Source organism: Sorex araneus, chromosome 1 (assembly GCF_027595985.1).
Source record: "Sorex araneus isolate mSorAra2 chromosome 1, mSorAra2.pri, whole genome shotgun sequence".
Taxonomy (NCBI): domain Eukaryota; kingdom Metazoa; phylum Chordata; class Mammalia; order Eulipotyphla; family Soricidae; genus Sorex; species Sorex araneus.
The window spans coordinates 55,838,651-55,982,829 of NC_073302.1; the positions used below are offsets into that span (position 1 = coordinate 55,838,651).

Genomic DNA, 144,179 nt, shown 5'->3' on the forward strand with positions numbered 1-144,179 from the left:
GCCTGGCCGCGCGGTTCAGATGTGTCCCAGTCCCGCATCCCCAGTCCCGCATCCCGGAGCTATGTTAGTTGCTGCTCGTGTCTCCAGGGCTCCGTCTGGAGAAGGTGTGGTGGCTGCATCTCCTCCATCTGGATCCCCAGTGTTGCTGGCCCGGTTTCGGGAGCGGAGCATTCTCTGGCTGCGTTGCTCACCAGAACGCCTGGCTTCTTCTCTGTTGAATGTGGCAAGATGGCGCTGAGGGTGGGTCGAGGGTGTGACTTCTGGCGGCCAGGGCCACTTGGAGGCTGGGCTGGCACCGCCCCACTCCAGTGCCCCCCCGCGGTTCGGATGTGTCCCAGTCCCGCATCCCGGAGCCATGTTAGTTGCTGCTCAGTGTCGCCAGGGCTCCCTCTGGAGAAGGTGTGGTGGCTGCAAGAAGGTGGTTTTTTAAATATTAAAAAAGGGCTTTTGTAAATATTAACAAAGAAAGAGTTAGGGAAAGATTAAGGATAAAACCAGGTCTGAAAGAATGAAAATTGTAGGTAACCTCTATATCTGGAGCAATTTGGGGGTTATCATCAACAGCACATGAAATTTTACTTTAATGTTCTACCATTAATATGACTCAGCTCCTATGTGAATGAACAGTGATCCCTACTCACAAACAATAGGCTTCCACAGTCCCTACTCATATAGCTTACTCATAAGTTTAAGCTATCCTAGTGTTCAATTCACTGTTCTTCCGATATTTTTCTATAATATGACCCCTAAGACAACTCTAATTTCAACTAAATACATAATGTTTCCCGTATTTTAAAATACAATATCAAATATGTAGGTCAGGAATGTGGTGCATTTGGCAGAAGTCTAGCCTGGCATCTTCTAAGTTCTGGGTTCAATCTTTAGCACTGCATGCCTCTGAGTACAGATGTATTATTGCTGGCCTATAAGCACTTTCAGACGTGTCCTCCCAAAAATCTCAGTTCTAAAAGACCTGATAATATATACTTTAGGCTGGTAACAGAGCTCAGAAATCTGCTAACCCCTGCACAGCACAACTTTCTTCATAGTTGGGAAAACTTGTTTTCTGATACTGCTTCAATAAGTCTTATTCTAACTCAAAAAAATAGAACACCAGATTTTTTAAGTTTTATACTGATTCTATGGTTTTTATTATAAAAAGTAATAAATATGTAAGAATTTAAGATTGAGGACCAGGGATATCGCTTAGCGGAAGAGCACTTATTCTGTATGTGTAAAACCCTGGGCTCGATCCCCAGCAAATGAAAAAAATACATATAATTTCACAAATAAAATTTAATAATACAAAGTATAATAAATAAAATAGTTGCAATAAACCACTGAGAAGCCATATATCAAATACATATTTATACACATTCATACCAAATAAAGTAATTTGGATAATACTGAGATCATATATCATAAGCATGTTCTTATAACTTTACATATATTTAATGATTCATTTTTTATAGTAATATAATGTTTTATTATATGGATATGGGCTTTTCTATTTGCTTTTGGTAAGATTTTTAAATTCATTCCATTTTTTTGTTACAAAAAATGCTTTAAAAAAAGGCTGAAGCAATAGCACAGCGAGTAGGGGGTTTGCCTTGCACGCGGCCGACCCGGGTTCGATTCCCAGCATCCCATATGGTCCCCCGAGCACTGACAGGAGTAATTCCTGAGTGCATGAGCCAGGAATAACCCCTGTGCATCACTCGGTGTGACCCAAAAAGCAAAAAAAAAAAAAATGCTTTATGAACCTCTGGACCTAAATCATTGTGTACTTATACATAAACCTTGAAAAAGTTGGAAAACTTAAAATTTCAAGTTACCCAAAGATACAGAAATTAAGACACTAGATATTCACATAAGATAAAAAGTAGACTAATGAAACAGATTAAGGAGTCCAGATATGAATTGCTATGTTTACTCTCAGTGAATAATTGAGAAGAATGCTAAGAAAATTTAATGGGGAAAGAATTGTAAATTCAATATATGATGTTTGAACTAAAGGATATATGCATATAAGATAATCATTCCACTTGCAAAATTAAATCAAAAGGGATTAATGACTTAAATGCCAGGTCTAAAATGTATAAAATATTTAGAATTAAATATTAGAAATAAATATTTATTACTTTTTACTCAGCAAATCTTTCTCAGATATATTAAAATCATCGGAGCAAGATATTTAGAAACTGGTTAACTAAACTTCATCAAAATAAAAATCATTTGTGCTTCAAAAGGCACCATCAAGAAAGTGAAAAGAAAATGAACATTTGGAAAAAATATTCATGTTATCTTTCAAAATCATGTATGCATTCAGAACACATAAATAACAACAAAACACAAACAACCTAATCAATGAATTTGAACTTACATTTTCCACAAATAAATATAAAAATGGCAAATAAAACATTAAGATATTTTGTTTAATGACATAATGTGGCTCACAACAGTTTTTCTGTAAGTGCTTTGTTGAAAAAACTTTAATTTAAAAAAAGGTTCTTCAGACCATTATTAATATGGAAACACAAATCCAAACTACTAGTGAATATTACTTCAGGTACACTAAGATGGCTAGAAGATAGATCATAACAAATGTGGCGAGGAGTGAAGAAACTGGAACCTTCCTTTTAAATTGCTGGTAAGAATGTAAAATGATGCAACTATTTTTAAAAGCAATCTGATATTTTCTCAAATGATAATAGAGGCCAGAGAGGCAGTACAATGGGGAAGGTGCTTGCCCTGAATGTGGCCAATCCAGGTTCAACCCCCCAAATCACATGAGCACTGCTAGAAGTGATCTCTGAGCACAGAATAGCCTGAGCACTGCCAAGTATGGCCCAAAGACACAAAAAAAATAGGAGACTAAAGAAAGACTTTAGCACATAGTCCAGTACTTCTGTTTTCATCGTATGTGTGTGTACATGTGTGTACACATATGAGAAAATGAAAATGTATGTCAGCCAATATTTCACACAAATATTGTACATTAATATTCATGTGTTTAATTTTGATAGCAATTTAGCAAAAAAACTCTAAATGCTCATTATTTAGTGAACAGACAAATAAGATCAGTATATACATGTAATGGAACATTATTCAGTAATAAAAAAGAATAAAGTGCTTCCTACTGTTACAACATTAATGAGCCCTAAAAACAGCATTTTAAAAGAAGTTGAATGCAAATGATTACTTGTATTTAATTAAAAGAAGTTAGATGCAAAATATTTTATCTATGATTTGAATTTCTAGAATTGGAAAATCCATGCAGACAGAAGGCAGAATTTTGTTACTAGGGCTAGAGGGAGAGGAAACAAATGAAGTGTGGCTTCTAATGAGTACGATGATCTTTTGAGGACAATGAATGGACTGGAAATAGATAGCACTGACTATTGCATAACATTGTTTTTTGTTTGTTTGTTTTAATATTGAATTACATTGAGACACAGAGTAACAAAGCTGATCATGGTCCCGTTTCAGTCATCCAGTGTTCCAACACCCATCCCTCCAACATACCTTTCCCACAACCAGTGTCCCCAGTTTCCCTCCTGACCCCCCTACCCCAGCCTATCTCTATGGCAGGCACTTTCCTTCTCTTTATCTGTCTCTGTCTCTGTCTCTGTTTCTCTCCTCTACTCCACCACCTCTTTTGGACTTTATGATTTGCAATACAGGTACTGAGAGATTATCAATTTTGTTCCTTTACCTGTTTTCAGCACGCAGTTCTTATCCAGAATGATCATTTCCAACTATCTTTATTATGGTGGTCCCTTATATATCCCAACTACCTTCTCCCCCAGCATCTGAAGTAGTCTTCCAACCATGAAACAATTCTCCTACCCCTTGTTTCTACTGTCCTTGGGTATTGATCTCACCTGTGATTTTTTTAATTTTCCCACAAATGAGTCCAATCATTCTATGTCTATCCCTCTCCTTCCGACTCATTTCATTAAGCATTATATTCTCTATGTTTTTCCATTTATAAGAAAATTTTGTAACTTCATTTTTCTTAACAGTTGCATAGCATTCCATTGTTTAGATGTACCACAGTTTCTTCAACCAGTCATCTCTTCTCAGACACTTGGGTTCTTTCCAGATACTGGCTAATGTGAACAGTGCTACAATGAACATACAAGTGCAGATGTCATTTCTGCTGGAGTTTTTGTTTGTTTGTTTTTGGGGTTTTTTTTTAACCCCTAGAGTATATTGCCAAAAGTGGTATTCCTGGGTCATATGGAAGTTCAATTTCTAGCTTTTTAAGGAATGCCCATATTGCTTTCCAAAAAGGCTGAACCAGTTGGTATTTTCACCAACAATGAGAAGAGTCCCTTTCTCTCCACACCCATGCCAGCATTGGTTGCTCTTATTCTTTTTGATGTGTTTGTTGCATAACTTTATGGATACACAATAAATAGCTGAACTGTTCAATTCACAAAGACAAATTTTATAGCAAGGGAATTTTGTCTCAATTGTAAAAGAAGAGAAACTAATGCTGAAAGAAGGCGCAACATGGATTAGGTAAAAGAAGTAAAAGAACTCATCATAAAATACCTGTTCTTGTTCTTACTTATATTTTCCCTTATTATTATTCACTTATCCTTTGCCTTCATTGCTGTTAGTTGCACACATAACTTGCTATAGTTGTTGTGTTCACACAGTGTACTTGTCACCGTGGGGTCACACACCAGGTTCTGCATTCAGATCCGTAATTAAGGGTCACACTCCTTTGTGGTCTAGAACATTTTATTGCATTATGTGCAGGTGGTCACCACAGTTTATAAAACATGCTTGCCAGTGGGTGTATTTTCTAGTCATGGCACTAGCACATCTTTAAATTGTAGTTCTAACTGCAAGTGAAACCCACTTTTCAGTTGGTGTTGTCAGGATACCTGTTGCTAGAAATTGCTTGTAGTGCTAGGGAGCCCAGACTGCAGAGCTGTCAATCACATAGACTAGAGCCATCAGGACCTCACTTCACACATGCAGTGGCACAGGGATCAAACTTCACCCTTTACACTTGCAATGTAAGCACTCAAGCCACTCTGGACCACAAAGACCACTATATATATATAGTGGTCTTTGTTTATATATATATATATATATATATATATATATATATATATATAGTGTGTGAAATGTCCTGAGTGATAAAATACCCAAATTGTAACCTAAAAAAACCCTAGCATTGAGGAAGAAATGGGATTGATATTTTTCTTTGAGATTTTTTTTGTTGATTAAGGTTCAGTGATTTACAATACAATGGTGGTTTCCTTTGTATGTAATTCCAACGCCACACCCATCACTAGCATCCCTAGAAAGTGGAAGAGATTTTTAATATGTATAAAGACTTCTATTTGCAGTGATAAAAAGTTTTAAATTGAATTGTAGTGATCACTGACCCACACTGCGACTATGCTAACAAACACTAGCTGTCAATTTTAAACGAATAAATGGTGTGTTATGTGACTTATATCACAATAAATTTGTTACAACTAAAATGAAGGGTATAAACCATCTGGGTATTGTATGTGTTGCAAATATGTTTTTCCATTTATCTTAGAACTTGATTTTGTTTACAGAGATTTTTGTTGAGTACAGAAAATTAAGTATTTATGTGGTGAAATCTCTTAATCTTTTCCTTTGTTTTTGTTGTTGTTGTTTTCTTTCTATGCAGAGGAAGCCCAACCTCACTTCATAATCAGGTAAATATTTATCTATATAATTTTGAGTCCTCTTAAGGTTTGATTTTTGTTTCTCTTTAAATAATTTTTTGAAGATGTTTTAGATATTTTAAAACTATTTGAGCTAAGGGGTTTATCGAATGACATTCTTAGCTTCATTATTTTGTCTTTTTTAAATATTGGTCAAGATAATAGTTTTATGGATAGTTACCAGGCCCCTAGTCTAGCTTTATTTCTCACTCTTTGTTTTGTATTCAGACTGGAATATGGCTTTACTGCTGTGATAAATCAAGAACCGTCTCTTTTTTACCCTCTACCCTCCTTCAACCTCAGAATTAAACTTGGCAAATTATATTGTTGGATATGTAACTTGTTGAGTTGACTTCAGAGCTGTAATCTGGAAGTTTGTCTAATTGGACTGATTAGTTTTGGTCTTGTGGTCATAAAAGAACCAAGAAAGAAATCTGAAATATCAGATACATTCATCAGCCAAGATACGGAGGTGTTGATGGCTTCCCTTTTATGTTAATCCAAATGGCTGGGGCATGTTTGGCTCATATTCTTTTGATTTGAGATTTAATTTTTACAAACTGTAAGGAGAAAGCTGCTGCCAATGTTATGGTTTGAAGAGCTGGCTTTTCTATGCAAAGGCACAGAAAATTTAGTATAATGACTGGGCTCAGATAATGAGGAGGGAGGAGGAAAAAAAGAAGGTTGGCAAGAGAGTCTGTCCCCGCCTGCCATTTTGCAGGAAATCAGAAATGGCAAAGAAAGAGAACTAAAATGTATCCATTTTTCTTCTCTCTAAAGAATTTTTTTGTCTCTATTTATGGGTGCTGTGCTGCTTTTGATGGAATCAGCCTGAGTGAAGACACCACCTGAAAGACTATTTCTACCTGAGAAATCGGCAGCATCTTGAGTTTAATAATGTTAGAGTAGTTGTAATATTGAGAGTCCTACTGATTGCCTGTTTATTCTCTCAATAATGCATCCCTCTCTTCTGCAAAAGAAATTTACATGGGTTTAGGGAGAAATGACAACATCATCATCTTAATAACAATATACTGACTTCCTGTCACAGTAAATGTTCCAGAAATGGGTGTGGGCTCTGCCTCCTCTTTAGCATTGTGTTCTGTGCTAAAACTGTTTTCAGATGCAATCGCTTTCTCTTAATCACAAATCAGATGGCTTTCCTTATCTTCTTCTTCTCTCCCTAATGAGTAAAACTGATTTTGATAATTCCCTCATGATGTCTCAAATATGTTATATTCTTCAGGTCAATTCAAGGAAGTGGACAAAATTATAGGCTCTGGACAAAACTCTGTATTCACTGAACATGAGTTCTGATCCTATCTTCTGAGTGATGTCCCCATGTAAAAAAAATGGGGACATTATAGGACCAGTAGGCACAAAGTTTTTCTGGGAGTGGTAAAAAAGTATGGTAAGGTTAGAGATAAAGTTCTCTTCTCTTTTTTCTTTTTTTTTTCCTCATCCCCATTCCCGCGCCACATAGTATGGTGGACGCCATGCCACGTTTCTCCCCGAAAATGGGAAACAACTGGGAAAGAGGGATATTTCCTCTTCTTGGCCGGCATGGGGCTGTTGCTTAGTTCACAGTCCAGAGAAATGGCTGCTACTTTGATCACCTTCAATATTTCAACAAAAAAATCACTGTTATTATTTGGAGTTTCCCCCCAAAGTCAGACCTGCCAAAAAGGAACCGGTTCACATTGCTAACAATTAAGAGATGTTAAGTCTCTTAATTGTTTTGGATTTCTGTATAAAGTCCAGGGAAAATTCTGCCAGAAATTGCATATCCCATCTCATAGTCCTAGTGCATTTCTGTAAGAAGCTGCGCTGGATGCCAAAATGTGTTAGAAGGTCTCTGGAATGAAAGTCTTTAGGCGCAGAGGGTCCATTTCGCTCTCAGCAGCTCCAGATTTATCTGGGCTGAGGGCGTGCCAGTTACACCACTTCCCATGATTCCCTAGGAGCCCCAAAGTGTAAAAACCGTATACCTCTGGGTTAGGAGTCTTAGAAGGTGGCTCACGCCATGTGGATATTGCTGCCGCCACCATTTTCCATGCAGAAAGACAGGCTACAACTCCGCGTTGCACGGGGATGGAACTTTCCTCCCCACCCTGTCTTTCTGCACGGAAAATGGCGGCAGCAGCAACATCCACGTGGCGCGAGCCACCTTCTAAGACTTCTAACCCAGAGGTATACGGTTTGTACACTTTGGGGCTTCTAGGGAATCATGGGAAGTGGGTGTAACCGGCACGCCCTCGGCCCAGATAAATCCGGAGCTGCTGAGAGCGAAACGGCCCCTCTGCACCTAAAGACTTTCATTCCAGAGACCTTCTAACACATTTTGGCATCCAGCGCAGCTTCTCACAGCAATGCACTGGGACTGTGAGATGGGCTATAACTCCGCGCTGCCCGGAGATTGATAAGGTTCTCCTCTCTTCCACAAGTTCCACACTTATCAAGAACCATTCCAACAAAGCACTAATAGTGACTCTGGCAGCCTCAGAGAGTTCAGGTCTGACCCAAACATCAATGTTTCTTGAAGTTCGTTTTCACTCTGGGGCAAGTCAGGTTAGCACAGTCTGTTGTGGAAGTCAGTCTGCAGCAAATATGGTAGATGAAGTGAATATACTGGTTTCTGGGGGCAGTTAGCAGGTACTTTGGGGAAAGATGTTATTCAGAATGTATGTAAATTCACTCCCGAGATCCTTTTGACTAACCTCAAAGCCACCAGAAATTTGTTCTTATCAGACACTGCTGTGGTGAGCAGCCACGAGTCAGTCTATGGAGTGAAACCAGAGTCTTCATCCATGTTCCATTTCCCACGCATTGCTCTTTGCCTCAAGGCTTCCTCATGATATTGTGCTTTGGGCATTGCATATGGGCATTGTAATGCTGATATGAATACCTGCCATACCCATATGGACACCACCTGGAAATTTAAGCTAGTCATTCCCCCTTAATGTAAAATATGTGAAATAGAGCCAGAAAACAAGTTCATCCCACTTTCTCCACTAAATTCTCTTGAGAACTAGTCATTTGTATGGATTCTTGGTTTGGAAAAAATGAGTAATAAATACCCCTTGATAGCAAAAAGTTGCAATCATTAATACATTCCTAGGTCAGCTTCATTTCTTTTTTTTTCTTTTTGGATCACATCCAGCGATGCTTAGGGGTTACTCCTGGATCTGCACTGAGGAATTACTCCTGGAGATGCTTGGGGGACCATAAGGAATGCTGAGGATCAAACCTGGTCTGCAGTGTGTAATGCCCAACCATCTGGACTATCTCTCTGGTCCCGGTCAGCTTCATTTCTTTGCTGCCTCACTCTTCTTTTCCATCATTCTATGGAGGGGGCCGATAGGTCCCTTCCAAAGAAGTAGCATGTAAGCTTTTTTCTTCATCTCTGCTTTCTAGAAAATAAAGTATAAGATAGGGTGGAGCTGGGGTTGGGTGATATATCAGAGGGGCTGAAGCAAAAATAATTCAGAGTATTAAAAATCTAAGATGATTTTATTTTATGCTTTTCACTTTAGTAAAGCAGCTAATTCAGGCTGCATCTTCTCCATAACATCAAAATATGTAGCCCAAAATTCATCCAAATGCAGGGGGGGTTGTTGCTACCTACCAGAGGGTGTGTCTCAAGCATTTTCGTTTAAAAAATGATTGTAGTTTAGTAATAGAGTCATAATTGTTGGATATCATTGGTTTGTCCTTTATCCCTTGCTATAGAGTTTGAGCTTATCTGGTAATAATCTCTAAACAATTCTAGACTACATTGGTATGTCCTGCTCCCCTTGCCACAAGGAGCATAGGTATATCAGTCACGCCCATCAAAGTGCTCCCAAGTCACTCCTATTCCTTTGTCTATCCATAATTACTTCTATGCTTCCTTCCCCAACTAGTCATTCAGCTCTTCCCCTATTCAAACTCTGTTAATTTGTAAGGTCAGATCTTGCTAGGACAGTGAACTTGTATTGTAAGTTAATATTGCCTTTCTCCACTCCTTATGTCTTTTGAATAGTTTACTTTAAAACAATATCCTTTTTGAGGTTGTCTCCATGGCTTGGAGGCTGGTCTCTCATTCTGGGCAACTCAGGGAAGGGAACACCAAGTAAAATGTGGTCGGAGGTCATGTGGGGGAAGGGTGATGCGAGCCGAATATAGACTAGAGACTGAACACAATGGCCACTCAACACCTTTATTGCAAACCACAACACCTAATCAGAGAGAGAGAACAAAAGGGAATACCCTGCCATAGTGGCAGTGTGGGGTGGGGGAAGACGGGACTGGGGAGGGTGGGAGGGAGGGTGGGAGGGATTTTGGGTTTACTGGTGGTGGAGAATGGGCACTGGTGAAGGGATGGGTTATCGAACTTTGTATGGGGGAAACATGAGCACAAAAATGTATAAATCTGTAACTGTACCCTCACGTTGACTCACTAATTAAAAATAAACTATTAAAAAAAACAATATCCTTTTTGTATGGACAAAGAAAGACAATTGTTAATATGCTTTGGTGACGTGGGATTTAATTGGCTTCAAATATTATTCACTCCCGGGCATCTGCTTTCTCGACTTAAGCCTCAGCTGCCCTTACTTCCTAGCATCCCCAAAAGCAGGGTCCCGATGAGGGACGGGACAGACCCAAGGCAAGCGGTGAGTTATGTGCTACCCTGGCATCGAGATGGGCCTGGCCAAAGCGCCTAATGCTTAACTATATGTTAAGAGCTTGGTCATGGACATGTCATGTCATGATCCAAAAGCAACGACGAGACTAGGACCCTGCTAGGGTTAGGAAAGACTAATCTGGCCTGAGCACTGTAGTTTGAGATCGAGGTGACCTCAGGAGAGCAATTCTATAAGCCTAATGCATTTCTTGCTATGTCTATACAAAATGATTAATATTATGAATACTTATATGTTAGTTGGGCAAGGAGAGGAGAAACACACCCATGGGATTCTGCTCTTGGGCGGGTGTCCTGCTGAAAGAGTATCTGTCCTAGAAGGAACATCCCCTGAGGGATAGAACTTTACCCCCGATTGATTGTAACCACACCTATGTGTAAGCCCCAATCCCTCATTCTTGGGGATTTAACTAGGCTGAAAGAGGGGGCTGGGGTTGAGTCCCAGAGCTAGTTCCAGGGCCAGTCCCGGGGCCTGTCCCCGGCCAGTCCCAGTGCGAGTCCCAGAGCGAGATCTGGAGAAGCTAGATCCACATCCAGATCCAGAGGAGAAAGAGAATGAAGTAGGATGGGGGAGGAAGAAGCAGGAGGAGAATCAGAGGAGAATGGAGATGGGAATGGAATAAACTGCAACTGAGACCAACCATCCTGGCTCCATTCCTTCCTTCGCCTGCCTCATCATTGCCACCAACCTCCCGGTGTGGTGCCATTTCATTTTTCTTTTTTTTGTTTTTACACAATAATAGCCTTCAAATCTATGGTATCAATTTGCCAAGTTATTGCACACCACTGCCAATCTACGACCCTCACCACCACCTATGCTACCTTTGGTCCAACATTCCTTCTCTGCCAGTCCTCCTACGAATTTTTGTTGACTTAACAGTTACGGTTTGGTGCATACCATTACATCCCTTATACCTACCCATGTGTCTAGACCCTCCACCTATGCTCTAATGTAACTTCCAGATTCACTCCCAGGTTTTATTAACAGTTGATATTGCCCATACCCTTGGTTTGTTTCTCTTTGTACATTGTGGTCCAAGCTTGCGTTGTCTCTCAAGCACATTATTCCAACTGACTTCATAATTTGGGCTGCTCAAACTTCCTTTACATATATCATAATTTATGTTGTCTGTTTGCTGTTTCAGGATTTTTTTTTTGTTTTTGGGGGCCACACTCAGCTATGCTCAGGGCTTACTCCTAATTCTGTGTTCAGGGATAACTCTTAGTGATTCTCAAGGGACTATATGTGGTACCCAATTAGGGGTAGCCACATGCAAGGTAAGCAACTTAGCCCTGGTACTATCTGTCTGGTCCCTTAGTTTGACATGTTAATATTAATTGGTACCTAATCAGATTCTATAATTGAAATTTTAACTCCTCTTTATATTGTCTTTTTCTTTACTTTTCTTTTCATTCTTTTTTTAATTGTTGCCATTGCTCTAGTGGATACTGTTGTTAATCATTTGCCTAAAGTATTTTCAAGTTTCCTTATAGGTGTCCTGCTTCAGCCTTTCTCTTCATGGATCCATCTTGCCAGTCCCCACCTATAAATTCATTGCTGCATTTTTCTTCATGCACAAGTGTTAAAGTTTTTTTTTTTTTTTTTTTTTGCTTTTTGGGTCACACCTGGCGATGCACAGGGTTTACTCCTGGCTCTGCACTCAGGAATAACCCCTGGCGGTGCTCAGGGGACCATATGGGATGCTGGGAATCGAACCCGGGTCGGCCGCGTGCAAGGCAAACGCCCTACCCGCTGTGCTATCGCTCCAGCCCCCCAAGTGTTAAAGTTTTAATATAGTCAACATTATTCTGAAAAATTCCTTAAATATTTTAGCCTATGAAACACTGCTTGAAGTTTTTTCCACAAACATACTAGCAAGCAAACATAAGTGCACTTCCTTTATATTTCCCAGTAAGTCCCAAACAATTGGTTGTTTTCTTTCCATTAACAGAAGTAGATGACTTTAGTTATGGACTATATTGTAAGACCAATGCCAATCTTCAAAAACAATCACCTCAGGGAAAAAGAGATGCTCCCATCATTAGAATCATTCACTAAATCATGAGGAAAAGAAACATTCTTCACTTCCACCTCTCACACTCTCACACTTTATCCAGACACGTTTTTGACTGAATAAACAGACTTAACTGGTCGTTACTTTCCTTCTTTTTTCTGTCCATCTTCTTTCATTTAATTTTAAGGAGTCACAGCTAGGCTGTGCTCAGGGACAACTTCTAACACCCAATGTTCAGAGCTGCTCCCAGTAGTGCTCCATGGGCAATTCTGCATCAAAAGACCTGAGCCTACAGCATGCAGAGTATGCACACTACCTCTTCCAGCTCTATTCCTGACCCAATTTCAGAATTTTTTTTTGTCATTTGTTTCTTGTTTGTGGGTCACACCCAGTTGTGCCTAAGGTTTACAAAGCAATGAACATTAGCTTTTTGAACTTCCCCAGCTTCTCAGACACTTTCTTTAAATTGTTGTATTTGGGATAACAGAACCAAAGAACTGATACACAGAACTCAGTTTCAGGGTGTCATTGATACGGAGATATATTGGGGTCGTTGGGGGAGTGATGGAGGTACACTGGTGATGAGTGTGGTTTTAGAATTATGTGCAAAGAAAGTTATCATAAGTATTGTATTGAAACATTAAAAAATGAATATTGCCTTTCGCACTGTCTTATTTCGCAGCACCTAATTAGGATAACACAAATGCACGTGTGCTATTTTTGCCAGGTGGGGTGCATGGGGAGTCCCAGAATAGGAAGATGCTGCAGCATAAGAATTCTACCACCCTCTTGTTTGATCTACTCTGACCTTGTCAGAGAAGCTTCAGGGGGTAAAGCAGGGCAGGTGAGCCTGCATGAGCTCCTGCCAGGCATGGACATAAAAGTCTTGCCAACCTCACTAAGGCAGCCAGCAAGCTGCACCTGAGACCCACTTGATCTCCATCATTTGGGAGCAGGTCTCTGCCACCTGAGTTTTCAGAGAGCTGTGGTTCTTCTCTTCACAGGAAAATAAAAAGTTAGCCTCAATTTCCACCCACGTTCCTAAGTTTGCTGTCTGCTCTCAGAGAAAAGAATTGCAGAAGACTGTGAAACCAAATAGACTTATTAAAGAATTACAAGTGTGAAAGCCTGAAAAGGGAAAATCATTTGAAAATGAATGTGCACTTCTCCAGAGAGAAGAGAGCTCTATAAAGTCATAGAAAGGAATTACACTATCAGGATGCAAGTGACCCCAAAATAGAGTGTGCACAGGGTTGCCTTGGTAAAACTGACTCTATAGTTTCTTCCATGCTGCACTGGCACTGGGATTTCTGGGCAGATGAGTCTTTTGCTAGGGTAACTACGAAGAAGGACTGGTGGTCTTTTCTCAGCGTCTTCTCAGGGTTGTTTTTGCAAAATATCCTCCTCCTAAGATGGGTCTAACCTTCAGGTTTGGGCACAGGAATTTCTTTTCAGATCACATCTTGGTTTTTTGACTTAAGATTCAATGCTAAGTGGGGCCACAGAGATAGTATGGTAGGCAGGATACTCCCTTGCACTGACTGACCTGAATTCAATCCTCAGTGCCCCATATAGTTCCTCAAGTGAGCCAGAACTGAGCCATGAGCACTTCCAGGAGGTAGTCCCTAAAACCCCCAAAAAAACCTTTTGCCAAGAAACCTCCAGCCTGACAACCTACACTAGTATGACTATGCTGGAATCAGTTTTGTATAGCCCACAGACCCAGTGAGGTGACCTGCATACAGTATGCATTGACCAAATAGTCCTTGTTTGGACATAGAAAACTATATGGCTTATGCTATATTTACTTGGAGGACCAACCAAGTGCTGCTTAGGGAAGCCCAGGATAATATGACAAACTACTGACCTAGCTGTGTGGGCCTGTCAGCTCAATGCTTCGGCCCAGTGATGTGAAACTGCTCAGATCAATGAAGTTGGAGGCCACTAGGGCTGTATCCAGGTAGACTCAGAAGGATAAGCAGTGCCAAGGATTAAACTTGGGGTCTGAAGCATGCCAGTTGTATGCTCTGGTTCTTTGAGCTGTCTCTCTAGCCCTAAAACTAAAAATTGTATTCATTCACAAATGTACATAATTGATTTTTTTATTCCAACTCACTTTGTTCTGATCACACAAAATATAATAAAATGTACATTTTATTATTTATGATGGCAAATATGATTACATGAAGTTTTGTACCACACTAAATTAGGATCTTTTTATAAATTATTTAAAATCAAACACACATTAATTAACCTTAGAAGGTTACCCATTTGGATTGACATTAATCCTGAAAGAAGTTACAAAGCTTTTCTCATTATGGGTAGCTTTCATAAGGATATTATTCAATCTTTTATAGTTATATAAAATCAAGAGTAATTCTACAAATATTGACTAACAAAATCTCTTGGTGTCAGGCTTTGTTAAATTTTTAGGCTTTTATTTTAATAGGTAGATTTATGTTGATATACCATAATTTGTTGAATCTACATTGATTTACCATTGCACACATAAGTCTTAAGGAAAAATATTTATAATTAAAGAATAACACTAATTTTCTTCTTATAGTATTCATTTTATATTTTACTATCACTGTCTTCCGTTTGCTCATCAAATGCTCAAGTGGGCAGCAGTAATGTCTCCATTGTGAGACTTGTTGTTACTGTTTTTGGCATATCGAATATGCCACAGGTAGTTTGCCAGGCTCTGCTCTACGGGCGAGATACTCTCGGTAGCTTGCCAGGCTCACTCTTCGAGAGGGGCGGAGGAATAAAACCTGGGTTGGCCGCGTGGAAGGCAAACATCCTACCCATTGTGCTATAGCTCCTAATTTTTTTTAAATCTTAGACTATTTTTAAATATCCTCTGTCACTCTGTATAGATAAAAAGGAAATGTAAGTGAAATAAAATCCACTCAGAATTGTTGTTTTATGGAGACATTGTACTATCCTCTGTGTATTCAATAACATTGATACAAATGAATTATATCTCCTTGGTCTGTGTTACAAGACGGATCGGGTGGGTGGCCAACATTGCTGCTGACCCCATGCACTCAATTCACCCCACTGGTGGTGGTGTGGCCTCAGAAACCTCCAGGGCCTGACGGTGCAACTTGTCTGGGGCACACAGGGGACAGTCTGCCCTGCCTCCAAATGGGATCAAACCACTGTCTCCTTCATGCAAAATTCTACTTCACAGAGCTGGGAGAAAGGAATGCAAAATTTAAGTTTAGGAAGAGAACTCCCAGAATGACCACCAACTAGGAGCTCTTTGGCACTATTGCGGCAACATGGGAAGATGCCAGTCGTTGACAACATGGACGAGGAATAAGATGGACTGGTTCAGCATCTCCATGACAGCACAAGGAATGCCTAGAGTAGGAAACTCACAAACAGATTCCTCTCTCTGGAAATTCTCAAGTTCATTCGCCAATGTAGTTTGGCAGAAGCCTCAGGAAATCACAAGCTAACATCTGCACAAAGCTGTGCAGAGAAGTGATAAAGGAAGACCTCAGAGAGAGAAGAGCAGCAGTGTTGGCTAATGTGGCAGAAGCTGGGAAAAGTATTCACAATACTCACCTGTCCTTCCCCAACTACAAGACCAAATGACTGCCCTCCGACATCCTGATGGATCTATCACATCTTCCAGAAGGGCAATGGAAAGGATTATTCACAACTTCTACTTAGATCTCTTCAATAGCCACGTTCACTTGCCCAGATACCAAATTCCACGAATGGATATGTCATTCCCATTTCCCTCTTCCAAAATCCGACATGCCATTTTGTCGGCAAAGGTGCATACAGCACCTGGTCCAGACAGGGTCAGACCCGAACATCTGAAGAATCTGCTACCAGTACTCGTCAATACATTGGCTAGTCTCTTCAAACACTACCTGTCAGTACGCAAGTTTCTGTCCCAATGAAAAACCAGTAGGCCATTCTGTTGTACAAGAAGGGAGAGATCCACGACCTCGGCAACTATTGCCCAATCTGCCTGTTCTTTGTCGTCTACAAGTTGTTGACTCTAGTCATCCTGAATAGAATAGGCAGAACACTAGACGTAGGACAACCATGCGAGCAAGCTAGATTCAAAAAAGGATTCAGCATGATCAACCAGATCCACACAGTGACCAAACTCATTGAAGTTTCATGAGAGTTCAAGATGCAGCTCTGTCTAACGTTCATCGATTTAAAGAAGGCCTTCAATTTTGTTGAGACTGAAGCGGTCATCAAAGCCCTAGCCAAACAGGGCATTCAAACTCAGTACATCAAGATCCTCCTCGAGCTTTATTAAGGATGCACCACCAGGATCTCACCATTCTACGAGGAAGTGATCATTGAGGTAAAGAGAGGTGTTCAGCAAGGTGATACCATTTCACCGAAACTCTTCAGTGCCACCCTCGAGAATGTCATGCGATGACTAGTATGGGAAGGAATGGGAGTGAAGATAGACAGTCGGCAACTACACCACCTCTGCTTCGCTGATGACATCATTCTAATAACACCAAATATTAGCCAACCGGTACAAATGCTGGCTGACTTCGAATGCAAGTCTGGAAAGGTCAGACTGCAGCTGAATCTCAACAAGACAATGTTCATGAAAAGCAAACTAGTTCCTGATGTTCCATTTGCTCTCAACAGAATGAACATCTCCGAATGTAGCAGCTATGTGTACCTGGGTCAAGAACTCAACATGAGGAATGACTTAGCACCAGAACTGCGCAGGCGGAAAAGAGCAGCATGGAATGTCCTCAAGAGCGTCGAAGAAGTTGTTAAGAGGAAGAAGAACCAACCTCCTGCTCCAGGCACATCTTTTTGACTTCACTGATCTTCCTACACTAACATATGCCTCCGAGACCTCTGAAAACAGGACAAGAACACTATTCGGGTATCCCAAAGAGGAATTGAAAGAGCTATGCTCGGAGTATCATGTTTTACTCAAGTGAGAGAAGGAATCCGGAGTTGCCGACCTCCTTCAATGATCAAGAATCAGGGACGCTGTCTCATATGCCACGGCCTCGAAAATCAGATGGGCCGGACATGTAATGCCATTTAGAGACGACTGCTGGACTAGAGCTGTTACGAACTGGATTCCACGAGATGTCAAAAGACTGTGTGAACACCCATGAGAATGTCAGACTTCTTCGTCAAAACCCTGAATGAATGGTTTGAGGCTCTTCCTGTTCCTGGAGCGAGCAGATACCATTGGGCTACACTAGCACTCGACAGGGACAAATGGAGATGTTACTGACACCCGCTCAAATAAATCGAAGATCAATGGGGTGACAACTGTTTTTTTCAAGTGAATTATTTAACTAGACCATAATTGTGGGCAGTTTAGTTTAGTCTGCTTTGTTATTACCTAGAATTAGCTGCTTTTTCCCCACTGTGCCAGGGATCAATCCCAGTACCTCACCCATGCAAAGCAAATATTTTACTGTTGAACTACATCCCCAGACTAAGTAGGCTAAGTTTTAATCCAACTTTGAAGATATTAGTATATACATTTGATTCATTGCCTTCCCACTTCATCCTTGTCCAATATTTACATTATTTGTATTAATAAAAGTTTTGCTAGTGTCTGCGCTTGCAATTTTCTTGAACTTGCAATTTTCTTCCAAGCTTCCTCCACTCAGTTTGCAGTTTTGATGTTGGCATTGTAAGTCAGTACATAGAGGCATAGTTATTGACAGTCACAACTGGTTATAAAGCACACCCTACTTTTAAGAATACTAGAGTCTTGGGGGAAGAGTCTTATTGAATCACAAGATCACAAATGGTGAAACTTATGCATTGGGATTCCATTTTTAAAGAGGAAAGGGCTAGCACAGAGAAAACAGGTAATTGTCCAAATCATCCCAAAGCACATAGTACAGCTTTACACTGTACCAACTCTTCAGAATCTTACTCAGCCCACAGTTTATCCTACACAAGCACTCCATTCCCTACTTCTTGGATCTTTAATGGGCCTCTGTCACTGGTGATCAACACAACAGTGACATCAGTGGGTGTTGCTGCTACACTGCTTCTCCCATTCTTTGGTGCCTCCACTATTTATTGATACAATTAACAAGAGACCTTTAGTCTCCAAGAAACCAGATGAGACAAATAACTTCACATGGCTAAAATTAAGACATTTTTGCCAGAGAAGAATGAAACACTGCAGTTTCAACTGACCAGAGATTTGGCAACATATTTTATAGATTTCATTGTGCACCAATCAGATTGTTGGCAGCCAATGAAACCAAGTGCAAAATTCCAATTATTGCCTCATTTTTACCTAAACTCTACATTTTTCTCTGTTTTCTCCTAAGTGTAATACTTTCATTATACATCTGAAAATCTGGTATAGATTTGTGTTTCCAAATAACATCAGGGTTTTCTGTTAACTTGCTATACATTTTAGAACTTTTGATCATGGTTGGCAAGCTTTAGGTATTAGCTTTCCTGGTGTTGGTTGATTCCTAATCCACTGTGTTGTCTGGGATACACAGGAAACCATCTTCTAGGAAGCAACTACTCTGGGTTTCTTATATATGCCCAATCACACATGTGATAGGATAAAACAAAAAATATAAAATCACTGCTATCTCCTTATTGCCAAGAAGTAAATATTATTTGTTGCTTCACAAGCAGGAGGGCTCGGGCATCTATTTATACATTTGTAGCAATGGGCAAATTTGAAGCCATCAGCAGGAAGAAAATTTAAATGAACATAAAATGGAAGTAAACAAAAATTTACAGAGAGAGAGGGAAAGGAACAGATTCTACACCAGCTAAAGTTTGGAAGAAAATATTTTAAAAGAACCAACAAGCTATTACTTCAGACAAAGTACTTCAAGGCAAGAATAATTTAATGGAAGATTTTAGGTGACTGGAGAGGTGGTACAGCATGTGCTTTCCTTGCACACTTCTGACCAGGTTATATCTCTGGCACCCTGGGTGGTCCCCAGAGAACCGCCAGAAGTCATCCCTGAGCACAGTGCCAGGTAAGCCCTGAGCACAGCCGGGTGTGGCCCAGAAAACAGAAACAGCAAAAAAAGGAATTTTATAAAGTTTTACTTAGTACTTTTCTTTACAGAATTTACAAAATAAACTATGGTGCAGACACACTTTTTAAGACTTCGTAAGAATCAGATCTATATTTTGTTTGGAAGCAGTTTTACTTTTAAAAAAATACTTAGTTAAAGAAATAGAAGACCTTTATTGATGTGAGTAGTACCATAAAAGTGCAAGATTTTGTTCCCTATTTTCCAGTTTCATGCTAAAGGTCACACTCATTCCTAGGACTTCCAGAGTCCAGAGTCATTACCTTCTTGTCTGGGATAAATAAACATGTAGACAAATGGCTGTCTACACCTAAGTCTGTCTTCTTTTCTAAGGCCAGACACACAACATTTCACATTAACCGTAAAGGCAGTAAGTGGAAGCAGATATAGAGTGAACAAGAAAGCATATTATATAATCTCTGTACAATACCTTCTAAACAATACAATGTCTCCTCTGACCTCAGTGACCCCTCTCAATAAAATTCCTGCAGAGGGGAGAATGCCTGGAGTTCTTTGTGCTTTCCTTAAATTGTAGGAAAAATAGGAGCTCAAATGAAACTTCTATTACAAATATTGGACAAGCCAAACATATTAACAATAAAATTCCCAAATATTTTGCCAACCTCATTTTTTCGAAGGTTACTCTAACACTCCTCTTTTCTATCTTCTGATATTATTATTAGCGCTAAGTTCACACTTCATTATATAAACATGGCCTGCCACATCTAATTTCTATGTACCAAATTTGTTAAATCACAAAGTAAGGGTACATATGAAGCCACTTATAGAAAATTACCAAGTATTTAAATGATGGGAAGACAATGTTATGATTGGCAAAAATATAAATTTACACTACCTAAAATTTAGGAGGCTATGTAAACAAAGTCAAGTTTCCATACACAAATGATCTCTTCCTTCATATTCTGTAAGTAACACCAAGAACTGGAAAGAATAGCATGAAAAGTGATCTCTGTGTGAAAAAGTATGACATTGGTATAATGTAACATGTAAATATCATTTTTCTTAGATCACAGTAAAATTCAGTCTTACAAAAGTCTGGATTTTAAATTTCATTCTATATTTACCATTATACCATATCTTATTAACACAGAATAAAGCCTGGAGATAAAAAATTGGAAATGATAGCAATTACCACTTTCAAAGGGCTAAGTTCTTCTATTTAATATTTTGAAATCTTTATTATCCATGGTCATTATGAATTATGTAGGCTCCTAAATAGTTGCATTAATTCAACAACATGTCAGGAACAAATTAAAGTCTCTTTCATGTAATTTCCTGCCAATTCTTTCATGTATTTTTAGAAAGATGTTCTTCAGGAACCATATCAGCATTAATGCCTATGCCATTTCATGGTCTAGCTAAAGCCCCTTTTTTCCCCTTGCAGAAAAGTTACAGTTACACTATCATTGGATACCTGTTAGACTCTGTTATTCTGACATTAACACAACTCACAACTTCCAAGTTTCATTCTGGCAAATGTCTCCCAATCATGGACAAAATGCCATTACTTGGTCTCTACTTGCTGGGAAAATTATCCTTCTCTAGGGATTTCCTTGAAAGGTCTGCTACTTCATATTGGGTCAATTAAGTGTGTGTTACTTCCAAGAGTGATCACTCCACTGGTGAAACAATTGCTTCAAGAGTAGTGCCAAACAATTTGGAAAAACATTTAGAGACTAATTTCCTGTCCTGGGACTGGTTAGGTGGGACTGTCAGCACTCAGTTGCCTCCACATTGATGCGGCAGGAAACAGCATACTTAACTCCTTGTTGGTCAAAAGGCTGATGGTAAGAATTTTAAAGAATGGCACAATTAAGTATATCAACTAACATGTACAATCACAAGATTTAGTATAGAGAAAAATTATTGATGACATTACGAATGGTATTCAACACAATGAGTTATTTAATGTGCATTTATGAAACCTACAAAAAAATTATATAACTAATGGTTTAGTATCTGAACCCAAATATTGCTTTAGGAGCAAAAGGCACTGTATATGTGTTACATATTTGTGTGATTAGTATATACATCTGTGTGTTTATAAAAACCAATGGCTAAAATAGTTTCATTTTGTAGTAGAAAATGGTTTAAAGAATCTACTTAACTAGAAAGTTGTATCATTCCATGTTTTTGCTGCAATTCTTTCTTTCCTTCCTAATATTTAGCATGGAAATCATTGCATATGATATTGAAAAAAGACAGTTTTTTTTCAAAAATCTCTAAAAAGAAGAAACAGTAGATAATAAGCCTCGGATAATCTTATACTATCCTTTGAAACTGGCACTTGTTCATATGCAAGTATCAACTTGGTATCATTTATTTTTTCATATTGATGATTATTTTTCTTTTATTTCTCCAGGTACTTAATTGGACATTTTGTCTGAGAAATACAGAAAATTTACATGTTTCTATGAATCAATCTCAGCCTAGATAGAAAAAGAAAGATACTTTAACAAATAATTCTTACAAATTAGCTATCCAGTTAGAGGAAAACAAATTTAAACTCAATTTCATTGTATATATACACCTCCCAAAATGCAAATGAATTACAGATGTAAGTTCAAACAAAACTATAAGACACTAAAAGAAAATTTAGACTATTTCATAATGATGTAGGAGTACGAGAAAACTGCATATACAGTTAATACAAAAGCTTAAAATTTAAAGCTATAAAAGAAAAAAATGAATTGACTATGCTAAATTAAAATTATTTCCATGAAATATCATGTGAAAAATCTAAAGGGAAATGGTACACAATATAAAAATATATTGAGGGACAATATTTCCAAAAGAATATTGAGGGACAATATTTCCAACAATCATAATAAAACACAAAGCTAATCATTCTTAGGCAAAGCCTTTATGAATTTATAAGAAAATTGCAATATATAAATCTAGGGGAGTAAAAGGAAAATTTATAAAATAGGGAATACAAACAGATATTATAGAATAGAATCTTTCACCCAACTAAAAGCAAATAAAGTGCTTGAAGACCATGAAATGTTCAAGATCTCATCTGTGTAGCACATAACTGAGTGATGGCCTGGTTGGTGACCCTCAGAATCCATGAAGGACAAGCTTCCTATGCAGCTGCCAGCCAAAGACTGAACATAGAGGAGGCGCTGATGCAAGCTCATTCCTCTGACAACAGAAATCTTGATACACCGTTGGCTCAGGGACTTCCTGTCACGCTGGCAAAAGCTTCCTTCAAACTATACAGAGAGGGTAAGAGTTTTCTGACATAAGCCTCTTGCTTTCCACCGCTTCTCCACAGGTAGAAAATCTGCAACATAGTCCAAATGTTCTTTCCTTTCTCCATTCACCTTTTATTTTGTGTTTCCTGAGATATCTTGAAATTATCCTATAGTGACATTTACTCATGAGAGAACCCAAACTCACCACACAAATATGAGAGAGGTGGAGAAATATTTATTCTGTTACTGGTATTGCAAGTATGAACTGGCAAAAACTATATATCAGAGGGATTTTTTTCCGCTAGATTATTTCTAAGTAGATAATCTAGAAAACTGTTTCTCAATTGTGTGCCTGAGAGCTCTGGAGATGTCCTAAAACACCTTCACAGAAGTTAGTAAACTCAAAACTATTTTTATAATCATAGTATTTTTTCACTATCATTACTTCATGAGTACTTAGTGTGTTTCTGAAGAACTTCATGATATAGGAAAGCATGGTTGCTCTAATGATTAATGAGTGTGCATAATTTTATGTTTAAAATCACTTATACAAAAGGTTTAGATAATAAAAATGCATTTCCAGAGATTAACTCAGTTTTATCCCTAAACTTCTGTACTTACTGAAGCTGTCTTCAGCTATAATTTCTGTAACATATAGAAACTTGCGATTCTTTATCATCCAATTAAATGGTCATTCTGAAATTCCAAAATATTCTCAACCCAAGTACACAGGAATAAGAATATTTTTGTTTTATTTTATGAAAGCATGCAAAATAATTCTTGAGGGATTGGTGGGGTGGTGTTGGGCCACATCTGGTGGTGCACAGGACCTGCTCCTGTTCTGTGCTCAGGAATCATGCCTGGTGGGGCTCTGGGGACCATATGGGGTGTGAGGATTGAACTCTGATCTCTCCTATGCAAGGCAAGTTCCCTACCCACTGTACTATCGCTCTCGCCTCAATTCTTGAGATTGTTATACTTGTTTCAATTTCCTGTAAAACATTTATTTTAATTTAATTGAGGTATTATTCTTTAAAACTAATAACATCATTGTTTTGTAGTTGCAGAGCTATTATAACAATCCCTCTCCCAGTGTTCGAAGATTCCACCCACTATCGCCCCACAGTCTCTCCCCAATCTCATCCCTTACCTTCCTCAGTTCCCAGATATATTGCAAGTATCTCAGGGTTTGTTTCATTGGGTATTTTCTAATTCCTTTCTTCATACTTAATTCATCTGCATATAAACGGATTCATTTGGTCTTTTTCTTTTGGACTCCTCTTAGCACAACACTCTTCAAATAAAATTGGATGAAATCCAGTGGCAGGAAACAAAAATTTCATCTTTTCTCATAACTGAGTAGTATTCCGCTGTGTGGTTATCTATACATATACATATATGTGATATACATTATGTATAAATATATATCACAATTTCTTTATCCACTAGTCTCTTGTTGAGTCATTGAATTTGAAAGATTAACAAGAACCAATCAATCCATCTAGGCAAACAACAGACATGTCTTCGGATATACAAAGGGTCAATAACCACCTGAAAGAATACTCAACATTATTAATCACTAGAGGAACACACAACTATTTAATAAGAAGTAAAAGTGAGCTGGAGACATAGTATAGGGGTTTAATTTCTGGCACCACAGAACTTCCTGAGCATTACTCAGTGTAACTCTGAAGGCACCCCAAAACACTATGGTGATGCTGGTGATTCTCACCACTTCAGGGTCAGGGAAGCACCAAATACTCAGCCCCTAACAAAAGAAATTTAGCCTGGTAAGCTGAGAATAGCCAGATGTAGCCCCTTAAGTACCTGAGCACCAATTGGGAGGTTCCAACTCCTTCCAGTTGTATTTAAACATTTGGACCAAATTTGGCAGTGCAAAAGGCTTCCTACTGGCTTAGTACTCAGGGATCACATGCAGTGCCAAAGATTGAACCCAACGCAGGTGAATGCAAGGCAAGTGACTTACCCACTGTACTATCTTTCTGGCAACCAAAAATTAAAAAATTTGCTAACAAAGAGATAAGAAGTAACAAATGTTGGTCTGAACGCAGAAAAATTGAAAAAAATTTGATAATATGGCACAGTAAATAAACAGTACAGCAACTCCTAAAATAATTGTTCTTAATGTTGTATAAAAGGAAAACAGTGCTCCCCTTGACAATGGCAGAAGTTTAGGCATGCTACATGTATACAGTTATGGAATTGCCACTTAATTTTTGGCATTTTAGCACTTTTTTTCTGTAAAAACAGACAACCTATGATCTCAATAACAGAGTGGTATATATACATAATACAATACAATGCAAATATTAGGAAAGATGCAATCTTGCATTTTTTATAACATAAATGAAACCAATGTTTGATGTTATAAGAACGGTGTCATCAACGAAGCAGAGGTGGTGTAGTTGCCGATTGTCTATCTTCACTCCCATTCCTTCCCATTCCAGTCATTGCATTACGTTCTTGAGAGTGGCACTGAAGAGTTTCGGTGAAATGGTATCACCCTGCCAAACCTTTCTCTTTACGTCAATAATCACTTCCTTGTAGAATGGTGAGATCCTGGTGGTGAATCCATAATACAGCTTGTGGAGGATCTTGATGTACTGATTTTGAATGCCCTGTTCAGCTAGGGCTTCGATGATCGCTTCAGTCTCAACAGAATCGAAGGCCTTCTTCAAATCAATGAGTGTTAGGACCTTCTTCTCCTAAAGACTATGATCCGAGAGGCCTTCTAACTCATTTTGGCACCCAGAGTGGCTTCTTACAGAAATGCATCTAGACTGTGAGCTGTGCTACAACTCTGTGTTGCCCGGGGAGGGATTCTTCTCTCCACCCTGTCTTTTTGCGGGAAAATCGCGGCAGTGGCATCATCCACGTGGCAAGAGTCACCTCCTAAGACTCCTACCCAGAAGTATGAGTGTTGCAGTAATATGGCTCATAGGCGATCATGGGAAGGGGGCGTTACCGGCACGCCCTCAGCCCAGATAAGATCCAGAGTTGCTGTGCAAGAAACGACCCTCTGCTTCTAAAGAATATGATCCGTGAGGTCTTCTAACCTATTTTGGCACCCAGAGCGGCTTCTTTAGTTTAGTTTACAGTCTAGAAATGCATCTAGACTGTAAACTAAACTAAAATATCAGAAATCCAAAACCTCATAGAGTCTTCATTCTCAGCAATGAAAAGAAATCATTAAATGATGCCTTTTCAGGAAGCCTGACTGTTGGGGGAAAATTCCAAACAATAGTAGTGAGTTCTCTATTGAAATATTGAGTGTATTAAAAGTATAGAGAGAATAATGTGAAGATCATTAACTACTTAGGTGGGGGCTGGGTGGGAGGGGGGTATATTGGGGTTCTTGGTGGTGGAACATGTGCACTGGTGAAGGGATAGGGGTTCAATCATATGACTGAGACTTAAACCTGAAAGCTTTGTATTTTTCTCACGGTGATTCAATAAAACAAAAACTTTAAAAAAATCAATGAACGTTAGACAGAGCGGCATCTTGAACTCTCATAAAGCTTCAAGGACCTTGGTCACTGTGTGGATATGATCAATCATGCTGAATCATTTTCAGAACCCGGCTTGCTTGCATGGTTGTCCTTCGTCTAGTGTTCTGCCTATTCTATTCAGGTTGACTCAAATGAATAACTTGTAGAGGATGGACAACAGGCAGATTGCACGATAGTTGCCGATGTGGATATCTCCCTTCTTGAACAACAGAATGGTCCTGCTGGCTTTTCATTGGGACAGAACCTTGTATACTGACAGGTAGCATGTGAAGAGCCAAGTCAGTGTATTGATGAGTACTGGTGGCAGATTCATCAGATGTTCAGTTCTGGCCTTGTCTGGATCAGGTGCTGTATGAATCTTTACCGACAAAATGGCATGTAGGATTTCGGAAGGGAGAGCATTGGGAATGACATATCCATTCTTTGGAATTTGGTATGTGGGCAGGTGGACATGGCTATCAAAGAGATCTGAGTAGAAGTCATGAATAATTCTCTCCATTGCCCTTCTTAAAGATGTGACAGATCCATCAGGACGTTGGAGGGCAGTCATTTTGGTCTTGTAGTTGGCAAAGGACAGGTGAGCATTATGAATAATTTTTCTGGCATCTGCCGCATCAGCCAACATTGCTGCTCTTCTCTCTTTGAGGTCTTCCTTTATCACTTCTCTGCACAGTTTTGCGAGCTCAGATGTTAGCTTGTGATTGTCTAAGGCTCCTGCCAAAACGCGTTGGCAAATGAGCTCAAGAGTTTCTGAAGACAGGCGTCTATTTGTGGGTTTCCCACTCTCAGCATGCCTCTCTCAGTCAAGGAGGTGCTAAACCAGTTGATCATGTTCCTCGTCGATGTTGTCAAAGACGGCATCTTCCCACATTGCCACAATAGTACCAAAGAGCTCTCAGTTGGTGGTCATTCTAGGAGTTCTCTTCTTAAATTTAAACTTTGCAGTCCTTTCTTCTCTCCCTGTGAAGTAGAATTTTGCATGAAGTCTGATCCCGTTTGGAATTTTGGGACAACAGCAATATCGGTCAGGCAAAATCTTTGATTGAATATGATGTGGTCAATTTCATTGTGGAACTGTCCACCTGGAGACTCCCATGTCCAACGTTTAGATTTGGCCTTCTGGAACTGTGAGTTACCATGAATGGTCTTGGTTGACATGATGAACTCAGACAATCTCTCACCCTGTTCGTTCCATTCTAGGCCATGGGTCCCACTGTGGAGTTTTTTTGGTGACCTTCTCGGTCCTATCTTGGCATTAAAATCACCAACAATGATCTTGTAGAAGGTGTGGTCTTCTTTATAGAACTTCTCCAGCTCCATGTAGAACTTCTCAATTTTTTCTTCATTGTAGTTGGATGTTGGTGCATAAACGACGAAGATAGAAACTGCCACAGTGAACCACATCTATTCAAGTGTAATTGTCTGATTCGGTTGTTAAGCATTCAAATGAATCAATGCTTATGGCCAAGTTCATGTTGATAAGGACACCAACACAACTGACATCTCTATTGTCACATGTTCCGAGGAACAGTTCTTCTCCAGTGTCGAAAATGGTGTGATGTCAATCGTGCCCCAGAAAATCAGGTACCTCGGAATCAGCTTAACCAAGGAAGTAAAAGACCTTTACAAAGAAAACTACATAACGCTACTCCATGAAATCAAAGAGGACATGAGGAAATGGAAACATATACCCTGCTCGTGGATAGGGAGAATCAATGTTGTCAAAATGGCAATACTCCCTAAAGCATTATACAGATTCAATGCGATCCCTATAAGTATACCCATGACATTCTTCAAAGAAATGGATCAAGCAATCCTAAAATTCATATGGAATAACAAACGTCCAAGGATAGCTAAAACAATTCTTGGGAAAAAGATGATGGGAGGCATCACCATCCCCAACCTCAAACTTTACTACAAAGCAGTAACAATTAAAACAGCATGGTACTGGAACAAAGGCAGAGCCGTAGACCAATGGAACAGGGTGGAATATCCCTACACACAACCCCAAATGTATGACCACCTAATCTTTGATAAGGGAGCAAGAGATGTGAAGTGGAGCAAGGAAAGCCTCTTTAACAAATGGTGCTGGCACAACTGGACAACCACATGCAAAAAAATGGGTTTAGACCTTGACCTGACACCATGCACAAAAGTCAGATCAAAATGGATTAAAGACCTCAACATTAGACCACAAACCATAAGGTACATTGAAGACAAGGTCGGCGAAACCCTCCACGATATTGAAGATAAAGGTATCTTCAAAGGTGACACGGAACTAAGCAATCTAGTAAAAACAGAGATCAACAAATGGGACTACATTAAACTAAAAAGCTTCTGCACCGCAAGAGATACAGTGACCAGAATCCAAAGACTATCCACAGAATGGGAAAGGATATTTACACAATACCCATCAGATAAGGGGTTGATATCAATGGTATATAAAGCACTGGTTGAACTCTACAAGAAGAAAACATCCAACCCCATCAAAAAATGGGGCGAAGAAATGAACAGAAACTTTACCAAGGAAGAAATACGAATGGCCAAAAGGCACATGAAAAAGTGCTCTGCATCACTAATCATCAGAGAGATGCAGATCAAAACAACTTTGAGATACCACCTCACACCACAGAGACTAGCACACATCCAAAAGAACAAAAGCAACCGCTGTTGGAGAGGATGTGGGGAGAAAGGGACCCTTCTTCACTGCTGGTGGGAATGCCGACTGGTTCAGCCCTTCTGGAAAACAATTTGGACGACTCTCAAAAAATTAGATATTGAATTCCCATTTGACCCAGCAATACCACTGCTGGGAATATATCCCAGAGAGGCAAAAAAGTACAATCGAAACAACATCTGCACATGTATGTTCATCGCAGCACTGTTTACAATAGCCAGAATCTGGAAAAAACCCGAATGCCCCAGAACGGATGACTGGTTGAGGAAACTTTGGTACATCTATACAATGGAATACTATGCAGCTGTTAGAAAAAAGGAGGTCAAGAATTTTGTAGTCAAGTGGATGGGCATGAAAAGTTTCATGCTGAGTGAAATGAGTCAGAAAGAGAGAGACAGACATAGAAAGATTGCACTCATCTATGGTATATAGAATAACAGAGTGGGAGACTAACACCCAAGAACTGTAGAAATAAGTACCAGGAGGTTGACTCCATGGCTTCGAGGCTGGCCTCACGTTCCGGGGAAAGGTCAACTCAGAGAAGCGATCACCAACTACATTGTAGTCGAAGGCCATGTGGGGGAAGGGAGTTGCGGGCTGAATGAGGGCTAGAGACTGAGCACAGCGGCCACTCAACACCTTTATTGCAAACCACAACAGCTAATTAGAGAGAGAAAACAGAAGGGAATGCCTTGCCACAGTGGCAGGGTGGGGTGGGGGGGAGATGGGATTGGGGAGGGTGGGAGGGACACTGGGTTTACGGGTGGTGGAGAATGGGCACTGGTGAAGGGATGGGTTCCCAAACTTTGTATGAGGGAAGTATAAGCACAAAAGTGTATAAATCTGTAACTGTACCCTCACGGTGATTCTCTAATTAAAAATAAATAAATTAAAAAAAAAAGATTGAAATAGCCAATCCAATAAAAATGAAGTCTTTAATCAAAAAAAAAAAAGAATCATGGACACTGTCTCATTTTCCAAGGCATTTAAAATCACATGGGCCAGACATGTAATGTGATTTAGAGACAACCGCTGGACTAGCACTGTTACCGACTAGATTTCACAGGACATCAAAAGACTGACTGGCCGCCCACCTACGAGATGGTGAGACTTCTTCATCAAAACCCTGAACGAGTGGTTTGAGGCTGTTTGTGTTCCTGGAGTAAGCAGATACCATTGGGCTACATTAGCACGCAATAGGGACGAAAGGAGACATTACTGGTGCTTGCTCGAACAAATCGAAGATCAATGGGATGACACATGACAGTGATACAAGTGATAAATGAAACTGGTGGGTCTTGTGTAATGTGAAATAAGACAGATAAAGAAAGAAAACACAAGAGGATTTCACTCAGAGGTAGTATATAAAGAAATCATCATCATCATCATCATTCCGTTGATCATCGATTTTCTCGAGCGGTCTCAGTAATGTTTCCATTCGTCCTAGCCCTGATATTTTAGAAGCCTCTCTTTACTCATCCTTTCCAATGGTACCGCATTGGAGGCTTTTTCAGGGTCAGGGGAATAAGACCCATCATTGTTACTGGTTTTGGCATATGAATACACCGTGGGGAGTTTGCCAGGCTCTCCCATGCAGGCAGGAAACGCTGTCAGTAGCTTGCCAGGTTCTCTGAAAGGGAGAACTAGGCTATTAGAGAAGGACAAGAAGGAAAATTCAAGAACTTCAACAAGGGCTGGAGCCTGGAGCGATAGTACAGAGGGGAGGGCGTTTGCCTTGCATACGGCTGACCCAAGTTCAATCCCCAGCATCTCATATGGTCCCCCAAGCACTGCCTGAGTGCACAGCCAGGAGTAACCCCTGAGCATCACCAGGTGTGACCCAAAAAGCCAAAACAAAAAAAAGAAAGAAAGAACTTCAACAGACATTTGACCCCAAGACAAAGGCCACCAGTGGACAAATACTCCAGAAGATCCAGGGGGAAGAAAATCACCCAAGGCTCCAGGCACAGAGAGAGATGGTGCAGACACTCTCCATGCTTCCCTTCCCCTGTCCTGGGTTGCACCACAAGCTCCCTATGAGGGAGGGTCCCTCAGCTCTCCCCCATGGGCCCCAAGGCCAAATCAGAGCCCTGCACACAGCTGGCGTGTCTGAGAAACAGCTGGGTGATGGGACTGGAAAATCCACTGAGAAGGAAGGGGAGAGGAGAGGAGGTAAGGAGGAAAGAGGGGAGGAGAGGAAAGGAGGAGGGGAGGGAAGAGGGAAGGAGGGAAGGAGAGAGAAGGGAGAGGAGATATGAGGAGGAGGGGAGGGGAAGAATATAAAGAAATAATGCAAGGGAATAGAAAATGTCCAATGAAAACAAACACTTAAACCAGCGTTTTTCAAAGTTGGTGATACCTTCCCCACCAATTGAGCTATCTGAGTTCTGGTAGATACCGATTTAATTAAAGAATTAAAGACAGGGTGACACAGAAGTATTTGTATATCCATATTCAAAGTAGGATTATTCACAATAGCCAAAAGGTAGAAGTAATTAAGTATGTGTTTATTAATAGATATATAAGATGTGTTATATTTATACAATGAAGAATTGTTGAGTGAGCCCTGAAAAGAAATGCTGACACAACTGAAACATGGAAGACTCTAAGAACATTATGTTAAGTGAAATAATCAAATCACTAAAGGACAAATATTCTATGAGTTCATTTATATGAAATGCCTAAAGTAGTGCAATTTACAAAGCAAGAAAGTAAATTGGTAGATGCCATGGGCTGGGGCAAGGGAAAGATCTGGGAATAATTATGTAATAGCTAGAATTTCAGTTTTACAACAGGAAAAGCACTCTGAAGATGGGTGGTGTACACTTAAAACTGGTTACAATGATCAATTTCATATTAACTATATCTTACCACAATATAAAAAAAGTGGAAATTGGAGAACTTGCTTTCTCAATCCACAGCTGCATGCCTATGACAAAAAAAACAAAACAAAACAAAACAAAAGCTGAAACTGACTATCAGGAAGCTCTCCTAAAGTAAGTAGAGAACCAAATTTATTTCAAAGAAAGGAGGAGAAATTAAAAAACAAAGAGAGGAGAAAAAGAGACTAGAACATATTGAAATAACCAGTATTCCATTGAAGAGATAACAATAGTTTACTTATTATGTTTTTAACATTTCTGAATGATATTTTGATGAGTTACATTGAAACTTCATTTTAGACCCAATCTTTCAGAATTTGAAGAAATTTTTAAAAATTTTAAATCAACAATTTGTAGCTACAGCTTTTTGAATTAGGAATGTTAGAGCCACTGTAGTATCTGACAAGGTAAGTCATTACTTTGCACTAGTAGAAGGAGTACACAAGAACTGAGAGCCCAGAAACCCAAGTTGAATTGCTGAATGCCTGCTGGATAGAAAGTCAATAAGTGAATTCATGGCACTACTCCTTCCTAACAATACAGAGCCTACTGAATTAAAGCTTTAGCTGAAATACGAAGATTGAGTTGCTACCTTTGCAGACTTATACTTTTGCCTTATGAATGAATAAATCTACAAGTGTTGCTGTTTTGCTTATGCATGCCCAGAATCAACACAAACTAAACTCTGAGGATCCTATTTCAGGTGAATGCTGAAAGCACTGCCCGCCTTTAAAAATTTTTTAAATTTCAGCCTGGAGCAAATGCCTTGACACATGCAGTAAAACCAAATATCATTTATTGTTATCTTCACCATTCATATTTGCACTTAAAAACATAAAGACATTTTCAATTTAAAAATTCCACGATGAAGAAGTTAAAATAAAACAATGTATTACTGTACTTGATCCTTAGACACATCTTTTTACTAACTCATGCAATAAAATAGCACTTACTTTACATATCAAAGCATTTAACGCAACATTTTTACAAGAAAGTGTAATTCACAGACAACCTAAGTTACTTATACTATTTACTATATTTTCTCAAAAATGAGTAAAATGAAGTTGTAACATAGGGTAAACAACTGACAATAATTGATACTGATGATAAAATTCTAGACTTCAAGAAAGTTAAGAGTTCTGGAGGTCAAACATGGAGCAGCCATGCCAGGAAGCTGGCTCCACTCAAAGCACAGTGTGGAGCTGTAAGTAGAAAGTAGCACAGTGATCCATCCCTCACCGATGCAGCTGCAAGTTAATCTCTCCACCTCAATAGAGCTCCTCCAGTGATCTCCCTGGCAGTGTGGAAAACACTGAAAGTGAAGCAAAAAAGACATATCTCGAGTCTACAAAAGGAAACATATTGAAGCAGGGCAGAACTATACTATGTGTAGTGTGCAAAGACTGCAATCCTAAGAACTCAATCAGAATATCCACCTATATAATCTCTCTGGAAAGAAATTCAGAGGGAAGATGCTTAGATGTTAAATGAACTCAAAGAAATAATAGAACAGATGGCCAATAAAACATAATAGGATATGCAAGCAGAAATGAGAGAACTACAAACAGAAAATGACAGAACTGAAAAACTTGGTAGATGGAATGAAAAACTCACTGGAAGGCCTCACCACCAGAGTAACAGCTGTTGAGGACTGAATCAGTAAGCTTCGGGATAAGGTACAGAAAACCTCCAGACAAAAGCAGTGGATAAAAAATAAATAAACAAGCAGCTGATAAGAGAATTTTGGGTTGAATACAAGAGGAACAACATAAGAATCATCTCAGTCCCAGAGCACCAGGAAAGTAACCTTGATGAAGAAGCCAACAGTCAAAGACATCATTGCTGAGAAATTCCCAGAGCTGAAGATCACATGGAAACACATCCAGGAGGCCCAAATGATACTAGTTAAAAGAGATCCAATAAAAATACTCCAAGACACATCCTAATACGAATGACAAAAAAAACATTCATAGTGACAGAATGCTAAAAGAAGCAAGATCAAAGAAGGAAATTACATACAAAGGAATGTCCCTTAGATTACAGATGACCTATAAATGAAACCCTTCAGGCCAAAGATAATGGTGGGATAAAGTGAAAAAGAACAAAATGTACAAACAAACAAAACTCAATAAAATGAATACCTCACCAAGAATATTTTACCTGACCAGACTCTCATTCATATTTGAAGGAATGATACACAACTTCATAGATAAACAACAGCTCAGAGACTACATAGACTCAAAACTGTCTTTTTGAGTCCATTTTAGAAGAATCAAAGAAGAATTTAAAGAGACTACTTTAAGACAAGTCACACTAACATGCCAAGCTCTTACAGAAAGATGGCACAGAACTCTATGACTATAATATTTCTCAATGTCAGCGGGTTAAATGTTCCAATTAAGAGACACAGAGAGACAGGATGGATTAGAAGCCTGAACCCAACTTTATGCTGCCTTCAAGAAAAACATTTGAATGTTTTTTAAATGTTTTTCAAATTTTTTGAAAACCAGAGAAAACACAGATTTAAAGTCAAAGATTGAAAGACAATTCTTCAAGAAAACCTCCACAAAAAAGGCCAAGGTAGCCATACTACTATTAGACAATAAAGACTTCAGTCTCAAAAAGTTTGTAAGATAGAGCAAGGGTTATTCCTTAATGATGAAAGAATATGTAGAGCAGGAAAAACTCACACTCCTGAAAATATATTTACCTAATGAAAGATCAGCAAAATAATTAAAACAATTGTTAATAGATTTGAAAAAGACATTGATAGTAACACAATACTAGTTGGAAATTTCAACACTGCTCACTCACCTCTCCACAGATCAACAAGACAAAAGCTCAATAAAGAAATAGTCACTTTTAGGAAGAAATGAAAAGAGGAGTTTAGTAGATATAAATAGGGCTTTTCATACACAAAATGATAAATACATATTCTCCAAGACAGACCACAAACTAGATACAAACATACCTCCACAAAGTCAAGAGGAGAGAAATAATAACAACAGTATTCTCAGATCATGACACACTGAAAGTAAAAATTAATCACAGATAAAAATGGAGAAATAACCCTAGTATCTGTAAATTAAACAACTCCTATTGAAGAGCCAATTGGGCAGAGAAGAAATCAGCAAGGAATCAAAATATTTCTGGAAACAAATGAGAATGAGAACACAACTTACCAGAATTTATGGTGCACCACAAAAGTGGTGTTAAGAGGAAAATTCATAGCTATGGGAGGATTCATCAGAAAGGAATATTCCATATAAATAACTTGACCACACAATTTAAGAAAATAGAAAATGACCAACAAAGGGAGCCCAAAGCAGGCAGGAAGGAAATAATAAAACTTGGAGCAGAAATTAATGAATTGGAATAAAAAGAAACAATCCAAATGATCAATGAAAACAAGAACTGGTTCTTTGAAAAAAATAAGATTAATAAACCACAAGCAAGACTCACAAAGAAAGAGAGATAAAGAACCCTAATAAACCGAATCAGAAATGAAAGGGGGGACACCATAACAGACACCATGGAAATTCAAAGAATTATCAGTGATTACTTTGAGAATCTTTATGCCATGAAATGAGAGATCTAAAAGAAATGAATGAATTTTTGGATTTCTATAACCTCCCAAGACTGAACCAAGATGATTTGAACCTGAACAGACTTATTGCTATCAAGGAAATCTAAATGATAAACAAAAGTCTTTCCAGAAACAAAAGCACGGACCCATGTGGATTCACTAGTGAGTTCTTTCAAACCTTTAAAGAAGACCTACTTTCACCCACTGAATATTGGTTCTGAGTCATCTAGTTCAACTTTCATGGAAAAGTTTGGAGATTTCTCATAAAAATTAAGAACAGAATTTCCATGTAACCCAGCAATTCCACTTATTGTCATCTACCCCCCAAATAAGAAAACATTAATTCACAAAGATATATACATACCTATGTTCACTGCAGTGCTTAGTTCAATAGCCAGGACTTAGCAAATAAATAAAGCTGCATTTTAATACATGCATATCTATATAAAATTTACATATAATTGCTGGACTATATATATATACACACAACGGAATACTTAGAGTTCTAAGAAAATATGAAATTATGCAATTTGCTGCAGTGTAATTGAAACTGGAGTATATCATGCTGAGAAAAGTAAGTTGGAAAAAAAAAAGCCTGGATGATCTCACTTATCTGTGGAATAGAGAGAGTCAAAACAAGGAAAAAGACAATATCAAACAATGACAAACCCTTGACTTGGATTCCAGTCCATTACTAAACCCTGGGTAGAGAAGCAGAAGAAATAATTACTGAACTAGAGGTGACATTAGGAACAGTAGTAGAGGGTTGTGGACATTTTGGTGATGATGAAGTAGTAAATTTAAAGGTCGATGTCATATACTTTGGCACAAATTACCCATCTAACCCAAACTATAATAAAAATTTTTAAAGAAAAAAGTACTGAAGGATATATGCACACTAAACTGTTAGTTGTGTTTCTTTTGAGAGCAAGTATAATAATATTTTGAGATAAAGTAAAAGAAACTTGACAAACACTTCTTTGTACCCATGTACTATTAGACTTATTAAGACAAGCATGTCTATAATTTGGAAATTTTGCCAAGCATTTAAAAACTGCTACAGAATTTTAATTGTTTGTATCTCCCATAATTGTTTGTATCTCCTATTAAAAAAAAAACCTAACAATTTAAATAGCACTAACTATTTGGAACTACTTTTTCTTTTTTCACTTTTAAAGATACTTGTTCTCTCTCCAAAACAGTGTGAAATAAGGAAAGAGAAAAGGAAATGAATGGTCCTGATAATTTTGTTACAATATTGAAAACAATTTTCAGTAGATGAGACATCAGAAGTACATATGCCATAATATAATTTCAAATTAATTTTCAAAGTCCAATAAAAGAAAACCTTATTCAACAAAATAATCCAGAATTTACAGCCTAAAGATACAATGATTTATGAGGGGAAACTTTTTTAAAAAAATTTTTATTAATAAATCACCGTGAGGTACAGTTACAGACTTACAAACTTCCATGCTTGCGTTTCAGTCATACAATGGTCGAGTATATGGGTGGAAATATTTTTTATGTCCCTTTTCAGAAAATCTTTCTGGCATGCTTGTCTACACTTCCCTACTATCGTAAGCAATAGCCTAGCTATGACCATCATTCTTCATGATACTAGCCTTCCTTTATCTTGCTACACTGATCTCACCACACTTGGGTTGGAGGCAAAATATACCCTCTGATCATATTTATAGTAATTCCACAGCATTTGTCTTTGGAGGGTTGCCTCATAATATCTCTTTCTGATCACATTAAAAAGATATGCACCCCAAGAAACTTCCACATCTGTGAACTGCTTAAAATAATTGACTTCTTTTTCCTACAACTAAATAACCCAACCATACCCATCAATCTTAGTAACTCAAAATACTAATTATTTTTATAATTAATATTTGGTATTATACTTTTAGTTGATTATTTTTAAGTCATGCAGTTTGAGAATTGCATCTAGTGATTCCCATTCTTACAGTCATTCACTAATATAAGAAATACTTTTTGAGGGAGCCAGAGCAATGGCACTTGCAATGGCATCAGAGTACTTGCCTCATACACGAACCACCCAGGTTTGATTCCCAATATCCCATATAGTCCCCTGAGCAAGGTGCCAGTAGTAATCCCTGAGCACATTAGCTGTAACCTGAATACCCCTACCTTTCCTGCAAAAAAAAAAAAGAGAAAGAAAATAAATACTTTTCAACACTTACTATGCGTCAGTAAGTGTTTTATACTCTGATAATATAATAATTAACAAAAAAGACAAGACCTCTTTCTTGAAGTTCTCAAATTAAAATATAAGAATTGACAGATAACAGGGCTGGGGCGATAGCACAGCAGGTAGGGCATTTGCCTTGCATGAGGCCGACCCAGATTGGATTCCCAGCATCCCATATGGTCCCCGGAGCACCACCAGGAATAATTCCTGAGTGCAGAGCCAGGAGTAACAATGTGCATCGCTGGCTGTGACCCAAAAAGAAAAAAAAAAAAGAATTGACAGGTATCAACCAGTAAACTCTGCTGAAGCAAAATCAATTGCCATGAAATACAAACGATGGAATATGGGACTGCTCAAATTCTAAAGTTCTTTTAACTCTAAGATTCTCCTGGTAATATAAAGCATTGCTGAACTAGTGATTCTGAATATGAGCATTGGTTTTTCAAAAGCTCGTGGTTGGAGCAGATACCAAAAAGTGCCAAGTCAAATACCAATATTGATAAAGTTCCAAGTTATGGTTTGAATTTCCTAACCCAACATTTGTAGTTGGAGTTTGAATTTTCTGAGCTAAATTTCAGGTATAAAAGCAAACACAGGATGACTTTGTATATAAAAGAGATAAAGTATTAACACAAAAATATAAAATAAACTATTTTAAATATTGAATTATATACTGAGGTACAAGATCTAGTATACTAGGACACATTTTTAAATGTTATGAATAAATAAAAAATATTCAGATGACTAAAAACCAGTCCTATTACACAAAAGACTAAATTAATTCCTTGCACCTTAATGTATGAGCATTGCAATACTAACCCTTCAAAAACAAGAACTCATTTGTTGGGTAACAGTTTTTCCTCAACGTGCCCAAGACACGTTTCACAGCTGATCCTGGCAGATGTGGGGTGAAGGATGATGGGCGTGCGGAGGAACCACTCTGGGAGACAGCTGTTCACTTTATTGCCAAACACACACACATTTTATAGAGGGTCTAGGCTTAAGAGGATGGTCCAACTGCATAAAGTTTAGCATTACTGACATATCACCTTTCCAACCTGCTTTGCCCTGGCCCTATACCAATAAGGGCTAGACGCTGCAGTTAGGAATGACTGGCTAAGTGTAGGTGACAAGTCTTGGGGCGTAGAGTGAGATTTGTCGGGATACCTGGTGCTTATAAAATGTGCCCAGACACTCCCTACTGGGTTGCTATGCAGGGACAGTTCTTAGCGACTATGCAGGGACAGATCTATTCTGGCAGGTGTTGCCACGCTCCACACTCATTCTTTGCATAACTACAGCATTTTTTTCTCTTCTCCAGCACTTTACCTACGTGTTTTTTTGTATTAATAATATTTATATTAGTTAAACCTACAGCATGATTTTCAAATAAGTTTTCTTTTTGCTTTGGGAGTTGTCCATGTTGGTTTTTTCAGAGAAACTCCCTAGTTGGAAGGTCAAGGAGTCAGCAAATAATAAAGCCAAATAAAAACATCACATAGTTGTCTGTGTTATCTTAATCATTCTTACCTTGGATCTAGTGACATTTTAAGATAATATTTATCAATGGGTCCTCCCCAGAGTAAACGGTAAGAATGACAACAGCTGACATTTATTGAATGCTAAACACGTGCCAGTCTTGTTCTCAGAGCTTATTAGTCATTGTCATATTTAGCCTCCGAACAGTCTTCAAGGAAGGTATAATCTTTCCTTCCCAGATTTAAGTTTCTGAGACAAAAAAGGTTAGATAATTTTCCCAGGGATCATGATTAGTAGGGAGCACAGGTATGTGAAACTAGTAACAATTTGATGTCAGAAGTCTATGTTCTTTTTCTTTTCTAGTAAACTTTGTTTTGAAGTATTTGTTTCATGGAGAGAATACACAAATTATAAGTGCACAGCTCAATAAATTTTCACAAAGTCATGTCACTTGAGCAATACCACCCAGCTCCATGAAATGGAGTCACAGAAGTATCTCCAAATTCATTACTCATACCCTTTTCCCAGATAAAACTTCCTTCCCAGAGGTAACTTCTATTCTGATTCCTAATGACATAGAGTAGTTTTGCTTCTTCATGAATATCATATAGAGTCCCACAATTTTTTCTCTTTGGGGTCTGGCTTACTTCACTCAATATTAACATAAAAATTATCCATGACAATGTGTAGAGAAGCAGATAAAAAATTGTATTGCTGCATCCTGAACCTTATTTTAATACATAAGTATACCACATGTATTTACCATTTCTACTGTTGAGGCACATTAGAGTAGTTTACACTTTAGGAGTATAAAAAATAATGCTCCTATAAAAGTCTTATTAGTGTTTATAATGCTCACTTTTCTGTTTGGTGCAAATATGCAGGTTTCAGCACAGTTGCTGGGTAGAACATTTGAATTTTCACTTTAATTAAAAGAATTTTCACTTTAATATGATCTTCACAGTGTACCAATTTGCACTTTTACCAGCTGTATGTGAATGTTCCAGTTATTTTACAACCCCATAAACACTTGCATTGCCTGAATTCTTATTTTTTAGCATCCTGTTGGATGTATAATAATATATCATGTCTTAATTTTTATTTCTTTGATAGCTATCTAATATTGATTAAATCATTAAATGTTTGTCTAAGTCTTCTGCCATTTTTCTATTGAATTGTTCATATATTTTTGAGGGGGACTCTCTCAAGCTGTGCTCAGAAGCCTGTAGAACCCTCCTCACAATTCTTGGCCAATCGAACCTATGGTTCAATGTGAAGGCCTGAAAATGCATAGCCTCTTGGGCTCTGAAGAGCTGAGAATATTACCCAGGCCACCTCAGTATTGATGGAGCGTCCAGAGCAGGATACAGGAATGAGGAGGCTTAAGGATCATGTGGTGCTAAAAATCAACCAGGGCCCACTGCACGCAAGGCATCTACCTTACCCCCTACATTACCTATCTAGCCCATGACTTGTTCATGTTTTGCTCACTCACTTTTATAAGTCACTTTTAAGATTCTGGATATCATTATTATCTCTTGTAATTATATTACTCTTGTAATGATGTGTTGGTAAATAGAAATGGTCATATTCTTGACCACCACATTGTATTACAGAATTTTAAAAATATTTTATTGCTATTGAGATAACATGATTAAAATAGTGCCAATTTTTGTGGTTTTGGTGTACAAAGTTTCTGCATCACCACCACCAAGATGCCAAAGACCTTCCACCATCATCCTCACGTCACTTCAAATACGCTCCATAATCCCCAACCTTCCTCCCTTACCTCCTGGAAGAAAACCTCTGTTCTGTTATCAAAATTCATAAGTTTGTTTAACTTGATATACTATTTATTCTTTAACTTTGTTTCATTATATACCTTATATGCAAGTGATAATTGTATTTGAGCTTTTACTTTGTCTCATTTCACTTAACATAGCACCCTCTAGTTCATCCAATTTGTATCAAAACACGACTTCATCTTTCAAAAGCATAAAAATGCAATAGTATTAATTATTATTAAGACATTTATTATCTTAGGAAACCTTGTCTTTAATGGACATTACAAATTATAGCTGTTGGGGCCAGAATGATAGCACAGTGTGTAGGGTGTCTGTCTTGCACACTGCCGACCTCGGTTGGATCCCCAGCATGCCATATGGTGTCCTAAGCACCTCCAGGAGTAATTCCTGAGTGCAGATCCAGGAGTAACCCCTGAGCATCGCCTGGGTATGACCAAAAAGACTAAAACCAAGGGAAAAAATTATAGTTGTTATACCCGTGCAGCCTAGCAAAACAATTTTGCATTGTTTATAATTGAACAGGTCATCTATAATGACAAAACTGAGTTTTTGTCATATATTATATAGAACTTATATCAACTGTATGTGCTTTGGTTTCTTGTTCATAATGACTCGAACATAACCTCACCTTATAAAGCATTTCCACAAAAATTATACTGATACATAGAATAGACCGATGGATTGATGGCTTCCAGAAGCTGACAGTGCAGAAGGAGAAATGTGTGAACGTAGTCAAAAGGTAAAAACTTTCACTGTAAGATAAATAAGTACTGGGAATGTAATAGTTAACAATTCTGTGTTGACTATTTGAAAGCTGCTTGGATAATAGAAAAATTTGTAATTTTGTCAAGTAATAGATGCTATCTATCATAAAATAAATGACAATTATTTTGTGATATGAACACATGTCACATCATTATACTTCAAGTTCATTATAGTTCAAGAACACTTGAACTAATACAATATCTTTACGAATTTAATAATTATATGTTAATAAAACCAAGGTGGCAGAATCTTGCATGGCAGAGCCTGGCAAGCTACTCATGGCATATTCTATATGCCAAAAACAGTAACAATGATGGGCTTCATTCGCCTGGCCCTGAACCCGACAGGGACAAATGAGACATAACTGGCCCCTGCTCCTGCTCGAGCAAATCAATGAGCAATGGGACGACAGTGATACAGTGAAAATCAGGGTGAAATTACACTGACCCAATGATAACTTTTTAAATTTCTTATTTCCAAGAAATAAAAATTAAAAATTTAAATGTTTTAAATGGCTTTCATATGTATTCAACCAGGACAGCACCGTGAGGTGGTGGATAATTAAATTAAATAGCTTTGCATATCAGCTTCTTAATAAAAGGAATAACCTGTTAGCTTGTCCAATAATTATATTCTTATGCTGCTTAGTTGACTTTTTTTGATATTTCTCCTCTAAGTTTTCTTCTTTTTAAGAATCAATTAAGGGGCTGGAGTGATAGCACAGCGGGTAGGGCGTTTGCCTTGCACGCAGCCAACCAGGGTTCGGTTCCCAGCATCCCATATGGTTCCCTGAGCACCGCCAGGGGTAATTCCTGAGTGCAGAGCCAGGAGTAACCCCTGTGCATCGCCGGGTGGGACCCAAAAAGAACAACAACAACAACAAAAAGAATCAATTAAGCATATATTAAGCATATATTTGTTTGAATGCTAACCTTTTTCTTTTTTTTTTTTAACTTTTATTTTCGTCCCTCTGGAAGCCTTTCGTTTCTCAAAGATCCAAAAACGATGTGCGTATTCTAGCAGGGACGGACGATGGTGTCGGTGGTGGTGTACTCCTACTGGAACACGCTTCTGCTGAGCGGAAATGCTGGAGAGTTCATGACTCAGGTTGAGAAGCCAGCAACCCCCAAGATGGAAAATGCACCCCTGATCTACAAACTTTAAAAGGAGCTTAACGGCTGGAGCGGGACCCCCCTTTATAAAGAATTTCGTGGATTAAAGGATTAAACACTGTGATGTCCACACAATAAACAACTTACATGAAAGGGACAAAGTCCCGACAGGACACCCCGCATCGAGATTCACCCACCGAACAATAATAATCACATTGGAAAGACTGACTAAGCACATCGCCTTAGGCCAAACAAGTTTCATCAGTAAACTGATAAATTATATCAAATTTTTGGAAAGAAATATTCACCACCCATGCTGTTGGCTCAGCGTTACAGAAGTGGCCCCCTGTGAGGTGCTGGGTCAATCCGGTCAATCCCTGGCAGCACGATTAAAACTCGGATAAAATCAAGAAGAATTTCACCAGAGGTGGGCCGGGCGGAGGGTTTTCTGCTGCAGTGGTTCAGTGGGTCACCCTGTAGGAGCGCCGCAGTGTCACCAGGTCTCTGGGTACAGTGGGACTAAATTAGCGTCCCCAGCTCCAAAAACCCGCCTAAGAATATGTGTGTCCGGGTGGGGGGGAGGGGTTCTCGCGTGTGCCTCAGCCTCACTGAGGACACGCGCTGGCCCCACCCTGCTTGATCCTTCCAGTCTGTAGGTGAGGGGTGCAAGCTGCATGCAAAACTGCAACCTCAGGTGTCCCGGACAGAAAGGTCCCTGTTCCCAGCCTGGTTACTTGAAATGGCCATCAACTTTCCCACTTTTAGAATGCTTAAAAGTAAAGAATGTGATGCCAAAAAGGATGAGGAAGGTAGTGGGGGAAGGAGAGTTTTAGTTGATTAACTTTGACAATGATGTATGTAAACCCTATTTCCAAAACATGATTTATTAAACAGTAGTATTTATTGAGATTGAAAAAATAACAGATCATTTATAAATTGCAATTTATGTTTTCTTGTTTAATGGATCCCATAGTCTTATCTAGAATTGCTTTGTATAGTGGAACTCCTTCATTTATAAAAGCACAGATAATTTTTCCACATGCACTTACCAAATAAATACTGCCTCTCATGGTATGTACATTCTAAAATTTAATGGTTTAACACAATAAATATTTATTCTGACAGTTCTATATGCTTAAATGGAAAGGGAATACTTTCTGTTCTATAAATTTTATCAAAGACTTAATCTGATAGAGAGTTTGTTTTTTGGTTCTTTGGGTTTGGGTGTTTTTTTTTTGTTTGTTTGCTTTTTGGGTCACACCTGGTGATGCACAGCGATTACTCTTGGCTCTGCACTCAGGAATCACCCCTGGTGGTGCTCAGGGGACCATACGGGACGCTGGGAATCAAACCCGGGTCGATTGCGTGCAAGGCAAAGGCCTTTCCCGCTGTGCTATTGCTCCAGCCCCAACACATGGTTTTTTAAGTCGCCCAAATCTAAAGTAGATGGAATAGAAAAATAGTGAAAGACCCAGTGGGAGATTTTATGAGCCTGGTCCAGAAGTGATGTAAATAATTTCCACCCACATTCCTCTGGCCTGAATTCAGTCTCCTGTCTCCACCTACAAGCAATGGGAACTAGGAAATAAGGCCCTTGCAATATTTTTATTTCACGAAAAGAGAGCCAGAACAGTTAGTGGACAGTGAGCCATTCACAATTTTCATGATAACCAGACTGAATACAGATATTTGAGTCTTAAGGCAGGAGGGGGAATTCTGTAGATGCTAGAGTTCTTGCCTCCAAAGAGGTTCCGATTATCCAGTGAAATTGCTCAAAATTCCCTGTCTGAACCATACGAAGATCTATTTTTATCTATTATATTTTAATATCAGAGTCCACATGGATTTCATCTGCTGCATCTACCAAACCAAAGTACTGCGCATCATTCTCCCCAGAACAGTCATTGGTGATACCTGTCTTGTCACTCCCATTCTAGAGCAGGTTTCCATCCCAGCAAGCTTTCTGATTCACCTTTGTGTTTTCTAAGCTTTGATAATCCCCAGCCTAATGGGGCTGTCCAGAGCACTAAGTTTTACCTGGTCCCTTAAATTTCTTTTTGATAAAGTGAACTATTAATTTATCAAAAAGAATGTAGTTTCTCTTTAAGCAGAATATGCTTGCTTAGCACTGCAAATATGAACCTTCCCTTAAAAGTGTCTCCAACAGTTTTCAACAGACATTCTTGCATCTGGCAATATTTTTCAAGGGCTGATTCCTAAACCAACATTATGGAAGAGTCTCTGATTTTGTTACCTTTTCCCAAAAAGTTCTTGTAGTTCACCAGAATGTAAAGAATCTAAAAATTCAACTCCAAGCAATGTCTTATGCTTCCTTTCACTTATCTTTATCTCTGCTCTTATATTTATCTCCGCTTTTATATTAAATTCTGATCTATACTGCTGTAAGCTTGGATTTTCATATCTAGAAGTTTAATTTCTACCTCAGCAAGAAAGTGATTCTAAAGCAGGGGTCAATAATCTATAACGTATGGCCAAATTTGGCCTCCTGTCTAACTTTGTAAATGAATTTTATTGGAGCACAGCAAGATCCACTTATTAACAGATTATCTAAAGTTGCTTTTACATTACAATGGCAGAGTGTGGGAGTAAACATCAGAAACCATGTGAGTCTCAGATTAAAATGCATGTTATCTAGCCCTTTACATAAAAAGTTGATTGACCTTTGATTGACCTTAACTATAAAGAATCATTTCCTATGGCGTTGATATCTGAGTAGCATTTTGAGGAGTTAGTAACATTTTACAGATAAGTATTAGAGACAATGCAGAAAAAATGTCTATGGTAAAAAAAAGATGTGCAAACTACCAGTGGTAGGAGAACATTCACTGTCACTGTCACTTCATCCTGTTGCTCATCCATTTGCTTGAGCAGGCACCAGTAACGTCTCCATTGTGAGACTTGTTACTGTTTTTTGTTGTTTTTTTTTTAGCATATTGAATATACCACGGGGAGCTTGCCAGGCTCTGCCGTGTGGGCGAGATACTCTCAGTAGCTTGCCAGGCTCTCGGAGAGGGGCGGAGGAATCGAACCCAGGTCGGCTGCATGCAAGGCAAACATGCTACCAACTGTGCTATCGCTCCAGCCCATGAGAACATTATTATTGTTTGGTCACAGCACAAAGTGTAAGAGGAAGATTGACGATAGATGAGAAACACATGAAGACAGGGAGGCACTAGACCAAATATACTATTAAAAATGTTATCTGGGCAGGAGGAATAGCATAGGGTTTAGGACACTTGTATAGTAAGCATATGGTCACAAGTTGAAATCCCTGATGTCACTACGTATGCCAAACATGATCCTAGCCCCTCTGCTGTCAAACCTGGTAGAACTCTGGGCTGTGATCCTCCATTTTCACACTGCAGCTGGAAAATCATCAAAAAGTGATCCAAACCCCCAGTGAGCACCATAACTTTAAAAAAATGTACACGTGCCTCCATCAGAAAGTCTGACACCTCCTGGCAAGCAAAACAACTAAAGGAGTGCAGAACTCAGTGAGCACCTCAGCCATGTGTACAGACACCACAACTTGATTTTCATCTACAACCTCCTGCCAGCACCACAACCAGGTCTGTGTGAAACCTCCAGTCCTCACAAACAACAACCAAGAACAGGAGAAGTAGGGGGAAACAGGGATTTTTAAAAATTTATGCAATACAAAATGTATTTTCCCCATGTTATAAAACTTATCAAAGCACTTCAATCCATTTCAATCAACATTGATGGGTTTTAATAGATGAATGAAGGAAAAAAAAGAGAAGTTGCCCATGGCTTAAAATATTTGGAAAGTACTGGGTTAACACTCAATAAAGGTTTGTTGCAGGACTTCTCAGAGCCTTCTAAGTGTTGCTGTGTTGCTCCCATTGAATACCCTATAGTCTTTAGAAAATGCATGTTGTTCGAATACACACCCTTTGGCTAATTACCTCACAGAACTAGTATTCACAAGACTAGTATTCACCAAAACACGTTGGAAACTCTTGCTAGAACAATAGGCAATCAGTGGAAGGATTTAGGCAAAGGGATATGTGACCAGACATGTGTTTTAGGAGAATTGCTTTGGCAGCTGTATAAGACTCAGATTGTCAGGAAAGGTGTCCCACTATAAGGATAGAAAACAAGAAGTTGAAACAACAGTTTAGGTGAGAGGTGGCGGGGAATAATTTATCCTTTCCCCAAACTTATTTGTATAGCATGCCTGTTATCACATTTTTAAAAAAGTAATGTGTTCATTATAGGTTTCTGTCTAGGCTGAAATTTATTCTAGTATCAAAAGTCTCCATTGCCAGCAACCACCATGAAATTTGTTATTATTTGCCTTCAATCTTAATCCCAACTAAGATGTGTGTCTGGATGTGACCCCGGGGCTGACCTTTAGTCCTTTCACATTATTTCTTGCAGGGTCTTTGACAATCTTGTGGTTTCTGGCAGCAAGCTTGACTGTTTGGTCTTGTCTTCCAGTAAGTCTCTAGGTTTCCTGCCTGCAGGCTGGTTCCACTTTCTCAGTTAGTATGTCTGCCTCCTCTTGGGCCTCTGGAATTCTAGGATCATCACTGCTCACTAGGCTCCACAATCACTCCTGGTCTACACGCTGCTTGAGTCCAGCCTGCTCTTTTCATCTTCTACACCAGGTTTTACCCTCCCTGGAAAAATGCATTTCCAAATCACCCCTGGTCCTTTTCTGCCTGAAATATCTTGAACAAACAGAGCAAGAAATTTGTCAACAAAAACAAAATCAAATGCTACCTGATATTTTTTTTTCTAGAGGATTTTCAGGGCTTCTTTCTACTCTTCCTTTGAGGTGAGTAATTTGATTTTTTTCCAGAACTTTTGCTCAGGAATAGGTTTAGAGGTAAGCCATTCAGAAAACCATACCCACACTTAATTCTCCAGTTCTCCCTTTGTATGTTTGACAGACAGCATTCTGTATCCCTACCTTTATAAAAAGAGGAAGAAAAGATGATTCAAGGCATGTCATAAAATAGCATCAGGGTTGCAACCCTTGAGAAGACGCTAATTCTTCTCTAGCATGGTCATTATAACGCCTATTTCATTTCTATCCTGAGACTTGAAGGCACTCCCGGCACAGCTATTCAACCTTGTCCAGTTAACCTTGTTATTTCATGCAAAGCACATGCTGTCCCAGGAGTGGTCCAGTTGGGAGGGGCCAGGGAGGTGCAAAGCCAAGAGATCCCAGGGAGAGCAGAGGCCGCTCAGCAAGCAGGGGTGTGACAGGACTCTGTCCAAAGTGGGTTGTGTTCAAAGGACCACAAAGGGGGTTTGTTGGGAGGTAAGGAGCACCCTCTGTCCTACAGAAGCTACCAGAACCCTCGACAGGGCTCTGCAATGATTAGGATGTGTAGACTTGAATCCCCTGCTTCCTTTCACCCCCTACAGTTCCTGGCTGTGGTTTGGTCCTCTGCTCCGCCAAACTATGGGATCTCTTTTGGTGAGCTGGCAGCCACATGCTATGAGCTGGACTGAACAGTGTATGTCCCTGTTCCCTTGCCTCGTTATTTTACAGCTAAACAATCAGCATGTTTCTGTGAAAGCCGGTCTCCTTTCCCAAGTTCTGAACCGCTATTCATTCAGAAACACATTTTCAGCTTTCTTGTTCTAATGAATATCAGACACATGTTCAGGAGAAGCGAATGGATGGCTCTGTGAAGGAACAGTTACCTCTAAGTGATAAAAGATGTGAACTGGCTCAGAACGTACTTGCTTCTAATTATTCAACTTCTGGGAGACGTCTTTGACCGTTGAGACCCAAACTAACTCTAGAGACATTTGAAGCCTCACAATTTCCATCTGGCCCAAAGGACCCTGAGCTTATAGAATTCTTAGCTAACTCAGAGATTTTTCTTTAGAATTGAGATTCAAAGAGACCATTTACCCTCCTACAGATTTACATTAACAGAAAACAACTACAATCAGTGTCAGGTAATTCTTTACAGGGAGTGTGGTCTTCTGTTTATCTTATGTTTTCAAAACTTCAGGTAAGAAGAATAGACCAATCTCTAAAATAAAAATCACAGTTACGAGAAACCACGTTCAAGGGAAGAATTACCCTGTTTCTCTAAATTTCTCCTATGAATTTCCCAGTGTGTTGTATGTGTGTGCATATAAGTGTGCTTTATTTCCCAGTGTGTTGTATGTGTGTGCATATAAGTGTGTATACAATACATCTTTCTAAAGCACGCAAACATCTTTCTAAAGTTCTTCCCAATGAGTCAGAAAGAGATGGACAGACATAGAAGGACTGCACTCATTTGTGGAGTATAAAATAACAACACATGAGGCTGACACCAAAAGACAGTAGATACAAGGGCCAGGGGAATTGCCCCATAGCTAGAAGATTGCTTCATGAGTGGAGGGGAGAAGGCAGATGGAATAGAGAAGGGATCACTAAGAAAATGATGGCTGGAAGAACCAGTTGGAATGGGAGATGCATGCTAAAAGTAGGTAATGGACCAAACATGAAGACCTTTCAGTGTCTGTGTTGCAAGCCATAATGCCCCAAAGTAGAGAGAGAGTATGGGGAATATTGTCTGCCATAGAGGCAGGGGAAGGGTGGGGAAGGGGGGGGGTATACCCAGGATATTGGTGATGGGGAACGTGCACTGGTGGAGGGATGGGTGTTTGACCATTGTGAGATTGTACCCCAAACATGAAAGCTTGTAACTATCTCACGGTGATCAATGAAATTTTAAATTTTTTTAAATAAATAAATAAAATAAAGTTCTTCCCAACCTAGGAACATCTTCCTCATTATTATCCTCAGAAAAAACATGTGATGGCATAGAATAATTCAATCAGAACAAATTAAAATTCATTTCTTTTTTAAGTTTCAAAAGTTTGGGACTGGCTTTTATTTGTCTGTTTCGGGGGATTGTTTTGGTTTGGTTTGTATTTATGGGCCACACCTGGCACTGCGTGAGGCTTACTCCTGGCTCTGTGCTTAAGAACCACTCCTACCGAAGCCTGGTGGGGGCTTTGGGAGAAAAGTAGTAGAGAGTGGGGTGAGACACCAAAAGTGGTGCCAGGGATCAAATTGGGCTTAACAGTGTGCAAGGCAAATGCCTAAGTCCCTGTATTATCTCTCCTGTATCTGGGAGGAAAAATCGTCATTTCAGCAGCATAGAGATAGATGAGAGATTCACAAAATAAGGGAATAGACAATATTGAATGAGAGCAAACTGTTCATGTTTGATTACAAAACTGAGACATCAAGTACTGGAAGGTTGAAGAGATGGACTAGAGAAGACATAAGGACAACACATCTTGGGCATTTTGGTGATAGTGGGGTACAATAACTTTCACATTAAAACTGTTAATGTTAATAGTTCTAACCATGTTTTACCTAAACTTCAAAACATTTAAGAAGCGAACATTTCCCCACAAAAAAATAGGGAAAGGAAAAGGAAAAATAAAGAAATAATGGTTTCAAAGGTCAAACTTAAAAAATACGATGAAAACAAAGCAGAGTTCAAACTTTTTTTAATATAGGGACATGCAAGTTATAGTTAAACTGCATTTTGGCTGATAAAACTAGGGTATTTTCACATTGCTATTCAAACTAATAACAATAATTTCAAAGGAAGCCACGAAAAGAAAGAAACAATGACAGAGACAGAGAAACAGATGAACTCACAGAGGAAGTAAGCAAGGCAAGTGGCAAAGGTACATCAAGTAACTCATGAAAATTTCTAAACATCTGTGCTCAGTATCTTCTCTGAAAATGACAAGCAGTAGCAAAGAAGCAAAGAGAATCATGATTATCAGTAGTTTCCCAGAAAGTTAAAAAGATAGAAATGATCTGTATTGCAAACCATAATGCCCAAAAGCAGAGAGTGTAAGAGTATAAGAGAGTGTGGTGCAAAATATAATTAATTAATTGTCTTCCATAGAATCAGGGGGAGGGATGGGATGCGGGGGAGGGATGCTGGGGACATTGTTGGTGGAAAATGTACATACACTAGGGGAGGGATGGGTATTCGATCATTGTATGACTGAAACTCAAACATGAAAGCTTTGTAACTGTATCTCATGGTGATTCAATAAAAAAAAAGAGGGGGGAGGGGAGAGACACAGATGAACACAAATATTGATGCCTGAGAGATAGTATAGTGGGTAAGGGACTTACATTGCATTTGGCTGACTGGGTTTTATTCCAGGCACTATATACAGTCCTGCCCCACCCCACCAGGAGTGATCCCTGAGCACAGAACCAGGAGTAAGCCCTGAAAACTGCTGGGTGCACCCAAAACAAAATGCAGATAAATAAAAAAGAGAAAGAATGGAAAAAGAATATTAGGCCTATTTGTCATTTTAATCTTCCTCTAGATATCAAAAGTTTCTACAAAATAAGAATTTGAAATTCTTACATTGAAATATAATAGTATCTTTCTATTGAAGCCAGAAAATTGAAGTACAAAATTTAGAATATTTTATTCATATTATTATTCTCAAATGATTATAGATTGAAAATAAGAATATTCATTATACCAATTTTTCTAAATCAAAGACCTATTGTCTTTCTCCCTGTATCTCCTTATTTTAAAAAATAAATTAAATTCTAAGGGCTGGAGCAATAGCACAGCGGGTAGGGCATTTGCCTTGCACGCGGCCGACCCGGGTTCGATTCCCAGCATCCCATATGGTCCCCTGAGCACTGCCAGGAGTAATTCCTGAGTGCATGAGCCAGGAGTAACCCCTGTGCATCGCCGGGTGTGACCCAAAAACCAAAAAAAAATTAATTAATTAATTAATTAAAATAAAAATTAAATTCTATTAAATTGTTTTCTAAAAAGCCATCACACAAGAAAGATAATGGAAATTGCTAATCTGGGACCAAAAGGGATATCTTAACAGCCTGAGTGCATGGTTTGCATGCAGACTTGTGTTCCTGACACAACATGGTTCCCTGGGTACCGAGTCTTGGATAAACCTTGGGCACCACTGAGTGTGGTGCAAAATATAATTAATTAATTTTCTAAACTTGCTGACCTAGGCTCTAGGAGATAGCTCTGTGGCTAACCATGAGGCCATCAGTTAGTTGCCTGCCCAATGCAATCTTTATGAAGCATGTGTCTCCTCGGTAGGGTGTGATATTTGGCACTCTGCTGCTTAGTGGACCGAAGCACTGTCCCTAAAGTGTGTGCAACCACCAGAAGGACTGTAAGTGTTCACCAAAACTAAACTGTGTGACCCTCAAACACTTCAATGACCATAACAAAAAAATTGCTAAACTGTGTGAAACTCCATTACATCTTAATAAATATTGCCAGAACATCATGCACTGAAAATAAACAGATAAATGGGATTGTATGTGTGCATGATTACACATATTTAGATAGCATAACCAAAAAAAAATTCTTTGAAAGGGAAATAACTATGGGCCAGCCAGGGATATAGCTCAGTAATAAGAACGTATGCCTTCCATGTGTGAAGTCTTGGGTTTAATCCCCAGTGTACAAAAAATAAAATTGGGAAGGGAATAACCACACACACAAAAAAATAATGGAACTTGAATTCTCAAATAGATCCAAATACATTGCAAACGCGTTGAGTTCAGACACAATAAGTCTGTAGATCTGCAAAGCTGAATTCAAGGACTTTTGGTTTTGTTTTTTTTTTGGGGGGGGGACACCCAACCATAATCAGGGTTTACTCCTGGCCTTGTGCCCAGGGCTCATTCATGGCAGTGCAAGGCTAGGCCCTTAACCCTTATGCTTAACATTCTGGCCCCACAAGGACATTTCTAAAACTGTCCACTCTATAAAAGGAAAATTTGGACAGCACGTTTCCAATACTCTGAAGTGATATAGCTCTTTCCACAGTTAGAGAATTTTTATAAACATTAACTAATTTCCACAACAATTCTATAGAAAGCAAATATTGTTAATGTTTTCATTTTACCAATGAGGAACTTGAGTCAAGGAAAGATTAAACAACATGCCAAAGACCACAAAAAGACAAAGTGTTAAAAAGGGGATTAAGACACAGAGGATTCTGATATTCAGTTCTGATTATGAATTACAGAAGCAAGATAAAATAAACGAACACAGATTTTTTTTTGACAAATTGGAATGCATGAACCTGAAGTTTCTAATGGGAGCAATTTTGAAATTGCCAATAACAAATGTCTATTTTAAATTAATCACACAATTTATCTCGAGTCTCTGCTAAAAATAAATCTTATAAAAAATGTAATTCAAAAATAAGAAATTTATATGTGTCTTAACACAATCAATTCTCAGCATGCTGAGTGTAAAAGGAAATGAAGTAAAATGGGAGTAAAAATAGGCAAATATAAAGCAAGATATAAAAAATTTTTAATATGATGGGGACAGATTATATTTTAAATTATTATTCTGTATCTCTGTATTTGCCCGAGCGGGCACCAGTAATGTCTCCATTATGAGACTTTTTACTGTTTTTGGCATATCAAATATGCCATAGGTAGTTTGTGAGGCCCTGCCCTGTGGGCGAGATACTCTCAGTAGCTTGCCAGGCTCTCCAAGAGGGGTGGAGGAATTGAACCCGGGTCGGCTGCATACAAGGTAAATGCTCTACCAGAGTGATAGCACAGCGGGTAAGGCGTTTGCCTTGTACTCGGCCAACCTGGGTTCGATTCCTCCGTCCCTCTTGGAGAGCCCGGCAAGCTACCGAGAGTATCACACCCACACAGCAGAGCCTAGAAAGCTCCTCCCTGTGGCAGATTCGATATGCCAAAAACAATAACAAGTCTCACCATGGAGACATTATTGGTGCCCGCACAATCAAATCAATGAGCAATATGGATGACAGTGATATCTGTATTAATCTGATTTCTCCAAAGGACCAATAATAGTATACAGATGTGTACCATATGACATAGTGTTACTTAATATATAATGTAATATACTTTCATTTATAACAAGAAAAAAGGGATTCATTGTAAGTATTGACACAGTTTAGAAGCTCAGTTGTCCTTTACTTGACACTCAGCAGTCAAGTGATTGCCCTAGGACAATTACTGTTATCATGCCAGTCTGAGCTGCTTGAGAATAAAGAGAGCTGATCAAGTGACCACTTCAAGTCGAAGTCCAAAGACAGAAGATCAATATCTTAGCTCAAAGACAATCAGGGAAAGAATGGTAATTATCACTTTATACATACCTTTTACTTTTATCTCCATCTACAATGGATTGGACAAGGCACACTTACATTGAGAAGAGTACTGTTACCTGCTTTATCCAATCTCCTAATTAAAATGTTGATATTACCTAGAAGCACCCACACAAACAGACTCAGAATAATGTTTCACCAAATCTCAGGACACACAAAAGCTCAGTCAAGTTGACACATAAAATCAGCCATCATAGCATCTCTCTCCAAATTTTCCCTTTTCCCTTATACTTTATCCTACTCAGACAAGGTAGTAATGGAGATCAAAGAAAGGTGTGTGCCTCTCCAGAATGGACTAGAAGGAAGGCTCTCTTGACTAGTGCAAAGCTGAGAAAAATAAAGATGGTGGCTTGTGGGCACATGAAAGCAGCACGGGGGCAATATAGCTCCACCAAATTCCCAGAGACCTAGAGAAGCACAAGTGGGCACCCAAACATATCTTGTTGAAGTTCTATTCTGCCACCCCAACAAAGGGAGTGAGAAAAAAAAAAGGCCTGGGGGACTTTAAACCACCTGGTAGTCTTGCTAGGGGTATAAACAGAAATTGCAGGTTGAGAGGCTGAAAAGGTCATGCTGATGAAGTGAGCAGGGAAGCAAATGTATGTCTGTAGGCCACAGAATATCTTTATAAAGTATCATTTCTGAGGACAAATGATACCCTTTCATGGACACATGGGGATGACATCAGGGGCTAACTAAGATCTCAGAACTGACAGATAATTCAAGAAGAAAAGAGTGGCAAAAAGACCTGGGAATTACTGAATGAACAATAACACACAAGAAACTAAAGTTGACTAAAACTGAAATTAAATTCAAAAGATAAAAATTAAGTTGCTTCTTTTCTTTTTAACAGAGCAGATTTTTTTAAAAAACCAGAGACTTGTACCTGATAGCTATTCATAAGTAAACTAAGGACCAGCTGTGACTCAGTGATAAAGTGTTAGCCTTGAACTCACAAGACTTGGGTTCAGTCCTAGCCCCATCACCATCACCACCACCACCACCACCATCATCACCACACACACACACACACACACACACACACACACACACACACTGCATATGCTGAAGAAATAAAATGTGTTTACCTTTGCAACCAGTGTTCACTCTCTGAAGGGTAAAAGAAAATTTTCAAAATTGTTTTGAAAAATAACATCATTACTGGACTAAGTATATGACTTCCCAAAGGGGCTACTTTATGGAGCAACACTCCTTTCTGTAAGTACTCATTCTGCTCTGTGCTTGCGTCTCTTGGGTTCAAACCCACACTCCCCCTACAGATCTGAAGGTCTATAACCACTGAGTTTAGGCATGATTGCTGTCAATTAATTCAAATAAAGTTGTTAGATTCGAAGCTTAGATGGAAAAGATTTAACATTTTGTGAGGTCAGGATTAAATTCAGCTTTGAGTTTGACGACTACACAAGCCAAATCTTTGAAGCGTTTTGACATGATGAAAAACACTGAGATGAAGGATTAAAGGATGAAAATTTTAATGCAAATAAGGCTTGTTTCATGCATTTTAAAGGTAGTGATGCCTTATATAACATCAGGGTGCAAAATGAAGCTGAAGTGCTGAGGTGGCAATTTCAGAATGGAGAAGGACTTTCTGGAAGGTTGTAACAAAATATTGTGTCTCAATATCCTTGTAGCTAAAGGATCATCTGTGATAGGAACAAAGGAGCAATAAAACTGATATTGCTGAATCCATTTCTTTTAAATTACTCAAAAGATCCTAGTTTCTTAAAAATGTTCCTAAAGTTGCTTTGAAAACTTTCTCAAAGAACAATTTCACTTCAAATTTTTATTCTGATTAGGCATTTTCTTAATTTTTGATTTGCTAAAGGTAGTAGAATGAAAAGGATTACCAAATATTATTTCTAGAGCAAGCTGCTTTCACACATTCTTGTCTTATTTTCCAATGTAAAACATGTTTTTTAAATAAATTTTCTTTATAGAAACTTCTAGCAGAAATATAACTCATTTTAAGTTTAAATAATATCTCTATTGGACAAGAACTGAATGTTAAATGTAGGTGAAAGGATATACATGACAAACTTTCAGTATATGTTTCAAACCACAATACCCAAAAGGAGAAAATGAGAGAGGGAGAGAGTGAGAGAGAGAAGAGAGAGAGAGAAGAAAGAGAGAGAGAAAAGCATCAGCCATAGAGACAGACTAGGGGGTGGGGGTAACAGGGTGATGGGAGGGAAACTGGGGGCACTGGTGCTAGGAAATGTGCACTGGTAGAGGGATGAGTTATGGAACACTGTATGACTAAAACCTAAACCTAATCATGGCCAGCTTTGTAAGGATCTATCTCACAGTTAGGTCTATTCAATAAAAAAATAAATTACTGAGGTAATAGCACAGCATGTAGGGCATTTGCCTTGCACGCAATCAACCCGGGTTCCCCTGAGCACTGCCAGGAGTAATTCCTGAGTGCATGAGCCAGAAGTAACCCCTGTGCATCGGTGGGTATGATGTAAAAAAAAAAAAAAAATTACTGATGCTTAGCAAAACATAAATGGCAATTTAGTCATTGAAACAAATGCTGTAGTGGGCAAAGCAATAGCACAGTGGATCCAGCACTTGCCTTGCACAGAGCAGACGTGGGATCAAACCCCACACCTTCTATGATCCCCAGAAGCCACCAGGAGTGATTTCTGAGTGCAAAGCAAGGAGTAGTTCCTCAAAAACAAAATAAATACCTCCCACCCGACAAACAAAAAAGAGCTATAAACCAAATACTATAATTATTGATACTTAAATTCTGCAAGTTTAATATGCCTTTAAAGAAACTTAATATGGGTTTAAGCAGATTTTTAAAGAAAATTCGAGGATTTCATTTTTAATACCTTTTCTAGTATGATTTTCCTAAACAATATTTCTGAGTTACAGAAGGTCTGTTAACCTTCAATTCAGTTTCATTAGCATTTGTTGCTTTAAATAAGACCTATCACATCATTTAAAGTTTTTTTTATTCAATATTTAAAATGATAGAACATATACTTTGAATCAGAGATAGAGATATAATTCATCCTTGGATGAAGCATGCCTCATAACACTTAAGTGGTTTATTAAACTTGTCTGATCTTATTTTGGATAAATTCTATCCTTGACATGAAGACATTTGTATGATACATTTATCATGTTTAGAATTCCTCTAAGTTACATAAACTGTTTCAACAGGGAATTGCTAAGAGTTTTATCCTGACATTAAAATATACCAAGTATCCAAATATTTCTCTTAAGAATGAGTTAGACCTAGAATACCACATAGAATTATTTTAGTGGTTTCAATTCTGTCCCTTGTGGACAGTAGAACATAGTAAGAAAAACCTCCTCATATAATTTGGCACTGTCTGTAACCAGCAGCCTCTGATAATAATGAACCAAAGGAGATGGAATGGCCTCTTTCTAGAAGCAGCATTGTCCCTCTGAGGCAACACTGAGGTTGGAAATTGAGCAGATCAACCTACAGTTGTTGGCTTCCTTTTTGACTCGGGGAAGATAAAAGTCTTATAGAGATTGAGCAACCTGCTTACTTTACTCACTTACTCGAAATGAGGATCTAGTTATCAAAGAAGAAAGAAATTAAAGAGGTTTTTTTGTCAGTATAATATAAAGAAATTTATCATTTGAGGGAAAAGTAAATGGCAACATTTATTTCTATTTAGATAATATAGGGACTGGAACTAGAGAAGAGGGAAATAAAACACAGTAGCCCAGAAATGAGCTTGAACTTGGTTAGTTAGAGCACTGATAAACACATGACTAGTTTATAATTTATATTCAACTTACTCCCACAGAGGTTTTGAACTTATTTAGAATAAACACTCACATGCTTCATTTTAATAAAACAAAGAGCTAGGTAATTGCTATAGAGAGTGTGAGCTTTTTACCATAAGATTATTAATAAGAAACAGGTTTTCTTCTGGGGAAAAAAGGATATTAAAGCCCAAAGATCACAAGATCAGTCAGCCCTAGGATCAGTCACACCTGGGTTAAAACCCCAGATTAGTGGCAAAAAAAAAACTCTGCACCTCAAATACTGTGCTTTTGTAACCTGGGATCAGTATTAGCTCCTCAGACCATTATAAGAGGAAGTGAGTGAATGCAAGGGATGTGGCACAATATCAAATACAGAAAGTAATGGAGTAATAAGGCACATTCTGTAATGAGAAGCTAGATTGCAGAGCACCAATGCATTTGGTGAGAAAAACTATACTGCATCATTATTTGCGCCAATATCCATTTCTCAAATCTTGTGTTTTTGCAAATAATATTAGCCTATATAATACCTGTGATTTTGACACAGAAATCACAGTTTTTTTTTCATAACACAGTAGAGTCTGTGTTTATATAACACAGTAAATCCTTATGGATGTTCCAAAAATATTTTTAGACTCATCACTATTTTGAACTTATGCTATTTACTTAACTTACTGGTACTTTTGTTATTTAATACATAATGTATTAAAGATAGAAATGTTTCAGTATCATACAAACTGTTTAAATGCAAAACTGTTTTAACTTTTCTTTTTCTTTTTCTTCACCTCACGCATGAAGGTACTGGTAGAGGAACCCAGGCGTGTGTAATCCCATCAATGGCCAACATCCAGAGACTTAAAAACGAGCTCCCAGAAGAGAGCGATGCAGAGAGTCTCTTGCCCGCACGCCTTGCTGTCTTCCCCAGGCCCTTCGGAGGTGATGGGCTCCAGCTTCCCTCCCCACCCGAGCAGAGCTCCCAGCGGCTGAAGACCACCGGAACCTAGCTACAGCCATGCTCGAGGCCCCTCTCCACACGTTCGAACGCATGAAGGTACCAGCAGAGGAACCGAGATGTGTGTAATCCCATCAACAGTCAACATCCAGAGACTTAAAAGTGAGCTCCCAGAAGCGCTTGGCTGCTTTGCAGCTGAGCTATATCGTGTAGCCTACTTCTCCCTCTGGGAGAAACTGGCAAGCTTCTGAGAGTTTCCTGCCCAAATGGGACAGCCTTGCAAGCTTCCCATGGTGTATTCATATGCTAAATCCAGTAACAAGCTGGATCCCATTCCCCTGACCCTGAAAGAGCCTCCAGTGCGACATCATTGGGAGGGCCAAGTCAAGAGAGATTTCTAAGATCTCAGGGAAAGGACGAATGGAGAGGTTACTGAGCAGCCTCGAGAAATTGATGATTAACGAGATTTCGTGATTTTTCGTGATCATGATCTTTCAAATTTGATTTCCTTTGCAATGTTTCATTTTACTCTGTTAAACATATGCTTTATATGAAAATTTAAAATATCATTCTGAGTGAAGGGTCACCAAACTGACCCTCTGCCAGCAGGATTAAGAGTCAGTTACTATAGAGTAGGCAAAGATTCTATTGGTCTGGATTGTGAATATATGTGGCCACTTTTCGGATGGACTTAATTTGGACAGCTTTCTGCAAAAAGATCCATTTAGATCTACAGTTGACTTTTTTGTTGGTTTAAGCCCAGTTAATGAGATTTGGAGGTACCACAAATACATATTTGAAATATAGCATTGTAAAATGTATTTTGTCCTATAATAAAACTAGTGACCTATTTGGTTGGATTATTGGCATAGATTAAAAATAAAATACAAGTTAGACTATTCTTGAACTCTAAGGGCAAAAACATTCCATAGGAACCCAAGGTATACAATTTTAGTTGTAGTAAAATTGTACTGTGATGCTGAGAGCTTAGTGCTGCTGGGGAATGAGGTGGAATTTGATGGCAGAGACCAAACTTAGGATCTTGTACATGCCAGGTAAGGGTTCCAATCCTTTAAGCTACCTCCCAGACCCCACTTTTACTTGAAATATGGAATAAAAATCTGTTATTAACAACTTGTATTTTCCTTATTCTTGCAAGCAAAGTTAAAAAAAGAAACAAATAAATAAATAAATAAAAAGGTTCTGCATCTAATATCTGAAAGTCACTTTTATGTCCCAAGGATCTGAGTACATTGTTAGGATGTTATGACACCAAGTTGCTTCTTTTATTTGTGGCTGAAGTACTGTAAAATAAGAGTAAGTGGCTCATAAATCTTGTTTCCATTCATTAAAAATAAAAGAACTGATTATTCAACCATTAGCTGGTTGATAGTTCCTTACGTTTTACTAATTTTGAAACATGCTAAAATAGGCCTACTCAATAGCTAGAAAACTAAACTACACCTCATCATCCTCATTACCATCATCATCATCATCCTGTTGATTGTCGAATTTCTCGAGCGGTCTCAGTAACATCTCCATTTGTCCAAGCCCTGAGGTTTCAGAAGCCTCTCTCTCTACTTGTCCTTCCAAGGATGCCGTACTGGAGGCTCTTTCAGGGTCAGGGGAAGGAGACCCAGCTTATTACTGGTTTTGGCATATGAATACACCATGGGGAGCTTGCCAGGCTCTCCCATGTGGGGAGGAAACTCCCAGTAGTTTACCAGGTTCTTCCAGAGGGAAAAATAGGCAATAAGATATCTCGAGGCCGCAGGCTTCCTGGAGCTTGCTTTTAAGTCTCTGGATGCTGGCCGTTGACAGGATTACACAGCACCGGGGGCAGTCCCTGGGTGTGACTGCCTAGCTACTGGGAGATGGGAAATCTGAGCAGAGGAGGCCCAGTCCCCATCCGAGCAGCCTTGGAGGTCTCAGCCCCAGGTCCCACACACCTGGGTTCCTCTGCCGTTTCCTTCATGCAAGAGGCTCGTCCGAACGTGTGGAGAGGGGCCTCGACTATGGCTGTGGCTAGGCTCTGGAGGTCTTCGGCCGCCAGGAGCTCTTATCCGGGTGAGGAGGGAAGCTGGTAATTATACAACTACAACTAATTGTATAAAATTGTATATCTTGGATTCCTATGGAATGTTTTTGCTCTGAGAGTTCAAGAATAGTCTGACCTGTATTTTTTTTAATTCTTTTATTAATTCACCATGTGGAAAGTTACAAAGCTTTCAGGTTAAAGTCTCAGTTATACAATGCTCAAACACCCATCCCTTCACCAGTACACATATTCCACCACCAAGAATCACGATATACCTCCCCCCTTCCCCCCACCTCCCTAGCCCCCCACCCCGCATGTGTAACTGGTAAATTTCACTTTACTTTCACTTTACTTTGATTACATTCAATATTTAAACAAAAAAATTCACTATTATTGATTTGAAGTTTCTCCCCCCTAAAGTCGATCTGCTGAAAAGAACGCATTTGGTAATTTGTTTTCCATTGCTGAGAATGAAGAGATATGAGGTCAGGAGGCCACACTAGCAGCAGTATAGTTTTGGATTTCTGTATTTTAGTAACTAAGTCCAGAGAAATGTCTGCCAGGAATTGCAACATTGTAAGCTTGTACCTCTCAGCTACTTTATATTCCACATATGAGTGCGATCTTTCTATGTATGTCTCTTTCTTTCTGACTCATTTCACTCAGCATGATACTTTCCATGTTGATCCACTTATATGCAAATTTCATGACTTCATGTTTTCTGACAGCTACGTAGTATTCCATTGTGTAAATATACCAGAGTCTCTTTAGCCAATCATCTGTTTTCGGGCACTCTGGTTTTTTCCATATTGTGGCTATTGTAAACAGAGTGGCAATGAACATGGAAATGCAGATGTCATCTCTACCATACCTTTTTGCCTCTCTGGGATATATTCCCAGGAGTGGTATTGCTGTGTCAAATGGGAGCTCAATTTCTAACTTTTTGAGGATCGTCCATATTGTTTTCCAAAAGGGCTGAACCAGTCGGCATTCCCACCAGCAGTGAAGGAGAGTCCCTTTCTCCCCACATCCACGCCAACACCGGTTGCTTTTGTTTTTGGGGATGTGGGCCAGTCTCTGTGGTGTGAGATAATATCTCATTGTTGTTTTGATCTGCATCTCCCTGATGATTAGTGATGTTGAACATTTTCTCATGTGCCTCTTAGCCATTCGGATTTCTTCTTTGGAAAAGTTTCTGTTCATTTCATCAGCCCATTTTTTGATCGGGTTGGCAGTTTTCTTCTTGTGGAGTTCCACCAGTGCATTGTATATCCTTGTTATCAACCCTTTATCAGATGGGTACTGCATAAATATCCTTTCCCATTCTGTAGACTGTCTTTGTATTTTGGTCACTGTTTCTTTTGAGTTGCAGAAGCTTCTTAGTTTGAGATAGTCCCATTTATTTATCTTTGTTTTCACTAGCTTAGCCAGTGGCGTGTCAGCTTTGAAGATACCTTTGGCTTCAATGTCGTGGAGGGTTTTGCCGACCTTATCTTCAATGTACCTTAGGGATTCTGGTCTGATGTTGAGGTCTTTAATCCAGTTTGATCTGATTTTTGTACATGGTGATAGATGGAGGTCTAAGCCCATTTTTTTGCATGTAGCCGTCCAGTTTTGCCAGCAAAATTTGTTAAACATGCTTTCCTTGCTCCACTTCACATTTCTTGCTCCCTTATCAAAGATTAGATGATCATATATTTGGGGGTGTATGTCAGAGTATTCAACCCTATTCCATTGGTCTGCAGCTCTCCCTTTGTTCCAATACCATGCTATTTTAATGACAACCGCTTTGTAGTAGAGTTGGAAGTTGGGGAGGTTGATTCCTCCCATTTTCTTTTTCCTAAGGATTGCTTTAGCTATTCGTGGGGGCTTATTGTTCCATATGAATTTCAGGAGCGCTTGCTCCATTTCTTTGAAGAATGTCAAGGGTATCCCTATAGGGATCGCATTGAATTTGTACAATGCTTTGGGGAGAATTGCCATTTTGACAATATTAATTCTTCCAATCCATGAGCAGGGGATGTCTTTCCATTTCCTTGTGTCCTCTTTTATTTCCTGAAGTAGTGTTTTATAGTTTTCATTATACAAGTTCTTTACCTCCTTTGTTAAGCTGATTCCGAGGTACTTGATTTTTTGAGGCGCAATTGTGAACGGGATTGCTTTTCTCAGGTCACTTTCTTCTCTCTCATTATTTGCATATAGGAGAGCCATGGACTTTTGGGTATTGATTCTATAGCCTGCAACTTTACTATACGACTCTATTGTTTCTAGGAGTTTCTTGGTAGAGGTTTTAGGGTTCTATATAACCTGTATTTTTTAAATCTTTGCCAAAAGTCCAACAAGAAATGTCACCAGTTTTATTATATGACAAAATACATTTTTCAATGCTGTATTATATACTTATAATTCAGTTTTCTGTCATCCCATTTCTCATCAATTTGCTCGAGTGGGCACCAGTAATGTCTCCATTGTGAGACTTGTTGTTACAGTTTTTGTCATATCAAATATGCCATGGTAGCTTGCCAGGCTCTGCCATGTGGGCGAGATACTCTCGGTAACTTGCCAGGCTCTCCGAGAGGGGCAGAGCAATCAAACCCAGGTCGGCCACGTGCAAGGCAAACGCCCTACCTGTTGTGCTATCAGTTTATTATATTTAAAAGCAGACCTTTCTCCTTTCTCCTCTATCCCATGCCACATGAAGCTGTGCTCTTGGCATATTCCTAGCTCTATGCTCAGGGACGACTCCTGGCAGTGCTCAGCATACCACATGAGGTGCTATGGATCAAACCTGGTCAGTCACATGCAAGGCAAGGACCTTACCAATTTTACTATCTGTCCAATCCCATAGAACTTAATTCTATTTTTTGACTTGACACAAAGAGTAGATGAGGCACTCTTGAAGGGAACATGGTGACTTTTAGGGACAAGTTCTTGCTATGCCGTCTATCGCAAAAGAAGTGTGTACTTCCTAGAAAGTGTGGGAGACACCTGTAAAATTTCTGAGGTATGAGGAAATCACAGAGCCAACTTTCTTCCTAGAAATTCACCCAAATGCCCATCTGATGTATGGGGACCCAGATTCTCCTCATCAGACCTCCCTAGCCAGAGAAATTCAAACATCTGCCACTTAGTTAAGTCAATTCTTCCATGGCGGGAGATAAGAACCTCCTAGAAAGCTACTAAAAGTCCTTTCTGTTCCCCTGATTAGCCTTTAACCTTGTTAACAGCTCTCTAACCTTCATTATCATTCTGCAGTGTGTCAAAACAACTTGGCAGCAACTCGTCAGCTCCAAAACCCTCCTAGGCATTGCCTCTCATTCTTCCCACTTGTCACCAGATACCTAAAAAGCACTGCACCATTACCAGTGCTCTCCTTTTCCAGGTCTTCTCTTCAGCTCATCACCAGAGAAATACTGGCCAGATGGGAAGCACCTGTAACAAAGATTATCCATACCCCAAAAGCCCACCAAGTGTAGTATTTTTGCCTGTCAGATAGTCAGGGAGCAAATGCCAATCCCAGACTATTGTCCTTGCTGCCAGTTTTTGGAGATGATTCAGAACACTACATGTTAGTTCATGTTGTCTGAAAAGCAAACATAAAGGATTAACTGTGCAAGAGATACCTGCAAAAGATAAAGAGAGGGAGCAGGAAAAGGGAAAGAGGGCCTCAGATCATGGCGCAAATATGACACCTTTGAAAGACAGGAGAAAGGAATAACAACTGGGGAGGCAGAGCTGCAGTGAGGTTTTAAGAGTATTTTAGTCAAGCTGCTAGCTTTGCTTCTCTCCTGTTTCATTTGGATACTGAAAAAAATGTACCCCTCTAAAGCATACCTTTGGTATTTGACTTTAAAAACAAGAAGTATATCTAAAGAGATAGTAAAGGAAGTAAGTCACTTGCCTTACACATGGCAAACTGATATTCGATCACTAGAACTATATATGGTCCCCTGAGCACTACCAGGAGTGATCCCTGAGCACAGAGCCAGAAGCCCTAAGAAGATGCATGCTGAAAGTAGACTCTAGACCAAACATGATGGCCATTCAATACTTGAATTGCAGGCCACAAAACCCTAGAGGAGAGAGAGAGTAAAAGGGAATGCTCCTGCCACAGAGGCGGGCCAGGGGAGGTGGGGGACTGAAGCAGGGATGGGAGGGATACTGGAAACATTGGTGGTGAAGAATGGGCACTGGTAGAAGGATTGGTACTCGATCATTGTATGACTGAAACATAAGCATGAAAGTCTGTAAGTCTGTAACTATACCTCACAGTGATTCATTAAAAAATAAAAATTTTTGTTCTCTCTCTTTTTGGGTATTGTAGTTTGCAGTAGAGGTATTAAGTGGCCTTCATGTTCGGTCTATAGTCTACTTTCAAAAGGGAATGGCCTGCCGCAGAGGCAGGGTAGGGTAGTGGAAAATGGGGTGGGGGTGGTGAGAGGGATACTGGAATCATTGGTGGAGGTGAATGGGCACTGGTGGAGGGAAGGGCAAATGATCACTGTATGAGTGAAATGCAAACACGAAAGTTCATAAGTTTGCAACTGTACATCACAGTGATTCTCTAATAAAAAATTTTAAAAGAATAAAAATTTTTTTTTAAAAAAAGCTCTAAGTACCAACAGGTGTGGCAAAAAATTTAACAATCATCATCACAATAAATTTTAATTACAAAATAATAAAAGGGAAGTGTCCCATGGTCATTAAAAGTGCCAGTCAAAGACTGCAGTGATAGTACAGAAGGTAGGGCACTTGCCTTGCATGTGGCATATCTGGGTTTGATCCCTGGCATTTCAAATGGTACCCCAAGCTCTGCCAGGAGTAATCCCTGAGTGCAGAGCCAGGAGTAAGCTCTAAGCACATCGGTGTGGCACAAAAACAAAGAACAAAATGCCAATCAAAATCATTGGATCCTGCTGGGGGGAAAAGCAGCTCAGAGAAGTAAACACCAAGTAAAGGGTGCTAGGAGAGCCTGCTCAGGATGGGAGATGCAGACTGAAAGTAGACTATAGACGGAAGATGATGGCCACTTAATACATCTATTGCAAATCACAGCACCCAAAAGGAGAGAGAGAGAGCAAAAGGGAATGCCCTGCCACAGAGGCAGGGTGGGGTGGGGTGGAAGGGATGGGGTGGGGGTGGTGGGAGGGATGCTGGGACCATTGGTGGTGGAAAATGGGCACTGGTGGAGGGATGGGCACTGGATCATTGTATGACTGAAACGCAAGCACGAAAGGTTGTAAGTCTGTAACTGTACTTCACAGTGAGTCACTAATAAACAATTAAAAAAAAATCACTGGATCCAAAAAATTTTTAAAAGGGTGTATAACTACCCCAAGCTGCCTCCAAGTTAACTGTGATCATGGGGGTTTGTCTCCAAAATTTCCAGTCTGATTTTTCTTCCTCCTCCTTGAACATCATCATCTTCCTTTTTAATTTTTTTTTTAATAAATGCTATACCCAGCAACGGAGTGTGGCGGCGATTGCCACCCTTGAGCACATCATGTGACAACTGGAATAGGAAGGAATGGGAGTGAAGATAGACAGTCGGCAACTACACCACCTCCACTTTGCTGATGACATTGTTCTAATAACACCAACTATCAGCCAAGCAGCATGAATGCTGGCCAACTTCAACTGTGAGTGTGGAAAGGTCTGACTGCAGCTGAATCTCATGGAGACAATGTTCATGAGAAATGAACTCGTTTCTGATGTTCCATTTGCTCTCAACGGAACGAACATCTCCGAATGCAGCAGCTATGTGCACCTGGGTCAAGAGCTCAACATGAGGAATGACTTGGCGCCAGAACTGCTCAGGAGGAAGACAGCAGTGTGTAATGCCTTCAAGAGCGTCAAAGAAATGGTTAAGAGGACAAAGAAACTCCGGCTCCGGGCACATCGTTTCGACTCCACCGTTCTTCCTGCACTATCATATGCCTCAGAGACCTGTGCCCTACGAAAACAGGACGAGAACGCTATTTGGGTCTCCCAAAGAGGAATCAAAAGGACTCTGCTTGGAATACCACATTTAACTCAAGTGAGAGAAGGAATTTGGAGTTCCAACCTCCATCAGTGATCAAGAATCAGGTATGCTGTCTCATTTGCCAAGGCGTTGAAAATCAGATGGGCCGGACACATAATGCTATTTAGAGATGACCACTGGACTAGAGTTGTTACTGACTGGATTCCACAGGACGTCAAAAGACTGCATGGCCACCGCCCACCTACGAGATGGTCAGACTTCTTTGTCAAGACCCTAAATGAACAGTTTGATGCTCTTCTCGTTCCTGGAATGAGCAGACACCACTGGACTACACGAGCATGCGATAGGGATAAATGGTGACATTACTGTCACCCGCTAGAGGAAATTGATGAACAACAGGATGACAAGTGACACCCAGCAATGCTCAGGGTTCTACTCTGGCAGGGACTGAAGTAAAGCATGGCCTCTACTACCTGAACCACATTTCCAATCTGCCAATTCCCTCATAACCATTTCTTTCCCAGTCAAAATTTACTCTAAAAAAATGGATCTAAAGTTAGGTCACACTAAGAGGTCAATGATTTACAGCTGGGTAGAAATGAAAACTAGAATTAAATCTCTAAACTAGCATGACCTGGTAGGAATATGAGGTAGAAACTGATACCTGATTGGAGAGAGAGCAAAATCCTGGTATTAGACCGTATTGCTGTACACTTTTCTGTGTTAAAACCCTGCATTCCCACTATAGACTCTTAATGATGTAATCATATTTTCTGGTTTAAGGCACACATAGGAAAAGTATTCTGAGGAATAGATGCATTAATAATAAGAGGAGATCCACATTTTTAAATGCTTGTAGGAATGAAGCAAGACCAAGAGCCATGCATGGAACATCATTCTGAATCAGCTGACCAAGTTTATTTTTTTTAAAAGTTTCTTTTCTAGGGTGCTAGAATCCCTCACCAGTCCTTAATGACAATAAGCCCACAGTGTATGCTATTTTTCATTGTTAATTATAGAAATACATGTTAAGACAAAAGAGACATTATATTCATTACTACATATAATATGATGTATTATAATCATTTTTGGGTTGGAGTGATAGCAGAGCAGGTAGGGCATTTGCCTTGTATGCGGTCGACCTGGGTTCAATTCCTCCATCCCTCTCGGAGAGCCCGACAAGCTACCTAGAGTATCCCATCGGCATAGCAGAGCCTGGCAAGCTACCCGTGGCATATTCAATATGCCAAAAACAGTAACAACAAGTCTCACCATGGAGACATTACTAGTGCCCGCTCGAGCAAATCAATGAACAATGGGACGACAGTGCTGCAGTGCTATTATAATTATTTTTATATAGCTCTATTTCCCTTGAAAGCAGGAAGCCTTCAAATTCTAGACCCTAGTTTATTTTTTTTACTTTTTTTTTTTGGCTCTTTGTAAAAACTAAAGCACGCTGAGGGGCTCATGTACTCTCGGGCTCTCCGGGCGGCTCTGTCTCACCGCCCGCGTCCCATGCTCTGGAACCGCTGTGTGTGCTGTCGGTCAAGGGAAGGCGACGAAGGAAGAAGGAAGAAGGCCAAACTGGTTGCTCGATCAGTTTATTTCTTTCTCTCTGCTTCTCCTGAGTCTGGCCCCCTTTGCCCCACAGTCTTAGTTTATATAGCAAATTACATAGGGCGTGGCACAAAGGTGGGTTTAACATCAACAAATAAACAAAGAAGGCTAAGCCCATTTCTTAACAAAATCTCATCTAAGGAAATCTCATCTAAGGAGATCCACTCAAGGGAGTGATTCCAAACAAGGGTGTGTCAGGGTGTGAGCTAGTAATCTACTTAAATAGTTACAGTAAATCTACTTCTAATATTTCTAATATTTCTAGCAATGTCATTCTGTATGAGCACAGTAAAAGATATAAAGTTTTGTTCTTCCTGAGGACATCTCACTATACAGTCCTCAGGCCAGATTAGTCTTCCTGACCCCAGCAGGGTCCTAGTCTTGTAGTTACCTTTGAATCATGACAGCATTGTCCATGATCATGCCCTCAACTTATAGTTGAGTATTGTGGCGCTTTGGCCTGACCTATCTCGATGCCAGGGTAGCACATAACTCACTGCTTGCTCTGGATCCATCCTGTCCCTCATCGGGACCCTGCTTTTGGGGTGCTAGAAACTGAGGGCAACTGAGTTAAGAGAGCAGATGCCCAGGAATAAGTATTATTGGAGTCAATTAACTCCCAAGTTACAAGCACAATATTGTTTTCCTGTGTCCATACAGAAAGGACATTGCTTTAAGGTAAACTATGAAAAAGGTACTAACTTACAATACAAGTTCAGGATCCTTAGAAGAATCTAATCTTACAGAATCTGATTAGGAAAAGGTGATTAACTGGTTGGGAAGGAGGATGCAGAGAAGAGTTTACAGATAAACAAAGGAATGGAGAGTCTCCAGAGCACTTAAACCTAAACTCCTTGTGGCAAGGGAGGAGGGACAAACCAATGTTATCCTACAGCTCTTGGGTCAGATTGCTCAGTGTTTACTCCTGACTCTCCACTCAGGAATTACTCATGGAGGGCTCTGGGACCCATATAGGATGCCTGGGAACAAACCCAGGTTGGCTGCATGCAAGACAAATGCCCTCTTGATGTACTATCCCTCCAGACCCTGGTTTATTAAATGTCTGATCCCAAGGAATAGGCTGATGCCTGGCACAATAGTTACTTAGCAAATATTTGGTGAATGAGTAAGTAGTTAAATAAATTCATTATAGGAGGGTATCTCAGCCCAGTTCCTCAAGCCCAATATACAGTTACCTAATGTGTCAGACCTTCATAAATGTTCACTCAGATTCTCTTTGACTCTGCCAAGTTGTATACACATTACCATCTCTTCTCTTCATTTTCTACTTAGTAGGACTGAATTTGGCATTAGGTAATACATATGTAATAAAAACTCTAATTAACAGTTAGACTCATCTGCGTATTATAATACTAGTCTTTTATTAAAACTTGATTTCACTCCACCATGCTCTTGGCTATAAAATACAGCTCTTTTACTTTCTACCAATTCTATTGGCACTCTTTTTAATTCACAAATACTGCTCTGGGATCAACAATGCAATAAGACATAATTATGTTTTAAGATCCATGAATTGGTTGTGGAAATGCAGATATTTTCTCTCTAGGTAGTTTGCTCCAGGAAATACACTGAGAGGTATATTTTTATTTTGATGTATGGGGATTTACATAGTAACATACCCCTTAGAGCTGGAAGCAGTATTTTGTAGAAATGCCGGAACAAATACCACCCATCACCACTTTATTATGTTCACAATGTACTCCATTATCATCAGTATGTGAGTATAAATCCTCATAAGAAACCTCCCAGTATTAAAAACCATAATTATAACATGTATTTATTCCAAACATATGTACCACCATTTCAAACTACCCACCAGCTGAATATATTTTGCAGCTTTCAAAATTTGACTGGTGCGAAGATGGCTTTTATAAATGTGATTTATGACAATTTAGGTGCCGAAAACCATCGTAATTACTAGTACTGTAAATGTTTTCTCTCCGCTTAAGTAGCCTCACTGAGGAGGACAGCGTTCATTTCCTGTGGGCTGGGCCTTTTGGCTCCAGCCTTCCCCACAACCAACAGGCTGCTCTGTTCCCAGCTCTGTTTCACCAGTAAAAGATTAACGAAAACTTTTCAGCGCTCAGTTTTCTTCTCCCTCTGGAACTATCCATTTTCCCATCTCCAAAGAGGGCAGACTCTCTTAACATATGTTAGAAATTGTTGTTCAACTTCACAGAGTATACAAACACAAGACTTTTCTCCGTTCGCAGTGCCAGAGCAGACGTTTCAATGGAATATTTCATTATAATGCAGAGTCTAAGTGCCAGAAATGAGGCTTCTCGAATGAAATTCATAAATTATTTTAGCCATGTGGTATCTGGGGTTTCCATAAAGCACGAGAGGTTTGACTTTTGGTATAAAAAAATTTAAACTTTTAACCTACCTGGATTTGAACAGGCTAATAAATTGTCAAGTAATGACTCTTTACCAAATGTTAATAATCTTCATGAAAAGTAAAACCAGAGTCATGGAAAGGTTGTGATACTCTGCACCTTCTCAGCACCTCTGTCTAGATCCATTAAAGCTATACTCTTGCTTTTTTTGACCAGCACCTACAAAGACCCAAGCCATTACAGTAGAGCAACTTGCCCAAAGTCACAAAGGCAGTTAGTAGCAGGAGCAACGTGAGAATCCAAGATCCCTAATTTCCAGATGCTGTTGTAGTGTAAAAGCCCTCAAACAGTAGTCTTGTAAATAAATTATTCTGTGATCAGCACTTCTTACTTCTCTGATTTTGGTAGTTATAAACTCTGTGTGTGTGTGTGTGTGTGTGTGTGTGTGTGTGTGTGTGTGTGAGTTAAATGGTTTTGAGACAAAATTTAGCCAACAAAATCTCTAGTTCAGAGTCAATTATTTCCAAAAGACAATTAAAAATCCTGTACTTCAGCTGCTTTGGGGATACTGACATGCCAAATTCCAAAGTTCATTTTCTTCTTAGTATATCTTTGAACTTGAAGAGAAAATAGCCATGGGATTTATGAATGTGTGCTAATTGCTAAATTTTGGTTTTCTAACCAAACTAACATGAAAAGAGAAAGCCAAATCTTGGAGAAGATGCACTCTAATTGCTGCAAGAATACATTTAGCTTGATTTCCTAGGAAGCTATGATATAAGGAAATAGAGAGATTTGCATACAGGCTCTCTGTGGAGGCTTACTGTCCATTCATTGGATTTGTAGGAGAGCATGCCTGGGGATGATTTGGACTCTGCTAGAGTGCTGCGCTTTCCTTTCCCATCAGGTTCTCAGAGCTTTGTCTGCATGCCAGGTCAGACAGCTCTATGAATCAAATCTTGGCCACCAGTGAGGCAACTCCTAAGTGTTTCTTGCAGTCCAATTGTCCTCACGTTGGATTATATTATAACATTTTACTTAATAAATATTTCTTAGCATTTATTCAATGTCTAAAAGACCATTCTTTCAAAATCAATAGCAGGACCGGAACGACATGGAAAATAACAGTTCCTTTTTAAAGGGCAGCCCCAACATGTTGTCAAATAGAAAATGAAAACAGAATGCAGCCTGATCATATTCTGCAATTTGCAATTCCTTGAAGAGTTTTTCTTGTAATAAGTGATTCACAAATGATGCAAATTACAACCCCTTTGGCTTTTGCTGCTGTCTATGAAATTTCAGATGTGACAAGCTGGCTAGGTTGAACCCAAATTTAAAACAGTCCATGGAATTTTCCCCTTGTCTTTTTAAAATAACTCAAAAGTTTTAATTATTTTTATGTGTCATATTTTTGATCATGGAATTTCCTCTATTTAAAACTTTTAACTTTGAATGCTATTAGAATTAAGGCTACGTAATTTTTAAAAATAGTAATTTTAGTGTGAAAAATATTGCTAGACTGAGAATATTTCTAGCTAACAAATTTATGTTACATTAATATAGTCTCTTTAGAGATAACAAATTCTGGCTATAATTTTTCAGTTTATTAAGCTACAGTAAACATTTATGGGGCTTAACCCCTTGTAGAAGAAAATTCCTATGATTACAATTAAGTAACTTGAAATCAATTTCTATGTATTATGCATTTGAATTCATGTTCTTCTACTGATTTTTAATGAAATATTTGGCGTTATTAAAATTACATTTCCCCTATGATACTTGACACAGTTCATTCTGACAGACTGAGTTCTGGTATAAGAATTTCCCAATTTTTTTATTTTATCTATGAAAGGAGCCTGTTGTAAAGATATGGAAGATTTCAGTAAACTTACACGTTTCATGCAAGTGAATATGTGCTAACGTGATTCTAAATACACTTAATTACCTTACCTCTAAAGTAAACAGAGGAACAGAAACAACAATGAAATTAGAACCTCTGCATTAAGAGCAAGCACAAGCAAATTGTCAGATAGAAAATTAAACAGAATATGGTCTAATCATAGTCTATTCTCACTTGAAATTTATGTTATCACACACTTACATATATATGTTCATTTGAAAGCATTATTATAAATTTACTCTGTTAAGTGGAAGTGCTCAAATGCTGTGGTACTATTTATTTAGGGTGGGGGGCGGTTTGGGGCCATACCCTGCTGCACACAGAACTTATTCCTGGCCCTGTGGTCAAAAATGACACCTAATGGCGTTCAGAGTACCATTTGTGACCCAAGGGATTCAAACCAGTATCTGCTGAGTACAAAGCAAGCACACAAATTCCTATACTGTCTTTCCAGCCCCCATGCAGCACTATTTTTATGTAGGGGTGAAAGAAAGAGAAACATGAAAAAGTCTACTCCAGACATCTTTTATTCCCATTCCCATCCTTCCTCTCCACATCAGACATTTCGCAGTCAGCCAAATCCTTGCACTACTCAGGGTTTTCTGAACATGCCTTTTCTTCACTCCTTATCCCCAGCTGGTTCAACCACTATGGCAGGGTTTTGACAGCACAAGTTGTAGGCAAGCAAGTAATGTATTTCTAATAAAAATCACAGCCAGTGATATGGATTTGATAGTTTGGTGCAAACTTGTCATGTTGCTAAGGCTTAATGGAGCTCAGGTGCCACCAGGGACACATCCAGACATCCAGTATTTCTAGGGATAATGGGGGTGGGGAGAGAATGGGGCAGGGGCATGAAACTCAAGGTCTTCATATGCGTGGCACCTTGAGACATTCTACCCCTTGAGACATTTTGATGGCCCCTCTGAGGGTTACTTATTCAGAATTTTAGGAGTACTCCTTATAAGATTCTTGAGTTAGGCTGATACCGGAAATGCAAAATTTTCAATGCATGCATTTCTTGATAACTGTTCAACTTTCACTTGGCAGAAGACAATGACAACTCATAGAACATATTTCACAAAACAGGTCAATATGACTAAGTAAGCAGTCCCCTTATGTGCACATAGCGCCAGCTTGGCAACAGGAGAACTTGAATAAATGTCTGTCAAATAAATACATGCCTGAATAAATAGAATTTCTAATTGTATCAGGATTATGAGATAAAACTGAGCAAAAGAGACTGGAAAAATACTTGTTATGGGAAAATGCTGAGAATTACTTTGGTTGAAAGTGGCATGTCGTAAGGTAACTTGAGATTAGTGGAAAAAATAGGTCAGCTCCATTGAGCTTAAGGGACTGAAAAATTCTCTAAGCATGAACATTTGTGTAAAAATTATTAAGGCCGATTTTTATAGGAGTCATGTCCATGGGAGAGGGAGGCATGTAAAGGAGGGCCACGGCCACTCCTCTGGCAAAGTTCAGGCCTGATTTTGAGATTGAGATACTTCAGGCTGGTGGGCCTGGGGTTGGGGGGTGCACACTTGGTGATCCTGGAAACCTTGCAGTGCAGGAGATCGAACTCAGTGTCTCCCACCTGCTGGTCATGTGCTCTACCACTTGTGTACCTCCACAGCTCAGTAACACATATTTCTCATTTTATTTTGTCTTCCTTTCCTTTCTGTATACTTACTGTGTATAAATACTTTAGAGTTTCCATTCATATTTTTTGGAACATAGCTTTGGGGAGTCATATCTACAATTGCCTAGTAGAGATCAAGAAAAAGCAGAGCTATTTAATAAAGATTCATCTTAATGACACCACTTCTAGAAATCTCTTAGCCCACTCTATTAAGTGAGGTATGTCTATAAAAATTACTAATCTGGAAACTGGAGAGACAGTGCAGAGACAATACAGCAGGTAGGGTGCTCACCTTGCACACACCCAACTGGATTAAATCTCTGGCATCTTATACTGTCCTCCAGCACCACCAGGAGTGATTCGTAAGTGCAGAGCTAGGAGTAACTCCTGAGCATCATCAGGTGTGGCAAAACTAACTAAATAAATAAAAACACAAAGGAAGAAAGGAAGGAAGAAAGGGAGGGAAGGAAGGAAGGAAGGAAGGAAGGAAGGAAGGAAGGAAGGAAGGAAGGAAGGAAGGAAGGAAGGAAGGAAGGAAGGAAGGAAGGAAGTAAGGAAGGAAGGAAGGAAGGAAGGAAGGAAGGAAGGAAGGAAGGAAGGAAGGAAGGAAGGAAGGGAGGGAGGGAGGGAGGGAGGGAGGGAGGGAGGGAGGGAGGGAGGGAGGGTGGGAAGGAAGAAAATCACATTTTGAAATGAAACTCAGGATACAGGAACCCAGATTTTGTACCCCTGGACCACATAGTTCTCTAAGCACCACTGGAAGTGACACAACACCAAGCCAGGACTAACCCCCAAACACAACTAAAAGTGGCTCCAAAGTCAAAGTTTTTAATTCAATAAAAATAAAAATTAATCTTATATAAATCTAGTTTCAAACCCTATTAGTCCATAGATTTAGTGAATACATTTGGAGATAATAATAGTTTCAGCCTAATCAAAGCACAAACAGTCTTTTCTCAAGGTTTTTGTTTTGTTTGTTTGTTTGTTTGTTTGTTTTTTAACAATAATCCACTGGCTTTTTAAACAGTTGGAAGGTTGCAATAAATTGAGCTTGATTCAGAAACAGTATAGTAATTTAGTAGATTGTTATACTTTTGCCACTTGCAAACACCTTTTTTGAAAATGTTTAATTGGCGTGAAGGGATTTAAAGCAAAGAAAAGTGCATTGAAGAATCTATCAATGGCCCCTTATCAGAATTAGCCACTGTGTGTGGATGGGAGAGGGGGCAGCTGAGGAGAGCAGAGATAAGGATCAGTCAAATGGAAATCACTTAGTTCTCAGTTTACTCCTTCATTAATTAAAATGGGTTATCAAATGGTAGCTGCGGCTCACACAGGGAGTACTGAGAATGCAATGGTGAGCATAAGCCGTGTCTGTCCTCAACAAATTTAGTTTTAGTCGAAAAGATCTATGATAAATAGGAAAGCTAATTTCTGGCAATAAAACATTAAAGCTGAGAAAATCATTTTAGTTGTTGTGAATAGGATCCCTGGCTGAGTATTAAAGGGACCATCAGAGACAATTAGCAAAAGAACTCACACAATTTTACATTATAAATCATCCCCAAGCTAAGAAAATCAAACAGGGAACTGTGAAAGCGCTTGGTCAAGTCTGAGTCAGCAGAGAAATCCCCTGGGGAAGGAATGTTTAAGCCTCATTCTTAAAGAAAAATAGGACCTGGCTAGGGGGAGGGAATGAAGTGGTAAGAACTTTCTAGCAGAGGGAACAGCACACACTTAGGCCCTGAATGAAGAAAGAATATGGGCTCATTCATCACCAGAAAAGGGAAGTACATTTAGGAAGAGTCTGCAAAGGAAGGAATAAGTTGAAAGGAAAAAGAACAATTCACTCGAGGTTTTAAAGAGAAAAGGACTTTGTAACTGTCAGGATTAATGGCTTAAATCCTGTATTAGTTTTTTTTTATGCTGTAAAGCAAAAGCAGCATCTTAAACAAAGAGAATCAGATTAATATAATATATGAATAAGAAACTGAATAGACATTTCCAAAGAAAATTTTAAAATGTCAAAAAAAAGTACATGAAAGATGCTCAATATTAGTACTCACAAAGGAAATGTGGGCACAATGATACATCACATGAACAGTACCTCCTTTTCTGTTTGTTTATTTACTCCTTTGTTTTGTTTGGGCACCATACCTAGCAGTGCTCAGGGTTTGCTCCTGACACTGCATTCCTGCATTCTGGAATCACTTCTGGCAATCACTGGGGAACATGGGGTGTCAGGTTAGGAACCTGGGTCAACCACTGTGCAAAGCAAGCTCTTTACCTGCTGTACTAGCCTCCATTCTGACCCCAGTTACAGGAAGTCTTAAACAGAAAAGAGGAGTGAGAGAGATAGGACAGAGATTAAGGCACATGCTTTGCATATGGCCAACCCTAGTTCAATCCTGCACCTCCTGGGATCCTGGGCATTGCTTTGTGCAGCTCTGGAGGCCTGCCAGAATGGCCTGTGGGATTCCTTGGCACTTCAGGAATCACAAACAGCACCACATCCCCGGGAGCTCACATGGAACCGTTGTCCCAGTAGTCTGAGAATCAACATGAGGCCCCTGAGATGCCAGAGCAATGGGAACCCCTATCCCAACCCCCGCAAGCTACCATCCCTCCCAAAAGAAAAAGCCTCAGTTTACCATTGCCTGCTGCTGTGAGCAGTCTCACTTTTGGCTACATTTTTGGCTCCCTGCAAATTCCTGGTTTCTTCTGATAAACGTTGTTTAACAATTGTTCATCATAAAATTCTGTCCCAGAGCTTAGGTGCACAGGGAGACTAAAATAATGGACAATACATGCAGCAGATGGTGAAACTCAAATCAGCCTCACCACCCCGCAAATGCCCTATCTTATCTGCAATACTTGTCGATTGACAAGAAATGCAAAGCGCCTTTAAAAAGGCCTACACAAAACTCTTACTTTTAACTTAGTCCTATACTAAGTTCCTCCCCACTTGGGGACCTCGTATCTTCTACTTTCCAATAAATTTTCTACTTTCCAACTCAGAGTCTGGGTTTCATTATTATTCAATATTTTCATGTTTGAAAATATTGAAGAACCTGGGAATCCCAAACAAAATAACAAAAACCTTCTGCCACCACTTTCTGCCTCACGTGCATCACCCCCTAAATACCATTTGTTGGTGAACAGGTGAACAAAAGGTAACCTTTGGATGCTATTGGTGGGAATATAAATTGGTATAACCATATGGAAAACAGAATGAAGATTCCCCCAAAAACTGAAAATAGAACTACCTTATGGTTCAACAATTCCACTTCTGGGTATATATCCAAAGGAAGTGAAATCGCTATCTCAAAGAGATAGCTACACCCCCATGTTCATTACAGCATTAATTATAGTCAAGATAAGGAAGCAATTTATATTAAACAAAGAAAAGTATATAATATGTGTATACATACATACATATACAGTATTTGCAGTCATAAAAAGAAGGTAATCTTGTCATTTCTGGCAACATGGATAAAATTTGAGGACATTTTGCTAAGTAAGATAAATCAAAGAAAGGCAAATACTTATTATCTCACTTACATGTGGAATCTAAAGCAATGAACTTAGAGTAACAGAATAAATTGGTGATTCCCAAGGATGGAGATGGGAGACTAATCAAAGATGTCAAAATATATAAACTTTTAGTTGTAAGATAAATAAAACATGGCAACACAATGTTTAGTATGGTGACTATTGTATGAACATTGAGAAACTAGATCTTTTTATTTCCTTTCCTTCTCCTTGTCCAGGGTCGGCACATTTAATTATTGTGCCTACACACTTACAGTGTTCTCTAGCAGTCATAAACTTGATTGTGGTGTGCTAGAAATTACACACTTATTGTAGCACTGGGGATTAAATTCTAGGTCTCATGCTAGCTAAGTATAACTCATATATTACCTTTTGTTTCACATATGCAGGGTTCAAGAGCAGATTTTTAAAATTCTCATCAAAAGAAAAAGAAAATTTTGTAATTATGTGAGGTTATGAATCTTTACTAAAATGATTATGGTGATAATTTCAACCTTTATATAATCATTATTTTGTGCAACTTAAACTAATACAATATTAGGAGTAAATTATAAATCGAACTGATTAAATGATGAAAATGTACAATAGAGACAGATGTACATTTATCTAAATGGTGCTCTAGATAGAGAAAAATAAGGACATGAAATAGAGGAAATAATCAAAAACAATATAAAATTTAATTTCTCTGGAAAAAATTTCCCCAAATTAGAAAAAAAGAGATGGAGATTATAGCTAACAAAGCTGATCTGGCTCCAATTTGCACAATTGTTAGATAACTTTCCTAGACATAAACTGCTAGACTTTCTGAAATCTGAGCATAAAGAAAAATACCAGGAGAGCAAACATTAAAATATGTAATGTTTTTAAAAATCTTCCAAAAAATTTTGCTGATTTTCAAAAGAATTAGAGGGAATTTTTAGGAACTAAGATCTTTCATTTTATTTATTTATTTATTTGTTTGTTTGTTTGTTTTGGTCACACCCAGCGATGCTCAGGGGTTACTCCTGGCTCTGCACTCAAGAATTTACTCCTGGTGGTGCTTGGGCGACCATATGGGATGCTGGTAATCGGCTCCTGGTTGGCCTTGTAAGGCAAATGCCTACCGCTGTACTGTCGCTCTGGCCCCTAAGATCTTTTATTTTGAAGCTATGTTTATCTGCTATTTAGCAAATTGAAAGTAAATTGTGAAACTGAGTTTGAGAAATCATAGCTCAAAAATGGAATCAACAGGAGAAGGAAGGCAAAGGAAGGCAGAGAGAAATCGGCCTCTCTCCTATAATTTGAGGTCTAGTTAGTGAAACTCACTTAATCATTACAATTTTCTTTGTGTTAAACATTGCCAATTCTCAGTGTTTGACTTTTGTAATATAAATATTGAACTGTATTCCTGTCAAGATTAATACATTAAAGTTAAACAACTGTCCATAAACCCCACTAAACATCACAAGCACCAGAAAAGTTTTAAAAAGATTAAAAATTCATAGAGTGTCTCCTATCTATACCAATATACATATGAAAGAACATATATCTTCAATACTCAAAGGACAAAAAAATAATAGCCTTAGAGTGCCTTGGTTAAGGTTTTTCTTTGGCCACTTAAATGTACTGTGTCTTACTTTGCTTTCTGAAAAATAAAATAATGGGAGCTGAAGCGATAGCACAGCAGGTAGGCATTTGTGTTGCATGGGGCCCACCTGGTTTGAATCCTGGCACCCAGTGAGATTTCCTGCAAGCCCATCAGGAGTGATCTCTAAGCACTACAGTCATGAGTAAACCCTCAGCACCACTGGGTGTAAACCAAAAACCAAAATAAATAAACAAAAATAATGGTATCAATCTCCCAGAAATGTGGAACATTAAATGATCAGAGAACATTATGTGATAAGTGATGTACAATGCCTGGCACTTAATTGTGGTTTAATAATGATAGTGAGCTGCCTGGTAATTTTACTTGGGGTCAGGTCTGAAGGCTTTAAAAGCTCCTACCCCCCTTATAAAGCTCCTACTGTAATGTTTTCAAACAGTACCCTAAGTACTCAACCGAGATTTCAAAAATACTATTATCATTCTCCAGCTAGTCACTCCTTATAAAACATTAGCAGTTCATTCTTACTCTTCTGAAAGTTATAGGTGCTTAAACTGGTCTATTTCTTTGTTCCAAGGTGTCATGGTTACGAAAAGATTCAACCCCAGGCACATAGGGCTTATTTCTTTTGAAGTTCAACCAGAGAAAGAAGACCACACCCAAGGAAGAGTGCTCTAATTTAGTCACACCCTGGAGATAAACCAAGTATAGGATAAGGCAATACAGGAAGAAATTCAACAACTATTTAATGAGAGCACGTTTGGTGCAGCAATGCTCCAAATGACTCATGTACATTTGTTTGGCCACTTCCTTTCCACCGCATCTTCCCAATGTGGCCATTGAGATTTTTTATTTGTCTAAGCTCTTATTATAAACAAATATGATATGCCAAATAAAACCCTACCAAAGAATTATATTAAATATCAGACATTCAAAAACTGCATGGAAGTGGATTGTACTTAGTATCACATTGTTGTATACTTAGTATACAACAGTGACCTAAAATAATGTACTTTAAAAAATTGCAACTATTTCAGGGAATGGTGTGAAAGCACTGTGAGTAGCCTTGCACACAGCCAACACAGATTCAATTCCTGGTACCTCATATATTCCTCCAACCCCTTCAGGAGGATTCTTGAGCACAGAGTCAAAAATAAATCTTGAACATAGCCAGTTAGTGGAGTTTTGTGTCACCACTTTCCAAAGACAAACGAGGCCTCTACAAACCAGCATGCAAGTCTTAGAAATCATCTGGATGCCTAAACCTTCAACTCAATACTGATATTATCTGCTTGGAGATAGTATCAGGTCCCACAGGTTAACAAGCCAGTCCCTAAGGCTGCCCTCTACCTCAAATGTCAGTTGCAAGTCACAGGTAACAATGCTTCTAATTAATCAGTTATATATCAGAAATACCTTCAAACCCTTGACAGATCAATATAACAAACTACTTTTAGCAAACTCAGATTTTAATCCATGCTTCTGACTGACTGATTGAAGATTGAAAGTAATCAGGATTCCTTCTTCAGGTTTAACTGATTTGCTAAAATAGCACAGATAATTCAGGGAACGATTTACTCAGAAAATCATCAGTTTATTATAAAGAATACTAAAAGATATATGAAATAACAGCTAGTAGGAAAAGATGCATAGAGTAGATATGGGTGTGTGCACTCTAGTTGAGCCAGGGTCCCTAAACCTTCAAACATTCACCAACCATGAATCACTCTGCCTCAGGGTTTTTATGGAGGCTTCATTACAATGGCATGATGGATGAACTCATTGGCCATTGAAAAATGAATAGCAACTCTAGTCTTTCTCCCCTCCCAGGAAAAATGCAAGCATGTCTTGAAGTACCACCCTCTATTCAGATTGGTCTCCCTGGTAACCAGTCCCAATAATCAGGTGTTTTCCAAATGTTTTCTCATTAACATATAAGAGATCACTTGAAGACTCTGAACCATAGGAAATTTCAAGGCTTTGGAGGAAGCAGTGAGTCAGGAACTGGATGAACACCAAATATGTGAGAAATTTATTTATTTTTTTGTCATCTGAATGACCCAAATACATGTTTCATATAAATCATTATATTGTAGTTGACTTGCACTTACCATATAATCCAGCAATTCTGCTTACCCAAGAGATATGAAAGCATATGCCTCTATGAATGTTCAGAGTAAATTTATTCATAAAAGTCAAACACTAGGAAAATAACATTGATTGTTCCTCAACAAATGAATGATAAGGAAATAGATATACTGGTATATTCATTAAATACAAATTACTCAAAATTATAAAAGAGTAAAATATTAGTTTCTGGGTAAACCACACAGTAATCACAGTGCAAGAAAGAAATCAGATTTTAAAGAGTACGTATGATTCTGCTTGTATAAAAGTATAATAAATGAAATCCAATATGTTACAAAAAGCTTATCAATGGAGGGTGAAGGGACAAAAAGAAAAAGTAAAAGGATTCCCATTACATAGGAGGAAAGTTTTAGACATAATACACATATGTCTATCTTTTTAATGTGGTGATTGTATTATGAGTGTATGTCAAGTCTTGACAAATTGTATACTTAAATACAGATTTAATGCATGTTGATTATATTTCAAAGCTGTTTAAAAATTTTATGGTAACAATTAAGCATTAAAATGCAACATATTGGACTGGAGCAATAGCACAGCGGGTAGGGAGTTTGACTTGCACTCGGCCAACCCAGGTTTGATTCCCAGCATCCCATATGGTCCCCCGAGCACTCCCAGGGGTAATTCCTGAGTGCAGAGCCAGGAGTAACCCTGTGCATCGCCGGGTGTGACCCAAAAAGCAAAAAAATTTTTTAAAAGGCAACATCGTTGTTATTGAGTTACAACATTTAAGTAAGTAGTGTAAATGTGAATGTCATTCAAGATGTTATTGTTTAAAAGGAAACACCATAACCGCTGGTGGCCCTGGTGGTCCCTGACACTGTAGGACCCAAGTAGCACCACATTCTAAGGTTCTAATATTGAACCACCAGTCCAATTGGCCAAGAAATTCTGAGAATGGTCCCTGGGTTACCTGAGCATCACTTGGGAGCCACTGCTAAAATAATTATACTAACAATCCCCTTTTAAAATGTTTTCGTTGTTTTGGGGCTAAACTTAGCAGTGTCTAGGAGCTACTCCTGATTTCAATGGTCAGGGAACTAAATGGAATGTCTGGCATGCATGCACACTAGCCCTTTGAGTTAGAATTGCAAATATTGAGGCTCTGAAGCAGAGTAGTTTATATGCCTCTACTCAGAGGATGGGCTAAGAGAAGCTAAATAACTTGCCCAATGCCAATAACCATCCAGTAGACATGGATTTGAAGCCAAATCTAACCAGCCTGCATAGCATTAATTTGCCTGCCCAGCTATACTCTCTATCTTTTCAATACATTCCTAAACCTTGAAAAATAAATCTATCTTTAGAACCATCTCATTGGCATAGGATTACTATCGGCTTTTCACTGGATAAACCAACAAAGAGCACACATATATCAGGAGGAGTAGAGTGTAAGGTAAGTTTAAGATATGTACAATCAAATCACCTCTTTCCCTAGTGCTCACTGTGCCTGCACTCTAAAACTTTTATCACCTATCTGGACACACTCTTCACAAAGCAAACCCTCTTTAGGTTTCAGCAGCAAACCCTTCTCTTCATCGGTTCAGGTTTAGAGATGCTCACCAAGTTGCTAATGGTTCTGAGATGCTGAACTCTTTCTCACAATTTCCTTACAGCTTGTAAACACCTTTAGAAGGAGTCCCTTTACAAATTTACTCAAATTATACAAATTGAATACGCCACTCATTTCCTCTCAGATCATTGACCTGAATAGTGATAATGAAATTCTATCTCTCTTTCACCGCAATTTTATAAGGAAGCATAATGTTTGTGCGATAAGGGCAGAATCATTTTTGGTGCCAGAATGTCTATATACAGAGGAACAGAAAGCTTGTCAGAGAGAAGAGATTTGAAGAGACTTATTCTGAAGGTGAAAAATATACATCTACAGAGGAAGCAGGGTGCTTTTCCTTGAATTGGATAAATGACTGCAGGGGTGGAGGGAGCTAAGTGCATTACAAGACAAGATTCTCTGATGGCAAAACTAGACAACACCTTTTACTACACTTTATCTCATGTCTTATTCTTTTTGTTGTTGTTGTTAGGTTTGTTTCAGGTTGTTTGTTGTGTTGTTGTTTGTCTTTTTGGCTCACACCCAGTGGTGTTCAGGGATTACTTATGGCTGTGTTTAGAGATTACTCCTGGTGGAGCTTCAGGGACCATATGGAATGCAAGGAATTGAACTCGTATTGGCTGCATGCTAGGCAAGTACCCTACCTGCTGTACTATCTCTCTAGTACCCTTTGTTTAGTTTGGTTTGAGGGCCACGCTCAAAAATTATTTCTGGATCTATGGCAGATTATTCTTCCTCACAGAGTCTGGGATGAGAGGAAGGAATTATATGTGGTGCTGGGGATTGAACTGGGGTCAGCCACACGCAAGGCAAACACCTTAACCCCTGATTATCACTCCAGTCCATCCTATGTCTGTTTTTTAATAGTTACAAGCAAGACATAAGTTTAATATGATAGAACTATTATGCCAGTTACAGAAGAAATATACTTATTCCTTGTGAATAGTTTGTCATTTAATCTAGGACAACTCACCTTTCCCTACTTATGTCACAGGAAGTCTATGTACACGAAGAAAATGATAATATATCGCACTATAATGATGGTGAGTAGCTTATAAAGTTCTTTTGTCTTTGTTAGATAGGTGATAGATCAATGAAATACTTTATTTATGTATCAGCCCATACTCCTAGAAGTCACAGGTGAATTGTTTTGTTATTTTTTTTGCTTTTGGGTCACACCTGGCAATGCACAGGGTTACTCCTGGCTATTGCACTCAGGAATTACTCCTGCCGGTGCTCAGGGGACCATATGGGATGTTGGGAATCAAACTCAGGTCGGCCGCGTGCAAGGCAAATGCCCTACCCATTGCGCTATCACTCCAGCCCCAGTCACAGGTGAATTGAATATCTCTATTTAATTCTACATTCCTTCCACTTGGAAACTATGCCCCAAAGTCATGAAATGCTCAAGGATTTGGGTACAAATAACTTTTCATCAGCCATGTGAAAAAGGCTGATGCAATTTTTTTTAAGTTTTTTTTTTCTATAGCTAGAGCTTAGAGTTTCATCGAAAGTGTTTGCTGGCACCACAAAACATGGCTTGTAAATGTGCTTTCTTTTTTTCTCTGACCACTTCACATATGTTTCTTAGCAAAATCTTTAATTCTTCCTGATACTCATGAGTTCACAAATTCAGCAGATAAAGAGGCTGAAAGAGAACTGACTATGAGTTTTTATACTACAAGCTCCCTGTATGCTCCCTCCAGGCCCCCCTCTGGCACCTTCCACCCTCAGGGAATTCATTCAAAGGGGACATGGATTTGGAAATGTAGGTGCATTCTTGTCTCTAAGATATTAACTCCAAGGGAAAGTGTGGTCACCAACAATGAACTGACCCGGCACCCACAGTTTAAGTTCTCAACTGTTCAGTTTGTTTCTCACTGAAACAAACTCAAGACAGCTTGAGTTCCAAAATAGGAGAGAAGATCAAACACCTTTTGTTCCCAGTAGGCTCACTATTCTAAACAGCAACACCCTGGATTGGCATGCTGAGGCACAGTCACAAGCCATAACTGTGGTTCTGAAATGGATGCCAGAAATGGAAAGGAAAGGAAACTCATGTGAGTGATGGGTGCAGGCATGGCACACACACACACACACACACACACACACACACACACACACATACACGCAAAGCTCTACTGAGTCACAACCACAAAAGTGATGGGCTTGAGAGAAGATATTTGATTCATGCTGTTTTTAATTCATAGGCTACACGAGTCTGTTACATTTATTGTTTCATTGGGACAGCAGTTTTGGGGCCTTCTTGAGTATGTTTGTATCTGAATGGTTGTCCCATACAAATCTCCTAGATTCTCTCAGTCTAATGATCCAGCCTATAATTTTGTCTAGTGTCTCTCTTCTGGTTTCTGTAGAAATGACTCCATTGCTTCATCAGCTGGGAAATCTGGATCTGATCTTTGGAAGAAAGGGATTGGGAACATAACGACTGGGCCTTTCAATGAAAATATTAACAATGCATCTCAGCTGAATAGCCCTGCACATGTTTAGATTGAGCCTTGCATTTTGCTCTTTTGAGGAGTAACATATAATACTGAGTCTTGTCCCAGATTTATATTTCATTCCAATCCCCTTGCCCATGTTATAAATAAAAGTGGTATGACTATATGTTTGAAATAGAAATAACTCCTGTGTGTGATGGCTTTGTTTATACATATATAAAAAAAAAGAATGCTAGACATTTTCTTGGATCTTGGCAAGAAAGACATCCTATACTGATGCCCTTTCTGTAATCACAACACTAACCACTTCCAGCCCCTGGTATTGTGTTGCAGGATTTTGATGATGTTTAGTTTTACACTTATTAGAGAACCACGTCCTGCTTGATTATCCTTTTTCCTGCACTGCTGGCAGAACACTTGCCAACCTAGTCTATACAGGATTACATACACTTCCACTGATTTTGCTGGCTGAGCGTCGGTGATGCTGCTTGGCCAGTAATTTCCAGCCAGTCCTTTTCCTAATTTGGTTCTACTGTCAGACTGCCCCTGGCAACATCATGACACCCACTTGCTCTGGTTGCTCACCAGGGGAGGGGACAAATGGGACCCCATCCTGTTGCTGAGGAGACAAAGCACATTCATTTATCCTGCTGTTGCACATGGAGGGAAAAGGCCAAAACAAACAGTGACACAGCACGCAGAACACTGCAGAGACATATGAGACATTCTTCCTGGCTGGGCCTCCTGCCCTGCAAGACCCAAACTGACAAGAGAAGAGTGACTTTCTCCTCCCTCTTTCATCCATTTCCCTCTGCTCCCAAATATGCCTGTTATCAATGTCAGCACAACAGAAGGCAGACATAGTAGACCAGAAGATCTCTGAAAGGGACCTCAGAGATCCTGGAGTCATTGACTCTCACATTGTGCAGATGAGTCCCAGGATCTCCTAAAAGCATCCCAAGAGTGCTGTCTGTCACTCACATTTACCATCAGAGTGGGAAGAGAGAAAGGGGTGAAGCTTCAGGGCTCTCTGTTCCCCAATTTCTGCCTCCAGGTCTATGTCAAGCAAGGCTCAAAAATTACTCTAAGATCTGTACTTAGGTATAACTCCTAGTGAAACTCAGGGGATCATACGGTATGCCGGGTATTGAACATGGGTAGGTCAAGTGCAAGGCAAACACCATACCTGCTGTACTATTGCTCTGGTCCCAATTTAAAGTTTATTTTACACATTTTTTTACATCCTTTCTGCAAAGATTTCCTTTACAGAAAAGATGATGAAATATAAGGATGAGGTTTAGTGGTGGAACTCCTGTCACAAGTTTAATCCTCAGTACCAAGTGATATTCAAGTGTGCTATCCCATGATACAGCAATGACAGTGACAAAGGCAGGGAGCAATAACTCTAAAAAAAAAAAAAAACCAACAACTTCAGAGCCACAAGACCCCCCCATCAGTTGGATCCCTTGAGTTCCACTTTCTGGGCCCTAAGTGACTGTCCCCTGACAATACTGAATTTAAAAAATCCAACACTAGCCTGAGGCCATGATATAAAAAACCTTGTACATGGCCAAGCCAGGTTGTCAATCCCCAGCACCTCATGTGCTACCCTGAGTCCCACCAGGAGCGATCCCTGATCAAAGAGCCAGGAGTAAGCCCTGAGCATTTCTGGGTATCGGCCAGTCAAAAACTAACAAATAAAAAAAAAAAACATAAACCACAACAAGAAAGAGTCATTTTCTCCTTGGGATTTTGTAACAACTGCTACCATGGCCTAGCAAAGGGGCCAGGTGGAGGAATGGCTCCCCACATAGGAGTGGTCAGATTAGAGTTCCTGATTTTTTTCACCTATAGTTATTTGGCCCTGGATGACTGTGGGTGTAGTTTAACCCAAGCAAAATTGAAGTTGGGCAGTACTAACAGCTTTATTTTAGCATCCCTGATTCAACTTTCCCCAGTAACAAGCAATACTTGGAGCAAGAAGACACCTCCCCAGGACCCACTGTATTGAAAAGCAGAGTGTGAAGGGAGAGGGTCACGCTGCCAGGATGGCTGGCACTCGCTGCCTCTGCCTCCCTTCGTATCCCTGCTCTTCTATCCTTCCAGCTGGGTCTACTCAGTTACCTTCGAGGGCGTAGCTTTCAGCTGTCCACACTGCCACAAAAGAAAATGCTTTCTGGGCTCCCTCATAAATATTCACCAAGCACCTCATTTTCTCCCGGAGTCCCTTCCCAGGTGAAAATCATACCTGTGAAAATGATTATGGCCATCATTTGCCTCAAAAGCAGTCGGGCTCTCTCCTACTGGGGTCAGTGAGATCTCTGTTTAGCACAAAGTGTTGGCCTGGCCGAGAACTGGAAGGCGCCCAAGCAAGAACAGTCCCAGGCTCCCTCCCTGCCTGCCAGGGGATTTATTTCACAGCCCAGAGCCTGGAAATAACTCCAGCAAGAGAGAGTCCCCTGCCACCCTCTCCAAACCCAGGAAACCCTGCTGAACGCAAGCAAGAAAGAGAACACGACGAACCTTTCCCATGCTCTCCTGGCTGCTTCAGATCTAAGGGAAAGAAAACAAAAATAAAAAGTAGGTGTCAGAGAGATTATACCACTGCTAAGGCCTGTCACTAGGTTTCAATTATTGCACATCTATATGGTTGCTGGAGCCCCACCAAAATTTATTCCTGAGCACAAAGTCAGGTGTAAGCCCTGAGCACAGTCAGATGTGGCCCCACAATTCAAAAATAAATAAGGGTCCTGAGCAGGTAGGGTGTTTGCCTTGCATGTGGTCGACCCAGGTTTAATCTCTGGCATCCCATAAGGTCCTCAGAGCACCACCAGGAGTAATTCCTGAAAGCATAGCCAGGAGTAACCCCTGAGCAATGCTGGATGTGACCCCAAATGCAAAAAACAAACAAACAAATAAATAAGTGAGGGGAATCTGTCTGCAAAGGAAATCAGGAATTCCAAACAGGCAACTGAAGGTCAGGTTTCGGCTTATAACGAGTCAGGGGAGGCCTCTGGGGCCCACATGGCAGAGCAAAGGTAATGAGTGTCCAGGGATGGGTGGATGGAAGGAAGGCAGAGTGAAGGTGCATCCTGAAGTAATCGCCTTTTTCTTGAGGAAAAAAAAAAATGCCAGCATTTTCTGGGCGACAACTGATTGAAGAGTGAAGCTTTTGCCTTGAAGTGCTTATGGTACCTGTTTCCTGATTTAAGTTGTTCACTTTGTTTTGAATGGCATTGAATTCCTCTCCTCTCTTTGTCCTTTCTGCTATCTTTGGAATTTTCTCTCTCCTCTCTTCTTTTGCCATAAATAACCTTTTTACCTTAATGCCCTCAGTTACAGCCGCCAAACTGAAGTTTATGACGTTTACTGCTTCCCTTACTTTCCATTTGGGGATGTTAAGATGATTTTTCAGATGAAAAATTATTTTCTTTGTGCTTTCATTTGGACAGAGATAGAGTTCCAGACCCTGTTAATGGCCCAACAAAGTGGTTGGGTGATGATTGTTTTCTTGGTATCCCTGAGCAGAAAAATTCAGAAACTTGCCCTTAATTCTTCCACCACTGAGTTCGTGGTTAGGTTATGGGGGGCATGGGGCAGTTGTTTTCAGTTGCTATGCTGCCATTCATGGCTTCCAGGCATCCATTTCTTTGTTACCTGTTCTGCCACTATGAGTCATCAAAGAATCACACTTCTAGACAAAAGTGTATCTCTTAAGTACATTAAGTTGATAACAGTGGTTTTGACTAGTCATTCATTTTCAAAGCTGTACGAGGAGTTTCTCTTCAAAATGCTTTTTAAGCCTTGTCATGCTGTCAAATGGAGGTATGGGTAAAGACATGTGTTTGCATTTGTGTGTCAGTTCCTGACATTTGTATTTATTTGTACATATGTATTTTGTTTGTTCAAATAAATGTTTCATCAGATGCAGAGTACAGTAGGGAAACTCAAGGAAAGAGCTCTTACAATTCAAAATCAAGTGAAATATCTTTCAATATGACTTGGAATTCCAACTTCTAGTTAATTGCAAATAGAATCTGGAGAAAGAAGTAGCACATTAGGGAGCTAAGGTCTGTATTTATCTTTTAATGTTGTTGTTATATTACACAGTTAACTACATAAATAATTGAAATGAAAGTAATAACAATTTAGGGACCATTCCAGTGTTGTGTGTGCAATATTTCATTCAGATTCACCTTTCTGAGCTTGCAGAGCCACAGTGATTCCCTATTTAATGAATGTCCTGTGGTTAATTAAAAATGAAAGTTTCAAAAATGAATGAAAGTTGCTTTTAATCCAACCCACTTACCAACACCATTTTTCATTTGTTTATTAAAAAATCCTTCATTAGTCCTTAAATTTTTTCATAATATCCTTAAAGTTTTTGTTTTAAAATATTTAATGTGGTATTACTGTGGGAGAAATATTCAAACCTGAACATGTAATCATACTAATTGAAACTGAATATATATGGATTGTTCAGTCTATTTGCATGTTTGGCTATATATTTAAGATATAATTGAAAATATAAAAACTAAAAATATTAAGGTAATAATTTTCACAATGGATAATATTGGTCAATGCAGAATTAATATTTTCATACTCTACAAGGAGAACGTTTCATACCTGTAGTCTTATTATTCTTGTTTAATAAATGAATCATTATACTGAAATGAGCTCCTTGGGGTTATGCATAATAGTTTATTTATCGTTTTATTTTGCTATCTACAATATGTAGATGTACAAGAAATATTTACTGACTTATTTTAGCAGAACAATTTTGATTGTAGATATTCCTTTTCCCCCAGCTCCTTTGTTGGGGAGAGCTTGGAAGAAAAAAAGGGGTCAAACATAATTTATTAAAATTCTACATTAGTCAATACACTTGGCATCTGCGAGACTGCTAAACATTCTGCCAAATCTCTAGGATCAGTATTATTATTCCAGTTTTTCAGAGGGTGCAATTGATGCTTATCAAAAGGAAAGCACTATTACAAAGATATACATGCAGAAATTGATAAAGCTGGATTTTGTGCCCTATTTCATCTCATTTCAAAGCCTGTGTCTTATCTGCACATATTCACACATAAATCCTAAAATTACTTTACAACATACTCTATGTTCCAGGCATTGTTCCAGACTCCACAAAAAGAATGAAACAGGTAGTTTCTGACTTTATTAAATTTTCATTTGAGTGGAGTTAAATAGAAAAAAATAAATTCAGTCATTAGTATTGGTCCCTGTCTAGTTGAAGATTAAAGTAATTGGGTGTAAAAGTACAATAGAATTAGTTTGATTTCTTTTAAAAGCCAAACATTGGAAATTTATAAAAGCAGCGTGGGTAGAATGGAGCTAAGGGACAAATAATAGGTGATTTCAGGGGAAAAAAAGGAGGACTTTTAAAGCCAGTTTGGGCTTGGGTTTTTTTTATTGTTGTTTTCCTTTGTTTTTTGGGTCATACCAGGCAATACTCAGGAGCTACTCCTGACTCTGGCCTCAAAGGTCATCCACAATAGTGCTTAGAAGTTCATATGTGTTGCTGGGAACAAAATTAGAGGGACCATATGGAAGGAAAGTGCCTTACCTCCTGTACTATTTCTTCAGTTCCTAAATATGTTAGTACTAATGTGGTCCTGAACCACATGAAAAGCTTTGTAAGAAGGGGCAAGGGAGGGAGACCAGTTAAAGGCCCTTTCTATGGGATAATCCAAGCAGAACAGAGTTGAGGGCATCAGGGATTGAAGTGTAGCAGAGGAGGCGGCAATAGTGGTTGAAATCTAAAATGTGTGGATGGACTAATCAGATGAAAGCAGCTTCTAAAACTCCTGGAGTTAGTTCATACCCTCCTAGATTTGAATAATGTTATTTTTGTAGTTTATCTGTAAAATGGGAATAATTTTTGAAAAGCCTAAGTTCAGCAACATCCTTGGCATCCTGCCTACTATATGGCTAAACACTTAATAAAAAAGAATTGTTCCTAGCAGTTTTAAAGCTGATGAACAAGAACAACTTCTGCTGTCCAACATGTAGAAGTCATATAGCCCAGGTTCAGGGATGTTTGGGAACTGATGGGCTGAGAGGGCTGGCCAGGCCAGTCATGAGGAACCAGGTGCCTGCAGTGGCGGAGGCAGAAGTGAAGAAAGGGAGAAAGGAGAAAGCATGGAAGACAGCATCTTTAAGGCAAAAGGTCCCCACAAAAAACAAGTGTGGAAACTGCTCTGAACCTCCAAAACCATGTAGACACTGCTTATATATCCAGAAAGAACAGGGAAACTCAACAACATCCTCATTTACTCTCAGATGACATTTTCAACAAAGGGAAGTTTTAAATTACTAATTTTTGACACGCAGGACATAGAAAACCTAGAAAATTATAGGAGTATAGAATCCCTTATATAGCTAGCTTAGTTGTGGGCTATTTTTCTGTCCCTCCTCACATTTAGGAAATATTTGTCAAGACTATTAGATCGGAGCCAGAGAAAAAACTGGCAGACTAAGCACAGAGCCAAAAGTAGCCTCAGAATGTTGTTAGGTATGGTTCCAAAATAAAAACAAATCTTCCATATTGTTTTGGTGAAATATTTATTTTGCTTTTTTGTATTGTGCATAAATTTTTTCAATAATAATAAGGTGATCTTCAGCAGTGACTGAAAATTCCTATTGATAGACTCAGCCCTGACTTTCATTTTGATATTTTTGTAAACAATTTTTTCCTTGTCTAGGTTGAAAACTTACAAATTAAGCGCTGGAAAAATAGAGTAGTGGATATAGTAATTGTCTTGTACTTGGCTGACCTGGGTTAATATATTGCACATCATGTGGTCCACTGGGCCTCACCCAGAATGAGCCAGAGCACAGAGACTTGAATAAGTCCAAACACAGCAGGTTACAGCCACTGCCCCCCCCCAAATTAGCCTATGTTTGCACTTAAAGATAAGAAGCTCCCAAAAAGAAATTGCCATAAAATGTTAATGTCCACTCTCTGTCATATAATCTACTCTGTTTCTCACAAAGAGATATTATTATCACTAGTTTCTTGTTTGGACTGGAGTGATAGCACAGTGGGTTGGGCATTTGCCTTGAACGAGGCCTATCTGGGTTCCATTTCTCCGTCTATCTCGGAAAGCCCAGCAAGCTACCAAGAGTATCCCGCCCGCATGGTAGAGCCTGGCAAGCTACCTGTGGCATATTCGATATGCCAAAAACAATAACAAGTCTCACAACAGAGACGCTACTAGTGCCCGCTCGAGCAAATTGATGAACAATGGGATGACAGTGCTACAGTGCTACAGTACTAAGTATCAGATTAACATTTGACCATGGTATGATTTGAGCTATTATCATTTTATTGGCACAGGTGACAGTGAAGGCTATTGAGTAACTTGTAATTTGTGAATATTTCTATGCTGAGATGATTTTTACTTAATTTCACATGAGTTTCACATTAATTTTAATTTCACATTAAAGAGACTTCCCTCTAGTCCTGAACATAAAGAACTAATAATCTTTTTTCCTCCCATTTCTATTTGTTGTTGTCTTATTACACTCAGCATTCACAAGTGTTGTAATGTTTCCACACATTAGGGTACATCAGAGTTATTGTGGGGATAGGGCTCACACCTGGTAATGTGGGTGGTGCAAGGGATCAAACTCACAGCCTCACACAGACAGTGTTGGTGCTTTATCATGGAGCCATACCCCCATGCTGAAATGCTAATAATATTTTTAATGACCTGCATCAATTTCTTTTCCCTGGAGTGTTATTTTATTATTTATTTAACCAGTGTCTTGTTAGAAGACAGGTAAGGTGTTTTCAAGCGCTTAAAAACAAAGATAAATGCTGAAATGTATGTACCTTTATATTTTTGCATAAAGCTTATAAAAATAAAAGTTGTAGTGGTGAAATAGCCAAGTCAAAGAATGCATTTTCTTTTAAATGTAATCAATTCTATTAAAATGGCCCGTAAGTGGCTATACATATTACCTTCTCATCAACAATGCATGAAAAGTCCTAACAATCATGCCCTGGTCTTTGTTGCTATTATCATAACTTTATAAGTTTTGCCAATAAAATATATTTTTTAATTTTATTTTTTCTATTCACATTTCTTGAATTATAATGTTAAACCTGTTCATTTTTTCTCTCTTGCCTTTAGATAGTCTATGAACTTTCTAATCATATTTTTACTGCTTAAATAAATAGTTCATCCCTTTCATATTTATTAATAAGAACCTTTTGCATATTAAAAAAGAGCCTTTGCAGTATAGAGTACAGATATTTTTCTGTTTGTCATTATCCTTACATTTTTTTTGAATGTTACTGCCACTTGAATGTTTTGTAGTCAAGTTTACCAGCCTTTTTTTCATGATCTCTGGATGTTTTGGTATCTTTATAAAGTCTGTTCCACCATAAAACTGTTTTTTTCATCCTACTACATTTTTCCCCCAAGCAATTTTAGATTTCATATTTTTAAAGCATGTGAAGTATGTTTGATTGAAGAGAGCTTCAAAAACAGTGACTTTTCTTATCACTTGTTGCTGTGGTCCTGACCCTAAAAACCAGGTCAGCTCTATGTCTGTATCTTAAAAGATAGGACTTGTACATAGTGTGAGTACCATTCTCTTGCTTTCTTAGGCTAACATGGAAAACATATGTGCCCACTAAACTTGTCTGATTACAAATTATGACTGAAGGAATGAAGGAAGGGTTTCTGTATATACAAGTCACCAGATGTTTTATAATGATTCTGTTAATATGAGCCTCAGGATTAGACTAGAACCAGTGTTACAGGTCAAGACTGAAGCTCATTGACCAAGCTACACGGGAAAGTTTGTGCAGTGCCTGCTGGCACAATACATAAATATCCAGATTTATTACTCTCTGTCTCCAGCACTGAATTTACCCACAGATTTATGAAAGGAAAAACATGAAATTGAGATTTGTAAATATTTGAAGTTTACTTCTGAGATCTAAAAAGGCAGTAAGAAGGCTAGTAATAAATTCAAAATTGAGGTTGGGGAATGCAGTAAGCTTGCAATTATAGGAATATAACTTAAGGAAGGAATCGCAAACAATAAAATTTAATAATTTTACCCTTGGTTCATAAAGCACTGAGCTCCAACTGACATAAATTATTAGCCTGAGGAAAAAAATGGAGGTAAGTGAATATGTACTGTCACAAAGGAAATCGTTGATAGATTTGGCAACTAGCGTTAGGATCTCTAATTCTTCTGACAGGAAGATTCTCCTTGCAAGTCAGAAAGACCCAAAGCCTTTTAGAAGATTCACCAAAATGCAAATCATGCAAGAGTCTTGTCCTGTGTTTTACTGATGACACCTTGCAGTCCCTGAAAGAAGTCATTTCAGCACTTTGATCCATTTTCTACTTCATTTCTTTCTTATTTTTTTTTAAGTTAATGAGGAGTCTAGTTTCTTCGGGGGCCAATTTTATGCAGCACTTAGTATGTGAGTCTGTGTCAATTTGCAGTCATGGGAATGTAGGCTAGCATTAGTCAAAACTCAGTTTCACATTCCATTTTGTGAGTTAGCAGCTGTGTAACCTTGGAAGATAATTCAATTTCCCCTTTCCTAGGTTTCCTCATCTTTAAAACAGGATTATTTATAACTTCCAGTGGCTGACTCCACTGCCCGCCTACTAAATACAAAGCCCCACAGCTTTCTTCTTTGTTAACATGACAGGTCTGTTCCTACCTAGCACTGGGCCTCCCTATGATTCATAAAAATGGGAAGAGCAGGCAACCTGCAACGTGGTTGCCTGTTCTCTGGACATACTCAGCTGAATCCTGTGACTTGTCATGTGGCATATGCAAATTATAGACTGGACACTCATCTCTGCTGGGCAACTTTGTGCAGAGAGTCCCTTCATGAACTTAGGTTTTGAGTAGTTCCTGTGCAGAAATTCCTTGATATTAAGGAAAGTAGCCCTGTGTCTGGACTAGGAATAAGAGTAATTGACTAAAGAGACAAAAGGTTATCTGAGAGCTTTCTTAAAGAGGAAATTCTTTGCTCTTTTCCTGCTTTTGAATGGTCTTCTTCTTTTTAAATTCAAGGTACATAGGTGCATTCGATTTTTTCTTTCTTTTTTTATTGAATCACCATGAGATAGTAATAAAGCTTACATGATTGAGTTTCAGTCACATAATGATTGAACACTCATCCCTCTACCAGTGTACATTTTCTACTATCAATGTCCCCAGTATCAGTCTTGTGATGACACAGTGCTTTGTGCTCTTGTCATTCAGTCATGAATGGGAGACCAAGAGACTTGTTCTGACACCAACAAGGAACCAAAACAGTGCTAGAAATCTTCTCCTTCTGGACTTCCATATAATAACACTATTCTTTAAGCTACTGTGACTTGGGTTGTGTGCTGCATTAAGGCAGAGTGTTCCTGACTGCTAAGGGACCTAAATGGCTTTTGTAAGGGTTAAAAGGAGATGACATCATTAACTCCCAGTCAGGAATTTAGAAGACCTCAGTAGTTAAGGAATGTTATGACAATGGTGGTCATAATGTTATCATATTAGTCACAATAATGAACAGATTTAGAGATAGAAATTAATTCATCTCAATTAAAGTTTGTAGCTTTGTGTCCTGGGCAAATTAAGGTTACAATTTATACATCTACAGAAAGTTAATAAAATTTATAGTTGTGAAGATTCAAAAAGAGGTATGTGATAAACACTTTATAAACTGTGAAGTAAGATATAGGAGCTAATTGTTTTTCACATCATTTGCATAGGATGAAAATTTCCCACAAATTAGTACTAAAACACTGTAGCACTGCAGCACTGTCATCCCGTTGTTCACGACTTGCTATAGCGGGCACAAGTAATGTCTACATTGTGAGACTTGTTGTAACTGTTTTTAGCATATCGAATATGCCACAGGTAGCTTGCCAGGCTCTGCCGTGCAGGCAGGATACTCTGGGTAGCTTGCCATGCTCTCCGAGAGGGAAGAAGGAATGGAACCCAGATCGGCCACGTGCAAGGCAAACGCCCTACCCACTGTGCTATTGCTCCAGTCCTGAGCACTAAAGCAATAATAAATAATTAGACCTTATTTTAGATGAAGGCATAGAGTAACAGCACAAAAAAGTATTTTAAATGTGTTTCAGTCATAAATTAATATCATTTTTTTATACTTGGGGGATGGGAAGTGGTCTCAGAAATGGCAATAAAACCACCTTCTAGATAATGAAGGTTGATTTTCCCCAAACTCTTAATTTTTCTATTAAAGAAATCTTGACAACAAAAAATAATGAGTTTTATTTTTTACAGGGTCACACCTGACAGAGTTGAGGCGATGTGCCCTGCAATGTAGATGAGGTGAGGTGGGAGAGTGGCAGGATCCAGACAATTTCTGGGATCAAATCTAGGTCCTCACAATACAATTTATGTGCTCTACCTCTTACGCCACATCCTTAATCCAAGAATGAGAAATTGAATTGGAAGGTGACACTATAAAGACTAGATTATAAAAATGAAAGTCAGGTGTTTCTTTGGGGATTAAGAAGTTTCATGGGTTGTTTAATGAGAAGTTGGCCTCCAGGAAAGTAAATTACAGCTATTAATTTCTTTTTACTGTTCTCTGACTCCAGCTTTGGTGGGCACTTCCAGTGGAGACAAATAAATTATGTGTCCCAAGCAAATGGACGGGGACTTGTGTAGGCCCCATTCTATAGGGGTTGCTGTTGAAGAGGGCTGCCTATTCTTCATAGTTCGTGCATAAAAACACAACAAAGTAGAATTAAGATTTTAACATCTAGAATTTGTGCATGGCATTTTACCTCTACACTTCTATACTAAGCATTAATAAAATCTTCAGGCAAGTATGATTAAGAAAATGTATGACTGATTTGGTATGAGTTTTTATTTTGTCATCCTGATTCCAAATAATTCAGTCATTTTATGTCTGTATATGCTCCAAATCCCATATGGATTTTGTTATTTCCTTGTAACACAGTAGAGCCATGAATTACTGTGAAGTCTCTGATTAATGAACATTACCAAAAGTTTCTATTTTTAAAAATAAATGGCATCAGTTGAAAATGCTTGGTTTTATTTCTGCTGTGATTTACAAAGTTCTGGATTTACGTAAATTCTACATGTGGGCTTTTCTGCAGTAATGCATATTCAGTGGCACCAAACTCCTACAAGGGCCTAAAAACTAATGTCACTGACTGGAAGTTCTGTTGATGAGCCCAGCTTTTTGTAAGAAAGGAACAACCTCTGGGTGAGTAGTAATATAAGATAATCTTTGTCCATTAATCAAAAACCAATCATTCGACAGCTAATTTCAATGAACTACTTTTCTATGCCCACTAGGGGTTTGCCTTTTTAATTATTTCATGTCCGTTTCAATGTAGGCAACATAAGTAGACAGATTCAAGTGCTGCTCCTAGTGCTATTAATAAGTTAAACATTAAATTCTAGAGAGACTGTTCACTTGCTCATCTCGCTCTGTTAATACTAGTCTATTCATGTACACACTTAGCTGCTGAGCTAATGACACCTCATTTACAATGACTGAAACAAGAAAAATATTTGTTTCCCCGGTAACAATTCAGAGATAGTTGGACAGAACTGTGCTGGCAGGTGGCTGTGACATCCTTAACTAGTGGTACTCACTTAAGGGCCTGAGACAGTTGCCACAGTTCTTTCCACCTCACAGTTAGAAAAGACCTTTCCATTTTAAAGGCAAAACTTGGACATAGCTCCCATCAATTTTCCAATTATCCCTTTGGTCAGAATATACTCTTAGCCAGCGGGAAGGGAGGAAGGTAAGTGTGGAGAACGCTGAGATCTCACCAATATTCCCAGCTCTGTTATTGTGGAAGAGGGAAATCATGGGTTGAAGAATAACAGATGTCTGCTACACTAGGTATACTTTAATACAGCTTCTCAGACTTTAAAGAACATATAAATTAGCTAAACACTTCTGCTGAAATGCTGATTCTGTCGGTTGGTCTGGGGAGTAGAAGCTGAGACGATACATTTTCTTGTTGCTGTTTTGTTTGGGTTGGTTTGTTTACTAAAAGCTGCATTATAAGTTTCATGTGTGTATCTTTATAAATCAACTTCCAGGACTTGGGAGATAGCTCAGAGGACTGGTTATATATGCCTGGCATGCAAGATGCTTAGTTATATGTACAACATCTTATTGCTCCTTACGCTCAGCCAGGTGTAGTTCCTAGTGAAACCCAGCACCTCAGGTCCAAATTTGTACTACATCACCTGACAGGCCACTCAGTCAGGCTGAGTGCTACCAAAATCACTGAGCAGGACTTGGGAGATTCACCCATGAAATATCAACATATAGGGCTGGAGCAATAGGACAGTGGATAAGGCATTTGTCTTATATGTGGCCAACCTGCATTCCATCTCAATATTGGGTTGCAATATTGCTCCCAGCGTCCACCAGGAATAATTCCTGAAATTCCTGAGTATAGAGCCAGGAGTAAGCCATGAACACCCCTGGATGTGATCCTCCTCTCAGAGAGAGAGGAGGGGAGATATATGTGTGGGGTGTGTGTGTGTGTGTGTGTGTGTGTGTGTGTGTGTGTGTGTGTGTGTAGAGAGAGAGATGGATAGATAGATAAAGAGGGAGAGAGAGGAGAGATCAACATCTTACTATACTATATAAAGCAGAAGTACAGTTTTATTCCTTACCATCCAATGTCCCAATTTACCCCAAATCCTTTTCTCTCTGGAACCATTAATGCTGTCTTACTTAGTTCATCTGTGTTTTCCTTTAACCATTATACATGACTGAGACCAATCAGTGTTTATCTTTCTTCACTGAATTATTTCATAAGTATTATACCCTATATGTTTGCTTGTGTTGTTGCAACTGGCTGGATTTTATCTTTTTGTAAACATCTGGTGCTATTCCACTGTACATAACCACAACTTTATCTAATGGGCTCTTAGGTTTGTTTACGACTCCTGACTATTGTAAATAATGTTGCAACAAACATAGAGAATCTATTAAAGAGAATATATCAAAATAAAGTGGCTATTTCTCTTTGATTTGGTGGTTTTATACTTTTTCCTCTCTTATTTTTTGCTGTTTTGGGTCACACCCGGCGACACTTGGGGGACCATATGGGATGCTGGAAATCGAACCTGGGTCGGCTGCGTGCAAGGCAAATGCCCTCCCCACTGTGCTATCGCTCCAGCCCCTCTAAAGAACAATTCAAATGATGGATAGGCATGAAAAGTTTTCATCATGACAACAATGCAAAATGCTCTGTAAAAATATTAAAGCAATAGTGAGCTATCCCCTTACATCAGTGAAGATGGTTTTTACTCCAAAAGTCCCAGTTTGAGGTAGAGTGCCAGGGATTGAACCCAGGGTCTAACATATGTGAGGCAAGTGCTCTATCACTGAGTACTTGCCTTTGTCTGCTGTTTCCCAATTTTAAATTTTTGCTTACAACTTCCTTGCTCTTGAAATCTAGTATTCTAACACATCTCTAAGGTCAATGAGCAAGAGAGTATTGCCTGCACTTTTTTGTTATAAAAAATGGGTTTAGGTCTTATATACATTTTGAATTAATCTGTTCTCTGATGTGAGCTAGTTGGTCAGTTTTATTTTTTGCTTATGGATGCCAATTTTCACAGAAAAATGTATTGAAGAAAAATCCCTTGCTCCATTAAAAGTTTTTGAATCATATGTGACACATCAGTCATCCATATATATATATATAATTTTATTTCTGAAATTTCAATTCTGTTCCATTGATCTCAGTCTGCCTTTATTTCTATAACGGATTTTATCAACTATCATTAAGTAGTATAGTTTGAAGTTCAGGAATATGATATTTCTATACCTATTTTTTTATCTCATAGTGTTTTTGCTATTTGGGGTCTTTTATAGTTCCAAATAAAATTCTTTTTTCTTTTTTCTTTCCTATTTCTGTGAAGAATGCCAAAAGATTTTGAGAGGAATTACATTGAATCTGTATTTTGTTTCAGACCATAAGACCATTTTAGCTATGTTAATTCTTCATTCCCACAAGTACTTTGTATCTTTTTGTATCTATTTCTTTCAACAATGTCTTATAAATTTTCATTTATATGTCTTTTACTTCCTTGGTTAAACTTATGTCAGTGGATATAATTCTTATGGTGCAATTATTAATGGGATTGTTTTCCTAACGAGTCTTTCTACAACTTCATTATCTGTAAATAGAAACCCAATAGGGTTTTTTAAAAAATATATTGTTACTATTTTTTAGAGTATTACAAAGCTACCTATCCGAATGCAAGGTTCTGTCCCAATGGAAAACTAACAGGACCGTTCTGTTGTACAAGAAGGGAGACATCCACGACATCGGCAACTATTGCCCAATCTACCTGTTGTCCGTCGTCCACAAGCTGTTCACTTGAGTTATCCTGAATAGAATAGGCAGAACACTAGATGAAGGACACCCATGTGAGCAAGCCGGGTTCTGAAAAGGATTCAGCACCCTCGAACATATCCAAAAGGTGACCAAGTTCATTGAGGTTTCGAGAGAGTTCAAGATGCAGCTCTGTCTAACATTCATCGATTTAAAGAAGGCCTTCAATTTTGTTGAGACTGAAGCGGTCATCGAAGCCCTAGCCAAACAGGGCATTCAAACTCAGTACATCAAGATCCTCCTCGAGCTGTATTAAGGATGCACCACCAGGATCTCACCATTCTACAAGGAAGTGATCATTGATGTAAAGAGAGGTGTTCAGCAAGGTGATACCATTTCACCGAAACTCTTCAGTGCCACCCTCGAGAATGCCATGCGACGACTGGAATAGGAAGGAATGAGAGTGAAGATAGACAGTCGGCAACTACACTACCTCCACTTCGCTGATGACATCATTCTAATAACACCAAATATTAGCCAAGCAGCACAAATGCTGGCCAACTTTGACTGCGAGTGTGGAAAGGTCGGCCTGCAGTTGAATATCACCAAGACAATGTTCATGAAAAATGAACTAGTCCCTGATTTTCCATTTGCTCTCAATGGAAGGAACATCTCCAAATACAGCAGCTATGTGTACCTGGAACTCAACATGAGGAATGACTTGGTGCCAGAACTGCGCAGGAGGAAGAGAGCAGTGTGGAACACCTTCAAGAGCGTCAAAGAAATGGTTAACAGGATGAAGAAACTGGCTCAGGGCACATCTCCACCATTCTTCCTGTACTAACATACACTTCAGAGACCTGGGCCCTATGAAAACAGGATGAGAATGCCATTTGGGATCCCAAAGTGGAATCAAAAGAGTTCTGCTTAGAATATCACGTTACACTCAAGTGAGAGAAGGAATCCGGAGTTCCAACCTCCGTCAACGATCAAGAATCAGGGACACCGTCTAATTTGCCAAGGCATTAAAAATCAGATGGGCCGGACATGTAATGCAATTTAGAGATGACTGCTGGACTAGAGCTGTTATCGACTGGATTCCACTGGACGTCAAAAGACCACGTGGCCGCCCACCTACAAGATGGTCAGACTTCTTCATCAAAACCCTGAATGAATGGTTTGAGGTTCTTCTTGTTCCTGGAGCTAGAAGGGACATTGGGCTACACTAGCCAGTGACAGAAACAAATAGAGATGTTATTGGCGCCTGCTCGAGCCAATCAAAGATCAACAGGATGACAATTGATACAAGTGATTGTTATTATTTTTACAATATTACAAAGCTTTTCATGATTGAATTTCAGTCATACAGTATTCCAAAACCCATCCCTCCACTAGTCCACCAGTGTGCATTTTCCAGCACCAGTGTTCCCAGGTTCCCTCTCATCATCACCCCCCAACCCCCCCAACCCCTGTCTGTCTCTATGGCAGGCACCTCTCTCTCTCTCTCTCTCTCTCTCTCTCTCTCTCTCTCTCTCTCTCTCCCTCCCTCCCTCTCTCTCTCCCTCTCTCTCCTTTTCGGCATTATGGTTTGCAAGAATATCCGTTATCTACTTTTAACCCTCAGATCTTGTCCAACATGATCATTCCCAGCTATTATTGTCATAGTGGTCTTTTCTCTATCTTACCGACCCTCAGCTCCACACACATTTGTAGTTAGTTCCAACCACTGACTAATCGTCTTCCTAAGCCCAGTTTACCCTGGCCATATATATATAAACCATATATATATATGTGTATATATATATGTTTATATATGTATATAGACCACAAATGAATGCAATCATTCTATGTCTGTCCCTTTCCTTCTGACTCATTTCACTCAGCATGATACTCTCCATTTTCATCCACTTATAGGCAAATTCATACTTTATTTTTTCCTGACAGCTCTCTTCTGAGAACTGCATCCATGCTGGAGGCAGTCAAGCTGGGTTTAATTTCCCACTCTACATATGGTTCCCCTTGTACTATAGGGAGTGATCCCTGAGCACAGAGCCAGAAATAAGGCCTGACCACTGACAGCTGTGGCCCTCAAACAAAACTCAAACCAAACAATAAAGGAGAGGAGCTGAATAGATACTTCCTCAAAGAAGAAGATATACAAATTCCCAATAAGTATATATATATATATATATATACATATATATATGTATAAAAACTTCATCACTTTTCATTAGGGAAATGCAAATCAAAATAGAAATGAGATATCATCTCACACAAGTGAGATTCGACTATATAAAAAAGAGTAGAAGATAACCAGTAGTGGTGGGGATGGAATCTTTATCACTGTCAGTGGGAATATAGTCTGGTTCAACTTTTTTGGAAAACAATTTGTAGGGTGCTCAAAAATAATTACAATTAATCTTCCAGAGGACCCTGCAATTTGACTACATTTTATTAATCCCAAAAGCCTAAAAAAATGATTCATAAAGATACATGCACTCCTGGGGCTGGAGCAATAGCACAGCGGGTAGGGCGTTTGCCTTGCACGTGGCCGACCCAGGTTCTAATCCCAGCATCCCATATGGTCCCCTGAGCACCGCCAGGGGTAAATCCTGAGTGAAGAGCCAGGAGTAACCCCTGTGCATTGCCGGGTGTGACCCCAAAACCAAAAAAACCAAAAAAACAAACAACAACAACAAAAGATATATGCACTCGTATGTTCATTACAGTGCAATCCACAGAAGCCAATATATGGTAACATCCCTAGAGTCCAAGAACTGAAGAGTGGAAAAAGAAAATACGGTTTACATGCATAGTGGATCACTACTGAATTTTAAGAAAAATCAAATCCTGCAGTTATATGGATAGAACTGGAGAGTGTCACACTGAGTCAAGTAATTAAAAGGGAGAAGGATAAGTACCAAATGATACCTCTCTTACATGGTGTATAAGAAACATACTAAGGTGGTAAACAATGGTCAATGACAGCAAACCCCAACAGTTGGTCTATAGAACTGAGTTTACTAAGAGGTTGGTGGTATAGGTGATTGGGACCTGGAGACTAGAGGGCAGTGATGCTGATAGTATTGGTGGGTGAGGTACAGCAACATTAAATGCTTGAAACACTATTATTAGCGTATTATAAACCACAGTGCTTAAACTTTACAAAAATTAAAATCTAGGCCAGAGAGCTAATAGAGTAGGTAAGGGACTTGCTTAATGTGGATCCTGGTTCCATCCCCAGCACCTCATATGGTCCTCTGAGACCACCAGAAATGATCCCTGAACACAGACTTGTGAGTAAAGTTTTTTGTGAACACCAACAGAAAATTAAAAAAAGAGGAAATAATTAAAAATCAAAATGTCTGCAAGCTTTTTAAACAAGTCCATAATTTTGATTAATTCATATTTCTCCAAGTTAGTTTTCAAATATAGGTAAGGTAAGAAATACAAAGATATAGAAAGAACGAAAGGGAAATATTTAATACTGTGGTCTTTATTTTTACTGTGCTAAGATTTGAGTCCTCAGCCTCAGACATGTGAGGTGTTCCCTTTACCCCTTTGCCATATACCTGGCCCCCAAAAGAATTTTTTTCATGTGGTCTACACCCAGCAGTGCTCAGGCATGACCCTGGCTCTGAGCTCTGAGATCACTCTTTGGGGGTCATGCCAGGGATATCCCCATATGGCAAGCACCCTTTCCCACTGTACTATTGCTCTGGCCCATATATTTTGTTATTTAATATCAATGTATTCTTTTTGAGTTCCACATTAGCAATAATTTTATGCTTCACTACAACCAAATTAAATATATAAATCTAATTATTTTTCTGATTCTCTGGGTATTCAGATTCTACTCTTAGTCATCTTTACTTATGGGGTCCACATCTCTCCATGGAAGTCTCCCTTTTTCATTTTTGGGTTCTCTCATTCCTCTGTCCTTGAGAGGGAAATATGTAAGAACAGAACTGGTACAGCTGTTTTTCATTAACCCCTTCAGCTGTCCTCCAGATGAATTACTCAATATGACTTGGCAAATGAGTGGTTTCTTAGGAGTCATACATATTTACAATGCACAATATGTTTAATATATTTAAGCCATACTTGCTACACCATCAGGGAAAGATAAAACCAATGCCTCTATCCTACTCATAAACCCAATTCATGTGACTAACCATGTCAGAATGTTGCTTCTCAGGGAGCTAAGGCCTCACGATGGGAATTTCCAGATCTGACAAATCCTAGTTCTGTTTTGGGTAGGATTAAAGCAAGGGTTGAGCAGATCTGACCTGAATGAGCTCTTTAGGACCACTGTGGGGCATGAGGAAAGGATACCTCTTACATATCACAGTGTATCACTGTCAGTGACTCTTAAGAGACATAAAACATCTCAAGAAGAGAGTGGCTGAAACCAAGGATCCAAGAACAAGGCTGAACCAAGGAGTCATGCTGTGGAAGCCAATGCAGAGGGCCAGGAAGGCAGAAAGCCAGATTGTGAAGAAGTGAAATGAAGCAGAAGCAGCTGTACAAAAGTCCAGGAATAAAGATGGAATTTGCCCATTCACTCCACCACCTTAGGGAACTTTTAAAATATTTCCATTGATAACTTAAGAAGTATGTATTGAAGATTTATGGAATGAGCATAGAACAATAGGATCCAAAAGAGTCTGTTCACGGAAACAAGTAGTTGGGTTGACAACAGGTAAGTCCTAGGAGTTACTGTGTTTGTAGAAAAGGATCTGCTTCTTGTAATCACAAGCTCACCTAGTCTGAGTTTGGGGAGTACTGTCTATTTGCAAGTGAATGAATATAAGCAGAATCAGCTATCATAAGAAGATCACCATAAGATCTCCTTGCCCTCACAGTCCTTATCACATTATTAGCCTTCAAAAAATATAATACAAGGCAAAATGTGTGTCTAAACTGAATAGGGGAGGAGAGGAAAGGGGAGGAGAGGGAAAAGGAAGGGAGGAAGGGAAGAAGGAAGGAAGAAAGGAAGGAGGAAGAAAGGAAGGAGGGAAGGAGGGAAGGAAGGAAGGAAGGAAGGAAGGAAGGAAGGAAGGAAGGAAGGAAGGAAGGAAGGAAGGAAGGAAGGAAGGAAGGAAGGAGGGAGGGAGGGAGGGAGGGAGGGAGAGAGGGAGGGAGGGAGGGAGGGAGGGAGGGAAGGAAGGAAGGAAGGAAGGAAGGAGGGAGGGAGGGAGGGAGGAAGGGAGGGAGGGAGGGAGGGAAGGAAGGAAGGAAGGAAGGAAGGAAGGAGGGAGGGAGGGAGGGAGGGAGGGAGGGAGGGAGGGAGGGAGGGAGGGAAGGAAGGAAGGAAGGAAGGAAGGAAGGAAGGATGGCCATTTAAGACAATAACAAAATAACAGACTCCTGAGATATTATTGCAACAGGAAGAAAACCATTTGTAGTCCATTATAATCAAGGGTAAACCAGCACTAAGAATGAATGATGGTACAGATAAGCCTACAGATGAAAGTAGAGAGTCAATTATAGGAATAATAATTGATAGCAATTTTGGATAAAATCAACCTGTGCCAATCCCCACAGTCAACTTGGTTTTCCACTGTTTCTGAACAAAAAAAAAAAGTTATTTTTAACACTTAGTTTAGGGCCTCAGGTAAAAAACAGGAGGCAGGGTATTTCCCTTGCAGGCAGCCGACCAGGTTAGACTCCACTTGTGATCCTCTAAGCATTTACCATTTAGGGATCCCTGAACACAAGGCGGGACCAAGCACTGACCACTTTAGCATAGACTGAGCATTGATCTTTAGCCATTCCAGAGAAGGGATGGCTAACGATCAATGCTAGGTTTACTCTCCTTAAGTCAGGTAACCCAGAAAGAGTACAGCATATCTATTTGTTTAAAGTTCTAGCAAAAGTGCCAAGGGGGGAGACTGACTTTCTCTCCTTGACACAAGTATCCATCCCTAAACCAATTGCTTTGGCTACTCTGACTGACTAAACCTCGTCTTTATGAGCTTAGAATTGTTCAAAAATATAGAGTACTAGGGAAATTTTTAAACAGTCTTACTTGCTGTAATTCTATTTATTTGGAGTATCTTGGGATACAGTTTAGCCTGAAGATTTAGGTCTGTGTGGTGGGGGTAGAGGCAACTGTCTGTAAGAAAGCTAGAACTAAGGTAAAGAGTGTTTATAAAGGAGAGTGTAGCAGAAAGGGGTCACTCCCAATGACCATTTAGTTTAGGGCTTCCTAGTTTTGTCTTCCCAAAACAAGTTCATCCTGTGTGAGCAACGAAGTTCAACTGGATAGCAGCAGAAAATAAAGTTAATCTACAAAAGAGTTTTGTAAAGTTTTCCTTTTACTTTTGAACCTAAATTTGGCCAGCAACCTGAGTTTAAGTATATGTTTTATTTGTGGGAGGCCTAAGTTTCATCTGCAACACTGCATGGGCCCCAGAATACCACCAAGAGCAATCCCTGAGCACCACACTAAGAACAGGCCCTGGGCACTAGTGGGATTCTAAAAAAATATTTATCCATTTCTTAGCCATGTTCTAATGATAAAAATATGCCATCAGGGCTATGTATATTCAGTTGTATAGGCTATGTTTAATGGAGTCACCTTAAACTATAAACAAAAAAGGAGCAGAAATATTTCCAAATATATAAGGTGAAACATAGCAGAAGGCAAGACTTATACAAAAATAAAGTGCAAGTTATATATGGAGCCAGAAAGCTTTGTCAGCAATTATATAACCAGAATTAGGGAGAGATCTTAGGCCCATCTTGATTATTTTTAGGCAAGAAATTATATAATTTGACAAAGGCTACCTTTATAGTGTAGAGTTAGTAGAATCTTACTGTGACATAGTTGGTACTAAAATGTACATCTTCTGCCTCTTAGCCTTCATTATATTTCAATGTATGAAACTTCAACAACCAAATATTTCTCCTGGGAAAACAATGATCCGATCAGAATGTCATTCTAACATGTTTCTATATTTATCAAAGTATTCTCCTAGTGGATATTGGTTGTGGTTAAAATAGGGTTAATCCTGGATGCCTAGGATCACTGCTAGGAATATTTTTAAGAAATCAATCCTGATTCATTGAACTGATTAAATCAAATCTGTGCTTGATCTTGTTTTTCCTCATTTGTTTTCTATTTCATGGAATTTCGTTTATTCATCTCAGTCTCCCAAAACACAAGCCTTTCTTACAAATGATCCCATAGGTCAGGAACCACTAGGAGTGAGTATTAGTAGATGGAGAAACAGTCACTGCCATTGAAGATAAAGAGTTGCTGTCGAGAAAACTTAATGTCTAAATAGGAAACTGTCACGGCAGTAAAAAGAAGGCAGGGAGAAATCCCACCAGGGGATGCAAATCAAATAAAACAGAAGACTATTTTATTCTGGCCTACTAAAATAGACAATTAAAAACAATACACTTGTCCCTGCAGGGAAACAACCAAGCAGCTCCTCACTCACATATGCAGAGCACGGTGCGCTTATGTGGCACCTTTCAGACAGACCCTTCCGAGGCTCTTGCAGCACGCTACCCGAATCACTAAATATATTGGCGTAATGCAAAATAACATACGGACTATGGTTCCCAGCTATGTGAAGCCTGAGAAGTGTTAAGGTGGCAAGAAATTTTCACATTTAAAAAGTGAATTAAACTCGAGTATACTAATGATTTATTTTTTTGTTGTGGTAGTGTGAACAAGTGAATTCCTTGGAGGACATATTTATCAAGCTACTTTTATAAGTTCAGTAAGACTCACACAGCATCGAAAGATGTTGCAAGCTTAATGGATACTACAAGCCTTCCGTTAGTATTTGGAACAGTCACACATTATTCATTCCTACCACAATAATCATTCGTTCATAAATCATTCATAAGAAATCTACTTATTCAACAAATGTTTCTTGTTTGTTTGCTCCTTGTTTCTTGGAGATCTCCTATGTGCTTGACACTATTCTAAGCTAGGGCTAGAGTGATAGAGCAGGACATGATGCATTAAGAAACTTACTAAGCTTAGGTTATAGTGGGAAATGTTTAAGCAGCCCTGAATTCCTCTTTGGCAGGACTGTCAAGATTGCACTTAGATTTAAGCAAGAGAATGCCCATGAAGGATTCCCTATGTCTGCTGAGACACACACAATGCATATTCAAGAAATGGGAGATTCTCTAATCACTGGGGACTTACATGTCAATATTGACTCTTCCAACCTGAACCCATAAATGTCTATCCCATTCCCTTTGGAACTAATGTCCCTTAGGTCCAGGGATATAGTTCTTCCAAATTTTTTTCTCTGCATCTTTATGAGACAAAAGGTGCTTCCATCCAAGTGCCATGAAGTTTTGAGGATTGTGTTATTGCTGATTTTAGAGAACTCTGCTGCAGAATATAAAGATATTTGAGAGATAAAAATACTCAAGAAAAAAGGCAAAGTAATTGAGCTGTCAAACACTTCTGAGACAACATGAATTTAACAGACTGTTGCATAAGAAAGCATCCTTTCCCATTAGTACCAAGCATCTAAACACTGCCTTCACTTTGAATTATATTTCATGGTACCAGAGATAACCACAAATAAAGTGCGCAGTATTTACAGCAGTTGCATGTGGCAGTTAAAGAGTCTTGTAAAATTAAATAATTGTGTCATTCTTACATTTGTATACCAATAGTAAGATTAGCTATTACATGTATGAAGTATAGTACTGAAAACACTGATAATGAGCTAAAAAGCACTGAAAACTATAATGAAGAATAGTTTCATTTTTTATAAAAATTTTGGAGAAGCTAAATAATTTTTCTATAAAACAGTATTAAATAAATATTAACTTTATTCTTTTATTTTTACTTATGATTTGAATTAGTATTTATGCACATAATAGTATGAATTTCCATTAGTACTCTTAATTATGGCTTTGGAAATAATGAGGGTAAGACTATTTGCACCCTATTTCCATGAATAGGTAACCAATAAAATTATTTATAGGTAAATAAAATAAAAATAATTAGTGCTCAAAAATACTAAAGAAGACTGTTTAATAGAGCAATAACCAAAGCATTGGAAAAGTGAAAAGTAAAAATACATTTACTGGCATACTTCATTTAGCTGCTCTACAAACCTGGGAGATAGTTCAGTTTGTAGAGCATATGCCCAGCATAGGACAAGGCCTTGAATTTTATATCTGGTACTGGCATGGTCCCTGAGGACCACCAGGTTTGGTTCTGGATGGTCTCCATGTACTACAGAGACTAAGCAGTACTGCACAGACAGGAGTGACCTCTGGGGGTTAGGTCCCATTTTTTAAATTAGCTGTAGCACTGTCATTGTCATGTAGCACTGTCATCGGGTTGTTCATCAATTTGCTCGAGCAGGCACCAGTAACGTCTCCATTGTGAGATTTGTTGTTACTGTTTTTGGCATATCAAATACGCCATGGGTAGCTTACCAGGCTCTGCTGTGCGGGCAGGATACTCTCGGTAGCTTGCCGGGCTCCCCGAGAGGGACAGAGGAACTAAAGCCTGGTCTGCCGCGTGCAAGGCAAATGCCCTACTCACTGTGCTATTGCTCCAGCCCTCAAAAAACAAAAATAAAGTACAGAAAATGATTCATTTTATCAACTACAACTCTCTGGACCCCACCTTCTTAGAAAGTCTTAACCTCCATAGCATACCTTATATCCTCCAAACACTTACTTTGTAGGAGATGCCAGGAATCGAACCCAGGGTCTCACACATGGGACATGTGCTCTACCATTGATCTATATTTCCAGTGATCTAGCTTCCAAATTCTTAGTTTTTTTCTTTTTAAATGTTCAAGAAGCTTGTAGAGTTCTCTGCTCCTTCTTGCCTCATGCGTTGCAATGTACATTTTAATTCCACAGTAAAAGTTTAATAAGTAAATGAACAAAAAACGTTGTTCTTGCAACATATTACATGAGGCACAGGCTTTTACTTTCACCAGACTCTAAATCAACATGCCTTCAGAAACATTATATCAAAGTTCAAACTTAATTTCATGGTTATGAAAATTTTTCCATTGTCACACAGATGTGCTATAACAAGTCAGAGAGTGCAATTCACTAAAGACCGTGTTAGTAAGAAAATCACAACAGCTGGTATTATTGAGAACATTAAGAATGCTTATGGAGAAATAATACCCACATCAACTTTGAAGAGCATGAAACCGAATCTCACTAGGGTAGTTCCATTCCTTCTACTTATCTTTATCCAGGAGTGAATGGATCAGAAAATTTTGCAAATGATTTATGATTTCCCTTATATCAGCAAAGGGAATATAAATGCATGAAAGGATAAGCCCAAGAGGCTATCTGGATAAGTGTGAACATGGTAGATGAAAAGCAATTAAGAGAACAAATATCATCATACTGCTAAAGCCTCGACCTTAAACACATTTCTGAAGGAGACCAGATATGGCTTATTGTCTTATGAATGGCTACTTTCTGTAATTCAAAAATTTTTACCTAAATGGAAAACTGAGCAAACCAGAAGTAGTGTGTTTAGCATAGGTCACCCCTTTTTATTAAGAACTATTCCCCGTATCCACACCACTGAAGAGCTGTGGACTACTGTAAATAGGTGGCTGGACTGAGTCCGATACTTGACCCAAACTAAAGCAACGTAAAAATTTTCACAGAGATCTGGGTATAGAAATAAGAAAGGGAGCAAGTACAAGGGCTTTGGGGTGAGTCACTTCTTTTTCCATTTTTTTTCTTTTTAAAATATCAGATTTTATTCAATCAATATATACTCAAATTGAGTATAACTCAAATCAATATATGCAGTAATATTAACTTAATTCTCAAGGAGAGTTACATTTTCTGTATTTTTTTTCTATTTTTAATTAATTTGTTGTTGTTGTTCACAGCGGGTAGGGTGTTTGCCTTGCACATGGTTGACCTGGGCTCAATTCCTCAGTCCCTCTCAGAGAGCCTGGCAAGCTACCGAGAGTATCCCGCCCACACGGCAGAGCCAGGCAGGCTACCAGTGGCATACCCGATATGCCAAAAACAGTAACAACAAGTCTCACAATGAAGACATTCCTGGTGCCCGCTTGGGCAAATCAATGAACAACGGGACGACAGTACTACAGTGCTACAATACTATTAATAATGGTTTCTCATGGACATAATTCCAACACCACACCCATCACTAGTGCATCCATTTCCCTCACAGAAGGACCCCAAACCTCAATTTCTCTCCTATCATGTTTCCCAAAAACCAGAGGCAGCTGACCTAAGGAACAAGCAAGCTAGGAGGACGGGGCTGCAGGCTTGAGGGAATGTCTGGTGACTCTCCAGGTTCTGCATTTAATGCCTGCACAGCCCAGCTGTTTTTCGGTTCTTTAATAATACTCCCACATCTTTTCAATAAATTCTTTTTACTACTTCAGCAGTTTGTTTCTCTTACTTCCAAGCAAAACAACTCAGTTAAGAGAAGGGAAGTATACATACTCCAAGCATGTCTATAACATACTTGCGACCTTTGCATGATACAAAGATTCAGACTACATTTCCACATTAACTCTTCAGTAAATATGAAAGAAATACTAAGGGATTAAGAAATACTATATTCAAAAATGAAAACAAGATCATTTTACCTTCACCACCTAAAATGGATATATAATAAAGTTTAAGAGAGAAAGCTGTTGTTTTTATCAACAATCCCCGAGGTTTTCTATCAAAGTTAGGGGACTGTAAGATACATACACACTCACAGAAATGAAATGGGAGAAACGAGGCATGAGAAAAAAAATACAAACCTAGAATTTAACCTTTTCTACCACTTCAACCAGCAAGGTTTTGTGTATAATTCATTGCAGTATTTTGCTGTAAGTGGGATGAAAATTCACTCACAAGAGAGTTGGAAATAATGTCACCATGAATATTAATCAACTTGTAGAGGTGGGAAGGTGGTGACACGAAAGATAAGATCAGATACTATCCCAGTGAACTCTTAAATAAAGAAACAAGGGAGCCCAGCAGGGCTATAAACAATGACCAAAGTGAAAGGTAATAAAAGAGAAGAAGGAAAATAAGATACTCAAATGTAATGAACCAAGACTTATAATGACTAGTGCTTGGAATGCCATTTTAAGTAATATAAGCTTCTACAGCCAAAGTGATTAAAGAATATGTTTAACTGGTTGTCTAAACCTTGTCTGGGATCAACCTGTATGGAATATGTCTGACATTATTATGAGTTGTTTTTTTCTACTATTATAAGAAACAAGAACCAGAGAAGGAAACATTGACCTGATTCTTGCAGATATAAAACGGATCTTTGCTTAAGTGGAGAGTGGGGTAATGAACTTTTAGTGAAGAGGAGGAGATTCCCTCTAAGCAGAAAGTACATGCAGAGGAGAATGAGACTACATGGCAGTAGATTCACTGCAAGCTCTTTATCATAGGCATGTTCACCAATAGCTAATTGACCTCATGACAATTTTGTCATAACAAAAAAATAATGAAAATTATAAGAGTGGGACTAATTTTAAAGTACATAATCAGACACTTTTTTTTCTGCTGTAACTTTTTCATGGTCAAAACTGTAATACATATACGCACATTTGCAGTTGAGCTGTATACTACACTAAAAAGATCTCAAAGAATTATTTGACAGATAATTAATGCTATCATTCATAATCATTAAATGTTATGGAAATAAGTGCTACTTATAGTTGCACTACAGTTAAATGTATTATTACTGCTCAGTCTTTCAATTTCCCCAAATCACCTAAGCCAGTTTTGTGCCAAATAGCATAATTTTGTCTGTATCAAATTGATTATCAAATACCAAGAGAAGTCACCATTTTCAAGAAATAATCTTTTAGTAATCAGTAATCACATAACATTTCTTTTCTCTTTTCTTTTATGAGGGGTGGGTGTATGAGTGCATTGTGATCTCAGCTTGGGGGACCTGAAGTTTCACTGCTGGAGTCTGGACATACGATTCTGCTTCAGCCAGCAGTGACGGGGCACTTGGAGTAATCCTAGAAGTGCTCAGGACCATCGGGGTGAAACATCACTGCTGGGTGTTACATAGCTGAGATCAAACGCAGACTTCTGCAAGCAAGATAGGCACTGCAGGTCTCTGGGTTATCTCCATGTCCTCTCATAATAGTCCTTTACGGGAAAATAAGAAGATCTTGATTCTTCTTTTTCCTCCAACTTCGAATATTGCATAATAAATTACTAAAACACTCTGGTTCAAGCTCTGGGCACTGCATGGTCTCCCAGACAGAGTAGAACATAGTACCTGCACACCTAGGTGTGGCTCTCAAAACAAAACAAAACAAAACAAAAACCTAGAATAAGAAAGAAACTTACTCAGCAAGACAAAGGGCATCTACTAACTTCATATTAAGTGGTAAAAGACTGGCTACTTTCCTCCTTGCACTGAGAACAATGGAATAATGTCAATTTTTGCCACTTTTATTCACAAGAAAATGAAATAAAACACATGCAGACAAGAAAGGAAAAATAAAACTCTCTATTAACAGATGGAATAAACTAATATATATAGAAAATCCAAAGGAATCTTAAAAAAATGTTAGAACTAATGTTTTATTAATACTTAACTAATGCTTAACAGTTAAGCATGCTTAATATATGTAACAACATATATACAAAACTCAGTTGCATTTTCTGTACATTTACAATTAACAATTCAAAAGTGAACTTAAGAAAGCAATTTCATCTATATTAGCATTGGAAAGATTAAAATACTTAGAGCATAGGAAGATAGCTCAAATTGCTAGAGTACTTCTTTGTTATAGGAGGCCTGGGTTTGATGTATTATACTGCATGATCCACCTAGCACTACTGGGAGTGACCCCCAAGCACCATGCCAGGTATACCCCCCAAAACACTTTTAGGAGTAGCCCCAAAACAATACAAATAAAGAAAAAAATTAAATACTTTAGAAATAAATTTGAGCAAAAAATTGCAAAGCTTTAATAATTATAAAATATTTTTGAAGAAATAGATGACCTACTAAATAGAATAAAGTCATATTCATTAGGATACTTATTATTGTTAAAATAAAAATATTCACCTAGTTAATTTATATATTCAACATAGTATTTATCACAATAGTGTCTTCATGTAACAATTGACAAGCTAATCCTGAAAGTCAAATGAAAATGTAAGGAACCAAAACTGCTACAATCTTGAAAAAGAAAAGAAAGCTAGAGAGATCGTACAGTGGATAAGGTGCTTACTTGCATGAAGCCAACCCAGGTTCATCCCTGGCACTACAGTCCTGCTAGAGTTGAACCTGAGCACTGCTGAATGTATCCTGTAAGCCAAGTCCCCAAACAAAGGAAAGTCATAGAAAGAATCACACCTTTTTCTAATTTTAGAACCTACTACAAAGCAAAATTAACCAAGACATTATACTACTGGTAGAAAAAAAAACATATAGATCAATGGAACAGAATGGATGGTCCAGAAATTAATCTATGAGTTCACAATCAATTCATATTAGACTATTCAATAAGGGAGGAAGAATCTTTAATAAATGATGCTGAGACAACTTGATAGTTGTATAATCACCAGGTGACTAGGAATCCCGCAGCTCTCTCTTGGCACCTGTGTTTGATGGTCTCACACCACTTCCTACCCCAGATGCCCTCTGCCATGGGCCAACAAAGGCGGAAACGAGGGCCAGGCTCGTTGGTGATCAGTTGCCATTTATTCCATTCTCCCCATGTGCCTGTTCCAATCTGACTAAGTCCTTCATTCCTCTTTCCTGTCTCCTGTCTCCCGAGCTCCTCTCCGAGCTCCAACTTGCCTCCTTGGTCTCTCCTCTCTAGTCTCTCTCCAATTCCCAGCATTGGGGTTAGCAACCACATCCAGGTCCAGTAGCACAATAAACATATCAAAGCCCTTCCTGATCGCTGATCAGGCTCAAAAGCAAAATCACGTAGAGTGTTTTTCTCGTATCCTTAGTCCAATAACTTCATTAACATCTTAATTCTACTTCTTAATATTAGTTATTTTATATGGACACACTTTTTTGATCATGACATAATTTGTCCATGACCATGCTCTTAACCTATAGTTAAGTATTATGGCTCTTTGACCTGGCCTATTTCGATGCCAGGGTAGCTCACAGCTTGTCCTGGGTCCATCCAGTCCCTCTTTGGGACCCTGCTTTTGGGGTGCTAGGAACTAAGGGCAACTGAGGCTTAAGTCATGAGAACAGATGCCCAGGAGTGAATATTTTTTTGAGTCAATTAACTCCCAAGTTACAAAAGCATAGCATTTACTATCCTCTTGTGTCTATACAAAAAGGACATTACTCTGAATTAACTATGCAAAGGATTTAAGGAGAAGAGAAAAGCAAAATTTGCAACAGAGTCTGATTTGGAGATAAAGGTGATTGACCAGTTGGGGAATCAGAGCAGAGCACAAAGAGAGACGTTACAAATAAGCACAGAGGAACGAGAGCACTGTGATAGAAATAACCCAATAAACCTAGGCTCCCTATGACAAGGATGTTATCCTACAGATAGCTATACATAAAAAGTGAACCAATGTTGGGGCTGGAGAGATAGCACAGCGGGTAGGGCGTTTGCCTTGCACGCGGCCGACCCGGGTTCAAATCCCAGCATCCCATATGGTCCCCTGAGCACGGCCAGGGGTAATTCCTGAGTGCAGAGCCAGGAGTAACCCCTGTGCATCGCCAGGTGTGACCCAAAAAGCAAAAAAAATAAATAAATAAAATAAATAAAAAAATAAAATAAAAAAGTGAACCAATGTTATCCTACAGATAGCTATACATAAAAAGTGAGGTATTGCAAAATATTCATGAAAATTAGCTAAAAATAGATCAAAGATATAAAATTCTAATTCTTGGTAATACTTCAAAAAGATACTGTACCAAAAGTGACTGGATAAGGCCCAAGAGACAGTACAGCTGGTAAGGTGTTTTCCTCACATACTGCAGATCCTGGTGTGATCTTCATTACATCATATGGCTTACAGGGCCCACCAGGATTGATCCCTGAGCACAGAGCCAGGAGAAGCTGTAGCTTCATTGGGTGTGGCCCCCAAACAAACCAAAACAAAAAAAAACAAGTTTAATAAATAACAGATAGCCATGGATTATCAAACTTGTTTGGAAACCAATGTAAAACCTTTTACAATTAAATGGATTTTAAAAAGACATCAATTTTAAAGTAGGCAATGTGTTTAAAACAACATCTTTCCAAAAGAGATATACAAATGGGTCAAGAAACAATCAGAGACAGAGAGCCGAGCTCTGGGGCAAAGAGCAAGCGAAGAAGGAGGGCAGTGGCCGGTGGTTGAGCCTTGCCAGGAGCAGCCGCCTGCAGTCAACACCGAGGGACCATCCCACCCTGCCCCACCACCACTGCACACATACACACCCACCCAAGGAGCCAGCGGTGGTGTGTGCGTATGGCCCGGGTGCGGGCGGTGGCATGGGAGTAGCGCAGAGTGGCAGCCGGATGGGGCGGGTGCCACCATAGACGAGAAGGTGTTCACCAAAGAGCTCGACCAGTGGATCAAGAAGCTGTACGAGTGCAAGCAGCTGTCCGAGTCCCAGGTCAAGAGCCTCTGCGAGAAGCAGGTGGGGCGTTTGCCTTCCTCCGTCCCTCTAGGAGAGCCCGGCAAGCTACCGACAGTATCCCGCCCACACTGCACGGCAGAGCCTGGCTAAAGAAATCCTGACAAAAGAATCCAACGTGCAAGAGGTTCGATGTCCAGTTACCATCTGTGAAGATGTGCACGGGCAATTTCATGATCTCATGGAATTGTTTAGGATTGGTAGCAAATCACCAGAAACAAATTACTTGTTTATGGGAGATTATGTTGACAGAGGATATTACTCAGTTGAAACAGTTACTCTACTTGGAGCTCTTAAGGTTCGTTACCATGAATGCATTACTATTCTTTGAGGAAATCATGAGAGCAGACAGATCACACAAGTATATGGTTTCTGTGATGAGTGCTTAAGGAAATACGGAAATGCAAATGTTTGGAAATACTTCATAGATCTTTTTGACTACCTTCCTCTCACTGCCTTGGTGGATAGGCAGATCTTCTGTCTACTTGGTGGCCTCTCACCATCTACAGATACACTGGATTACATCAGAGCACTTGAGCACATACAAGAAGTTCCCCATGAAGGTCCCATGTGTGACTCGCTGTGGTCAGATCCAGATGACCGTGGTGGTTGGGTATATCTCCCCAGGGAGCTGACACCTTCGGGCAAGATATTTCTGAGACATTCAATCATGCCAATGTCCTCACATTGGTGTCTAGAGCCCACCAGCTGGTGATGGAGGGATATAACTGGTGCCATGACCAGAACGTAGTAACGATTTTCAGTGCTCCAAACTATTGTGATCGTTGTGGTAACCAAGCTGCAATCATGGAACTTGATGATACTCTAAAATACTCTTTCTTAGGGCAGTTCAGATAGAGAAGGGAATACCAAGCAAAAATGTGGTGGGAGGACCCATGTGGGATGGGAGAGGCGTGCTCAGAGCAGACTATAGGCCGAACACATTGGCCATCCAAGACCTCCATTACTAACCACAATGCCCAAAGGGAGAGAGGGAAGAGAGGGGAATGCTCTGCCAAAGAGGCGGGGTGGGGAGGGGAATGGAGTGTGAATGGGTGGGAGGGATGATGGGGTCGTCAACAGAGGACAGGCACTGGTGGAGGGATAGATACTCAAGCTGTATATGACTGAAACAAAAGCACGAGAATATATAAACCTGTATCTATACCCCCACGGTGATTCATTAATAGGAAAAAATAATGATAAAATACTCTTTCTTGCAGTTTGACCCAGCTCCTCGCAGAGGCGAGCCACATGTTACTCAGCTTCCCCAGACTACTTCCTGTAGTGAAATTTTAAACTTGTACAGTATTGCCATGAACCATATATTGACCTAATGGAAATGGGAAAAGCAACAGTAACTCCAAAGTGTCAGAGAATAGTTAACATTCAAAAAACTTGTTTTCACACAAACCAAAAGATGTGCCATATAATAATACAAAGCCTCTTGTCATCAACAGCCATGACCACTTTAGAATGAACCAGTTCATTGCTTGCTGAAGCTACATTTTTGGTCAATAAACCAGTTTCTGAATGGTGACGGCGACCCAGCTGAAACGGGAGGCGCGCGCGCTTGCGGGAGGCCCCAGGGGGCGGGGGCGGCGACCCCCGCCCACAGCAGATAGATACTTAAACCCACCTCCCCCACGTGTGCTTCCCTTTGGACCCTGCTGCGGAGCGAGCATGATGGAAGAGCCCAAGGAAGCGCTCTTGGACTCCAAACAGCCCACTGAACTAATTCCGGCATGGGACCAGAGACCCCACGGTGCGCTGAAACAGTGGGAGCCGGGCATCCCCCAATTCTTTTAACCTCTCTCTCTCTCCACACCTCCCCCCTGAGCACAGCGCAGGATCCGAGGTTTTCCTGAGCGCAAAATGGAGACGCCGAGCCTCTCTCTAGGCTTCTTCATCTTATGAGCACCATAAAAGGGTAAAAGTTTGTAGTGATATTTCTGGTTGTACTTTTCCTGGACTTTATACAGAAACCCAAAACCGCGCGGCCGCGACCTAATGTCATCTTAGCATCAGCAATATGTAATATGTCCCTTTTTAATGGGTCGGACTTTTGTGGGAGATCCTAACAAGAATAGTAAGTCTGTTGCTGAAATATTGAAGGCAATCAAAGTGGTAGCCATCTCTCTAGACTGAACTAAGCTATATCCCCACGCCGGCTGAGAAGAAATATCCTTCTTTCTCGGGAAGAAACGCGGCGTGGTGTCAAACATAGTGTGATGTCCATTAAGCAAACAGACCTGGTGGCGTGGGAATGGGATATAAGGGGAAAAATTATGTACATGGAACAGTGGGACGCTGGTGGAATCTCGAGCCGGAGCCGATACCAGCGCAAGCCCTTCGGTTCCAGAAACTGCTTGCAGAAACTCTACTAGTCTATCAACTAAGCCAGAGCCCCACGCCTGCCGATGACGGGAAATAACCATCCTTTTCGGTTTTTTTTTCCCTTGTCAGGCAGCGTGGCGATTACCAAACAGGCGTGAACTCGGTGGCGCGGGGCAAGGGGGAAAAAGAAAAGTTATGTAACAAACAGCGGGACTTAATATCTCTATATTCTTAGCAGTGGAGAACTATCAAATGCCTCCTTGGCAATAGGACTGCTTTCCTTTTTTGGGGGAAACCCCAACAATGGTAGTGAGTTGTGTGTTGAAACATGGAATGTAATCGAGATAAGGCATAAACGAAGTGGAACTTATCATGTACAAGGGTGGGGACTGGGGAGGTGGGAGGGGGTGGCAGGTATACTGGGGGGGTTGGTGATGGGAGATGGGCACTGGTGAAGGGAAGGGTGTTTGAGAATTGTATAACCGACATAATCCTGAGAACTATGTAACCCTCCACATGGTGATTCAATAAAATTATTAAAAAAAAAATAAAAAAAAAAATAAACCAGTTTCTGGCATAGCACTATTTGTAGTTACTTTTGCTTTCTCTGAGAGACTGCACATAAGATGAAAACATTAACACCTCGTGAATACAATTTAACTTCCATTTAGCTGTAGCTTTACTCAGCATGACTGTAGATAAGGATAGCAGCAACCATCACTGGAGCTTAATGAACGTTTTTAAAAATAAGTACCAAGGCCTACCCTCTACTTGTGAGTTTTGAAATTGTTTTGTTTATTTTCAAGGATACCATTTAATTTGGTTGTATGATTTGTCTGTGTTCTGTTTATTTCCCTTCTTAAATCTCAGCCACATGTTGTTCTTTGTTATTGTCACTACCTGGTGAGTTGAACAGAACTATTTCCCACTCCCTACCCCCAACCCGTAAGATGATGTTACTGCACAAGAGCACTGCAGTGTTTTTCATAATAAACTTGTGAACTAAAAAAAAGAAATAATCAGAGATGTGAATATATTGATAATGTGAGCATTCTCACTAAAGAAATATTTGCTTAATAGAAAGAAAAAGGAGAAGGGGCAGGGAAATAAGGAGGAGGAGCAAGAGAAACAAGCTCCTTATTGTCCAAAGATGTCCTAGATGTCCAAAGTTAAAGGAGTAATAACATGAATGATTGCCAACCAAAACCATATAGCCAATTAAAAATATTTATTGAAAATCTGTGCCGGGAAATAATTAAGTATGAGAGCACTAAAGATAAACTGCCTGACTCTGAATGCCAGTTCTATCACTTACACTTTCAAGGTCTTGGGTAAATTACTAAACCTTGGTTTCTTAATCAGTAGTGTTTTGTTAGGCTTAAAGGTGATTAATGCTTAGTACCTTGCATAGCACCCATAAGTGCGAAATAAATATTTAGAAAATTTTGTTACAGTATGGATATATTAATGAGTTATTTCTAGGTTTTTAAAACAGTATTAAGCAAAAAAATAATGTATACAAGCATAAAAAAATAGTCGGAAACTGCAACGTTAGATGTGTGGGTAAATGAATGTATAGGATAGCTGAATGGCTGGATACAGAAATTCATAAGGAAATGTTATATTATTTCATGTCATTTTGTCTATAAGACAGGTATCCTAACAGATCTTTATCTGAACATTCATATGTCTATCTTCTTAAAGCATCTCTCTAAACTTTATGTTTTTTTCTTTTTTGTGTCTTGTCTGATTTTCCTCTAGGTATCTGCTAAGATGAGATGACACTACCACACATACTTATGAAATGGCAAAGAATATGGGCCATTTCATTTCCACTCAAAGACCATAGCCTCCACCTCTGCTTTCCTACATCATGGCTTTCTGTGCTGGAGGCAGCTTGCACTTTGCATGTGCTACAAGCGTTATCTATCCCTTTTTCACCTCGCTCATTTTTTTAATCCCCCCTTGTTGGCAATTAGCAATCAAATACTTAATTAGCTTAAATCCACCTGGCTATTTTGCACCTAATAAATCAATTAATTCAATTCACATGGAGGGGATAGTATTTAGTGCCATATTTCAGTCATTACTGACCATCATTGCCTGTGGCTGCTGTACGTACAAGAAGACATGATATCCAAGCAGATTTTTTTATTCCACACTGTTTTGCAGTCTTTCAGATAAGTAAAGAGTGTGGTTAGTGTTTTTAATGTAGTGAGGGATTTAGCAAGAGGCCTCAGAAGACTAAAGCAGAAATTAGGAGTCTAGTGCAAGCTATAAACAGGTTCACCGTTTAGGTTACAGCTTCCAGATATGCCTGATTTTGTTCAGTGTTTGGTGTCATTCATTTCAGAATCTAGTTGTATTTGTTGTGTAGAAAAATCATGATATTGTGTTCTCTGTTGTTGAGATAAAGGTTGCTGAACAGAGGAATAGAGGTTCCAGAGACATGTCAAGAAAGAATTTCACATAATTATGCTCTGCTCCAAGTCTCCTAGTGAGTACACAATGTGGGAGAAAGAGGGCAAATTTAAGATTTTATTTTAAAAATCAACTTGAAGTTCTTTCAAATAGAGATACTTTTTTTTTAATACTATGTTTTTTCTTGACAGAGAAACTTCTTAGGAGGAATGGTAGTGAAGCAGCAGTGTGAAGAGAATTATAATGATCAAAATAAAAAATTTAAAAACAGGTCAAGTTTCTTAGGCCAACTATTACATTTTTGTATCCAAATTGTTCTATGTATCTGACATAATGACCTTGATTGTTAAAATTTACCAATGTATTATTATATTAAAATGTTTAGCTATGAATTGAAATATACCTGGCATCTTAATAGAGTGTATTTCATTCAGCAGCCTAAAATATAAGTGTTGATGGACTAGAATAATATTTTCTTGTTGGATAACATTGGTTTGTCCTTGCTCGTCGTGCAAAGAGCTTAGCTTTATTGAAATTGCACCCATCATAGTGCTCCTGAGTCACACACAATTCCATCAGGCACTCATGTTCCCTTCTGTATGCGAGCTGCCCTTCCTTCAGCATGTGGGGCCAGCTCCCAAGACTTGAAGCCAACCTCCTGGTACTTATTTCCACTATTCTTGGCTGTTAGTCTCCTATTCTGTTATTATATTATTATGTTCCACAGATGAGTGCAATCTATCTATGTCTGTCTCTCTCTTTCTGACTCATTTCACTTAGCATGAGACTTTCCATGTTGATCCACTTATATGCAAAGGTCATGACGTCATCTTTTCTAACAGCAGCATAGTATTCCGTTGTGTAGATATACCAAAATTTCTTTAACCAGTCATCCATTCTCGGGCACTTGGGTTTTTTCCAGATTGTGGCTATTGTAAACAGTGCTGCAATGAACATTCGAGAGCAGATGTCATTTCGACTATACTTTTTTGCCTCTCCGGGATATATTCCCAGAAGTGGTATTGCTGGGTAAAATGGGAGCTCAATTTCTAATTTTTTGAGAAGTGATCATACTGTTTTCCAAAAGGGCTGAACCAGTCGACATTCCCACCAGCAGTGTAGGAGGGTCCCTTTTTCCCCACATCCACACCAGCACTGGTTGCTTTTGTTCTTTTGAATGTGTGCCAGTCTCTGTGGTGTGAGATGATATCTCATACTTGTTTTGACTTGCATCTCCCTGACGACTAGCGATGTGGAGCATTTTTTCATGTGCCTTTTGGCCATTTGTATTTCTTTTTTGAGAAAGCTTCTGTTCATTTCTTCTCCCCAGTTTTTGATGGAGTTGAAGGTTCTTTTCTTATATAATTCTACTACTGTCTTGTATATCCTGGATATTAATCCCTGATCAGATGGGTATTGGGTAAATATTCCTTCCCATTCTGTGGGCTCTTTCTGTATTTTGGTCACTGTTTTATTTTGAAGTGCAGAAGCTTCTTAGTTTGATGTAGTCCCATTTGTTTATGTTTGCTTCCACTTGCATGGTCAGTGGTGTTTCATCCTTAAAGATGCTTTTAGCTTCAATGTCATGGAGGGTTCTGCCTACATTTTCCTCTATGTACCTTATGTACATGCATTCATGTCTGATATTGAGGTCTTTAATCCACTTTGATCTGACTTTTGTACCTGGTACTAGACAGAGGTCAGAGTTCATTTTTTTGCAGGTAGCTATCCAGTTTTCCCAGCACCACTAGTTGAAGAGGCTTTCCTTGTTCCACTTTTAAATAGTCATATGTTTGGGAGTAAGCGGGAGCGATAGCACAGCGGTAGGGCATTCGACTTTCACATGGCCGACCGGTGTTTGATTCCTTCGCCCCTCTTGGAGAGCCTGGCAAGCGACAAAGAGTATGCTGCCCTCACAGCAGAGCATGGCAAGCTACCCATGAAGTATTAGATATGCCAAAAACAGTAACAATAAGTCTCACAAAGAGAGATGTTATTGGTGACTGCTCAAGCAAATAGATGAGCAACGGGATGACAGTGACAGTGACATATTTGGGAGTCTGTGACAGAATATTCAACTTTTTTCCATTGGTCTGTGGTTCTGTTTGTAGCCCAATACCATGCTGTTTTAATTACTACTGCTTTGTAGTACAGTTTGAAGTGATGCCACCCATCTTCTTTTCTCAAGGATTGCTTTAGCTATTCGTGGGGGTTTACTGTTCCATATAAATTTCAGGAGTGTTTTGTCTATTTCTTTGAAAAATGTCATGGGTATCCTGATAGGGACCGCATTAAATTTGTATAGTGCTTTGGGCAGTATTGCCGTCTTGATAATGTTAATCCTCCCTATCCATGAACAGGGGATAGAACCACCCTTTAAGCTTAATATATCTCTTACTGTGTTCATACAAAATGACTACAAATAAATGAATTATTAGCTAAGGAAGAGAGAAAGCAATATGGCCTTCAGATGGAACCCCATCCTTGAGTGGATCTCCTAGTAGTCCAGAGTAAAGAACCCCCAGATGAAATTTTGTCCTTGAGTTAATGTACTAGAAGAACTTCCCCTGAAGGAAGGGCTTTACATCTGTGTATTGTTATGATAATGTTAAGCCCCACCTATATGTACCCCCACACTTCACGAGATTTGTATATAACTAATGCTGTGAAAATAAATGAAGGGTTATTATTACAAAAAAGCCTTTGGCCCCATTCCTTCCCCTGTTCCTTCGTTTTCCTATTGCTTCATTCCTGTTCCTTCGTTTGCATTTGCCCGTCAGCATCAGCTGAGGTGGGGTGGTAGCTCTTGGCCACCAAGCTTACCCACAGATTTAACTCATATTCACTAATCAAGTAAGTCAGGCTTCTCAATAAAGATAGAGAAATCTAAGTATGATCTCAAGGAGGATGGGAGAGTGGGGGAATCAGACAAATTTTAGTGAACTGCTCTTAACCCTTGGAGAAGCCCATGTTCTCTCTTGAGCATGTTACTCTCTCTCACACACACTCTCTCCCCCTCCCACCTTCAAAAACCTTCCAAATAAAATGTTTTACTTCAAAAAATAAAAAGTTTAGTGAACTAACACTGTTTCAGAGCTAGAGCTAATTTTTATGGAAGTCTAAATTTGAATGAAGGCATGAAAGAAAATATCAGCTTCATATTTCCTTTTTAATATTAGTTTTATTGAGATATAATACATATGTTGTGAAAATGCAGCTTTTTTCAAGAATACCATTTAATCATATACCAGTTTCTCATATGTTTGCTGAATTCTGTATTACTAACATGTAGTTCCAGCACATGAGTGTCCCCCCAAAGATAACACTGCATATCTATTAGAAGTGACAGTCCTTTCCTCTTCCCAAGTCCACAAACATGGATCTGTTTTCTGTCTCTACATATTTGCCTATTCTGGACAATTCACAAAAATAGAGCATGCAGTATATGGCCTTTTGTGGCTAGCTTTTTTCACTTAGCATATTTTCTCAAGTTTCATCCATATTGTAGTATGTATCAATAAAAAAATGTTCTTTTTTATTGCTAAATAAATATGATCTCCTTTATTGATTTACAACAGATTCATACATTGGCCTCAATAAACTGCTGGATTGTTGAATTACTTCCAACGATGATGACCCTGGCGGTTTAATATAATGACTCTGACACAGTATGAAGGCGGTAGATGAGACAAGATAGAGGACAAAGAAGTAGAAGAAAGAATGCCTCAATAGGAGCAAGGAAGAGATGGAAGTTTCAAAGAAGAGATAAAAAAGATAGAAAGGGAATGGTGGTGTGAACAAGTGTGTGAGTAAGTATGGCACTTTTGAGGGGCCAGGAATGTAACTCAAGTAATAGAGCACATGCCTCCATGTGCAAGGGTCTGGTAACAGTACCTATTACCATATGTGTCCCCTCAGCACTTTTAGATGTAGCCCTGCTGTCCATAAGCAGCACTAGGAGTGCATCTCCAAAAAACTTGATACTTTTGAGCAGATAAGGTCATGAAGATGTAGTTCCACATGTACAATTCCTCCCTAATAATGATTTTATTTTTGTTCATATATAGGCATCAGACCAAAGGCCTCATCTATGCAAAGGCTCTACTCCATCCTGCTTCCCTAATAATTTTTAAACACTTAAATGACCTCACTTCTTCCTCTAGCAGAATTAAAAAATTCAGTTTTATCCATCCTGTGACTAGTGTTTTTCTCATAAAAATAATTCCTTCCCACAAACCTTCAATTGGCCAAATTCCATGAGCATTTTATAAACCCTTCTTACAGAACTAGCAGCTGCTGATGTCTCTGATTTTCTAATTCTAGATAATAACTGTATAACCTAGTAGTTATTGGAATATGGGACAATTTTCTTTGACTGGTGGTTGGTTTGATGGCTTGAGTTTCACTCTAGCAGTTCTCAGGAGACCATGCAGTTATGGGGATAAACCCAAGACCCCAGCATGTAGAGCACATACTCAGCTCTTTGTTTTATCTCCCCGGCCCCACAGGATATTTATTTATCTATTGATTTATTTATTTATTTAAGAATTTTATTTTATTGAATCACCATGTGGAAAATTACAATGCTTTCAGGCTTAAGTCTCAGTTATACAATGCTGAAACAACCATCCCTTCACCAGTGCCCATATCCCACCACCATAAAAAAAAAAAGTATACCTCCCATCCCGGGCCCCCCCCCCCGACCCGTACCCTACCCCCCGCCTTGTTACTGATAAATTTCACTTTACTTTCTATTTACTTTGGTTACATTCAATATTTCAACACAAACCTCACTATTATTTTTAGGAGTACCCCACTAGAGTCAGACCTGTTGTGAAGAGATATGAAGTTGGTTTTGGATTTCTGTACTTTAGCAACTAAGTCCAGGGAGATTTCTTCTAGATATTGCATCATTGTAAGCTTGTAAACCCCATCTGTGGTAGTCATAATATGGTGGTCACCACGCCCTTCACCTCCGGCAAGGAAGAGGCGGGAGAGAGAAATACCTTTCCCGTCCTGGGCGGGCATGGGGCCGCGGCTTAGTTTTTAGTCTGGAGACATTCCCCACAGGATATTTAAAATGTACTGAACATTTAAAATGTACTACTTCAAATGGAGTTGTCCTATAAATAGGAAATAGATTCAAATTTTCAAATATTTGGTATAAGAAGGAAAAATTAATTTTTAAAACCTTTATTTATTTATTTATTACTTCAAGGGTTTGGGACCATACCTGGCTGTGCTCAAGGCTTATTCCTGGCTGTGAGCTCAGAAATCTCTCATGGTAGGCTAGAGGGAACTAATGAAGTGTTAGGTATCGAGCCTCAGTGACCACATAAAAGGCCACATAAAAAGTGACCTATCCATTGTGTATCCATAGTATATTGTGCTGCTTCACTCCCAAAAATGGAAAAATATTTTAGTTGTTTTGCCTAATATTTTAAAATATATTTAAGGTAACATATATATAAATGTTTAAACAAAATACATTATCAAAATTAAATCTTAACTTTTCTTATTCATTATTTTAATGTCATGGGTTTTATTTTCTATTTTTCTTTTTTAAAAGAAGTTCCAGGGATCAAACCCATAGCATTACATATGCATGTAAGACATGTGCTCTATAGCTGAGCCTACATCATCATCCATTTTGTTTGCTTTAGAACTAAAAATGTTTAATTATATATGAGGCTGGAATTACATGTCTATTATAAAATGCTACCCTAGAAATAAGAATAAATGAGGAGACAAGAACAGACACTTCCTTAGAGAAGACACACATAGATGATAGTGTTAATTATCACCTATTATGAGAGAAATCAAAATGGCAATGAACTACCACTTCACAATAGTAAGAATAGCCTATATTTTAAAAATAATAATAATGGAAACAACCAGTGCTGGCAGTAATAAAATAAAAAAGGAATCCTCTTTCACTATTAAGCTTGTTGGCTGATTAAGACTCTGTGGAAAATAGTATGGAGACTTCTCAAAATGGAAAACAGACTCCATGACTAGACTCTCCCCTAAAAGCATAAATGCATTAATTAAACAACATGTATGAAAATCTATGATCTTTCAGCATTATTCACAGTAGCATATTCTGGAAACAACCCATGTCCAGATGAGATGAGTAAATAAAGAGATTGTCACACACACACACACACACACACACACATACACACACACACAAATGCTGCTCATATATGAGCCAAGATGAAGCCTTGACTTTTGTTACAACACAGATGGAACTGAAGGATGTCATGTTAAGTGAAATAAGTCAGAGAAGAAATACAAATTCTGGACGATATCAGATATGTGGTGTACAAAGAAACAAAGCAAGAGAATAGACGGTATCCAAAAAAAACAAACCCTTGAACTCAGAGAACGGAACTGAGATTGCCAAGGAGGGAGAGCAGGGAGGGCAGAGATGAGGCAAGCAAGAAGATCACAGAAGAGTGGGCAAGGGTTTTAGGCAGTTTGGTGGTAGTGGTGGTACAGCAATTTTGTACATCAAAAGCATTAATATCAACCCTTCTGTAAATCATTATGGCTTAAAAACAACATTAAAATCACGAATCACATGAATCACAAAATCCCGTTGATCATCAATTTCTCGAGCGGGCTCAGTAACCTCTCCATTCATCCTATCCCTGAGATTTTAGAAGCCTCTCTCTACTTGGCCTTCCCAACGATGCCGCATTGGAGGCTCTTTCGGGGTCAGGGTAATGAGATCCAGCTTGTTACTGGCTTTAGCATATGAATACATCGTGGGAAGCTTGCAAGGCTGTCCCATGTGGGCAGGAAACTCTCAGTAGCTTGCTAGTTTCTCCCAGAGGGAGAAGTAGGTTACAAGATATCGCGCGGCCACTTTGTGGCCATGCGTTTCTGGGAGCTAGCTTTTAACATTAAAATAAATTTTTAAAAATATAAACCCACATGTCATCCTTGACTTCCCTAAGCTTTACTGAGAGTTTGCAATTGACCAAGTACCTTATCAATAATATAACAGACTATTAACACATTTTATGCTCTATTATGTATTTTTACCTCTTGGAGAGCCCGGCAAGCTACCGAGAGTATCCTGCTTGCACAGCAGAGCCTGACAAGCTACCCATGGTGTATTCAATATGCCAAAAAAATACAATAGCAACAAGTCTCACTATGGAGACAATACTGGTGCCTGCTTGAGCAAATCAATGAACAACACAATAACAGTACTACAGTGCTACAGTGCATTATTTTTAACTATATTCTTAACTTATATTCTTAAAATCAGCTAGATCATTTAAAATATTTTTTTTAATTTTTATTTTTTGCTTTTTGGGTCACCCCTGGCGATGCACAGGGGTTACTCCTGGTTCTGCACTCAGGAATTACTTCTGGTGGTGCTCAGGGGACTATATGAGATGCTGGGAATCGAACCCAGATTGGCCATGTGCAAGGCAAACGCCCTACCAGCTGTTCTATCACTCCAGCCTGATGCTAGCTTCTTTTTTAAATTTTTTTTCATTTTTTAATTAATTTATTTTTTAGTGAATCACCGTGAGGGTACAGTTATAGATTTATACATTTATTGCTCATGTTTCCCTCATACAATGTTCGAGAACCCAACCATTCACCAGTGCCCATTCTCCACCACCAATAAACCCAGCTTCCCTCCCATCCTCCAATCCCAGCTCCCCCCACCCCACCCTGCCACTGTGGCAGGGTATTCCCTTTTGTTCTCTCTCTCTAATTAGGTGTTGTGGTTTGCAATAGGGGTGTTGAATGGCCATTGTATTCAGTTTCTAGTCTACATTCAGCACGCATCACCCTTCCCCCGAGTGGCCTCCAACCACATTTTCCTTGGTGTTCCCTTCTCTATCTGAGCTGCCCTCTTCCCATAATGTGAGGCCAGCTTCCAAGCCATGGAGTTAACCTCCTGGTACTTATTTCTACTATTCTTGGGTGTTAGTCTCCTACTCTGTTATTCTATATTCCACAGATGAGTGCAATCTTTCTATGTCTGTCTCTCTCTTTCTGACTCATTTCACTTAGCATGATACTTTCCATGCTGATCCACTTATATGCAAAGTTCATGACCTCATTTTTTCTAACAGCTGCATAGTATTCCATTGTATAGATGTACCAAAGTTTCTTCAACCAGTCATCTGTTCTCAGGCACTCCGGTTTTTTCCAGATGCTGGCTATTGTAAATAGTGCTGCGATGAACATATAAGTGCAGATGTCATTTCTACTATACTTTTTTGCTTCTCTAGGATATATTCCCAGCAGTGATATTGCGGGTCGAATGGGAGCTCAATTCCTAATTTTTTGAGAATCATCCATGTGGAGAGAAAGGGACACTTCTACACTGCTGGTGGGAATGCCAACTGGTTCAGCCCTTTTGGACCATTTAAAATATTAAGAAAATCACAAAAAAGAGAAAATCCATGCATTATATTTATCAATACATAATTTTCCATATAGTTGCAAGAAAATGCTTGTGTATATAGATTTCTGTAGTTCAAACCATGTTGTTCAAAGGTCAAATATTCACCTGCTGGTTTGGCATTTCCATGTGAATAATAGGTAATAACAGCAGACATTTATTACTGACTTCTTTGAATTAAAACCATTCTAAATATTTTCTTCTATTTTATTTATAACTACAACAATTCTCAGGAATAGATAGTATTATTATCCTGTACTTTACAAATGAGGAAAATGAAATAAGAAGTGTATCTGAGTTTACACATTTAGTAAGAGGTGAATCCCAGACGCAAACACATCTTTTTCCGTCTCCTGAATGCATTCTGTCTCTAAAGATTAGTACCTGCCTCTAGGTGTTTCTCACAAAACTTATCCATCACCTCTTTATGGGCTGATCTCATCCCATGCTTCACAAACATTGAATTCATAGCTTCCATTTCCCTCTCTAGATCCACTCATTTAAAATTATTTATTTTTAATTGAATCATGATAAGATACAAAATTACAAAGTTGTTCATGGCTGGGGTTCAATCATACAATGTTCCATCACCTGTCCCTTCACCAGTGTACGTTTCCCACCACCAATGACCCCAGTTTTCCTCCCACCCCCCATTCCCACAGACTGCATCTATGGCAGGCACTTTTCTTTATCTTTCTCTCTCTCTCTTTCTCTCTCACTCTATTAATCTTTCTCTCTCTTTCCTTTTGGGCTCTATAATTTGAATTACAGATAGTGAAAGGTTTCTTTTTTATCTACTTTCAACACTCAGTTCTTGTCCAGAGAGTTGTTTCCAACTATCTTCATTATTATGCTTCTTTCTCTATTCTAGCTTCCCTCTTACCACCACCACTTGTGCCAAGCTTCCAAACAGGAACCAATCCTCCTGCTCCTTGTTTCTACCATCTTTGGGTGGTAGTCTCATACTATGTTTTTATTATATCCCACAAATGAGTTTCCCACATTTTCTTCTCTGGTTTATGGGTGGTGTTAATAGAATGCCCAGGCACAGAGACAAACTCCAGCAAAGGTTTTATCCCTTATTCTACCCAAACCTTCTGGTCTCTTGGGTCAAATACCAGTTTATTCTACTAAGTAATGTCAGTCACTAAAGTCATAGGTCAAAAACACTTTTTATTTTAAAAAACTTGCATTAGGAAACACACCATGTGATTATTGATTTATTAAAACATTGATGATAGTCTTGTTTGTTTCTATGGAGTAACAGTACTTTTGCACCTTTGCAAACTCTTGTTTCAAAATGTCTTTGGTGACTGTTGGCATACAATGAAAAATCCTTGTACTCTTCTAGCTTCTCAGGTTGCATGAGAAAGAAAAGCATCTCCTTCCTGGCTCTCCCACGACCTCCCAGACCTGAGCACTGCCAGTGTCCCAAGTGCTTACTGTGGGCGTGGCCTGCATCACAGGGGGCGTTGTCTCAAAAGGGGCATGGCCTCCTGCCGGAGTGGTGGCCCGGCCGCAATTATTGTTTGTTTTTTTTTTTAGCATAATCTGTATAACTTCTTTCTTTGAAAAATACCCTGGCCATCTCAATCACTCTATGTCCATAGTATATTAGCTTATTCTAACTTCACAAAAACTATCCGTGAACAATAGAAACTTTGCAAGGAGAGCATAGCCTTAAACCTTCACTAGAGGCCCCACATAAATCAGGATGAATGCCTCAAGGTAAGGAAGAATTCTAGAATAGGAACAAGGCTATCATTATCAATTTAGCGCAAACAGAGCCCCTCCTCCCACAACAAGAGGGAATAGGGATAGACAGCTAGAACATTTCAACTCTATACTTCCATACCAATAAGAAGAAACAGTGAAAATCCCCTCCATGAAAAGAGGATGAAGAAAAGATTCCAGAAGCCTCAACAGGAGCTACCCACCTATATGACCTTTCAGAAAAAGAATTCAGAGAGGAAATCTTGAGGAGAGTAGATGTACTCCAAGCAACCATGGAACAGACATACAATAAACTAAGGGAGGATATAAATGAAGCATTGGAACAGTCCACCAAGAAAATGCAGGAAGAAATGAGAGCAGAAATTTCAAAGCTACGAACGGATGTCACACAAATAAAGGAATCGGTAGATGAATTATAAATCTCAGTAGGAGCCCTCAACAGTAGAATGACTACAGCCGAAGACAGAATTAGCGAGCTCGAAGATGAGCTGCACAAAGCTTGCAAGCAACAACAAATAATGACAAAAGACCTCAAAATGGCCCTAGAGCGAATCAGAGTCCTAGGGGATGACCTCAAGAGGAACAATATAAGAATCATTGGAGTACCAGAACCACAGGGAAGTAACCCCAATGAAAAAAACACAGTGAAAGACATCAGTGCTAAGAAATTCCCAGAGCTAGAGGCAGGCATCCAGATAAAAGGAGCCCGAAAAGTACCAGCAAAAAGAGACCCGAGTAAAAAGACTCCAAGGCACATCATAGTCAGAATGATGGATGCTGGGGCTGGAACAATAGCATAGCGGGTAGGGCGTTTGCCTTGCACACGGCCGACCCGGGTTCTAATCCCAGCATCCCATATGGTCCCCTGAGCACCGCCAGGGGTAATTCCTGAGTGAAGAGCCAGGAGTAACCCCTGTGCATTGCCGGGTGTGACCCAAAAACAGAACAAAACAAAAAAGAATGATGGATGCTGTGGATAGAGACACAATACTGCAAGCAGCAAGGTCACAGAAGGAAATCACATACAAAGGAGCACCCCTTAGATTTATAGCAGGTCTATCAGAGGAGACCCTCCAAGCCCGAAGACAATGGTGGGACATAGTAAAAAAAACTCAACAAAATGAACGCATCACCAAGGATACTTTATCCAGCTAAACTCTCACTCAAACTCGAAGGAACCACACATTATTTCTTGGATAAACAACAGCTCAGGAACTTCATAGACTCAAAACCAAACTTAAAAGAAGGACTAAAGGGGCTATTGTAAGACAAGGAAGAACCCCACAAGAACAACAAACCCCAAAGAAAGATGACACAAAACCCCATGACAATAATCTCTCTCAATGACAATGGCCAAAATGCACCAATTAAGAGACAGAGTGGCAAAATGGATTCAGAAACTAAACCCAACATTCTGCTGCCTGCAAGAAACACACCTGAACAATCAGAACAAACACAGACTCAAAGTCAAAGGATGGAAAACAATCCTGCAGGCAAATAACTCCCTCAAAAAAGCTGGGGTGGCCATACTAATATCTGACAACATAGATTTCAGGTTGAAAAAAATTTGAAGAACAGTGAAGGTCATTTTCTATTTATCAAGGGATATGTACAACAGGAAGAAATCACACTCAAACGTATACGTACCTAATGAATGACTGGCTAAAGTCTTTAACAGACTTTAAAGAGGACACTGCTAGCAGCACAATAAAAGTTGGGGTCTTCAACACCGCCTTATCACCACTAGATAGATTGACAAGAACAAAACTCAGCAGGGAAACACTGACTCTGAAAGAAGGAATGGAAAAGAGAGGCCTAATAGACTTATACAGGGCTTTACATCCCCAAAAGAAAGAATACACATTCTTTTCCAGTGCACATGGAACATTTTCCAAGATAGATCATGTACTGGGCCACAAAACATATCTCAATAGAATTGGAAAAATAGAAATTATACCAACTATCTTTTCAGACCACAATGTGCTGAAGATAGAAGCTAATCACACACAGACACAGAGAACCAAAGCAAACACCTGGAAATTAAACAGCTCTGTGTTGAACAATGAGTGAGTCAGGAAGGAAATCAAGGAAGAAATCAAGAGATACCTTGAAACAAACGATAATGAAGACACGAGCTACCAAAACCCATGGGACGCAGCTAAGCTGTGTTAAGGGGAAAATTTATAGCTCTGCAAGCATTCCTTAGCAAGGAATAAAGGGCCTACATAGATAGCTTGACTTCACAGCTCAAGGTCTTAGAAAAGGACCAGGAAAAGTTACCCAAACCTGACCGAAGGAAAGAAATAATAAAAATTAGAGCAGAAATTAACAACATGGAAACCCAGAAAACAATCCAAAAGATCAATGAAACCAAGAGCTGGTTCTTTGAGAAAATAAAAAAGATTGATAAACCGCTAGCAAGACTCACAAAGAAAGAGAGAGAGAGAGAGAACCCTAGTAAACCAAATTGGAAATGAAAAGGGGGACATCACAACAGAAGCCAAGGAGATTCAAAAGATCATCAGAGACTACTTTGAAAGTCTGTATGCCATGAAACAAAAGAACCTAGAAGAAATGGATGAATTCCTTGATTGCTACAATCACCCAAGATTAAACCAAGAAGACTGGAATACCTGAATAGACCCATTAATATCAAGGAAATCGAAACTGTAATCAAAAGTCTCCCCATAAACAAGAGCCCAGGTCCAGACGGATTCACTGGCGAATTCTTCCAAACATTTTAAGAGGACCTGTTACCAGTTCTCCTCAAGCTTTTCCAAGAAATTGAAAAAACAGGAACCCTCCCAAACAGTTTCTATGAAGCACATATCTCCCTAATACCAAAAGCAAACAAAGACACCACAAAAAAAGAAAACTATAGACCAATATCCCGGATGAATACCAATGCGAAGATCCTCAACAAAATATTAGCAAATAGAATCCAACAACTCATTAAAAGATCATACACCATGACCAAGTGGGATTCATCCCAGGGATGCAAGGATGGTTTAACATTCGGAAATCAATCAACATAATCCAGCATATCAACAAAAGTAAGGACAAAAACCATATGATCATATCAATAGATGCAGAGAAAGCATTTGACAAGATCCAACATCCGTTCATGGTGAAAACTCTCACCAAAATGGGTTTTGGAGGAACTTTCCTCAAGATAGTCAAAGCCATCTATCACAAACCTATGGCAAGTATTATCCTCAATAGGGAAAAGCTAAGGGCCTTTCCTCTGAGATCAGGCACAAGACAAGGATGCCCACTCTCACCACTGCTGTTCAGTATAGTACTGGAAGTACTTGCAATAGCTATTAGGCAAGAAAAAGATACTAAGGGCATCCAGGTAGGAAAAGAAGAAATCAAACTCTCACTATTTGCAGACGATATGATACTATATCTAGAGAAGCCTAAAACCTCTACTAAGAAACTCTTAGAAACAATAGACTTGTACAGTAAAGTCGCAGGCTATAAAATCAATACCCAAAAATCCATGGCCTTCCTATTTGCAAACAATGAGACAGAGAAAAGGGACATGAAAAAAGCAATCCCATTAACACTCGTGTCCCAGAAAATCAAGTACCTTGGAATCAGCTTAACTAAAGAAGTAAAGGACCTCTACAAAGAAAACTATAAAATGCTACTCCATGAAGTAAAAGAGGACTTGAGGAAATGGAAACATATACCCTGCTCATGGATAGGGAGAATCAACATTGTCAAAATGGCAATACTCCCCAAAGCATTATACAGATTCAACGCGATCCCTATAAAAATACCCATGAAATTATTCAAAGAAATGGATCAAGCAATCCTGAAATTCATATGGAACAATAAATGCCCACGGATAGCTAAAACATTTCTTGGAAAAAAGATGATGGGAGGCATCACCCTCCCCAACCTTAAACTTTACTACAAAGCAGTAACAATTAAAACAGCATGATATTGGAACAAAGGCAGACCCGCAGACCAGTGGAATGGGGTGGAATATCCCTACACACAACCTCAAATGTATGATCATCTAATCTTTGATAAGGGAGCAAGAAATGTGAAGTGGAACAAGGAAATACTCTTCAACAAGTGGTGCTGGCATAATTGGACAACCACATGCAAAAGAATGGGCTTAGACCTCGACCTGACATCATGCACAAAAATCAGATCAAAATGGATTAAAGATCTCAACATCAGACCACAATCCATAAGGTACATTGAAGACAAGGTTGGCAAGACCCTCCACAACATTGAAGCTACAGGTATCTTCAAAGATGATATGCAACTGACCAACCAAGTGGAAACAGAGATAAACAAATGGGACTATATTAAACTAAGAAACTTCTGCGCCGTAAAAGATACAGTGACCAAAATACAAAGGCAATCTACAGAATGGCAAAGGATATTCACCCAATACCCATCCGATAAGGGGTTGATATCAAGGGCATATAAATACTGGTTGAACTCTACAAGAAGAAAACATCCAACCCCATCAGAAAATAAGGCAAAGAAATGAACAGAAACTTTTCTAAGGAAGAGATATGAATGGCCAAAATGCACATGAAAAAATGTTCTGCATCACTAATCATCAGGGAGATGCAGATCAAAACAACTCTGAGATACCACCTCACACCACAGAGAATGGCACAAATCTAAAAGAACAAAAGCAGCCACTGTTGGAGAGGATGAGGGGAGAAAGGGACCCTTCTACACTGCTGATGGGAATGCCGACTGGTTCAGCCCTTTTGGAAAACAATATGGATGCTTCTCAAAAAATTAGAAATTGAGCTTCCATTTGATCCAGCAATACCACTTCTGGGAATATACCCTGGGGAAACAAAAAAGTATAGTTGAAATGACATCTGCACTTATATGTTCATCGCGGCACTGTTTACAATAGCCAGAATCTGGAAAAAACCCAACTGCCCAGAACAGATGACTGGTTAAAGAAACTTTGGTACATCTATACAATGGAATACTATGCAGCTGTTAGAAAAGATGAAGTCATAAACTTTGCATATAAGTGGATCAACATGGAAAGTATCATGCTAAGTGAAATGAGTCAGAAAGAGAGGGACAGACATAGAAATATTGCACTCATCTGTGGAATATTGAATAACAGAGTAGGAGACTAACACCCAAGAAAAGTAGTATATAATACAAGGAGGTTGGCTCCATGGCTTGGAAGCTGGCCTCACATGCTGGGGGAAAGACAGCCTGGATAGAGAAGGGAAAGCCAAGTAAAATGTGGTTGGGGACCCTGCACTAGAAGAGAGAAGCATGCTCAAAGTAGACTAGAGACTGAACACGATGGCCACTCAATACCCCTATCGCAAACCACAACACCCAAAAGGAGAGAAAACAAAATGGGATACCCTGCCACAGAAGTGGGGTTGGGGGGGACAGGATTGGAGGGTGGAAGGGATACTGGGTTCATTGTTGGTGGAGAATGGACACTGGTGGAGGGATGGGTTCTCGAACATTGTTTGAGGGAAACACAAGCACAAATTTGGGTAAATTTGTAACTGTATCCTCATGGTGACTCACTTATTAAAAAATAAGTAAATAAATAAATAAATAAAGTAAAATAAAATAAAATTTAAAAACCATCTTAACCATTACTAAGGACTAGGTGGATTGAAGTTGGCCAAGACATAGTTAGGGAATTTGGGGCACTCAGGTGATGGTGAGGCGAGATAACTGTGTATACCAAGACCAGGAATGTAAACATTATTGTAAGCACATGACCTATAATTGTTTTAAGTGGAAAAAAATATTAGTAGAGGGGGAAAAAGAATTTGATAGCATACTATGAAGAATTAACATGGTTGTAAATTCTAATTCTAATTATTATTATCATTATTATTATTATCATTATTATTATTATTATTATTATTATTATTATTTTCTCTTTGGGTCTCACCCGGCGATCCACAGGGGTCACCCCTGTCTCTGGCTCTGCATTCAAGAATTACCCCTGGCCGGTGCTCGGAGACCATATGTGATACTGGGAATCGAATCCAGGTTGGTCACGTTCAAGGCAAACTCCTAACGGCTGTGCTATCTATCACTCTAGCCCCGTTGTAAATTCTAAAGTAAATGAGACAAACTAGAGATCTATGTTCTAAGCAAAAGAATGGGATTGGAGAGAGGGAAAGGAGGGGAATTTACATGACAAGGTATAAATAAATTCATATGACAAAACCTTGCCACTAGATGTTTGTCTATCCTAAGATCGATTTCTCTAAAGCAGGGAGAAGGCTCAAGGACTAGAACACATGCCTTGCATGCAGAGGACCTGGATTAGGTTCCTGGCTCTGTGTGGTCTTTTTAGCACCACCAGGAGCAATCCCAAGCAAAGAGTCAGCAGCAACCCTCAAGTGCTTCCAGGTGTGGCTCATAAAATAAAGCCACAACAAAAAAGCATTTTCCATTTGAAAGGGTATTATTTTTCCTGAAGATGATCCTATCTTAAGGTAACCTGCATTTTTTAAGGTCATAAAAAGTTTTTCCAGAGTCCATAAACCTGAATTGACCCTCTTATAGCAAGGTGATACTATAAGAAAGTCCTACTGTGAACATCCAAGGAAATTGTCTATCTTATTCTGAATCATTCAGTCTAATGAATGACTAAATGATTCGATAGCATAGCGGGTAGGGCGTTTGCCTTGCACTCGGCCAACTCGAGTTCGATTCCTCCTCCCCTCTCAGAGAGCCCGGCAAGCTACCGAGAGTATCTGGCCCACATGGCAGCGCCTGGCAAGCTACCTGTGGTGTATTCGATATGCCAAAAACAGTAACAAGTCTCACAATGGAGACGTTACTGGTGCCTACTGGAGCAAATCGATGAGCAACAGAATGACAGTGACAGTGATTCAGTGATTCTGGATCATTCAATCCTACAGACTATTAACAAAATTATTAGTAGAAGTTTCAGGTACCTTACCTCGGATTCCTTAGCCAGTATCCCAAAGATAATCAACTTAGAAGTCACCAAGGTTATTTAGCCCTTGACTTCACAAAGCCAAGTTTGTTATGGTGCATTTCTGGAGCTTCAGTGGTAGTGAGATGTCATGAACTTCTCACCTGAGTTTCTGCACAGGGAACTCCACTTAGAAAGACCTTGCTTGACCATTTAGTCTCTGATGTTTCTATCTTAAAATCTCTAGTAACATTTGAACAAGATGCCCTAGTACTTATTTTGTGCTAGGAACTGCAAGTTATGTATGGTTATTCATGCTGAGATTAAGGAACTAGCAAGCCACAATTCTGGAACAAAAGTATGCTTATTCTTCACTACATAATTTTCACAGAATCAGGCCAACTATACTCAAGAAAGGATTTCTTTTATCACTTTGGTTATTTTCCTCACCTGGATCATTTTATATGAAAACGAATACAGTGTTTTAGGGCTGGAGCGATAGTACAGCGGGTAGGGCGTTTACCTTGCACGCGGCCAACCCAGGTTCGATTCCCAGCATCCCATATGGTCCCCTGAGCACCGCCAGGGGTGATTTCTGAGTGCAGAGCCAGGAGTAACCCCTGTGCATCGCCGGGTGTGACCCAAAAAGCAAAAAAAAAAAAAAAAAGAATACAGTGTTTTAAAGAATGTAAGAGAAGAATTAAAGAAAGGAATACTGAATTGAAATTCTTTTTTTTTTTGTAGCATAATAAATTAGAACTAGTTAGGGTACAGGCAGCACAGTAACTTTATATGTTGAAAACATAAACATTAATATTGTTATAAACCATATTACCTCAATAATAATAAAGTTAAATTTAAAAAAGACTAGTTTGGTTAGAGTAATGCAGTTAGTGGCTTTTGGTTTTTTTTTAAGTATAGATCTTGTGACCTTTTATACTTCCTTTAAGTACAATATAACACTAAATTACTGTAGAAACTTCTGGGGTAAATCATTGGATAGATTGCTTTCTTTTTGGTTACTTAAATTATGTAGGCAAATTTCCTTAAATTTTGGGGAGAACATTTTTCAGGAATTTGATATTGATGAATTCACTGATTTGAAAATGAGGAGCAGGATGGTTCTTATCCCTGCTCTACTCTGGGAGGCAGTAGAACAGTGTGAAAAATCAAGGTGCCAAGGTGTGGAAAATCTCAGGCAAATTTCCTTGAGCACATCCTTTAATGACTATGACCTCAGTTTCTTCTACTTTAAAGTCAGGTGGGTAATACTTATTTCATATGTTGTGATGATTAAATAGGATAATACCTATAAAATATTTTATGAAGTGCCAAAGTGCCAAGATATCAGAAACATACGGTTGCTATTATTATTAATAGTCTTCTCTTTTCCAGAGGAAGATCTGTTATAGAAGGAACTATTTTAGGGGCTGGAGCAATAGTACAGAGGGTAGGGCATTTGCCTTACCCGCAGCCAACTTGGGTTCAATTCCCAGAATCCCACATGGTCCCCTGAGCACCGCCAGTAGTAATTCCTGAGTACAAAGCCAGGGTAACCCCTGAGCATCGCCAGGTGTGACCCAAAAAAAGCAAAAAAAAAAAAAGAAGAAGAAGCTATTTTAGATGTTTGGATAAAGTATTCTATTAAACAGTATAAGGGTTTAGGTGTTTACCTTGTATGCAGTCAAGTCCAGCAGCCAAGTCCAGCTCAATCCTGGGGACCATATGTGATCCCCAGAGCCCTCCAGGAGTCATCTCTAAGCATAAAGAGAGAAATAAGTTCTGAAGTTCTGAGAACTGCCAGGTATGGCCCAAAACACGAAGCAAAAAAGGAAAAGTACTTCTTGGTGCTACAATATCCTCATTTATGAAATTAATCTGGCATGCCTCTGGTAGGTAACAGACAGCTCAGTAAGCAATGCTAGCTTGTGGTTCTTGACACACAAAAGAAAATGCACATACAGTTCCTGTAGAACCCTTATCTCTTAATTTAGCATGAATGGTATTTGAAAAAAAAAATTTTAAACATCCAAGTTTTATTTTATTCATTTATTTTTGGGTCACACCCAGCTATGCTCAGGGTTCACTCCTGGTTCTACACTCAGGCACAGGAATTAAGGTGTTTGCCTTGCATGAGGCCAATCATGGTTCAATCACTGACACTGCATACGGTCCCCCAAGTTCAGCCAGGAGTGATTCCCTGAGTACAAAGCCAGGTGTAATCTCTGAACACAGTCAGGTGTGGATCAAAAACAAAGACAAAAAAGATTACTTGTCATTGTTAAAAGTACTCTATAGATAAGAGCTGCTCACTATTAAGAACTGAGCTCCCCTCTTGCATGTGTCACAAGTTGTCAAAATGGAAAAAGCAATTCCCAGATAACTGAGTATAAATTCTCTTGTGTGCCAATCCTATGTAAAATCAATCCTGCATTTATGCAAGGGTGTTCATTTAAATTTTAGAAAACCCCTATTATGGCCTAATTATTAAGCACAAAATAACACCCCCCCTTGAAAAAAAATTACTTGTCATCTTGATAACTGCACCCCATGGTAGACAGTTGTCAAGAGATAGCTGTCCAATCTGTTTTGCTCTGTCTTCTGGTCCTTGTCTCTCTGCACTTGCCTTCAGTCTTCTAGCTGATGCAGAGGACCATGCTCCAGTTCACATACAATTTGTTCAGATTCAGTGATTGTGGGGTCCTTGGGATAGGGCCTATGACCTCTCACAGGGTTGCCCTCCTGTAGAGATTTACTCTTTCCTCCAGTTACCGACCTCCTCATTTCATTGCCTTCCTGCCTCTGACATGGCCCACTTTGCAATGGATCACACTCCAAAACCACACTCCACATTATTTTGTTGGGAGCTGACTTGCTGGGGAATATTAACCCCTCTCTTCTAGCAACCAAATTATGAGAAATGGCAGAACAAGTTCTTGTTCAAGCAGTTGGGCTTTCGCCTTTCATGCCCCTGACCGGTGTTTGATTCCTCCGCCCCTCTCGGAGAGCCTGGCAAGCTACCGAGAGTATGGAACCCACACGCCAGAGCCTGGCAAGCTACCCGTGTGTATTGGATATACCAAAAACAGTAACAATAAGTCTCTCAATGAGAGACATTACTGGTACCCGCTTGAACAAATCGATGAGAAACGGGATTGGAAAAGCTTATAGAATGGTGATGTTGATAAACATAGACTAGTCATGTTAAAGACATTTTGACACATTCTTAGAACTTTTGTGCTCTTTACATTTATTTTTCATTACAGTAGGGTCATATTAGTATTGGAGAGTACTAGGGACACACCTGGCAGTGCTTAGGGAACCATATGGTACCAAATATTGAACTCAGGGTTTTGCACTTGCAATACCTGTGTTCTACCACTCCAGTTAAGCCCCCAACCCCTCTATTTTAATTTTCTTTGTTTTTTTCGGGGCCACACTCAGCTGTGCTCAGGAAATAATTGGCTATGATCAGGGGACCACATGGGGTATCAGGGACTGAACCCAGTCATTTTATCATCTTACTAAGTTGCTTAAGTTTGGTTAAGTACTGTTTAAAAAAGAGAATTGTAAAATAGCCCATTGCATATAGACATAATAAGGCAAGCACCTTACCCACTGTACTATCTCTCTGGCCCTGTATTTTTTTTCTTGTATGGGGCACACTCAGCCGTGCTCAGGACTTCTGGTTCTGTACTCAGGAATCATGCCTGGTGGATAGACTAGGGCACCATAAGGGTGATAGAGACTTAATTCAGGTCAGATGCAAGGCAAGTGCCTTACCTAGTGTACTATTGCTCCAATCCATATAGATAGATGGATAGATAGATAGATAGATAGGCATATATACATATATACATATATATTATAAATAAATAAATATATTTACTTTATGTAACCCCTCTAGAAGTTTCTGTTTCTACTAGGGTTTTTTTTTCAAATTTAGTTATTGAAACAGAGTTTTAACTTTCTCTGCTAGAAATGAAACATGAAAGACAGAGGATTTCTTCCTGTTCCTACCTTGCTGCCAGCAAACTCAGATATATGAGAACAATAACAATTCCTTTTGTTTCTGTAAAACAAGAAAGTTTTTATTGAAACTTATTTAGAAAGATTTAAGGGAAGAGAAAGAGAGAGAGGGAAAGATGTGTGTTCAAGAGAGAACACAAGGCTACTCAAGAGCAGAAATATGCAAACAAAGAAATATACAAACAAGCAAGTGAGATATATGTTCAAGAGAGAACACAGGCTTGAAGAGCAAACCAAAAACAATGAAAAAAAATTTTTTTCTTTTTGGGTCACACCTGGTGATGCACAGGGATTACTCCTGGCTCTGCACTCAGGAATTATCCCTGGCGGTGCTCAGGGGACCATATGGGATGCTGGGAATCGAACCTGGGTTGGCCACGTGTAAGGCAAATGCCCTACCCGCTGTGATATTGCTCCAACCCCATCAATGAAAATTCTCGAGGTGAAATTATTTGCCTCTTTTCCTTTGGATTTTTCATTTTGTAATTTTCTTAAGTTTCTTTAGTTTGTTTCAAGTAATGTTTAAAAAATAGAATGATAAAAATAATACATTGTTATAGAAGTAATATGGCTTAGAGTTTTCCAAAGGCTTTCATAGAAAAACAGGGATATTAATTATTTTGCAGTAAATTTGGGAATAAACAGACCAATCTATCCTCAACCTCAAATCCTTGATTTGGAAATATGGTTCTCAACTACAAGGAAAACCAGAATCCCTAGAGAGCTTATTAAAACACAAGTCTTCTTAGCCCTATACCCCAAAATTTTATTCACTGGGTCTATTGAGATGGAGGCTGAGTGTCTGTATTTCTAACAGATTATCAGGTGATGCTGAT

The 144,179-nt window shown here is 39.1% G+C and overlaps 2 pseudogenes; both read left to right on the plus strand.

Moving 5' to 3' along the window:
• The first annotated feature begins 22,527 nt into the window (after positions 1 to 22,527).
• LOC101545619 (serine/threonine-protein phosphatase 2A catalytic subunit alpha isoform-like) lies at positions 22,528 to 118,966 on the plus strand (annotated as a pseudogene).
• LOC129401020 (U6atac minor spliceosomal RNA) lies at positions 24,829 to 24,944 on the plus strand (annotated as a pseudogene).
• Positions 118,967 to 144,179: the final 25,213 nt, after the last annotated feature.